Source organism: Elephas maximus, chromosome 12 (genome assembly GCF_024166365.1).
Source record: "Elephas maximus indicus isolate mEleMax1 chromosome 12, mEleMax1 primary haplotype, whole genome shotgun sequence".
Lineage (NCBI taxonomy): Eukaryota > Metazoa > Chordata > Mammalia > Proboscidea > Elephantidae > Elephas > Elephas maximus.
Window position 1 is genome coordinate 43,980,592 of NC_064830.1, and position 144,179 is coordinate 44,124,770.

At 43.4% G+C, this 144,179-nt stretch overlaps 2 protein-coding genes and 2 pseudogenes across 3 annotated transcripts in view; 2 read left to right on the forward strand and 2 right to left on the reverse strand.

The window, feature by feature from the left end:
* Window positions 1–12,781: 12,781 nt before the first annotated feature.
* On the reverse strand, window positions 12,782–56,134 carry KIF3C (kinesin family member 3C). Of its 2 annotated transcripts, none has more exons than XM_049903667.1 (8): window positions 53,933–56,134; window positions 33,572–33,673; window positions 32,788–32,910; window positions 31,496–31,614; window positions 30,914–31,030; window positions 15,822–15,927; window positions 15,472–15,644; window positions 12,782–15,251 (listed from the first exon to the last, which is right to left on the reverse strand). In XM_049903667.1, exons 1-8 carry the CDS (start codon window positions 55,469–55,471, stop codon window positions 15,158–15,160), a joined length of 2,373 nt encoding a protein of 790 aa, XP_049759624.1. In that variant the 5' UTR covers window positions 55,472–56,134; the 3' UTR covers window positions 12,782–15,157. The 2 variants fall into 2 exon arrangements, with proteins under 2 accessions (XP_049759624.1, XP_049759623.1); XM_049903666.1 differs by having other exon boundaries at window positions 15,822–15,930; window positions 53,933–56,130.
* Window positions 56,135–57,891: 1,757 nt separating this feature from the next.
* Window positions 57,892–58,230, reverse strand: LOC126087036 (60S ribosomal protein L28-like; annotated as a pseudogene).
* A 9,785-nt stretch (window positions 58,231–68,015) lies between these two features.
* Window positions 68,016–69,327, forward strand: LOC126087038 (centromere protein S-like; annotated as a pseudogene).
* A 49,685-nt stretch (window positions 69,328–119,012) lies between these two features.
* RAB10 (RAB10, member RAS oncogene family) overlaps window positions 119,013–144,179 on the forward strand; it is a 108,688-nt gene continuing 83,521 nt past the window's right edge. Inside the window, exon 1 of the mRNA XM_049902702.1 lies at window positions 119,013–119,661. Coding sequence (XP_049758659.1) covers window positions 119,535–119,661 — 127 coding nt within the window. The 5' untranslated portion in view covers window positions 119,013–119,534. The remainder of the gene's footprint in view (window positions 119,662–144,179) is intronic.

Below are 144,179 nucleotides of genomic sequence, written 5' to 3' on the forward strand. Positions count from 1 at the left end.
ACCTTATTTTACATTTTAAATTGTATATTCTTTGCCATAAAATATCTCTTTGGTTATTGTACGAAGAATGTTCCACTGTGGTCTGGGAGTAACAGTAGAAACTGAGAGAGCAGTTAGGAAGCTCCTGCAGTAAGATGAATAGCAATGGAAATGGTGAAAACGGGTAAAGTATAGGAGCCCTGGAGCCCTGGTGGCTCAGTGGCTAGAGTTAGACTGCTTGTAAACCTTTTCCTAAAGCACAATAAAAAAGAAAATCCTATGGAGCAAAAAAAAAAAGCACAAGGTTGGCAGTTCGAATCTACCAGCTGCTCCTTGGAAACCCTATGGGGCAGTTCTACTCTGCACTATAGGCTCACTATGAGTTGGAATTGACTCAGCTACAGTGGGTTTGGGTTTTGGAGCCCTGGTGGCACAGTGGTTAAAAGTTAGGCTTCTAAAGCGACCATCTAAGATGCATCAATTTTGTCTCAACCCACCTGGAGCAAAGGAGAATGAAGAACACCAAAGGTATAAGGTAAAGATGAACCCAAGAGACAGAAAGGGCCACATAAATCAGAGACCACATCAGCCTGAGACCAGAAGAACTAGATGGTGCCCGGCTACCACAGATGACTGCCTTGACAGGGAACACAACAGAGAATCCTTGATGGAGCAGGAGAACAGTGTGATGCAGACCTCAAATTCTCATAAAAAGATCAGACTTAATGGTCTGACTGAGACTAGAGGGACCATGGAGGTCATGGTCCCTGGACCCTTTGTTAGCCCAAGACTGGAACCATTCCCAAACCCAACTCTTCAGACAGGGATTGGATTGGACTATATGACAGAAAATGACACTGGTGAGGAGTCAGCTTCTTGGCTAAGGTAGACACATGAGACTATGTGGGTAGCTCCTGTCCAGAGGCGAGACAAGAAGGCAGAGGGGGACAGGAGCTGGTTGAATGGACAGGAGGAATACAGGGTGGAGAGGAAGAGTATACATCTCATTAGGCGGAGAGCAGCTAGGAGTACATAGCAAGGTGTGTATAAGTTTTCATATGAGAGACTGACTTGGTTTGCAAAGTTTCACTTTAAGTGGAAAAAAGAAAAGAAAGGTTCTACACTATCCTATAGGGTCGCTATGAGTTGCAACCAACTTGATGGCAATGAGTTTGGTTTGGTTTTGGTTTATAGGAGCCCTGGTGGCGCAGTGGTTAAGTGCCCAGCTGCTAATCAAAAGGTCAGTGGTTCAAACCCACCAGCTGCTCTGTGGGAGAAAGTTGTGGCAGTCTTCTTCCGTAAATAATTATAGCCTTGGAAACTCTGTGGGACAGTTCTACTCCATCCTATAGAGTCGCTATGGGTCAAAATCAACTCAATGGTGAGGTTCCTGGGTGGTACAGTTTATACTCCACTTCTAACCTAAAGTTTGGCAGTTTGAGCCCCAATGGTGTCTTGGAAGCAAGGCCTGGCAATCTGCTTTCCTATGAAGCAGTTCTACTCTGCAACACATGGGGTCGCCGTGAGACAGAATCAACTCCATGGCAATGGGTTATACATAAGTGGAGTGGACTTGCTGATGGAAGAAACATGGCAAATGTCACTTAGCATAATACCTCATTCATTGTAGGTATTCGCAAATGAATGAATGAGCAGATGAATTCATGAATAAATGAATGAAGCTTTTTTCCTTCCTGAAATATCATGATTATGACCTTTCATTTCACTGATAAAGTGAAGGAAATTGTAAATTATTCTTCCCAAAACTGGATTCCATTTTTTTAGTTGGTAACAGGTTTTGTAAGGGTGTGTGTGGATGCGTGTGCACTCGTGTTAGTTGGATTTTTTGTATATCATGTCCCCTTTCCACGCTCACCTTTCAAACATTTGACTCCTACCCCCCTTTTTTTCAGCTAGAAATGTAGGTTTCTAACAGCTCGCTAATAAGTATTCTCCCTTTGTAAAGCAAATTGAGTGGGGGCGGGCTTGGAGCGTGGCAGTTCTCTTGGGAGGTGGAAAGAGCTGGTTGGTCTCCAGGGGCTCTTGTTGCTGGCAGAGGTGAATGTTGAGCGCTGGGAGTGGTAAGCCACTCTTCCCTGGTGCACTGAGGGCATTAATCAATGCGTTTCTGTAAGTTCTTTCACCAAATTGTTTTTATTATCATTTCCATTGCATCTCGTTCCTACTAGAACAAAATGCAATCAAAATATAGATTCAGCCTGGCAGGGGTAAGGACCATCGTAAGTCGCCAGTTCTGTGCAATATGACGGCCCTCATCTCTGCAAGAACAAAGATGAGTCAAGAAGCCTGCTCTCTGCACGTCAAAGGGAACTGTCATACTGCTCAACTGAGGATGCCTATTAGGTGTGGAAGAAAATACCTGAAACCAAGTCATTCCTTAGAATGCCTGCAAAACTTCTGAATTCCCTGGGGAAACCAAACCCTTGTTTTAGTGGCAGTCTGTTCCAAAAGTTAAATAATAATGAAAGCAGAAGAGCTGCTTTTTCTTTGCAGAGATGACATTTAAATTGTTGCACCAGTCAAAAGGATTCAAAGGTCACTTTTAACTTACTTCAGCTCCCAGGGCCCAGGAGGAGAGTAGGTACTTGACACAAAGCGTGTCCTGCGGAGCTCCCCATGTCTTCTCACTCTCCCGCCACCACGTTTCTCTCCGTGTATTGCCCATTCTGAATGCTGTTTTTCCAGACGAGGTCCCTGGATAGCTTCCTCACTGACATCTTTGTTTATGTCTTTCCTGCAAACCCATTCTCTCTCTCTCTCATATACATATCCCATCCATATGTATGCATATATCTCAACTAACTAAATGCAAAACTAGCCAAATTGCAGAACTGAAATAAGTTCTTTTTTTATATGCTTCACTATTAAATAGTTTTATGTTCTCCATTAGAAATGTGGGTAAGTCAAATATACTATTCTTTTTTGAAAATAAAGATATTCTGTTTAATTTTTAACTCACTGATTTCCTATGAGCCAGTGGTCCTCAATGAAAAGAGAAAAAAAGAAAAGAATGAGAGACAGAAAACGTGGAAGAAGAAAGAAAACTGTCCCTCCCCACTCTAACTATGCCTTCATTCCCTGCTGTGAGGGCAGCCTACTTGTGTCATTGGGCTTTGTGCCTGCTGGAATATAACCATATTCTCTAACCAGCTGCATTCTAAGTTTGACACTCTAGAAAGGGAGTTCACATGGACTGGGCACCAGAAATGAAATCTGTGTGAATATGTGGGGACGTAGAAACTGCTCGTGCCCTCTTCTGGAAAGAGACCAAGCGCAGATGTACTGTGACGTGACTGAAGCTAAATCCCCACAACTGCTCACTTGTGTGGGTCCCTTTCAGGTTACCGTAAGTAACCATGACAATTTATTCACACACTCATACATATTTTTTAAAAGATCTGAAAGTAAGATATCGTCACTGTAGTCACCTAAAGACGTCTAGTTCTAGTTCCCTCATACCCTCACAGCACTGGAGGGGCTGCGGGCATTTTGGCGATCTAGCTAAGGGGAAGTTGAGTTATGAAGACACTAAGTTCTGTTTAGTGGGATATGCTTACGTGGTTCACAGTCACTCTCATATATGGATTAGTTGCCGCTAACTGAACCTAGTGTGGGAATGGCTCTCAGAAATACTCCTCTCACCCACTCTGCCAGCTCGCCTGGTGGCAAAATATGAAGATGCAGGGCCAGAGATCATATCCTATAGTACCCGGCACTGGACATGGGCGGGTAGTGAAGGAGAGACAAACTGGAAATTCTTCCAGTTATGAGACATGTAAAACTGCAAAGTGTTCGGTTCTCATCAATGCCTGGTCAAAATGTCAGTTGTCTCCTGTCAGGAATGCACATGATAAAAAAAATAAAACCTAGTTATTATGTTTCTCTTTTGGATGGGAATTGTGCAAAAAAGAATTTATCAGAATTCTTGTGTTTACCCAGAACAACCTTGTGTCAGTCTTATCTGTGTGCATGTTGTATGTTTTATGAATGCATCCCCACAGATACCGACATAGGAAGTTGCTGTTAGTTGTCATGGAGTCAATTCTGACTCATGGCAAGCCCATGTGTTCACAGTACAAGTGTGCTCCCTAGGGTTTTCAAAGCTGTGATCTTTCAGAAGCAGATCACCAGGACTGTCTCCTGAGGTGCCTCTGGCTGGGTTCAAGTCACCAACTTTTCAGCTAATAGTCAAGCACTTAACTTTAGACTTTGGTATAAACAGTATTCAATATATGATGAAAGTGACTTCAGTGGGGAAATAAAGTTTTGTCCAATGTTGTTCTTGTTAGGAGCAGTCCAGTTGGTACCGACTCATAGTATCTCTGTATATAATAGAACAAAACCCTGCCCAGTCCTGTGCCATCCTCACAATCATTGCTTTGTTTGAACACATCGTTGCAGCCACTGTGTCAATCTATCCCATTAAGTGTCTTCCTCTTTTTCACTGATGCTCTACTTTACCAAGCATGATGTCCTTCTCCAGGGACTGGTCCCTCCTGATAACGTGTCCAAAGTACATGAGACAAAGCCTTGTCATCCCCGCTTCTAAGGGGCATTCTGGCTATACTTCCTCCAAGACAGATTTGTCCGCTCTCTGGAAGTCCATGGTATATTCTATATTCTTCACCAACATCATATTTCAAAGATACCAATTCTTCTTTATGTCTTCCTTACTCATTGTCCCTCTTTCACATGCATATGAGGTGGTGGAAAATACCACGGCTTGAATCAGGTGTACCTTAGTCCTCAAAGTGTTATCTTTGCTTTTTAACACTTTCAAGAGGTCTTTTGCAGCAGTTTTGCCCAATTCAGTATGTCGTTTGATTTCTTGACCGCTGCTTGTATGGGCGTTGATTGTGGATCTAAGTAAAATGAAATCCTTGACAATTTCAATATTGTCTCCATTTATCATGATGTTGCTTAATGGTCCGGTTGTGAGGATTTTTGATTTATGTTGAGATGTAATCCATACTGAAGGCTGTAGTATTTGATCTTCATCAGTAAATGCTTCAAGTCCTCTTTACTTTCAGCTAGGAGGGTTGTGTCATTGGCATACTGCAGGTTGCTAACGAGTCCTCCTCCAACCCTGATGTCTTGTTCTTCATCATGCAGCCCAGCTTCTCAGATTATTTGCTTGGCATAAAGAATGAGTAAGTACGGTGAAAGGATACAACACCGATGCATACTTTTCCTCATTTAAACCACGCAGTATTGTCTTGTTCTGTTCAATCGACTTCCTCCTGTTGTATGTACAGATTCTGCATGAGTACAATTAAGTGTTCTGGAATTCCCATTCTTAGCAGTGTTATCCATAATTTGTCACGATCCACACAGTTGAATGCCTTTGCATAGTCAATAAAACACAGGTAAACATCTTTCTGGCATTCTCTGTTTTCAGTCAGGGTTCATCTGATATTACCAATGATATCCCTTGTTCCACATCCAATGAATCAGACTCATACAATTTGTCTACAACCTTTTAGAAAAAAATAGAGCATGTTTTTCCTCTACTCTTGGTTTGTCAGGAAGGGTCATCCAGGGCCGAGGTGCCTGCGCCTTCTGCCGCCTTCTGCCTTGCCTCATTGCATGTGTGGAGGTATATTTCTCCTTGATGATCAGGCCAGGATCTAAATGGGCAATACCTACTGGGATCTCCATTGCCTGGAATATGGCAACCATCTTGATGGCCAGGGCCAAGTGTCAGGCCCATCTTTATTACTTGTAAAGTTCCGCAATGTCTCTTACCATGAGTAGCTGCTGGTAAAGGTGGGATGGGGAATAGGTCAGTGGGTGGCCCAAACAGTTTGCACTCAACTACTGACTGAAAGGTTGTTGGTTCAAATCCACCTAGTAGTGCCATGGAAGAAAGTCCTGCTAATCTACTTCTGTAAGATTACTGCCATTGAAAACCCTATGAAGCGCAGTTCTATTACAAATTACGTGGAGTCGCTCTGAGTCAGAACTGACTGCACTGAAACTGGTTTTTTAAATTTTATCTATGAGGAACTACAGGCCCCAGGAGTTAAATGGCTTGCCTAGGAATGTACAATGGAGAGCATCTGATGCAGCGAGCTCGCTGGGGAGGACAAGTGCTAGGCAGAAGCCAAATGTGTCCCTGGTGAACAGCGAGTAGGTGATGAGTACTCTGGGTTTTTTGCTCTTATTAGCATTTAGGGAAAATTTCTCCCTGACTATTTAATTTGTAAACTCCTAGAACAGGAATAGAAGTTCACAGCCTTTCCTCCCTCATCTTCTTGTGCTTTTCTAAATTTGCTGCAGCACACAGAGAGGGATAGAAAATAGGCAGAATTCCTGCTTCAGATACAGTGTCTCTCTCTCCCTTTCTCCCTCTTGTTCTCCCTACTTTAAGAATTTAGTCAAAAAGCCATTAGAAGGGCCCAAGCAAGAAGGGGGGCTGTGCAGAGCAGTGGCCTGGCAAGGGCCAGCGCCCATGTGAGGGGGACAGCTGAGCAGGCAGCAGCCCTGTGGGGGTTAAGAGACTGGCCATTCCCAGGGCATTAAGCAAATAAGCAAACATATCGAGGTTAAAAAAAAAAAAAAGCCAGGTTTCTCAGTGTAACAGAGTTACAAATATGAAAAACAGGAACGCTAGAATAAATTCTGTGAAAGTGGCTTGAAATTGGAGGGAACAATGTGAATTCATGGTGAGGTAGACAGATGTAAAAATAAATATAATTGTAAAGTGTATGCATATGTGTGTTAAGGGTTGAATTGTGTCCCTAAAAAAGTTACATTGAAGTCCTAACCTGTTTGGAAATAAGGGTTTTCTTTTGTTACTTTAATGAAGTCACGTCTGTCCCAATCCTGATCCTTTCTGAGTGGTGTTTTACTTAAAAAAAAAAAAAGGCAGACTAGACACAAACACACAGGGAGAAGAGACCATGTGAGGAACTGTCTTGAAGCCGCGGAACGCCAAGAACACCGGAGGTTCTGTTGAGGACGAGCCCTTCTCTAAAGTCCAGGCCCAGATTTGGGTTTACAGTCTCCAGAAAAATGAGACAATACATTTCCATTCTTTAAAGTCACTCCCTTTGTGGTGCTTTGTTATGGCAGCCCCAGGAGACTAGGAGAGTGTGTTTGCGTGTGTGTGTAAGTATGTTTACACACATATATTTCAGAGCTGTGTCACTGAGAGAGCCTGGGAACAGAGACAGCCCATTAGCAAGCATATCATTCTCCATTAAAAGGAAACGACTCCTCGGAGAAAGGGCTGATTCCAGGATTGGAGCAGGGAAGTATAAAATGAGTCGGGCACATCTTTTGGTGCAAGAAAGTCAGGAAATGCTCAAAGGATAGCGGTGAGGTTTCAATAAGTTGCAGAAGCCAGATTCAAGGGACTGCATTTGACCAAATCTGGGATAATTTGAGCATCAAAACAAGTGGTGATAATAATGGACTGTAACTCATTGAATAAAATAGGAACCCATGAGTTCACATTGATATAAATAAATAAATGAATAAATAAACAGGAAGAAGAGAAAGCTGTTTCTGCAAAGTTAATGCCAACTAATAAATGTAGAAGAAATAATGGAATCAGAAAGCCACTATTTGGCAACCATCATAGCAATAATTAATTCAGGCTAGAAACATCAATGGATGCTAAAGCTAGTGGCTGAAATCTAGATGTGGCTTGGGATGTTTGCATAGTCTTGGGCTATCTCCTCACAAAAAGCTTATTAATTACAAAGGGATTAAATGGTAACTTTACAATGGAGAAGTCTGACAGATGCCACTTTACTCAAGTGATCGAAGTTAACACCATCAGTAATGAGACAGTGAAGATATGCGTTACCATGTAAGGAGACCACAGCATCACTTCTGTGCAACACCTGAATCCAGCCATCAGACAAACGTGAATCAGTAGACAGTCTACAGATTAACTGGGCTGTAATATTAAAAAACGTTAAGGACATAAAGGTCAAGAATAGACTGAGAAACTTTTGTAGATAGAAGGAAACTAAAGAGACATAAGAATTAAAGGCAACGCATGATCCTGGATTGGATCCTTTTGTTCTAAAAGTCATTCTTGGGACAGTTGCCAATACATGCATGAGGTCTCTGGGTGAAGAATATCTGGGGAACTATTCTTTCTGTATGTTTAAAATTATTAAAAATAAACAACAAAAAGCATAAACTGTGTCTGACTCCAACCAGTTGTCACGGAGTTGATTTCAACTCATGGCAAACTCCATGTGTTTCAGAGTAGAACTGTGTAACACAGTGTTGGCAATGGCTGGATCTTTCAGAGGCCTTTCTTCTAAGGTGCCTCTGGGTGAACTCGAACCATCAACCTTTCAGTTAGTAGCTGAGGCCTTAACCATTTGCGACATCCAGAGACTCAAATGTCTGACTAATAGGTACTTATTGCGTTCCACGCCCATCTTGCCTGCTAACCATTTGTGTGACTTTTGGAAAATGACTTCCCTTTTCTGAGCTTACTTTTCCTTATCACGAAATGAGATGTCTAGATATAATAAATAATCACTTCTGCTGTTCTAGCTCAAACATGGTAGCACCCCACACACCCCTCTAATACCTTCCCCCCAGTTTGAAGAAGGGACATGTGGCTGAGCATAGGGCTCCTAAGATGCCCTAGAGTGGCTTTGTGGCCCTCTGCCTCCACCATCCTTGAGTGCAATCCTGGTATTTACACAGGCAGACCACCCAACGCTGCTGCTATTTGAAGGTCTGGGCTCACTGTGAGGGTGTCTCTGAATCACAATTGGCTAGAAATGAGATTCTCATAGTTCAGTGAGTGTTCATTGGAATCATCTGAGTGGTGCTTTTTTAAAATGTAGATCCTCGGTATTATGGATTCAATTGTATCCCCCCAAAATATATGTCAACCTTGCTAAGCCACGATTCCCAGTATTGTGTGATTGTCCACCATTTTGTCATCTGATGTGATTTTCCTATGTGTTGGAAATCCTATCTCCATGATATTAATGAGGGAGGATTAGAGGCAGTTATGCTAAGGAGGTAGGACTCAATCTATAAGATTAGGTTGTGTTTTAAATCAATCTCTTTTGAGATATAAAAGAGAGAAGCAAGCAGAGAGACGAGGGACCTCGTATCACCAAGAAACTGGTGCCAGGAGAAGAGTGTATCCCTTGGACCTGGGGGTCCCTGCTCTGAGAAGCTCCTAGTTCAGGGGAAGATTGAAGGCAGGGACCTTCCTCCAGAGCTGACAGAGACAGCAAACCTTCCCCCGGAGCTGCCGCCCTGAATTCGGACTTCTAGCCTACTGGACTGTGAGAGAAAAAAACTTGTTTGTTAAAGCCATCCACTTGTGGTATTTCTGTTATAGCAGCACTAGATAATTAAGATGCCTGGCAAACCTGCCTAACCCTGGTTTAAACTCTGGTTTAAACTTGCAGGGGTTTATTTGTCCCACACTGTTAAAAGTTCAGAAGTGGACAGACTTGGCTGGTACGGCAGCTCAAACCCCGTCAGAGTCTTGACTCCCCTTTCTGTCCACACCATCAACCTTGACCTGCTGTGTTTGTGCCTTGGCTTGCAATGTGGCTGCTGCTGCTTGAACAAGCCTGGCACACTCCCTCCCTGGAGCTTTGCTTTTTCCTCTGCCTGAAGTCTTCTTCCTTCAGATATCTGGACAGTCCACTTTCTTACCACCTTCAGGAATTTGCTCAAATGTCACCCTCTCAGTGAGGGCTTTAAAGCTGCAACCCTCCACCCCCACCCCAAGTACCTGGAATGCTCCATCTCCCTTCTCTGCTTTATTTTTCTCAACAGCACGTATCACCATCTGACATGCAATATGTTTTTCTTGTTTAATGTCTTTCCCCCCGCCCTAGAATGTAAGCACCGTGAGGACAAGGGCTTCTGTCTGTTTGGTTCATGGCTATACACCCAGTACATTGGGGTAACAGGTGCTCAATAAATATTTGTTTGAATGAATGAATAAGTGCACTTCCAGGAAGTGCATTTGAGTTCCAGGCAGGAAGAAGAAAAGAGAAGAGGAGAAGTGGGTGATGTCTATGTGAGGAAAGCAAAAACATTCCCAGAAACCCTAGCAGACTTCCACTTACACCTCCTTAGCCAAACTGTACCACGTGGTCACCAATTGCTGCAAGGGAGTCTGGGAATATGAATGTTTTTAGCTGGGTACACTGTTCTCCTTGAACAAAATTATTTCATAGGGAAAAGGGAAGAATGGATATTGAAAAGGCAACCTGTAGTGTCTACCACATGGGTCTATCTTGGACCTAATGAAACCAAATCTCTAAGGGTGGTAATTTTGATGCAGGTGATCCTTGGACTACATTGTAAGAAAAACAGCTAGAGCCATAGAATGAGCCCAGACCCACATTTTCATAAGCCATCCTGGAGTGATGGATGCACTGGTCGTGGGTATCTCTTCTGTTGGCTGCACAGGGCATACTCTACCTACACCCACTCCTACCTCCATTATTTTTCTGAGAAATACGTGTATTTCCACTCCCCCCCATAAACATGTTTACAGCAGTGGGACCCTTAAAGGTCTTGTTCACATATCATGTTCCCACCCACCTGAACCAAACTGCTAAATCAGAGCCCCATTCCCACGACTTTGGCTTTGGGACCGAAATCTTAAGTCTCTCCCAATGGCTGGATCACATAGATAGAGCACTATTGGCAGGCAACCACATCAATCCTGCCTCGTGAACCAGAGCAGCTGAGGGAAGAACACAAACCCCACAAACAAAGTGTGGTGAAATAGTCTTTGTGGTTGAGTCTCTGGTACTAGGCCATTCCTGAGGCCTGTTCTGTCCTTGCCCTTGTTGGAATCCATGGCATGCCTCTGTGTACTTATTTGTTCAGGACAACTTAAGCAAATCTTTAGTTGTGGCCAAGAGTCCTAACTCACACCCTGGCCCTATGCATCTGAGAACAGAAAGAAGTAACTCTGTGGAGTTCAGGTGCCCGCTCTTGGAGGAGGAAGTAAAACATGGCCATTTTCTTATCAACAAACTGGTCTGAAGAAAGACTCAAGGGAGAGTTCCTACCCTCTGGCTGTTGTCATGGGGCTCTAGAAAGCCGCCTTTCTTACACACACCAGTGACCTCACTGGTAATGGGAGAATGAGTGTTTTGTATACTAGAACCTCTAAGCTAAGGGTTGGAAAGTTGGTTTTATTCCCAACCATGCACATTGAGGTAAATGCTCTGCCCCTCCATCTCTAGCTTTCACGACTTGTAAAAAAAACATGGAGGAGGAATATCAGTTTCCCTGAGGTACGGAAGGCTGGAGAGGTAGTATGGCCCAGAGGAAAAACACGTGGGCCTTGGAGTCTGGAAGTCCAGCTTCATCACTAACTGTGTGTCTTTAGCCAAGTTAGTTCATTTCTCTAAATCTCATCTGTAAACCAGTGGCAATAATTTCCACCTGGGGAGGATTACCTGCAATAGTGTGTATAAAGCACCTAACACAACACCTGACAAATTCCTCTAAAACCACCCAACCACATCAATCCTGGTCATGCTAGATCTCAGCTGTCAGTGCCAAAACAACTGGCTTGCTGTAGTATTTTTTGCACCAGGCTAACCTCAGCGCTCTCCTGGGAGTCAGAGTTCACAGGTTTGTTTATTTGTTTTTTTAGCAATATTTTTCATTTTCTGTAAGATTTCCACTTTACAGGGAGCCAATAGCTAGAACCCAGAGGGAGCGAAGAGAGACTCTTTGGAGAGAGAACAAGAGGAAGCTAGTCTTCTATACTAATTCAGCATCCACAATGTGCTAGGCACGTCTATGCGCTTTAAACCAGTTGCTGTCAAGGCAATTTCAACTCCTGGCAACCCATGTGTGTCGGAGTAGAGCTGTGCTCCATAGGGTTTTCAATGGCTGATTTTTTTTCCCCCCGGAAGTAGATCACCAGGCCTTTCTTTTGAGGCTCCTCTAACTAACCCGTTGGCATCAAGTCGATTCCGACTCATAGAGATCCTATAGGACAGAGAGTTTCCAAGGAGTGGCTGGTGAATTTGAACTGCTGACTTTTTGGCTAGCGCCAAGCTCTTAGCCACTGCACCGCCTAGGCGGACTGAAACCTCCAAACTTTTGGTTACCAGCCAAGTGCTTTCACTGTTTGCACCACCCAGGGACTCCCTACATGCTTCCTATGCATTATTTCCTGCTTTCGTTACTTCTTGGCTGATGAATGGGGGGACAGAGAGGGGTGTGGTCTTGACAGCTAATCTGGATACGAACTAGGCAGTTCTGAAATCTGCTAACCAAAGCACTAAACCAGTTGTCCTCAAGTTGTTTCCAACTCATGGTGACCCCATGTGTGTCAGGTAGGACTGAGCTCCGCAGGGTTTTCAGTGGCTGGTTTTTCAGAAGGAGATCACCAGGCCTTTCTTCAAGGCACCCCTGGATGGACTCAAGCCACCAACCTTTTGGTTAGTAGTCAAGTGCTTAACTATTTGGGCCACCCAAGGACTCCTGAAATCTATACTGAGAGCTCAGAATTAACTGGTTGGGGGCCGCAAGCCTAGAACATTCGCAGCTGCTACCAGAGCCCTAGCACAGGCTTCAGACTAGGGCCTGGGACCTGCCCCTCAGCCCTATTGGGCACACAGATCCCCTTTTATTAAGCAGCTAGTTCTTTTCCAAGGTGCTGATAACTGCACCTGGGGCTCCAAAAACTCTTCAATCACTATGGGAAAAATGAGGAATGGAAAGAAGGTAGGACATGAAAAACGTAGGAAAAAAAAAAAAGGAAGAAACTAAGCAAAGAGAAGAGAATAAAGGCAACCAATTCCATAACGATACTCATTCCTTTATTGTTGACTGTGTTAATTTGAACATGGCTGGGGCCTGCAGGCTGCCGACAGCACCGAGTTGCAGGTGCATTTCAGCTCAACAGAGAGGTCTCCATCCTAAGCCAGGGGGACAGAGGGTAATGTTTTGTTTTATATATATTTATATATTACATATGTCCGGTATAGTTGTATGTATAGAATGACAAGAAGGGGCCACTGCCTTGTTAACTGTTGTCCTAAATAAAGACCATAGCAACAGACACGGAAATTTGGTCCTAATCAAGGCCCTTATTTTGTCAATCAAATGTCTGGTACATCAAAAGGAAAAGGAGGGGGAGAGACTGAGATTCAGCCACCCCCGGTGGCCCTGTTCCCAGCATATCTTTCGATGAGTGTGGAGTATCCCCTGTGGAGGTAAACACACACACAAACACACACACACATACACACGTACACAAAACCGCAGGCAGGAGTTCCTCCTCAAACCACACCTCGGGCCCAGACCTCTGACAGGGAAACTGGAAATATTGTGCTATAAGACTGTGAGCAACGAGCGACCAGACAATGTACAGTCAGTGTGTCCAAGTGATGAATGAGGGTGACGTGTGCTGCTTCATCCACAAAGGAGAGAGAGGTCATCAGGAGAGGCTGCTCGACGCAGCCATGGAGGTCCCTCTGCGCATAGGCCAACTGGGGCATTTTACACACAACTCCTGTCCCAGCCACAGCCAAACCTCTCTGACTCCTGAGTCTCAAATAATCCTTTGGGCTCTGATGAAAAATGTCATTTCCTTGGAGGACAGGAGCAAATGGCAATGGAGTTGCCCAACCACACAGTCCAGTAATGACAGCAGAAATGACAGCATTGTTGAGCTAAACCAAACCAAACCCTAATCCTCTGAGCAGAACTTGAACTGTGCAAGAAGGGCTCATTTCCTGATGTAAAGAGAATCACCAGGAAATCAGCCCCCACCTCCACTTCCCACACCATCAAATTTCAGGTAGATGTGTCAGTCTCATGCCCTTACCCCAAAGATGGAATTCCTCATATTCTAGGATCTAAAGACTCCCACTCTTTTGGCATTTTGAAATTCTAAATCACTTGTTTGCTTTCATGATTATCCCTTCAACCAAGATATGCGCTTAAAGGTCAATGAAAATTAACCTCTTTTTAAAACAGAAATTTACTTATCACTTGAGATACCTGGAGACATCTTGGGATGTCACAAAGAGAGGTGAGGAGTACTGCCCTAAAGATCCAACTGCACAACTGCTGAAAAAAGGGTCATTTTTCAACAAGTGTCCCCAAAAGTGTGATTCAGAAACAGGGGTAACAGGCAAAGCTGGCAAAGATCGTGCCTGGGTCTCTTTCTCCTGTGCAAAATGAGGAGGAAAAGCAGCAACAGATTTAGATACCTTTGTTGAGCCAGGGGTAGAAAGACACTGATACTTCCCACTATGAATTGGAATCCAGGCAGCTGCAGGAAAGAAAGATCAAAGCAGGAAGGAACATCCTCTCAAAAATGGGGAGTCAGCTTGATCTCCTGTTGACCAAAATGACTCCTTGAAGGGGCAGAAACAAAGGGACCCATAAGAAGGACTCTTCCTTGATGACCATCCAACTTGTCCCAATTACTATTCCAATTCCTGCAGGTCCCGAGGAGGCAGCAACTAGTTAGTCTGAAATTCCCATCCAAGGGTTGGGATGGTGGGAAGGAAGCAGAGCTTGGGAAGCCGTGAGTGAGTTCTTGCCAAACCTGAAGGGCCTGGGCTGTGCCGGTGAGGCCACTTAAGTCCTTGAAAAAGAGCTGAGAGGCCGCAAGAGGCTGTCTGGGCCCCGGGAAGTGGAGAGCAGGATCTTCTCCACTGCAAGCATAGGCCCGACACTGTTGGGATGTCTCTTGTCCTCAGTGGACACCCAGCATTTTTCTAGTCCTGGAACGTGCTTAGGGCCTGCTCACTATCAGCGTAGAAGGAGATGGAAACTGTGGAGTAGGACAGGTAGGAAAAGTACTCTCTTCTCAGGCACTGGCCACCTTCCCTTTTGGGGCAGCTGACACGGGGAGGAGCTTGAGGTCTGACTGGGGGTCCAAAGTCAGAAGAAAATGAGGCTACGCAGTCACCACTGTAGGCCCAGACCACTCAGTTGAGGGCATCTCCCCCATACTAACTGAGCTCCGTGAATAAATAACATGAATTAAATAAAGGAGGCTAAGAAGAGCAGACAGAGGCACTGTCTGCCTGATCCTTACCCCTTCACACATACACACACGCACATGCACACACACGCACGCACGTCAAGCGGCAGATGAGATGATCCAGGGTTGACTGCCCTGTTTCTAGAGTCTGTTGGACGGGCAGCCTGACCATGAAGGTTGTCACTCGTGGTCTAGCACTGTTGTGGGGCGCAGAGAAGCGGGGGCCAGTGAGGCATGTGCGGTGGAGGACGGAGGCCGCTGAGGACTCTGACACCTGCAGGGGATGGGGACGAGGCATGGTGAAGGGGAGGTTAGGCAAGTGCAGGAAACAGAAAAGTGAAGTCTTTCCTTCCCCTCATCCTCTTCCTGTAGGAACTTCTCCCCCACAGCCCCAGTTATCACCCTATGTCCAACACCGTTTTCAGCCTCAACTAGTCCATGGGGTTCCCCTGCCTCCTGAGCCCAGTGTGCACCCTGATCATGGTGATACTAACCAGGATCTGGACTTTCGGACTTTAGAGGTGGAAGGTCTTTCGAGAAAGCTGTCCAAGCGCATGAGCCTCTCCATATGTAATGCGCGGGGGTCTTGTTCTTGGTCATGAGAGAATTCCATCTCAAAGACAGCTGGAGGGGACACGTCCAACTCCAAAAACATTATGTTTTCAGCCTGTGGTAGAAATACCACATCACACAAGAGCAGAGTACCTGATGACTGTACCTTCTAGGCACTCGGTAAATATTGGGTATAGGGAGTGAATGAGGTAGTTAGAGGAGGCAGAAGCTGGGATCATCACCTCCCTTGAGCTCACCCTTCCCTCCCCCCTTCCACTTCCCAGCTTCTTACCCTGTATCTGGGGTGGGACCCCATTGCCATGGCAACCCGAGCATACTGGCTGATAGGCCTCTTGTAGCCCACTGCAGAAGTTGGCCGCTTCTTCATTTGGCTGTTACTGCTACAGGAAAGAAGCTGTATTAGAATGGATTTCCTTGGAAAACAAAGAAAAAATGATATCACAAGGAATTAAGTATCATTCAGGTAGCCAGGAGGCTCTGCAGATCGCAGGTTCTGAAATTTTCTTCTCCTTGCTCTTATACAACCTGACAACTAAATCTGGCATGACAAAGGAGGCACATATTTCTTCACTCCCACTGCTGTAATTTTTTTCCACAGTAAAGAAGGCTTACTGAAGGCTGAGATGGAGAAAGGAAATCCAATCTCCTTTTAGCTTTCAGATTCATATACTGACTTCATACACTACACAAAACTGTTGCTGATTGGTGACTCTGCTTTTCATTTTCCTTCATGAGAGGCTGCATAAGAAAATGGTTAAAAACTCAGGCTTCAAATGCAAGGGTCCAAGAATAGCTAAAACGATCTTGAAAAAGAAGAACAAGATTGGACTTCCTGATTTCAAAATTTACAACAGATCTACAGTAATCAAGACACCGTGGTACAGGCACAAGATAGACATACAGATCAATGGAATAGAATTGAGAGTCCATAAAGAAACCATTACATTTATGGTCAGCCAATTTTAGATAAGGATGCCAAGACAATTCAAATGGGAAAGAATAGCTTTTATCATCATACGGTGCTGGAAAAAACTGGATAGTCACATGCAAAAGAACAAAGTATGCCATACATAAAAAGTAACTCAAAATGGATCATAGACCTAAATGTAAAAGCTAAACACATAAAACTCTTAGAAGAAATCATTGGAGTAAATCTTCATGACCCTGAAATAGGTAATGGTTTTTTAGATATGACCTCAAAAGCACAAGCAAAAAAAAAAAAAATAGATAAACTAAACTCTTATCAAAATTAAAGACTTTGTGCTTCAAAGAGTACCATCAATAAAGTGAAAATATAACCCACGGAATGGGGGAAAATATTTGCAAGTCATATATCTAATAAATGACTTGTATCCAGGATACATAAAGAACCCTTACAAATTAATAATAAAAAGATAACCCAATTTAAAAATGGGCAAAGGCCTTCAATAGACATCTCTCCAAAGAAGATATAAAAATTGCCAATAAGAACATAAAAGATGCTCAACATAAAAAAAAACTTGTTGCTGTCGAGTCAATTCCGACTCATAGTGAACCTATAAGACAGAGTAGAACTGCCCCATAGGGTTTCCAAGGAGGAGCTGGTAGATTCAAACTGCTGCCTTTCGGTTAGCAGCCAAATGCTTATCTACTGCGCCACCAAGGCCCCAAAACCAAACCTGTTGCCACTGAGTCGATTCCAACTCAAGGTAACCCTTAGGGAAATCAAATCAAAACCACAGTGAAATCCCATTTACAATAGCATCTAGAGGAATAAAATACCTGGGAATAAATTTAACCAGGGAGGTAAAAGGCTTGTACATTGGAAACTGCAAAACACTGCTGAAAGAAATTAAAGAAGATCTAAATAAATGGAAGGACATTCCATGTTCATGGATTAGAAGACTTAATATTGTTTATATGTCAATACTACCCAAAGTGATCTACGAGATTCAACATAATTCCTAACAAAATTACAATAACCTTCTTGCAGAAATGAAAGAGCCAGTCCTCAAATCTATATGGAATTTTAAGGGGCCTGAATAGCCAACGCAATCTTAAAAAAAAAAAAAAAAAGAAAAAAAAAAGAACGAAGTAGGAGGATTCACACTTCCAATTACAAAACACACTGTAAAACCACAGTAATCCAAACAGTCTGGTACTGGTATAATAATAGATATACTGACCAATGGAACAGAATGAGAGCTAGAAATAAACCTATACATCTACAACCAACTGGTTTTCGGCAACTGGGCTGTCTTAATTGTCTAGTGCTGCTATAACAGAAATAACACAAGTGGATGACTTTAACAAAGAGAAATTTATTCTCTCATAGTATAGGAGGATTGAAGTCTAAATTCAGGAAGGTCCCTGTCATCAATCTTCCCCTGGTCTAGAAGCTTCTCAGTGCAGAGACCCCAGGTCCAACGGACACGCTCTGCTCCTTGTACTTCTTTCCTACTGGTTTGAGGCCCCTCTCCCCTCTGCTTGGTTTTTTCTTTTACATCTCAAAAGAAATTGACTCAAGATACAACCTAATCCTGTAGATTATCTCTTGCCTCATTAACATGACTGCTTCTAATCCTGTCTCATTAACATCACTGAGGATTTATAACACATAGGATAAATACAATAGATAACAAAATGGAGGACAGCCACACAATCCTGGGAATCATGGTCTAGCCAAGAAGACACACACTTTTGGGGGGGCACAATTCAATCCATAACATTACACCATTTGGCCCCCCAAAATTCATGTCCTTGCCACATGGAAAACACATTTACCCCATATCATCCCAAAAGTCTTAAATCAACTCCAAGTCCAAATTCTATCCTAGGGCAAAATTCCCCTTCATCTGTGAAATCTAGAATATAAATTAACTGTTTCCAAAGTACAATGGTGGAACAGGCACAAGCTAGACATTTCTATTACAAATGGGAGAAACTGGAGAGAAAGATGGGATAGCAGGCACCAAGCAAGTGAGCAGAACATATTACATTAGCTCTCAAGGCTTGAAAATAATCCTCTGTTCTTTGATACTGTCTAGGCAATTGCCCTGTCCTCCAAACTCTGGGTGTTGACCACACTCTCTGAATTCTGGATGGAGGCCCTTTGGCCCTGGGCTTCAACTCTACCTTCCAGGCCCACTGGAATGACAACTCTGCTCTTTTGGTTTTGGGCAGCCACATTCTCCTAGTCTATCTGAGTGTCAACCCCATCCCCTTGACCCCAGCAGGCCCTGTTCTACTGCCCCTTGGGCATGGCAGCCCAACCCCCTCAGCTTTGGGCAGTGGATCTGGCCCCATCCCACTGGCACTTGTGAAAGGCAGCCCCACACTCCAGAACCGAGTTGGTGAAGATCTGACTCTTTGAAACCTAGGAGGCTGTGTCCCCACCCTTGAAACCCAGCAGGTGGTGGTTCCACCCTTTGAGATCCCAGAGGTCGTGGCCCTACACTTTGAAACTGAGGCAGCTCTGCTTCCCATGAGCCTTGTCTCTTCAGCTTCTGCTTCCTGGTTCCTTGGCCTCCGAGCCCCTTGGCCTTTGGGCCAGCCCAGTGTCTGCCCTGCTTGCGCAAGTGTCCCAAAACTCTTTAGCTCTACCAAGATATCTGGTGGCACCCCACTCTGCCAGTAAACCTCGGCTGGAAGGCACTCAGCTCTCTTGCTCCATGGGTCAGCACGCCTAGCTTCACTGTTACGTGCCCAGACGCACCCTATTTGCCAGGAAGGCTCCTGTACAAAGGCACTCAGCTCCCTCACTTCATGGGTCAGCTCCCATGCCATCTCACACTGGTCTCCTGGTTCTGCTGTTGCCATTTCTCTGCTGCTGCTTCTAGTCACCTGTGCCTTCTGTGTTACAGCTCGCCTTATTTCTGAGTCCTCAGCAGAATTGTTTTTGATGCCCATAAGTCCACCACCAGTCTCTTCAAGGCAATCTAGGCTTTTACTATTAGGCATTTTAAAACTCTTCCAGCCTCTATCCATTACTCAATTCCAAAACTGCTTCCATGTTTTAGGTATCTGTTAGAGCAGCACCCCACTCTTCTGGTACCAAATTCTGTCTGAGTTACCTAACGCTACTATAACAGAAATACCACAAGAGGACAGCTTTAACAAACAAATTTATTCTTTCACAGTCTAGGAGGCTTGAAGTCCAAATTCAGGGCACTAGCTCCTGAGAAAGTCTTTCTCTATCGGTTCTGGGGGAAGGTCCTTGTCATCAGTCTTACCCTGGTCTAGAAGCCTCTCAGTGCAGAAACCCCAGGGCCAAAGGACATGTTCTGCTCCTGGCACTTCTTTCTTACTGGTTTGAGGCCCCTCTCCTCTCTGCTTGCTTTTTTCTTTTATATATCAAAAGAGACTGACTCAAGATACAGCCTAATCCTGTATACTCTGTCCTACTTCATTAACTACCTCTAATTAAAAATCACAAAATATTTCTTATTAGAAATTTAGTCCTCATTAAAATCATAGAGGATTTACAACACACAGGACAAATACATCAGATCAGAAAATGAAGGACAACCACAAAATACTGGGAATCATGGCCTAACCAAAAAGACACACATTTTGGGGGGACACAATTCAATCCATAACAGGGGCTAAGTCCATTCAGTGGGGAAAGATTAGTCTCTTCTATAAATGATGATAGAACAATTGGATCTCCACATGTAAAAGAATGAAGCTGAACCCATACCTCATACCATACATAAAAATTAAATCCAAATGGATCAACAATCTAAATGTAAGAATTAAAACCTTAAAACTCTTAGATCGAAACAGGGGTAATGCTTCGGGACCTAGTTTTTGAAAATTGATTCTTAGATATGACACCAAAAGCAAAATCAATATAAGACAAACTAGATAAATTTGACTTCTTCAAAATTAAGAACTTTTATACATCAAAGAACTTCACCATGAAAGTGAAGAGACAACATATAGGATAAGAGAAAATATTTGGGAACCATATGCCTGATAAGGATTTAGTATCTAGAATATATAAAGGATTCCTACAACTCAACAACAAAGACAAACAACCCAATTAAAAAATGGGCAAAGGACTTGAATGGATATTTCACCAAAGATGTACAAATGGCCAATAAGCACATGAAGAAATGTTGAATGTCATTAGTCACAGTTCATCAATTCCACAATTGTATGTAATAGCAAAAAAAATCTTAATTGTGCTCATGAGGAACATTTACATAGATCAAGAGGCAGTTGTTTGGACAGAACAAGAGGATATCGATTGGTTTAAAGTCAGGAAAGGTGTGCATCAGGGTTGTATCCTTTCACCGTACCTATTCAGTCTGTATGCCGAGCAAATAATCCAAAAAGCTGGACTATATGAAGAAGAACGGGGCATCAGGATTGGGGGAAGACTCACTAACAACCTGCATTATGCAGATGACACAACCTTGCTTGCTGAAAGTGACGAGGACTTGAAGCACTTACTAATGAAGATCAAAGACCACAGCCTTCAGTATGGATTGCACCTCAACATAAAGAAAACAAAAATCCTCACAACTGGACCAATGAGCAACAGCATGATAAACGGAGATAAGATTGAATTTGTCAAGGACTTCACTTTACTTGGATCCACAATCAACAGCCATAGAAGCAGCAGCCAAGAAACCAAACGACGCATCGCATTGGGTAAATCTCCTGCAAAGGACCGCTTTAAAGTGTTGAAAAGCAAAGATGTCACCCTGAAGACTAAGGTGTGCCTGACAAAGCCATGGTATTTTCAATCGCATCATATGCATGTGAAAGCTGAGCAGTGAATAAGGAAGATCGAAGAAGAATTGACACCTTTGAACTGTGGTGTTGGCAAAGAATATTGAATATACCATGGACTGCCAAAAGAACAAACAAATCTGTCTTGGAAGAAGTAAAACCAGAATGCTCCTTAGAAGCAAGGACAGTGAAACTGTGTCTTACATATTTTGGACATGTTCTCAGGAGGGATCAGTCCCTGGAGAAGGACATCATGCTTGGCAGAGTACAGGGTCAGTGGAAAAGAGAAAGACCCTCAACAAGATGGATTGACACAGTGGCTACAACAATGAGCTCAAGCATAACAGCAATTGTAAGGATGGCGGAGGACTGGGCAGTGTTTTGTTCTGTTGTGCATAGGGTCGCTATGAGTCGGAATGGACTCGATGGCACCTAACAACAACAAAAAATTATATACAGTGCTGCTGTGAACATTTCTGTACAGGTATCTTCTTGTATGTATTCAACAGGAATGGAATTATTGAGTTGCAGGATATGTGCTTTTTCAACTTTACTAGATATTGCAAAATTGCTTTCAAAGTGGTCGTATTTATGTACATTTCCACAAAGGTATGTGAGTTTCTGTTGCTGTATATCCTACCCAACCCATAGTATGTCAGACTTTTTTCTTTCAACCAATTTGATGAGTGTGATATATTACTTTATTATCTAAAACTAATAAACAAAGAAAGGAGAGAAAACAAGAAAGCTATTCCCATTTTTAAGAACACAAGTTTTGGAGTAAGGTAGACCTCGGTTTGAATGCTGGCTGTGCCCCTTAAAGCTCTGTTACCTTGTGTTATGGATCGAATTGTGTTCCCCCAAAATGTGTGTCAACTTGGCTAGGCCATGATTCCCAGTATTATGTGGTTGTCCTCCATTTTGTGATCTGATGCAATTTTCCTATGTGTTGTAAATCCTAATCTCTGCCTGTGGTTAACGAGGCAAGATTAGGTTATATTAAACAGGATTAGGGCGGGATGCAACACCCTTACTCAGGTCACAGCCCTGATGGGATGTAAGGGGGTTTCTCTAGGGTATAGCCTGCATCACTTTTACCTTACAAGAGATAAAAGGAGAGAGAAGCAAGCATGAGAGAGAGACCTCTTACAATCAAGAAAGAAGTGCCAGGAGAGCACATCCTTTGTACCCGGAACCCTGGGCTGAGAAGCTCCTAGACCAGAGGAAGGACAATTTCCCAGAAATGACAGAAAGACAAGGCCTTCCCCTAAAGCTGGCACCCTGAATTCAGACTCTAGCCTCCTAAACTGTAAGAGAATAAATCTGTTTGTTAAAGCCATCCACTTCCGGTATTTGTTACAGCAGCACTAGATAACTAAGACACCTTGGGAAGTGGCTTAACATCTCTGTGCCTCAGCCATTTAATCCATGTCACATGAAATTGTTGAAAAAGATAACAAGATAAGCACTTAGCACCCCACACTGTAAAAGGTTCAACACATGGCAGATGACTACAGGCAGTCCCAGGGTTAGGAACATCTGACTTCCTTCTGACTTACGGACAACATAAACTTGCCCTTTAATGTTACATAAATTTTCCCTCACTTTGAAACAATCAAACCAACCCCTACCAAGCCCATTGCCATTGAGTTGATTATGACTCATAGAAACCCTTCAGGACAGAGTAGAACTGCCCCCATAGGGTTTCCAAGTTTGTAAATCTTCCTGGAAGCGGACTGCCACATCTTTCTCCTGAGGAGGGCCGGTGGTTTCAAACTGCTGACCTTTCAGTTAGCGGCAGAATGCTTAACCACTGTGCCACCAGGCCTCCTTTTTTCTTGCACTAAAGTAAGGCTGGAAACCCTGGCGGCTTAGTGGTTAAGAGCTACAGCTGCTAACCAAAAGGTCAGCAGTTTGAATCCACCAGCCACTCCTTGGAAACTCTGTGGGGCAGTTCTGCTCTGTCTTATAGGGTTGCTATGAGTCAGAACCAACTCGACGGCAATGGGTTTGGTTTCTTGGTTTTAAAGTAAGGCTAAATAAGAACCTTATGCCCCTGTTCCAACTTACCTACAAATTCGACTAAAAGACAGGAACAGATCTCATTCATAACCTGGGGACTGCCTGTATTATTTATTCTCAATCCTACTTGCTAATTTCAAGTGGGGATACAAATGAGCAAGGAGAAAAGCCAAAAGGCAGACAGTTGGAAGGCAGAAGAGAAGCAGCGGGCCGAATAACTCACGGATAGGACGTTCTGTCCTTGAACAGGGGAACAAGCTGTGCAGGAGCCAGAGAACAATGTCTGTCTTCTGCAGGGGGGCGTGACCAAACATAACATTCCACGGTCCATTTCATCAAGCATATAAAAGAGTGCTGAGCCCACTGGGGGATCTCTGCTGACCCCTCTTTATAAATGAAAACAAGGAAGGACAAGGCCATAGAAGCCCCAGCTCTCTCTGCTGGTTGGTACCTACAGGATGACAGGGCAGCTGAGCACGTGGAGGCAGCGTGGGTACAGGAAGGCAGCTCTGCTACAATGCTGGTGGAAACGCAGGGCCACCCCCTAAGAGGGGAGCTGAAAATTAGGAAATGACAGCTAATCATTTATAAAGTGCTTCTACATATCACATTTGAACTTTACAACAACCTCCTAAAGTGTAGACGGTGCAGGCAGGAAGGCTGAGGCTCAGAAAACCAGCACCTTTTGTGTCTAATTAGGAAGAGACAGGAATCTGAACCTTTCCAAATACTCTTTTCATGATGGTGTATTGTCTCTATGTCTCTTACGATGGTACTTGGGTGGTGCAAGCAGTTTGCAATCAGCTGCTAACCTAAAGGTTGGCAGTTCGAACCCACCCAGTGGCACTCCTGGTGACCTGCTTCCTTAAAGATTACAGCCAAGAAAACCCTATGGGGCAGTTACACTCTGTAACACATGGGGTCATCATGAGTTAGAATCAACTTGACAGCAACGGGTCACTGTTTCTCAGGAACACACAAGAACAGTCTTGGGCCAAAGAGCCCCTGAAGGCTGCAGGCCCTGGGAACCAGGACAGGGGGACGGGGCTGGGTGAGCGGGGCAGCAGATCTGTGTGAGTTGGCAGCCTGAGCCAGTAAAGCGGCCAGGGCTATTCTGGGTGGCATGTGGGGAAGAAAGGGGGCTGGGGGAGGGGAGTCTGTAACTGGGACACCAAACCTTCCCATCTACTCCCTCTTTTGCCCCAGGCCTACTTTCCATGATTGATCCCTTCTCTATAGTGAGCAGGTTGTGGCTGACAGCCCAGAGCTGAGGCCTGGCTGTGCATTTACCCACCCCTCCCACAGAGACCCAGGACAACAGTTATCACGTGCTTGGCAGATCCTAAGAGTTCTCCTAGGGGCCTTCCTCCAAAGTCTTGGCTGCTACCATAATATCTTTTCCCGTTAATATTAAAAAGTAATCTCTCATCTCCTTCTTAAGGGCTGACGCTGTTCTCATGACCAGCTCTGTCTGATCTCATCACACCCTCTCCCCTCCTGTTCTGAAAACAGGCTTTCAGCACCAGAAGGTCTGTTCTCTTTCCACACCCTCACTCACCACGGACTTTTCTCTGTGCTTCAACAGCTTCCTAAAGGTCAGCTGCCACCTTGCACCTGTATGTCCAAACTCTCACTCTTTCTTCTCTCCCATCTTCCCACCTCGCCACACTCTGCCTGAGAAGGCTGAAACTTCTCCGTTTCAGATTCTCTTCAAGTCTCACAGGCCTGTGAAGAAATCTAGGGACTCAGCCCAGAACTGAGAATGTTCCTGCTGAGGTCAACTTTGCCCCTGTAATGAAACCAGTTTAACTTTCTTTCCTAATTCTATTTATGCTCTCTCTTTAGACTTGGAAGCAGTCTAAAAAAAAAAAAAAACCTGAAACAAAAACAACAAACCAAACTTCTCTTCCATGGCATTTCTAAGGGATGGCACCAAACTGCTTTCTCTGGAGTCTCCATAATTACAATACTGGGTTATCGGTATGATTGCAATCATTTATTGATCATCTCCTCTGTGCCAGGCAACAGCCTGGGACTTAACACACATTATCTCATTTCAACCTCAATAGCCCTGCAGAGTCCATATTATTATCCCCACTTTACGGGTGAAGAAGCTTGGCTTCAGAGAAGTTAAAGAGCTTTCTCAAGGCCACAAGTGAGTGGAAGATCAGGGCTAGAATTCAGATTGTTCTAAATCAAAAGTTCTGTCTGTTTCTACTGCACTATGACGCCTTTGAAATAAACCTTGGGTGGCTGGGATTGAAAAAGCCAAAGGGCTAAACATAAGAATAGAATTTTGCAACCTGTAGACCATGGGCCGGGGACACTGCCAAATATATAACCCTTGGAAAACAATTTTGTATAAACACAATTAAAAATAAAGTCCATTATGAGAAACTAAAAGTAAACTACCATACCTGTAAAGTAGCTATTGCTGGGGATGGTTGTAGAAGTATTGTTTTCAAAATAACTAATATAAAATTGTCTATAATTGTAGAAGGCACTTCATTTGAAATTACATATTAGTGTCTGCATTGATAGTGGAGAGAAACAAAAAGGAGATAGACTTCCAAAAGAAGTTGATATGAGCATGTCTCTAGAGTTGCCTCACAAAAATTTCTTGTTTAAGAAAGGCGTAGTTAAAGAGTATGTGTTCAAGGACCCGGCCCTCAGCCTTCTGCTGGAAATGAGGATGCTTGCAGCTAGTGCTTGTTGTCGTTAGCTGCCGTGGAGTCGGCCCTGACTCATGGTGACCCCACACACAACGAAATGAAATGCTGCCCAGTCTGGAGACCATTGTGATCCATAAGGTTTTCACTGGTTGATTTTTTCAGAAGTAGATCGCTAGGCCTTTCTTCTGAGATCTATTCAGCATCACGGTAACACGCAAGTCTTCACTGACAGACAGGTGGGGGCTGCACTTGAGGTGCACTGGCGTCTCCCATATGGAAGGTGAGAATTCAACCCTGTAGCTAGAGCGTTGCTATTGTCAGCTGCCATCAAGTTGACGCCAACCACTGCGACCCCATGTGTGCAAGGTAGAACTGCTCCGTAGAGTTTTCAAGGGTATGACCTTTCAGGAACAGATCACCAGGCCTGTCTTCCAAGGCACCTCTCAGTGGGTTCCAACCACCAACCATTAGCTAGTAGTCGACTGCTTACCTGTTTGCGCCACGCAGGGACTCCTTGGTGCTAGAGTAGAAGGAGGGAAAACATTTTCCCAAGCAAAAGCTTCCCAAAGGGGCAGCATGACATTAGGAAATTGCTTTCAAACAGAGCCTTTTATTCTCACTTTGAGCAGCCTTCAGTGTTCTCATCCCCAGAAGACCTCAGGCCAAAGTAAAGCAAACTATTCCACATTTGAATTGAGTAAATGGAACAATATCCTGATTAGTTAAACATGCTTTAGAAAGACAGGCCTTTTCTGTGTGCTGTGAGCCCTAATTAAGTTATGTTGCAAATGGTGAGCTCTGCTGTTGAGGGAAGGCATCTTTTCTCCCAGGGAGGCAGCCTGAGCCACAGTTTCAGACCCTATGATGCCCTGAAGCCAGGAAAGCTATATCCAAGGGCCTCCCTGGTCCTCAGCTTTCTGTATGAAATGAGGGTCTTGGGCCAAATGATCTCGGAGATCTATCCAGCAACTCCCCGCTCCAGGTTGCTGCCCTAGTGGCCCTCTGCTGAGTCAGAATCACAACTGGGATTCCAAGTCTGATGGAATTGTTTTTACTTTATTCTAACCACCAACTGCTTTAAAAATAAAAAATTAAAACAACTTGTTCTATATAAAAACATCCTAGATCCATTTTTATGTTTGTTTTCTTTTTTATATTTAGATGTTTAACGGTCTGAAATAAATATTAAACACTGCAGTATTAGGCATGGAAAATTGGACCATGACATTAAAAAAAAAAAAAATGAAGAAAATATACTCATATATATGGTAAAAAAAAATATACTCATATATATGGTAGTTATTCAAAACAGCATATAGTTCGTTTCCCTAGTATTTACTAATCAGACTTTTTGAAGAAAGAACTTCTCGAAGTTCTTTCTTAGGGTAGTCTGTAATAACTGTTTATATAATTTGTGTTTAAGTGCTGTAGAGAACTCTGGTATGTCATAATTGCCTTAATCTTTTACCCTTAAACGGATATAGTTTGAATATTTTCTATTTGAAATATATAATGTGTAGGTATACTAAACAGATATTCTATATAAAAGAATATGGTTAAACCGTGTTGTTATTAGTTTTCATGGAGTCGATCACAGCAAACCTGCTCTGTAGGATTTTCAAGGCTGTGACCTTTGGGAAGCACATCACCAGGCCTGTCTTCTGAGATGCCTCTGGGTGGGTTCGAACCACCAACCTTTCGGCTACTAGTAGAGCGCTTACTCACTTGTGCCACCCAGGGACTCCTATGCTGTGAATATACTTAACTCTAATTTTAGAAAAATTTGTAAATATATTTATATCTTTAAATCTTTAAAATAAAATTTTTAGGGATTGGGATGGAGCTCAACGGAGCTGCTACGGTAAACCTGTAAAGGCAGGCTGAGGAGGGAGCTATACGCAGATTTCATAGGAGTGAGTCCTCCCAAAGAAAAGAAACTACGGTAGTAAGCTGAAGCAAGGAGCTTTTAAGGAACCCTCAGAAAATGCTGAATCGGAGGGAATCAGAAGGGGGCGGGGGAAGCATTGCAACAATCAAGCTCTAACATGCCCATCCCCACAGCTGTTGCCAGAGGGCCTTCTCATACAGACAAATGCTCTTGAAAAGAGCACAAATTTGTCTTTAATGCAGAAGGCAAGGATAAAAGAGACAATGGGCTAGAAATGGCAACAGTCAAGCAGTGAAGAACCCATTGCCTTCCAGCTGATTCCAACTTAGGGTTTCCAAGGAATAGGGCTGGTGGATTCGAACTGCCGAGCTTTTGGTTAGCAGCTGAGCTTTTAACGACTGCACCACCAGGGCTCCAAGTGGTAAAGAAAGACCTCCATATTTTGGGTGACTCCTGTCTTTTTAAAAGCTATTACTGGCATCTACTCTAAAAATTATTTAAAGGGTACTATTTTAAGATAGTGCTGCTTTAATCTAAAAAAAAAAAATCTGTGAATGGTTTTGCAGTGTATGATGCCATTTTCGGAAAAAAAGAGACTGTATGCATAGAAAAAAAGGAAAGGTTTTAACTAAGAGCTATATAAAAGAAAGAAAATAAACTTTAAAAAAGTATAAATAAGAAATGGGACTTCAGAGGATCAAGCAGAAGGCTCGTGTTAGCTTCAGGCACAGCACACACCATGTTTTGAGTCTGGGTTATATGCTTCAGGTAGTCGGCTCCCTGCAAAATTATAGGGACAATGTTTTGAGAAATGAATAAACTTCTCTGACTCACGAAACTGCGAAGCTCAAATCAAGGTTCCATCTCAGTTCCAGATTAAAGGAGACTGAAGAAGCTTGACAATGAAATGTGCATGATCACGGGTAGGGAGGGGAGGGAATTGCCATAAAGGACATTATTCGGATAACTGACAAAAATCAAATAGGGCCTATATGGTAACAGTATTGTGTCAATATAAAATTTCCTGAATTTGATCATTGTACTGTGGTTATGTAAGATAATGTCCTTCTTAGGAAATATAGGTTAAGGGTCAGGATGTCTGCAACTTAATCTCAAATGTTTGAGGGAAGGAGAAGGGAGGGAAGAAAGAGGAAGAGACAGAGAGAAATTAATAAAGCAAGATGTGGCAAAATGTTAACAATTGGTAAACTTCGGTGAAGGGTATAGATGAATTCTTTGTACTATTCTTGCAAATTCTTACGTTTCAAAATAAAAGTTAGCAAACACATGCCTTCTGAGAGCATCCCTCACTCTGGGTCTCAGTCTCTAGCTGAACATGTTGATGATACTACTGCATCCAATGTAAAGAAACTGTTCCACCGGCAAATTTTCAACTTGGGAACTAAGCCCAAAATAACCCAGTGGAGTAGAAGACTCCCAGCATCTGCCTCCAGCAGATGGCACTGGAGCAGTGGTTCTTAAGCCTGGCTTTATTGCAGAAACACCTGCAAGCTTTGGGAAAAAAACAACAAATTAAGGCGTGTCAACCACCGAACCAAAAAACCCACGGCAGCTGAGTTGATTCTGACTCACAGCAACCCTATAGGACAGAACAGAACTGCCCCACAGGGTTTCCAAAGCTGTAAATCTTTAAGGAAGCACATTGCCACATCTTTCTCCCACAGAGAGGCTGGTGGGTTCAAATAGCTAATCTTTTGGTTAGCAGCTAAGCGCTTTAACCACTGTGCCACCAGGGCTCCTTAGAGTCAACCAAGACCCTTTAAATCAGAAATCAGACTCTCAGGAGCCCAATTCACGAGAAATTCTAACAGCAGCCAGCGTGGAAAACCTCTGTATAAGATGTTGCAGGTCTTTAAGTAGATGGAAAAGGTGGATTGTAAATCCAAGAAGACACCATTGAAAATCTCCTCTGCTCACGAATCTGTTACTTACAAAAATGGTGATCACCTTGGACCTAGGATCAGTCTTTCAGAAACTAGCCAGATTAAGTAAGTGTCTGATACTTCAGTGAGAAGCAGGAGACCTTCTGCTTGCTTCCCACCCAGCTTTGGAAACTCCTGCCATACCTTGGTATTAACATCCTAGGTCAGAGAGAGCAAAGAATCTCCAGGGAAGAGCGCCTGGCCTCCTGGGCACTTCTGTATACAGATTGCAATTAAGGGACAGTGGTTGGTCTGGGTAAGGCAGACACTCTGTTGGGCTTGAATAAGCCAGTCAGGGTCTTAAGCCACCAGCAGAGGGCGCTGTACACCCAGCCAATGGCCACAGGCAGAACCTAAAGGCTAGGATATGGAAACAAGTGGAAATGCTGAAACACCAAGTCAGCCAAGTGAGGCTATAAAGACTGGATCACACCTCTATCATCTGATTACTTCTCTGTAGTTTCCACTGGACTGTAAGGTCTGACCAGGTCTTTTTCACCTTCTGTCTGCAGAGTCTAGCACAGTGCCCAGATACACAGTAAACACTTGGCAAATATTGACTATTGCTGTTGCTGTTTTTGGCACTCAACAAACGAGTAGTTACTAGAATTGGCCAACTGCTAGCATTAGCTGGATGGTCAAGAGGCTGAGTGAGATCTCTTCCTTCCTTCCTTAGGCCCCTCAGGGTATTCAGCATCTCAGGCCAATGAGATACTTTGTTTTGTTTTGTTTTTTCCCAGAATGCCCTCTACAAAATGAAACCAAAACCAGTTGTCACAGAGTCAATTCCAACTCCTGGTGACCCCATGTGTATCAGACTAGAACTGTTCTCCATATGGTTTTCACTGGCTGATTTTTTTGGAAGTAGATTGCTAGGTCTTTCTTCCAAGGCACCTCTGGAAGGACTTGAACAGTTAGCAGCTGAATGCATTCATTAATGCTTTGCACTACTCAGGGGCTCCGAATTAGGTCCTGAGAAATTCATCTTCCATCTGCCCCTATCCTGACGGCCCCCTCCCTAATCCATAATACACCTGTGTCTTCCCTCAAGCAGGGCCTCAGGCCCCTTGCCACCCCCAACCTGGAGTCCCAAGGGCCAGACAACTGGGTAAAGACTCACGCTCCAGCTGGCACAAGTGGCTGGAACTTCCACTGCTCTTCCTCACAGTCCAGGAAAAGCCGGTTCATGATTTTGTTCTTCTCTTCAGGGGGGATGAAGTTCTCAATGATTAGGTACCTGGGAGAAGGCAGGAGGCAGGGATGGGAAGTTGGGAGTGAGAAATGACGTGGTGTGTGAAGGTGAGGGATTAGAAGCGACAAGCAGAGGCAGAGGGAATGGAGGAGGTGGCAACGCCAAAAAGGGAGAGCATCTCTACAGAAATAATGGAGCTTGAAAATCACTGCTTCTAGTGCAAAGATTAACGCAGGGCCTTAGGGGTTAATTTTGGCCAGCACCCAGCATGCACTGGGGTTGGGGGGTGTTCATCAAATACAGGCAGAGGAAAGAGAAGGAAGTAGAGGGGGTAGAAGAAACTCCAGAACTGGGGCGTATCCCTCACCCCTCAGAGGTGTTTTATTCCTAAGATATACAGACTCATGGGCAAGGATGAGGCCTTCAGATAGAAGAAAATCTGTCAGAGAGAGAGCCTGAGGAACGAGGGGTGGCTGTGATGGCCCTCAACAGGGAGATCAGGGGGCATACTTGAGTTTGAGTTCCCGGGTCTGCTCATTCTGCGCCTCCTCCAGGTCCTGCCGCACACGGATGTACTCGTCATGCTGGTCCTGGATCTCCGCCTTCACCGCCTGCAGCTTGGCGTAGAGCTGGGTGGAGACAGGTGAGGCTCAGAGGCTGGCCACCCAGCCTGGGCCCCAGGGCTGCAGGCTCAGTGGCCACCAGCGCAGCCCAGGAAGAGGCCTGGGGCTGAGCCTGAACTCCCTCCTGCTGCCCCACCTTGAATCAGGCAGGCCTGTTCCAAGGGCCGCCCCCCGTCCCTCTGACAGGAAGGCCTGTTACTGCCACCTACTCTCTCCCAGCTGCTGTCAGATGATGAAATCCTATAATGTTGGGTCTGGGAGGAACCTGAGGGACTTTTTGGTCCAACATGCTCTTTTTATAGATGAGGAGATTTGCTCCAAGTCATACAACTCATACAACTAGTTAACAGCAGAGCCAGAACCAGGACCCAACTATCAGGACTGCTGGTCCAGGGCTCATTCAGACACTCAGGGCTCAGGGAGACCCAGCAGGGGGCCGGAGCAAGTCTGGAAGATGACCCATCCCACTCCTCTCAAAAGTGGGGAGTGGAGGGCAGCACTGAGCCTCCTATTCCACTCGGCTCCTACTGAGAGGCATGTCCATGGTAACTGTCATCACAGCTGGGCCTCTGCCTGGCCTGCTCCAGGCCAACCACGTGGGCAACCCCAAGACTCTCTAGATTCTGCTCAGAGCCCAAAATGGAACATGGCACTTTCTGCCCTAGACCTTCATCTCATTGACATGTCTTTCCCTCCATGGATTTTCCAGGGTCCGGGTGACCAGATGTCCCCATCTACTGACATGTCCTTAAGGGTCTTTGTGCTCCCTTTCTGAGCATCCCCAAGCTTGAGTCTCCTTCTCAGGCCTCCTTGGCCCACTATTCCTCTGGCCCTGCTCCAGCTTGGCCATCCAAGCTGTGACTCCTGGTGACACGGTAAAGGGGAAGCTTCTCAGGACCATGAGGATGACACTGTGGAGACTGGAAGTGACCGGCATTCCTAGCCTATCAGGCCCAGTCTTGCCCAGCAGAAAAGGTTCTGTCCCTTGCAATACCAAAGCCCGACCCCTACCCCCACTCCTCATTCCAGTAGCCCAGGCTGCTCAGGGTTCAGCAGTTCAGGCGAAGTGGAGAGGGGTACCTCAAGGGGTCCCTGAAGGGGTCCCAGGAGGCTGACTACTTGGGCAGAGGCTGCCAGGCTATCAGCACACCTTGACCCTATCCTGCTGAGGCATCTCACCTTCTTGAGTTTCTTGGTCTTGACCTCCACCTCCTGCTGCAGGGACGTGTAAGTGCCCCGGAGCTCCATGGTCTCCTCATCTCGGAGCATCATCTCCTGCTGCATTTCCCGCTCACGGCGTTTCTAGGCCAAGGCAGGGCACAGGGCCTCAGCAGAGCAGCATGTACCAGGGAAGGGCCCAGGGAGCTTGGGGGCTGGCTTTACCATGGCCACAGGTGCCAGGAGGGAGAAGGGGGCTTCTAATGGTCCATGTCCGCTGCTCCCATATAGTCCTAAGTGGAACCTCTGTGAGTCGTCCCTCCTCTCAGCTCACATGGCCCTGCTTTTGCCAGGCACTGCTCCATGTGGATGGAGGCCCAACCCTCACAGATGTCAGCCAGAGGTGTCAGCCACACATACGGATAACCACACGCCTCCAGGCTGCTTCACCCTCTCCGCATCTGGTGTTGTGGTTGACTGCTAAGACCAATAAATTATGGCTCTTGATGATTTAGGAAATAGTCATGGTTGGCAAGAACTCTTGCCCTTGTGGAAAGCCCAGGAATTAGTCTCAGATACCTTGTGGAAGCCAACGTCATGGAGAGCTACTACTTCCTCTCCCTACCAGCCTGTAGTGCCCCGCCAGGACCCTGGGTGGGGTAGACCCATGGGACCAAAGGGGCATGTCTTAGGTTCAGCTCTGTAGTTCCAGGGATCCTGACTTCACGAGGGCTTCCTGCCTCCACCCCCCAGACATGACCTTAGGCCACATGTCCCCAGAGGGCCTGAAGGTCAGTAGCCCCACCTGCTCGGCAATCTCCTGCCTCTTCAGTTCCAGCATCTTCTGCTGCTCATTGGTGTGGTCCATGATGTTCCTGCCCCCAATGAGCAGCTTGCTCTCCATGGCCTGGAGACACAGAGGGGGAAAGAGATGGGCTTTTCAAAGGGCCACCCCAGCTTGAGGGGTTTTGCTTCCCTGCTCTGTGGTCCTTCCAGGAGTGGATAACAAAGTATGTCCCAGATGCTGTGCTCATGGCCCTCAATGAGAAGAAAATTTTCTCCTTCTACATCAGGGGCCCCACACAAGGTTCCCACTGTCACCAGGACCATTAAGTGTGGCTGAGAGAGGAAACCCCTCAGGAAGTATAGGGCATCTGATCTGCTTGCTTGGAATACAGAGAGAAGGTTGGGTGACTACGCTGGGGAGTGGGGCACGGGTGCAATCTAATCCTGGCAACCAGGACCAGCTGGTGTGCAGGAGGGGAAGAGATAGCAGATAGAGTCACTGGGCAGCCCAGCCCTTTGGCTAACTGGCTCCTGACTCGGGAACAGAGCTCTCAGCAAAAAAGGGTCTCAACTTTATGTGGCATGGAAAGCAGATAAGTCAAGGAGAGAAGGCTCTGCAGAAGCAGGGGCAATATGCGGCCAGAAGCAGCATGAGCTTTGGAGATGGCCAGAATGACCTGGGTTCTGCTGGGCCTTCAAACTGGTTCATTTTGGTTCAAATCCCTGCTGAGAATTTGCATTTCCATGCCCAGATATGCTGAATCAGAATCTACATTTTAACAAGATCCCCAGATGATTTTTATGTATAATAAATTTTGAGAACCACTGCTCTACTTAGTGGTTCTCAGAATCGGTTCCTAACCAGCAGCATTAGCATCGCCTGGGAACTTGTTAGAAATGCAAATTCTCAGCAGGAGTTCAATCGGGAATGAACTGGTTTGAAGCCCTAGTTCTGCTCATTAACTGTGAGGCCTTGGGCTAGGTGCTCCCTTCAGTTCTCATACCTGTGACATTGCAGCCTACGTTCCAGGGTGGCCAGCACACATTTGCTGAGCTAAGCTCTTAAAAAAAACAGACACTATTTCCATCCTCACCCAAAGAGAGAGGTACTATTACTCTCCCCACTGAACAAATGAAGAAACTGAGAGTAACTAGCCTACGGTGGTACAGCTTCGTAAGTGACAAAGAGGTGAGGCTTGAACCTACCCTCCCCCAGACTCACTCCCAGAGCCAGTCCTTGGAGCCCTTTGGTTGTGTGAAAGCCCCCTAGCCCAGTGCTTAACACAGATATTTGGTAGGTGCTTACTGAATCTGAAGCTTAAATGGCATTGGCATTGTATAAACTGTGGCTACATAAAATGCATTTTCACTAGTGCTAGTAAGAGGCCGTGGTGGATCAGGGGTAAAGTTCCCACCTTCCATGCAGGAGACCAGGGTTCAATTCCCGGCCAAGGCATTTCATGCACAGCCACTGCTCGTCTGTTAGTGGGGGTTTGGTGTGTCGCTGTGATGCTGAACGGGTGTTTAAACAGTTTCCACACTAAGCTGGAGTAAGAAGAAAGACCTGGTGATCCGCTTCCAAAATCAGCCAGTGAAAACCCTTTGGATCACAATGGTCCAATCCACAACTAATAAAGGGGACGGCGCAAGACCGGACAGCATTTCATTCCTTTGTGCACGCAATTGCCGTGAGTCTGGAGCTGACTCCACCACCCCAAAAAACCAAACCCCTTGCCATCGAGTTGATTCCGACTCACAGGGACCCTGCAGGACAGAGTAGTATTGCCCCATAGGGTTTCCAAGGAGCAGCTGGTGGATTTGAACTGCCGACCTGTTGGTTAGCAGCCAAGCATTTAACCACTTTGCCATCAGGGTTCCGACTCCACCACAGTTAACAAAAACAAGTAAGAGGCTGCTGTCCTGCCCCAGCTGTCCCCCGATTTCAACACAGGCTTCCCTGAAGGTTGAACTCACCTTGAAACACCAGAAGAAACTGGCCTCCTCTCCAGTGAAATTTTTCCCAGTGGACCTGCCTGAGGGCTCTCAAGGCAGGGGGTGCCATCACACGGGGGAGCAGGGGACCCCTGCACCACCTGTGAGAGCCCTATTATTGAGGACAAATAGGACAGGAGTGAAGGTTCATTTTTGGAGGTTGGACTATGTGAGGGTATCAAATGACCCCGAGTAAAGCTGGGCCAGTCGGAGACACGTAAGCCTCATGCCAGCCCCAGGCAGCCTCAGAGGCAAAAAGGAGGCCACTCTGCAGACCATGATCTCTCCCTGCCTCAGTCTCCCCCTTTCATCCTTCCTCCCCATCACACCCAGGGGGATCCACCGAAAACACAAGTCTGAACCTGCGGCTGCTCCGTTGCGGACCATTTAAGTAGCCTCCATTCCTTGTAAGGTAAAGCCCCAAGTCTGCAGCAGGGCACCAAGCCCCTGGGCTGGCCAAGCCTCCCTGCCTCCTCTCTTCCCACTCAGGCCCCAACAGTGCTCTGCACTCCAGCATTTTCAAAAGAATTCCAGCTCCCTGAATGTGCCGTGTTATTTCACAGCTCTGGGCTTCTCTTCCCACTGCCCCATCCTTAACCTGCAAGGCAGCACCAACCTCTTGGGAAGTTTCCCTGATCCCCTTGAAGCTGCACATGACCTCTTTTGGGCCTCTCTATAAGCAGGATATATTCCTACTATTCTCACATAATATGGCCATTATTTGCCTTGCCCTGTGAGCTCCTCCAGGGCAAGAGTCATGTCTCATTAATATCTCAGTGTCCCATAGTGCTTGGCACATAATGAGTGTTGGATGAACTGAATAGAATCCTTGGTGGGGGAAGGCAGTCCTAAAGGGTGACTTCCAGGTTCTTTTCTGGGCTCCCTCAACCCAGAACAGGCACAGGGCTCTTTATCCTGGCTTCCCCTCCTTCAACTGACCAATTCACATTCACTGTCCAGGGCAAAAAGGGCAGTGCAGTGGGGTCTGGGCAGCAGAGGAAACCTGGTGGGAGGGGATGAGGTGGGCACAAAGAGGGAAGAACCAGAGAAAAGAGAGAAGGCAGGACTCTTTCCTGTGTGCAGAGGAAGCCCCCCTTCTGTTGCAGGCCATGGATAATTGACCCCTTTAGCCACTGTGTGATGGAGTCTTAGTGGGACTTGGGATCTGACCTGATCCCCCATTCTGGGACATACTTGTCCACTTCAGCCCTGAGTCCTTGCACTTCCCTCAGTGTTTTATGTGGCTCTAGTCTTCTTCACTCTTTGTTGTCTGTTATGGATTGAATTGTGCCCCCCACCTTCCCCCCAAAAAAGACATGTTGAAGTCCTAACCCCTGGTACCTGTGAACATGGCCTTGTTTAGAAATAGGGTCTCTGAAGATGTTATCAGCTAAGTTAACACATGATATTCATACTACAGTACAGTGGCTTCAATATGACTGGTGTCCTTATAAAAAAGACACAGAGAGACACAAAGAGGGAAGACAGCCATGTGAAGATGGTGGCAGGGATGTGGAGTGATGCTGCCCACAAGTCAAGGAAGGCTAAGGAATGCCAGCTGTCACCAGAAGCTAGGAGAGAAGCTGGAACACATTCTCCCACAGAAGGAATCAACACGGCTGACCCCTGATTTCAGACACCTAGCCGCCAGAAGTGAGACAATAAATTTCTGTTCTTATACACCCACGCAATTTGTGGTACTTTGTTAGGGCAGCCCTAGGCGACTAAGATGCCACTTAATTAAAAGACACTAGTTCTCAAACCTTGCTGCATATTAGAACCATTTTGGTCCCTTCCCTTCATGACTCGTTATAAGAACTCCTGCCATATGCTCCAGAGAAGACTCTACTAAGGAAGGCATGGGTAACAGAATGGCTACCCTGATATCCCTGCTTGATTTAAATAAGACTGGGGAACTGAGGGAAATGCTGGTGGTGTAGTGGTTAAGTGCTATGGCTGCTAACCAAAAGGTCGGCAGTTCGAATCCGCCAGGCACTCCTTAGAAACTCCATGGGGCAGTTCTACTCTGTCCTGTAGGGTCGCTTTGTTTTTTGGGGGGAACTGAGGTGGAGAGAGAAGCACAGGACAAAGAACCAAGAGGAGGAAAACGATTGTTTTCTTTGGGTCTGCTCTGTGCCAGATGCTTTATATTTAATCCTCATAATAACCCTTTTAGCAGTGGATCACAAACCTCAGTGCGTATTAGAATCACCTGGGAGATTTTACAAGGCCCAGTGCCCAGGCAACCCTCGGTGCCAATTAAACTGGAACCTGAAAAAGGGCACGGGGAGGGAGGGGAGGGGAGGGGAGGGGAGGGGGGGAGGGGAGGGGAGGGGAGGGGAGGGGAGGGGGAAGGGGGAAGGGAGGGGAGGGGAGGGGGGAAGGGGGGAGGGAGGGGAGGGAGGGGAGGGGAGGGGGGAAGGGGGGAGGGAGGGGAGGGAGGGGAGGGGAGGGGGGAAGGGGGGAGGGAGGGGAGGGACGGGAGGGAGAGGCGGTGAGGCCTGGCTATCGGTATCTTCACCGTTCCCTGGATGATATCGGTGTGCGGTCAGATTTGAGAATCACTGCTTTCGGGGGCCACCAGAATCAGCATCACCGGGAAGTGTGTTAGAAATGCAGAAGCCCAGTCCCCACCCAAACCCAGTGAATCAGAACCTGCATTGGAACGAGCTCCTCAGGTGATTCACGTGTGCATTAAAGCCTGAGGAGGACTGCTTTAAGGGACGCACTGTTAACACTTCAATACCATCATTTTTCAGATGAAGGCTCAGAGGGGCTAAGTAACCTATCCAAGGTCACATCACGGCCATTACATATAATGGAGGATCCAGACCCCGGTCTGCCTGGCTCCAAAGCCCGTGCTCTTTCTCCTACAGACATCGTGTTGCGCGCTTTAGGAAGCATAACCTACTACAGGAAACACAATATGCTTCCAGTGAGAAGAAATCACGTCTGACTATCTCCCAGAAATTCTTTCAGGGACAAAATAGGTTATTGTAGCACATGAGGAGGCCAGTGGCTACAGCTGGAGACATTATAAAGCTCCTGGCAAGGCTCCACAGTTGAGTTAACCTAAGGTATTCATGCTACAGTAGGGTGAGCTCTAATCCAATATGACTGGTGTCCTACACACAATACAGGGGAAATCAGCACAAGTGGACTAAACTAAAAGCTAAGAAGTTTCCTAAACACTTTGAAGGACCGGGTAGCAGGGGTGGGGGTCCGGGGACCATTGTTTCGGGGGACATCTAGGTTAACTGACATAACAAAGTTTATAAAGGAAATGTTCTGCATCCCATGTTGATGACTGGTGTCTGGGGTCTTAAAAGCTTGAGAGCAGCCATCTAAGATACATCAATTGGTCCCAACCCACTTGGAGTAAGGGAGAATGAAGAACACCAAAGACAGAAGGAAAATGTTAGCCCAAGAGACAAAAGGGCCACATAAACCAGAGACTCCATCAGCCTGAGACCAGAACTAGACGGTGCCTGGCTACCACCAACGACTCTCCTGACAGGCAACACAGCAGAGAGTCCCCAGTGGAGTGGGAGAAAAGTGTGGATCAGAACTCAAATTCACGTAAAAAGACCAGGTTTAATGGTCTGACTGAGACTAGAGGGACCCTTGAAACTCTGGCCCCTGGACACTCTGTTAACCCAGAAGCAAAACCATCTGGAAGCCCCCTCTTCAGACAAAGATGAGACTGGACTATAAAACATAAAATAATACTTGTGAAGAGTGTGCTTCTTAGTTCAAGCAGATACAGGAGACCAAAGGGGCAGCTCCTGTCTGGAGGCAGGATGAGAAGGCAGGAAGGGACAGGAGCTGGTTGAATGGACACAGGAAACCTGGGGTGGAAAGGGGGAGTATGCTGTCACATTATAGGGATTGCAACTAATGTCACATAATATGTGTATAAATTTTTGCATGAGAAATTAACTTGAGCTGTAAACTTTCACCTAAAGCACAATTTAAAAAAAAAAAAACTTCAATAACACTGGTGTCCTTATAAAAGAGGCAAAGAGACACAGAGAGACACAAAGAAGGAAGATAGCCACGTGAAGACGGAGGCAGAGATTTGGAGTGATGCTGCCGCAAGTCAACAAAGGCCAAGGATTGCCAGCTGTCACCAAAAGCTAAGAAAGGAGACTGAGAAAGGGAAAAGCTTTCTCATGACAAGGAAAGGAAACAGAAATAAAGAAGCATTTCTCTAAATGGAAAAATGTTCAAGGGCTAAACAACAGGGCGGTCCCTGTTAGAAATTGTGGAAGAGTGCACTGGTGAGATACCCAGCTTCACGGGTGCCCCCAGATCCTGCCAGGCAGCAAAGTGCAAGAAAATTAGCAGGTCATGAGAGCTGACCCAAAAAAAGCAGATGAGGTTCAATTACACTTTTACATTTTGGGGAAAAGTAATCCTCAAGTCTCTACTCATTAAATGATAGCTGTGAGCAATCAGTTATGAGCCAAAATAAAACGGGATGGGGGGAGGGGATCAGGGAGTACTTATCTGTGGTTCCAAGAAGACACTGGCTTAATATGCTGCCACAGCTAAAATCATCAATAGCATCTGGCCGGGCACCATCATGAAGGCTTTTAGGAAAGAAAACATTATACCCTTGTATAAAGCCGTGATGCAGCTCAATCTGGAGTACACAGTATAGTTTCCATCACTGCGTCTCCAGAGACATAAAGGAGAGAGAAGATTCAGAGGAGGACAGCTAAAACCATCCAAGGGCTATTCTAAGAGACTTAAAAAAAAAAAAAAAATAGGACTCTGTAGCCTGCAAAGACAAAGAAAGGTTAAGAGGATAGGCCTGGAAACTGCACAACCACAAAAGGCATGAAAAGGAAAAATCCAGAGTTTTCCACTCAATCCTGGTACACAGAGTAAGGGCTTACACCTTGAGTTTTGAAAGCAGCAGTTTTTTGGACAAATAAAAGGAAGTCCTACTATTTATAGAAGGTAAACAAAAAGCTAAATTCATGTAATTTGTTATCTCAGAAGTTGGTACTGGATTAAATACTAAGCACTTTACTAAAGGACTCTGGGGATACATTTTTAACCTTGTATTGTCTTTCCTTCCATTTAGGGGGAAAAAAAAATCAAAATAACCATAGAAATAAAACTGAGAAAAAAAACCTCACACACTTTCCCCTACAATTAGTCAGCTTCTTTAGTTTTCCCGCTTTTTTTTTTCCAGATTTTTCCATATGCACATATCATTTTTTCACATCTACAGACATGGTATAAATATAAGCTTATATCCTATTCCTATTTATCTAATAATGCGAGCATTTTCTATTACTTCCATAATATTTATTATTATAATTTTAAGGAATATACAATATTTACAGTAATATTTAGAGTAGGCAAGTTGTAACTTATTTAATTAACCCCATTATAAGATATTTAGATTATTTACAATGTTTGCAATGAACACCCTTGTGCATATAATTTTCTCTTTCTTTTAGATGATTTTCTTAGAAGGAAATTTCAGGAGTGGATAAAGGCTTGTAAACATTTTGTGTATCTTGGAACATGCTGTCATATTCCTAACGGGTTATACCACTTAGACTACTGCCAACAATAAACAATGGAATCACTTTTATTATACCTCATAGGCAGAAAGTATTACCATTTTTTTTTCGTATTTGCTATTACAACAGATACACTATTGAGCCTCCCCATTTATTTTATATTTGCTGTTGCTTTGAGGTGGTCTTGCGGAGGTCTAGTCTCCCCTTTCCCAACATACTCTTTTGCGCCACTGAGTGATTTTTAAGTGAGGATTCTAAAGATATTTCTTTGTTTATTCAGTCTCTACCTTCCCCAGCTACCACACCTAGGCCCACACTCTCCTCACTCAAAGGCCCTACCTTACCCAAATCTTGAACCCATCTGACCACTGTCAGGCAGAACTGGAGCTGCCAATCAGGCCTGGGATCTATGCATTAGCCAAGATTACTGGGCTCCCATGTGGTCCCCCAAGCCCAGCCCCCTTCCACCCCCGTCCCTATTATATGATTCCCAGGACTGGTTTCTGCGTTGGTTCTGGCTAATCTGCCTTCATGTTAGACCTCCTCCTTGGACTAGAGCTCTGCTTCAGAATCTCTCCTCCTGGCGGGCCCTGGACTCCATGAATAGAATTCCCGGATGATGGCTGACCGCCCATTTTTATCCCATTCCATTTTTATCCCATTCCATTTGTCCAGTGCCCCGATGCTGAGCTCTGCCAGCCCTGCTGGGACCCAGCATAGACGTGGTCAGAATCACAACTCAGCCTGCCTTACCGTTTGCCCGCCAAGTCTTGCCCACTTGCCCAAGGCCACACTGTCAGCCAAGTCTGCCTTACAGCCTGTCTTGTGCTAGAAGGAGGCGCTGGCCTCAGCATGCAGTCTGTGGGTAGGCCTCAATCCAGGTGCCTGGTGTCAGCGCCTCCTTCTTCCCAATCTCGACTCTAGCTGTTGTTTCACCCCCCACGCTCTGAAATACATCACACATGAGCTTCGATTCTTTGCTGAGAAAGTTTCTTTTTTTTTCTTTTCCCTTTATTTTCCCCATTTTATAAGGGTACCAGGGGCCATTTCCAGCTTTTCCTTAGAGGTCTCTATCCTTAGCCACAGGGAGGGACAGGGAGGCCTAAAATCCCTAGGCCTGAGTCAGGCTGGGGTGTACAACGCAGAGGGGCTGGGAAGATGGAGTTCTTGGTCCTCACAAAAAGTTCCCTGAAGCTCTCAGCTGCCAACTCAATGCTTCCTTTGTAATCTCTGAGGGCAAAAGGGTACAGGTGGGTGGAGCATATGGACAAGACTGGGTTTGATCTTGTAGTTCTAAATAAGTCCAGTGTAATTAAAAGGTCAGCAGAGACTGCGGGGGCAGGAGACACAGGGCTGTGAGCTCCAGGGCATCGTGTCTGACTCTTGAGAGAGTGATACCAATTACAGGGAGCCAGCTGAAGGGACCTCAAGGACCATTGACTCTAACCCCTTTAGCTTTGTTGTTGTTGTGTGCTGCTGAGCTGATTTCAACTCATAGCTACCCTATAGGGCAGAGTAGAACTGCCCCACAGGGTTTCCTAGCAGCAGATCTCCAGGTCTTTTCTCAGCAAAGCTGCTGGTGGGTTCAAACTCCCGACCTTTCGGTTAGCAGCTAAGCACTTAACTGTCACACCACCAGGGCTCCTTCCCTTTGCTTTACAGATGAGGAAACTGAGGCCCAGAGAAGGAGTACCATAAGCCTGGAGTCTCACAATTAAGGAATCTTTATGTTTATCTCTGCTCCTACATTGACTATGCGCTTTTCAAAAAATTTCCCGATTCAATTAAGGCCCTGATTCCAGAGGCAGGTGAGCTGCTGTCACAGGGTAATTGAGCATAAGGGCCATGTCAGCTTGTGGACACAGCTTGGGATACTAGGAGGCTCACATTTTTCTACTCCAGGAGCAACTGGGGTGTAAAGCCAGAGGGAGGAGAATGGAGGCCCCAGTACTCATTAAGTGCTGATCTGGAAAGCTAGAACAGAGACAGTGGGGCCTGGCCAGCCACTCTTCTGGAAAGATACCATCAAAGATGACTTCATATGGCCAGAGAAACCAAACAGGCTCAGCCATGCCACTGCCAGCTAATCTATGACATTTTGGAGGAGACAGGAGTCTCAGATGCAAGCTGCCCTGTGCCTGTGGCTGGGCTAGGTGTCTTTCACATTAATCACCCCATTTAATCATCACAAGAACTTTACGAGACAATGATTATGACCCATTTGACATACAAGTAAGGCTCAGAGAGGTGAAGTGGCTTTGATTAAGGCATACATGGCAGAAATAACATTTGAATGTTGGTCTCCTAACTCTAAATCCAAACCAAACCAAACCAATTATCACTGAGTCAATTCTGACTCACGGCGATCCCATGTGAACACAGTAGAACTGTGCTCCATAGGGTTTTCAAGGCTGTCACCTTTCAGAAGCAGATTACCAGGTCTTTCTTCCGAGGTGTCTCTGGGTGGGTTCAAATTACCAACATTTATGTTAGCAGTCAGGCACTTAGCCATTGTGCCACCCAGGGTCTCCAATTCTAAGTCTAGTGGTGTCCTTTTCCCTGTTCCACAGCTTTCTCCCCAGTTTAGGCAGGAAGGAGCCTTGGAGAGAAGCAGCATTTGGTATCTGCACTTTTGCCAACTCAGGAACCATCAGGAATGCTGAGAACATCATCTCTTTCTCTTCTGGCTGAAACAGACAGGCTCTGCTGAAGATGCTTCTGCCTTCGTGAGCCTCTTATTGGAACTTCGGAGCTCTCAACTGCATGCTATGGTAGTGGGCTGTCAGTACCACTAGAGTCCAGAAAGTGGCTAAAACCTGGAGGGCTCATTGCAGGGCTACCTCTCAGTCCCAGTGTGGAATGACAAAGAGAACTGGGCACATGAGACAGAGGGCCTGAGTCCTGGCACATATCAGCCCTCTGAGCTTCAGTTTTCTCATCTGTTAAATGGACAGAATACCCCCTACTTTGTAGGCTTTGGGTAAGGATGGCAAGATGAATACATATGTGAAAGTACTTGGTAACTGATAATGTAAACCAAAGGTCAGTAGTTATTTGCTGTCTCAGTACCTTGTCAGCATTTACCCACCACCCACCTCAATGGGCAAAACAAACCACCAGCTCAATATTCAGTCCGGGCTTCCATTCAAAGACCTAGTTCTCCTTTTGTGGCTCCCCAGTTTTAGACCCTGAGGAGCTAGAGTTGAGGGCAGAAGAAATGAAATAAACATTTGGGGGGGGGGATTAATAGGGCTATTTTCAGTGATTCTCTACCCTGGGGAACCTAAGCCAGGAGATGGTGTCTCCTCTAGGATGGTTCAAAATGAAAGCACATTGTTGTTTGAAATGGAGGAATTCTCTCATCAAGAAGACAGAATGGTGTATAAATTTTTCAGTGAGAAATTAACATGACCTGTAAACTTTCACCTAAAGCACAATAAAACTAAAAAAAAAAAAAAAAGAATGATTAAGGATGAGGAAAAACACTGACCAGGGAAGGAGGTGAGCTGGACTCTCGTCCCTGCCTTGTCCCGGACAAGGTGTGCATGCACAGAAGTACCTCTGTCCACCTCGGAGAAAAGCTGATAAACTTTTCCAACTCGTAGCAACCCTATAGGTCAGAGTAAAACTTCCCCATAGGGTTTCCATGGCTGTAATCTTTACGGAAACAGATTGCCTCAGAGCGTCTGGTAGGTTCGAACTGCTGAACTTTCGGTTAGCAGTCGAGTACTTAACCACTGCACCACCAGCAGGAAGAAAAAAAATGAGATCTTCCACTTTGGTGAGAAAACCACGAGCACCTCAGGTCTGGTTGTGACCTTCATCTTTCTCCCCCCACTTCCCTCCCTTATTTGTGGCTTTCTAAAAGATCTCTCTTCAGCACCAGGGCTGCAAATGACATCCAGCCAGACCACAGAATGCAACAATGTCAGAACTGAATGAGACCTAAGGATGTATAGTGCAGCCTGGGTATTTTACAGAGTCCCTGGGTGGAGCAAACAGTTAAGTGCTCAGCTACTAACTGTAAAGTTGGCAGTTCGAACCTACCCAGAGGCACCTCCAAAGAAAGGCCTGGCAATCTTTTTCTGAAAGGTGACAGCCTTAAAAACCCTATGGAACAGTTCTACTCTGCAACACATGGGGTTGCCACGAGTTGGAAACAACTCAACAGCAACTGTTTTTTGGGCATTTTATAAATGAGATTCAGGACCAGAGGGGTTAGATGGGCCTCCAGGGTCATACGGCCTCCAAGCTCCCAGGCAAGGCTTGGTCATTCCTCTCCATCCTTCCACTGCCTTTGGTGAAGCTGGTCCCTAACCCTGGGCTCCTGGCCTGCTGCTTCCAAGGTGAACCAGCAAGCTGTGCAGAGGTGGGATCATCTAATGACCGTCCCTTACAACCCTTTGGTGGGGAAGTGACTTGTCCAAGGTCACAGGATTACTAATAACTGGGTCTAACTGAAGATCATTATCAATCCAGGATTATCTACCAACTATTCATTATTTTTAATCAAATCTTCCAAATAGGTGTTAACACATTTCTTTTGCATTTTTTCCCTCCTTTTTAAAAACAGCTTCAATCATAGACTTCTGACAAAGGGATATTTTTTAAAATTGTGCTTAAGTATACATAACAAAGCAGTTGCCATTTCAAGCGTTTTAACATGTGCGATTCAGTGACATTTACGACATTCACGGTGTCGCGCAGCCATCACCACTACCCATTTCCAAATTTTTTTATCATCCCTTTGTAGAAACTCAGTAACAAAGGTTTTTTCTCCTTTAAAATTTTTAGAGTAGTTTTTGTTTAATTACGAAAGTAGTATATACTTGTTATAAATATATATATATACACACCAAAAAGGTATAAAAATAAAATTCACCCTCATACTTCAATTCCCAGAGATAACTACGAAAGTGAGCTCTTGTGATTCTTTCCAGAAACTGAAAGAATTTAAAGTCTAAGTTAACTATAACTAGTGATTTATATTCTTGGCCATGGGTACTCAAAAAGCTTTGTTGATTATAGGAATGAATGAATGGTGCTGGGCTAAGGTCAGAGGCTCGGGGTTTGCATCACACGGAAGAACAGGGATGAGTTAATCATCTCGGGAGACTAGCATTCCCAAAGGGGCCCATTAGGCAGGGATCCGGCAAAAAGCCTTCCTTTCCCAGCCAGTATTACAGTGTGGAGGTCTGTAGCCAGACAGATACACCATCATATTCTGGCCCCACTGTGTCCCATGTGTGTGACCTTGGGTTGTTCATTCCTCACGGTGCTTCCATTTTGTCACATGGAGATGAAAACTGTACTACTTCATGGTACTATGATGAGGACTGCATAAAATAACACACATAAAGAAAACACCAGAGCGCCCGGCGTTAAGCAATCACTGAAGAAATGTTAGCTACCATCATTATTACTATTGTTGTTGGTGTTACTATTATTCTGCTGGCCCACCTGAAGAAAAGGAGAAAGCCTACAGGTCCACTATCTAGTGCTATGGAAACATCTCAACCCAGGGCTTGGTACTCCTCTGTGGAGTACATCTTGGAGGAAAGAGAGACAAATAGACTGTAACTCTAGTCTGACCAGGTGTTAATGTCCAGGAAGTTCTCAGAATATTAAAAATTGTAGATACACCAAACCTGAAGTCCGGGTGTCCTATATTAAAAATTCTAGATATACCAAATCTTAAGTGCAAGTGTCCTATAAGATCTGAGCTCAGGGGTCTGCCTTGCAAAGGCCCCAAATCCAAAAGACCGGATCTGTGGGAACAGGGCCCATTTTCTTACCCACTCAAACACCTGGCTCAGCAGCTCTCCAGCCCTGGAGGCACCAAAAGAGGTAGTAGCCAGGCACAGCAGGCTGGCAGGGCAGAGGCGGAAGAAGGGCGCCCCGCTCTAGCTGAATTCCAGGCCCTTCCTCCTAGTCCTCAGAGCACAAAGAGAACATTATCACAGTCACTTCATCCATTCCTTCGCCATCAAGGGCTGGAAATGACTCAGGGCAACTGGATAATATGCTTCTCCAGCCAACATACATCATGAGGAATCTAATACTGCACCAAAAGGTCTGCTCAGCCCCAAATAACTTGAAGCCCAAAACCTCTAAAGGAAACAAATGTATTAGCTGTGTATACTTCTTGTTGATCAAATCTTGATATTACAAACTGCCCCTGGTTCAACACAATTATAACCAATCACACCCGCCAGTGGCAGGAAGGAATAAAAGTACTGCTCCCACCAAAACTAAGAGGCCACAGACTTGACCTAGATGCTAGACCCAGCCTGTAGTATAGGTCACTTTTTTTTTTTATTGTGAAAATATACACAACAAAACATAGGCCAATTCAATAGTTTTACATATATAATTCAGTGGCATTGATTACATTCTTCAAGTTGTGCAACTATTCTCGCTACCCTTTTTCAAATTATTCTACCACCTTTTATTAATATAAACTGACTGCTCCTTAAGCAAAAACTCACCCTGCAGATCACTTATCACAAGGCTTCTCTCAAGGGTCTGATCCTGGAGGACTGAGCTGGGGTGTGGTGGGGTGGAAGAAGGTGCTCACAGTTCCCTGATCACCCAGTTCCAGGAATCCCAGACTGTCCTGCATGGGGCTGGTGTCCTTGGAGACATGCGGATGGAACCAGAGCAGCTTGGGAAAGTGGATGCTTCCCAGGCTATTGAGGACTCTCTGGAGACTGGGTAAAGCCCTATTTGGAGACTAATATCATGACCAGCAGAACGACACTGTGCATTTAATTCTTCTCTACAACACTTGGAAACCCTGATGGTGTAGTGGGTACAGAGCTATGGCTGCTAACCAAAAGGTTGGCAGTTCGAATCCACCAGGCACTCCTTGGAAACTCTATGGGGTAGTTCTACTCTGTCCTCTAGGGTCACTACAAGTCTTTTTTCTTTTTTGGTTTCTACAGCACTTCCTCTCCCAATTTGGGTTTCTTCTCCCCAGAAACCCTGCTGCCCATCCTTCTACCCAGCTCTCTCTCCTTCTTTCTCCCTGCCTCCATGGCTTTATTTCACTTTCCTCTGTCCATTGTCGCCCCTCTATTTCTCTCCTGTCCTTCCCTCATTTTCTGTCCCTTCCTCCCCTTTCTTCTCATTTTCTTTGACTCTTCTCTAAAAGCCCACGATAGCAAGTTGAAATACCTTTTATTATTGGTTAAATTCATATTACATTAAATTTTAAACTCTGGTCTTAATTTTCAGAGAAGATGAACTGAACATTTTATATTTTGTTCTTAAAAAATTGCTATTTTTAAAAATTAAGGACTTTAAGGGGTAGAGAACTTTAAAGATCATCTAATTCAATGGCTTTCCTGAAATATGAATCCCTCAGAACATCTCTGATATTCAGTCTACCCTTGAACACTTCCAAGGATGGAAGCCCATTACTTCTTAAGGCAGCTCAATTCTGTAAAAAAAAAGTTCTTTTTTATATTAAGCTTAATCTGCTACCATAATCCCCACTCCCTGGTTACAGGGACAATTCAGGATATGAAAACAGGACACCAGCAGAAGGACAGATAAGTACATGATGGGCTTGAGGGACACACCAGCTGGCTATGGGGTTCTCCTATTGGAATAGCTTGCTTAGGCAGGCAAGATTGAAGATATACTAAAGTCAGATGCCTGTAAGTCTTGAATGTCAGGCTAAAATATGATGTATCAGGAAGGCAGTCAAGTGCAAACATCTACTTGCCTATATCCATAGGCAGCTGGACAATAACGGTAAGAACACTTATTATTTACTGAACACTCATTCTGTGCCAGCAACTGTGCAAAGTGGTTTACATTGATTATCTTGTTTAGTCCTCTCAAAAGCACTGTGACATAGGTACTATTACCCCATCATATAGATGAGAAAACTGGGGGTCAGAGGTCCCAGAACTAGTAAGGGAAGGAACCCAGCCTGTTCGACGCCAAGGCCTGTGCTCTGAGCACAGCACTCTACAGAATGAGGTCAGCCTGGAGACCAGGACAGGAGGCCTGGATGTGGGAGTCATGACATAGAGAGAGATGTGTCAAGAGCAGAGGGCCCTGGTTCTAACCTGAAGTCTCTTCTAAAGATGAGCTCCAATCTCCATTTCTAGTCCTGTGCTTGCTTTTAAATTCCACCGACATATCGCCGGCTGCCCACTGGCCTCTGTCATCTCAAACTCAACGCATCAACACATCACCACCTTCCCAGCAACCAGTCCCTAACCTGGTTTTCCTAATTCTTTAAGCATAAAAGGCCACCAAATATCATGTCAAACCGACCTCGGTTCAGACAGATCTGCCATATACAAACCATGTGAACTTGGACAAGTTAACCTCCATGGGCCTCAGTTTTCTCATCTATACAGTGGGGGCAATAATAACAGCTTTCTGGGAGGGACTAAATGAGATAATTTGTATATAGTATACAGCATTTTTTAGTGCCTGGCACACAGCAAGTGTTCACTGAATGTCATTATTATTGCTATTACTGTTATTTCTCAAGCTTGAAACTCTCCCTTGCATCCTCATTTATGGTTAATTCCCACACTGAGAAGTAGGAGAAAGAAGAGGGACCCACAAAAGGGAGAGTAAAAATTCAATGCAGTTTGTACTTCCTGGGGTGACCTCATCTCTCTGGCTTGGGGATGCTTCCGCAGGATTTCTTTTCTACACCTACCACGGAGAGAGTCCAGCTCTAACCAAGACCCCCCTGCTCTTCTCCCTCCAGACCTACTTCCTTGGGGATCACAGCCAGCACCATTGTTCTACCTCTTTTCAGTTCAAGCCTACATTTGTATCATTGCAGTCTCTGCCTTCCCCAAACTGTCCTTCCCTTCCAAGTAACCAGAATCAATGTTTTACAAATCATCTAGCTCGACTCCCAAAAAAGTTTAATTTCAAAATTAAAGCAGTCATAAAGATAGCATTCTTGCACAATTACTTGAGTAAAGTGAGCCTTTCCCAACCAACCTATGTGCATTTAGCAGTCCTCATTGCAGTGCGTAGACTGTGCACAAACACTTCAGCTTTAACTGTGCTGTATAATAACCTCAGTTGTGGGTCTATGACTTATTCTCTCTAACATCCTCGTACCTAAGCCTAGTATGCTCTCAAGTCTCCCGGAGGTACTCCTTAAGTGTGGATTGCTAATGATTAACGACAAACACAAAGGCCAATAACAATCACAGGCCCTCGCACATCTGCATGCCCTAACATCCCCCCAGGCACACGGTAAACAGGAGAGATAAAGGCAGATTTCAAGAAGACCTGCTCAGGGTTTGTAAAAGTGAGGGGAGAACAAAGGGCAGGGGCGCCTCAGAGGTGGCAGGCAGGGAAAGCAGGCGAGACAGACCATAAGATGAGTCAGAGCGAATGAGGGCACTGGGTCGCATCAACTACCGCTTAGCTGCCCCCAGAGGCTGACTGAACTGGAAGAAGGAAACCGGGGGGAGGGGGAAAGGGGGAGTTGATGCCATAACTCGGAAAGTGGGGAAGAGCGGATTGCAGATGGGAAGCAAAAGCTCTGCTAATTTCTGGAAGGGACCGGAGCTCTTGCCATCTGAGATCTCCTAGACCTTTCCTGCCTGGCTCTTCTCCAGCTGCTGCAGGTACAGGCGGCTGGGACGGCAGGGTGAGGAAGGAGTTAAGGCTTGCACTAACAACAAAGATGTCAATTCTGGTGATCAGTGGACTCCTGCTTGGCCAGACAGAAGCCACCCTGTGGCTGCTAATGCCTTCAATTTATTTGGTACTCTTTCAACTTATTTCAAATGCCCTCACACTAACGATGTCATTTAATCTTCAGGCAACCCTGTGAAACAGGCAGGACTAGGATTATTATCTCTAAGATGCTTCTCCCTCTTTACCCTGTGGATCACTCTATAGCCCTCAAATTGTTCCCACCATCCTGGAAACATCCAACGCTGAAGAAGGAGGTGCCTTAGGGGCTCCGGAAGGTTCGGGTCCTTGTCTAGACAGATTGTCCTGGGCTGGGTGTGATGAGAAGTCACAAGATACAGACTCATTCCCTTCCTGGAATTTCCCATGCACCCTCCCCTTTTGCTTAGATCTGAAAGCCTGGCCCACAAGGACCATTGCACCCACTCCCCAGGGAGCTATGTCAGGCTTCTTTCTCCTTGTTAGGCAAATGGGAACCTGAGGCTGAGAGGGGCGAAGGCCTTTGCCCTGAGTCACCCAGTGAACAAACCTGGAGGGATCTGCAATGAAGCAGAAAAAGCATAGGTTTGGGGTGTCAAAAGGCCTGGGTTCCAGCCTTGGCTCTGCCATTTATTAGCCGGGATTTCACGAAGACAGACATTCAGCTTACCTAGTTTTGGTTTTCATAATTGTCAAATGGAAATAATAATACTCATCTCTTGGGGTTATTGGGGGGATTAAATGAGATTAAGATGCCAAAGTACTCTTTAAATTTAAAGTGTTGTATCAAAATGAATTACTACGATTACTAAGCTGCATGGGTAATGGGGTCTGCCATAATGGAAAGAGGCTGGAGCAAGTATACAGTCCTGGCTCAGTGGAAAAATTTGGGCGTGGATAAGGGTGATGGTTGAACAACAAGATGAACATAAGTTGACGTCACTGAGTGAACAAGGGAAGGTCAAAATAGCAAATGTTTTATTACATATATATTGACCACGATTAAAAAATAAAGTCCCAACTCTCTTCACATCACTTGTATAACACCAGGCAAGTCAGAGCCTGCTTTTCAAGGCCCCTGTCTGTTATGAGATTGTGGCGTACTGTGGCCACACTTCTTCTGGTGCAAGAATTCTCGCTTGGTCACCCCAATCTCTTGACTGCCCTACTCTCTCTGCCCCATAATTGCCTTAGATCCAAGGGCCTTACTGAGCACACCCAACCAGTTTCCAACCAGGGCAACTGTCGCTCCATCCCATCTACCCATTTCCTCAGGAGAATGAAGTGAGCTTCTGCACTCTCCTCTCTTCTCAGACTTCATTGCAGCCCCAGCTTTAAGACCCAGCAGACTGTGTGTGTGGGTGGGGGAGGGGTCTTGGTCATAAAACCAATGACGGATTGTCCAATGCAAGACTCCTCAGCTGAAAGCAGCAGACTGCCTGGCTTCCCTCTGTCCCAGGGAAAGGTGGGCCCTAACTGCCCTGTCTTTGAATTCTACTTCTTCCATGATAGCCCCGAGCCTCTCCTTGAGGAAGCAGCTCAGCATAACCCTTGCTGAGCTCATGAAGGTGAATTAAATATTAAACACATAGGCTGGAGCCCCTGGTGCAGCAGCACATTCCCATGACACAGACAATGGCAAATAGCTCATCGACTGCTCCTCAGAGGCAGCAGCTCTCCCTCTCTAGCCAGGGCTTCCCCCTCTCCAGCCCACACTCCCACGAGGGAATGAGAAATGGAAATGCTTTGCTTTCCCGGCTGGTGAGCAACTCATGGCTCCCTGCATCCTTCCTCCAACCCCCCATGTTGAGGGCCCCAAAACCGAACAAAACCCGTTGCCACTGAGTCAGTTCCAACTCATAGCAACCTTATAGGACAGAGCAGAACTGCCCTGTAGGGTTTCCAATGAGCGGCTGGTGGATTCGAACTGCTGACCTTTTGGTTAGCAGCCAAGCTCTTAACCACTGTGCCACCAGGGCTCTGCTGAGGGCTCCAGAGACCTGTAAATGTCTGGAACTTTGAGTTGTGGCATCTGCATCATTGAAATGTAATAGGTCTGTGGTTGACCATGAGGCGGTCTCCATAGCTGACCCCCTCCTAGAGCCTGGAGGCCCACCAGGAAGGGAAAAGCTGAAGGATTCTGAGGCCCTTGCATCTCTCAGGGCAATAGGGAATTGGATTGTACTGGGATGAGGCCTGGGTGTGGAGCCAGTTGGTTTGCTTCTGAGATGAAAACAGGTGATAGAATTGTTGGGTTGGAAGAGCCTGAGAGATGACCCAGGCCAACCCTCTAGTATACACAAAGGGAAACTGAGGCCCAAAGAGACTGGGGGAAGTAACTTGCACAAGGTCACTCAATGAGCTGTAGAATGGCTAGGACTAGACTCCAGGTCTCCATTATACATGCTGGTGCTCTTTCTACCCTACCTCCTGTGTGATCCCTTTGAATCTCCTTCCCATGACACAAAGCAATGGGCCCCACACATGGGCCCAGTGGACAATTTTCACAGGGAACAGGATCCACTCATGGTTCCATTCTGCCACCCAAGAGCTGAACAAACATGAGGCCTACAGGTTCCAGCTCAGCCCTGCCACCTTGTAAAATGGACCCTTCGTCCTGTCACTCTCTGAGTCTTAATCCTTCATCTGTAAAATGGAGGTGTAAGAACGGCCAACCTGGATGGCTGTTCTAAGGATCAGATGAGATCATGTACGTGGGGACATTTTGTAAACTGTGAGGTGCTATCCAAATGTCAGATATCATTAAAATGATGTCAGGTCTGAAGATGCAGTAGAGGAAGGAAGGTACAGGGGAGAAGGCTAGTCAGGAGAACCCCCACTCATGAGAGGATGAGCCTGGCCATCCCATTGACCTCATACTGGGGCTACCACTAGAGACTGACAGGCAGCAGGTCACCACCCAAGCTCTTTGGCTTGAGACCACCTGTCTGCTCTGCTCTGCTTAGTGTGTGTGTGTGTGTCCCCTCCAAGCCCTCCCTGGAGGCTCTGCCTGTCAGTCTGGTATCACAGGAATCTGCCTGGCTGCTCCAGGAGTACATTTGGCAGGAAAGCAGTGTGTGATGTTGAGGGAGGATACCCCACTGCATGCCGGGCCACAGATCCTCAAAGACCCACAGACCCCTGGGGACTTCTCGAGTCCACCACTCCCTCTGGGGCCTTACCTTGTACTTGGCAGCAAGCAGCTCTGTGGCCTGCTGCTCCCGCCACAAGTCCTCCAGCATCTTCTCCTTCTCCTCCAGCAGCTTCTGCTTCTCCTCACTCACCAGACTGCGGTCGTCCTGGATGGCTGCCTTCTCCTCCTCCAGCCTCTCCTTCTGCTCCTGTAGGTAATTCTCCATGTTCTTCTCCAAGGCTGACTCCAGGATGGGCTGGGGCGGGCGGTGGTTGTTGTTGTTGTCATCCTCCTCTTCAGCCACCCAGGCCTCGATCACTGGCCCCTCAGGGTACCCTGCTGGGGCAGACACAGCCTTCTTCCTGCGGCTGCTCTTCCTCCGGGGCCGCTTCCCCAGCATCCCCCTTTTCTCCAGCTGGGCCTTGAGGCGGGCAATCTCTTCCTGGAACTCCCGCAGCAGCGTGTCCTTGGGATCCTCATTCACTCGAGGCTTGTTCTTGATGTTCTTCGCTCGGTTGGCAAAGCGCAGGGTGGAAAGGCTCTCATCATAGCTGTGAGAAGCTGGCCCTAGTGTGGCCACCATGATGGTCTTGGCATTTCCCCCCAGAGAGTCCTGGAGCAGTCGGGTGAGCTTGGAGTCCCGGTAGGGGATGTGTGTGCTCCTATTGCCTGCCAAGGCAGCAATCACGTTGCCCAGGGCAGACAGTGACAGGTTGATCTTGGAGGCTTCCTTAGGCCTCTCTCCACCACCACCACTGCCTCCATTGCTACCGCTGCCCCCCGAGGACTGGGCGGCTGTCCCTCCAGCTGTGTTGGGGCCTGCCTTGTTCTGCCTCTCACTGCCAGCCAGGTCCACCAGGTTGAGCTTGCCCACACGGATGTGGTCCTGGCCATCAGAGCCACGCTCACTGCACTCCACCGTGATGAGGAAGATAGCATGGGAGCGGGAGCTGACCTCGTTCATGTGTGTGCTGCCCACTGCTCGGGTCTGGTTCCCCAGGTTCATCACATGTTCAATCTCCTTGACATTCTTGGTGACAAAGGAGGAGAGGTCCTTGATGTAGACACCCGTCTCAGGGTTTTCCTTCAGCTCTAGCCTCTTGCCTGGCTCCTTGGAGAGCAGATCTCGAATCTCCTCCTGGTAGATCTCCAGGTAGGAGGCCCGGACCAGGTACTGCTGGTTCTGGGAGCGGGAGATGTGGGTGAAGATGTGCTCAAAGGCATTGGGGATGACCCCACGGAGCTCGGGCTCCACCCAGGTGCCCTGCATGGTGTAGGTCTTGCCAGTGCCTGTCTGCCCATAGGCAAACACGGTACCATTGAAACCCTGAAGCACCGAGTCTACCAGGGGCCTCACAGTTTCATCATAGAGGTCTGCCTGCTTGGAGCTGGGGTCATACACGGCGTCAAATGTGAAGGTCTTGGGCAGCTCCCCCGGGGCAGCGCGGGGGTTGCGCAGGGTCACCTGGCCCAGCTTCACATCCATGGTTAGGATCTGCTCGTGACCAGCAGCCTCCTCCTTCCGGCTGAGGGGGCGGCACCGGGCCACCACCTTGAGGGCCTCGCTGGCCTTGGTTTTACTGGCCATTTTGCTGCTCTGCCCTTCCTGCCCCTCCCCGCTCCCCTCTGCAGCCTGGACGGTCTTTCTGTCCTCCTCCCTAGGTCCGGATCCGCGGGGCCAGCCCAGCCCCCAGGCGTCGATCTTCAATCCGCCTGCAGCCTCCTAGGGTGGGGATGCGGGGAGATGGCACCACCGCTGCTGCAGTCCGGGCCTCCACTGCTCTCCGGTCGTTGCTGCACCGGCCAGGGGGGTAGAATTAGGCAGAATCCCCGGGCAGCCGAGGGAACAGCAGGAGCACTACCGGCCGAATGGCAGTGCCCGGAGCCCGCCCCATGCTGGGGCAGAGGCAGCGCTGCGGTAAACAGCGACCGCAACAATGAGATAAAGGACGAGGAAAATGGGATGGGGGTGGGCAGCAGAGCTGTCTTCTCCTCCTCCTCCTTGCTCTAGGGATCCATAGCGGAGGCAGCGGATCCTGGGCGGCGGGGGGTCCCGGCCCTCCCGAGGGCAGAGGCTCACCTGGAGTCCTCCCCCTCGGCTGGGGGATCATTCATTGCAGCCAAGGCGGCTGCTGCTGCCTCTGCCTCCGCCTTCAGCGCCGCCGCCACCCGAGAATGAGAGAAAAACAGAAGGGGATGGGGCGGAGCAGCGGCGCGAGAGTGATGTTGCCGCCGCGCTGCGGCCCCGGCGAAGCCTCTCGGCTGGGGTGGGGCCAGGGGCGGGGCCGCGGGGCCGGAGACGCGAGCTGGGCGCGGCCGCTGTGCGGCGGGGAGCCGGGCATCGCCGGCCCCGCACCCCCGCGAAGCCTCGGTGATGACAGGCTCCGGTGCCGACCCAGGTCCTGCGCCCGCCAGTCCGGTGCAGCGCAGCCACCGCCCGCCGTCACCCCACCGGGCCGAGCATGCTGGGAGTTGTAGTCCCGCCTTTGTTAACCGGGCGCTGGCAGGTTGCTAATGCCTTTTCCAGTCCGGGTGGCCCCTCCCTCTCCGGCCTGCAACCCCCGGAGTGACTGCTGAGATTGCAGGCTCCCTGTGGGGGTGTCCACCACCCACACTTGTTCCCTGAACAGCCACCGTTCTTGGTCTCTCCATTGCTCTTGCCTTTCTGCCTGGAGACGGGTATATGTCACCCCTTTCCTTCAGGGTGTTGCCAGGCCTCGTGGAGCCTGACCTCTAAATGTCTCTTGACTCTGTCCTTTCTCTTCCCTACCCTGGCTTACTTCACGCTTTCCTCTTAGCTCTCCTGGAGCCACCTTCCAGCTGGTTCTCCATTTCGTCACAACAGGTGCACCTGGTCCTCTCTCCTCCTCCTTCTCCCACCTTCCATGTTGTATACAAGGCTCTGCATCTTCTAACTCCTGCCCAACTTCCTAGCCTGGCCACCAGCTACTCTCCTATACAGAATCTATGTTTCAGATGCTCGTTTTTTTCAACCAATAGTTATTGAGCACCTGCTAAGCCTCAGGCTCCATTCTAGAAGCTGGACTCCTGTCCTTAGGGTGTCCTTAGGGTGCTCAGTTCTAGGAACTATGATTTGTTTCCTTAACTGGTGGTGCTGTGTTGCATCTCTGTGCCTTTGTCCAGAGGACCCTGTCACCCTTTTGTACTTGGTTCCCTGCCACTTGGGCAGTTCAAGCACCACCTCCTCCATGAAGCCTTCCCTGACCAATTGCTCTCCCACAGCAAGAAAGAGACACAGAATTTGCATAATGCAAATCCTGAATTCACGTTCCAATTCGGACCTCCATCCAAGGTATGACTTTGAGCACTTTCTTTGCCCCAGCCTTAATTTCCTCATCCATTAAAAAAAATCGGAGAGGTGGGTGGGGGATAATACCTACTTAAGAGAGTGGCTGTGTGCCTCAAAGGAAACAAGGAACAATGAATCACAAAGCAGTATAACCATGAAAAGACTTATAAAGCAAGCACTTAATACTTGCACCTGGCCTGCCTTGGATTACCTTATAGCTCCTGCTTCCTTGAATATCCAGGTCTGCATGTTGTGCTCTTCTATGGAATCTTCGGAAACCCTGGTGGCATAGTGGTTAAGTGCTACGGCTGCTAACCAAAGGGTTGGCAGTTCGAATCCGCCAGGCGCTCCTTGGAAACTCTGTGGGGCAGTGCTACTCTGTCTTTTAGGGTCGCTATGAGTCGGAAACAACTCGACGGCACTGGGCTTATGGAATCTTCATATTTTCCCCCTCTAGGGTGCAAATTAAGCGTAACTCCTCAAGTACAGCCAGTCCTATCCATGTACCACTCTGCAGAGGTGAGTTGAATCTACGGACGGACACCAAACTGTCTTTACTCCCCACCGGAGATCAAGATCAAAGAGGAGCTTATCTTTTTTTTTTTTTTTTTCAGAGAAAAGTTATTTTTATTGCTCTGGGGCGGGGTATGGGGGGCGCTCAGGAACCCCTGGTGGGACAGTTCGCTTCCTCTGCACCATCACCATGCACAGGCAGCCATGCACAGATCCAGGAGGTACTTGTTCCTGCAGATCACGTGCCAGATGGTGCTGAGTGTGGTTCAGGCGTTTTTGTTGATGGTGGTCGTACGTAGGAGGTGGCTGCCTTCTGCTGGCCCATCTGCGCTTCAGTACCTCCACTACCCCTTTGCCCTCGGCTGCCGGCTGCACGCCCACAGTCTTGAGGTGTGTCAGCTGGTTGTAGCGGAAAGAGTTGCAGGCCTTCTGGGTACTGGGCTCGGTGCTGTAGTCTGCTTGTTTCCCTTGATCAGGAAACTGGAGCAGTTACACACCGCCATCCACCGCAAACAGGCAGACATGGCGGCAGCTCCTCTCCCTGCGGCGCCTAGAGACGGAAAAGAGCAAGGAAGTGCTATGATCTGAAATCTCAAGGCTGTTCTTCACAGAGGCTTTATAATAGCCTTTCTACAAAACATTTTCAATCTTGTTATTCTCTAGAGGGCCTGTTTAGTCCTTCAACTCTACTAAGCCTATCACTTCACCTCTCGCCTGTCTCCCAGTCCCCAGGAACTGAATGTCAGCTAGGCTGGAGGTTTGAGGATTAGCTGCTTGCTTGCCCACTTCTGAAGTTTCCTGGCCTTCCTCAGCCTTTGATCAAGCTCTACCTCTTATGATTAACTGAATGAGGTTTTGACTTTGTAGACTTAAGCTCTCTTGGCTCTGGCAACCTAAGACCCATTTGGCTCTTGAACTATTGTTGCACTTGGCTTTGGTTTTTGGACTATGCTTTCTCTGCTTTGGTTAATCTGCTTGACACTAAAACCAAACCAAACCAAATCCACTGCTGTTGAGTTGATTCTGACTCATAGTGACCCTGTACTATAAACCAAAAATCAAGCCAGTTGTCATCAGTCGATTCCAACTCATAGCTACCCTACAGGACAGAAAAGAACTGCCCCATAGGGTTTCCAAGGAGTGTCTGGTGGATTTGAACTGCTGACCTATTGGTTAGCAGCTGAGCTCTTAACCACTGTGCCACCAGGGCTCCCCTGACACTATAAAACAAAACACCGTTGCCGTGGAGTTGATTTTGACTCCCAGCGACCCTATAGGACAGAGTAGAACTGCCCCATAGGGTTTCCAAGGAGCGAAAGGTAGATTCGAACTGCCAATCTTTTGATTAGCAGCCGAGCTCTTAACCACTACCCACCAGGGTAAAAGTGATCCCCACCCTGCTCTCCCCATCTAATGTATCACTTGGCAGGGCGATTGCCCAGCTCTGCCTATATCAGAGGGACATTGGGATACCATTGTTTATAGGATGTATGACCCTGAGTAAGAAACCCTGGTTGTGCAGTGGTTAAGTGCTAACCAAAATGTCAGCAGGTCCAGCCCACCAGCAGCTCCTCAGGAGAAGGATGTGGCAATCTGCTTCCATAAAGATTACAGGCTTGGAAACCTTATGGGGTAGCTCTACTCTGTCCCACAGGGTTGCTCTGAGTTGGAATTAACTCAGTGGTAATGGGTTTGATTTTGGTTTTGACCATGAATAAATTGTTTAACTTCCCTGAATAGCTATTTTCTCATTGGGAAAAATGCTGAGGATAAGAATGCTTACCTTATCCACAGGGCCTAAGGACCATTAAGTGAGATAATGTAAGTGAGAACTCCAAGGACATAGAAGGTACTCAAGGAATAGTTTTCCATCTTTTTGTCCTTGCATTCAAAGCTGTTCACATCCTGTCTCCCTTCTCAGCATTGTGTTTAGCTGTTCCTCCTCCCCTCACCCTCAAAGCTCGAGCCACTCTGATTTGCTTGAGGTCCCTGGAACATCCTAGTTTGTTTTTTGGGGGGGGGGTCTCCTTGCCTTTGCTCATGCCGCTCCTCTACCTGCAATGTTCTCCTAATTTTGTCTATTTCTCTCTGCACCACCTTACCTTCTATTTATTCTGCAGCTCAATACCATATGACTTGTACCCCCACCACTCAGTAGACTTACCAAGGACAGCACTGAATTCCATGGTGCCAATTCTGGTAGACCTTTTTCAGTAGAGGCATTTGACACAATTGACTTTCCCCTCCTTCAAGGAACTCTTGCTTCTCATGACTTGTATGACTTTACACTTTTCTGGTTTTCTTCCTACAGTTCCTATGAGTTCTAGTTGCTCAATTTCAATCTCCTTAAAGGAATGTTGCCCTCAACCTCAATATTAAATGTTGGAGTTTGTTAAGGCTTGGTCCTAAGCCTTCTTTTCTTCCAACTCAAGATCACTCAAGCTTATGGCTTCAATTATTGTCGAAATGACTCCTAAATTTGTATATCCAGCCCAGACTTCTCTTCTGAGCTCCAAACCTATATATCCAATTCTCTGATAGACTTAACAACTTGCATGGCTCCCAGACACCTGAAACCCCATTTTTCACACTGAACTCATCATCTTCCCCTCCAAATCTCCTCCAAGAATGGTACCTAACTCTGTAAAAAGCACTTTCCCTACCCCAATATATCCAGTCAAACGCCAACTCTTGTTAACTCGATTTCCTAAATATTTCTGGGTTCTGTCAACTTCTCCATTTCCGTGACCACTGCCATGGCCCAAGCTGTCGTCTTCTCTGGCCTGGCCTTCTACAATAGCCTCCAATATGGTCTCCCTAGGTCTGCACTTGCCCCAGTAATCCATTCTCTGCAAAGCAATCTTTTAAAAACACATCTAATCACGTTACCCCATGCTTAAAACTTTTTAATGCTTCTCACTATTCTTAAGGTAAAGTTCAAATGGTTCATGTAGCCCCCAACACGCTGCACAATCTGGAAACTGCCCATGTCTCCTGTCACAACCTATGCCACTCTCCACCATGCTCCCTGTGCTGGAGTTATAACGGCCTTCAACTGCCTACCACAGGGCCTTTGCACATTCTGTTTTCACTACATAGAACATTTATGCTCCCCATCTTTGCTTAGATAACTCCCCCTCATCCTTCAAATCTCAGATCAAATGTCATTTCCTTTAGGGTGCCTTTCTTGATTTCCCCAACTAGGTTAAACCCTTCTGTAATATGTTCTCATCATTCCTTGAACTTTCCTTCGTATGGTTTAGCATAATTATAATTAAATAATTATTTGTTCATCTCTCATATTGCATTACACCCACTGCTCACTTATTGACATGATTAGGTTCCAAAGACCAGGTCGTTATGTGAAAATTGGCATTATGCAAAAATGGAGGCTGACCACATGAGATCACAAAATTGAGGATGACCATATATCATTGGATAACTGCCAAATGACATCATTACATAACTGCCAAACCACTGAGAATCCTGGCCCAGCCAAGTTGACACATAACCATCACAGCCAGCGTTACTCTCACCTCAGCATTTGTTACTGCCAGACATAGGTCATTAATGAGCAAAATAGCCAGATAGTAGATTTTTTGCTATTGTCGTAAATGTGAAGTATTGGACGAGATAGTGAATAAGTGAGGAATAGGCGTATAAGGACACGGACCATGTCTGCCTCATTTACCTTTGTATCTGCAATGGCTAACCCAGATCCTGGCACACAGTATGCATTCAATATTTTAAAGTATGAAGTAAACGGAAGCCCTAGTGCGAACATAACCTCTCCTGGGAAGCCTTTTTTGACTTCCCTGATTCTACCAGGATTAACCCTTCCTTTCCTCCTGATCCTACCATTTATTGTTTAACTACTTTTACAGTATATACCATAGTCTGACTTCTACTACGGTTAACTAACTCTATCTCCCACACCATGATGTGAGACCCTCGAGGACAGGAGCTGTGATTTTTATCATTATGTCCCCTCTCCCTACAGCTAGCAGAGTGCTATACACACTTTAAGTAATCAATACCGATTGTTAAGCAAGTGAATGAATGTCCCAAGATCTTCTGGACAAGAAAATGAAGAGGTGAGACAAAGAAGCAACAAGTAATAAGCTCTTATATTTGTAGAGCAAGTTACAGTTAATAAAGAATTACCACATATATTACTCACTTGGTGCTCCTATCAACCCCAGAAAAAGGGTCAAATATTAGGAACAGCCAAGCTTCAGGCTGATTGACTAAGGAAGGAGTCAGGCTTCAGACTGCAAACCCGCAAACCTGGTAGTCTTGCCCCTAAGCCACGGGGCTGAGCTTATGGTGGAGGTGGCAGGTCAACCGATTCCTATCCCTGGCATAAATCGCAGTTTCACTGGAGTCTAGGCCCACCGCTGGCTTGGTAGGGGGAAGAAGTTTCTTTGCCGCATTTCCTTTGACAATGAAAGTTCTTCTTTCCCAGGGCATTCCCATAGCAGCCTCTTCTTCCAGCATGGTCCGGGTCAGAATCAGGATAAGATTATGCCAAGAAGACAGGAGTGGCTGTGTAGTAATCCTGGGGTGTGCGAATTTCATATACAATTAACTCAGGATTTAGATTTACCCTGCAAAACCAAGTTCTACCAGCAGAGGACGACATAAATCTGTGACAAAATCATTGAATGACGGTTTTTTTTTTTTTTTTTTTTTTTTTGACCTCCCAGTTTCTGGGCTTTGAATCCCCGTGACATTATCTAACTCGAGTCCCCAAAATGTGTCCAAGCATAGATTTCGAATAGGTTCTTTTATTCCAACAGCTCATTTTTTCCTGTCTCCGCTGTAATTTCTGGTGAATGGGATTTGAATCAACCAGAAAAAAAAAAAAATTTTTGCAAAGTGGATGTTAAAGATGTCCATAATAACCATTGCCATTGAATCAATTCCAACTCACAGTGACCCTATAGCACAGAGTAGAACTGCCCCCATAGGGTTTCCAAGGAGCAGCTGGTGGATTTGACCTTTCGGTTAGCAGCCTGAGCTCTTATCCACTGTACCACGAAGGCTCCATGTTTGTAATAACCAAAAAAAAAACCAAACCCATTGCCATAGAGTTGATTCCGACTCGTAAGGGCCCTATAAGGCAGAGTAGAACTTCCCCATAGATTTTCCCAGGAGTGCCTGGTGGATTCACACTGCCGACCTTTTGCTTTTTTTGGCGGGGGGCGGTGGGTAGCAGAGGTAGCTCTTAACCGCTAGCCACCAGGGGTTTCCATATGTCCATAACAGCTACTCTTTATTGAGCACCTAACAGGTAGGCTACAGATGTTTTATCTAATCTTTACAGTAAGCCAACTGGGAAGTGGCTTGGGATTTCAGCCTAGAATCCAAAGCCAGCGCTCTTTCCACCGCTCCGCACCGGGCCCCCACTCTTAGCTCCCAGTTCGCTCCCTACCTCGACAAACTCCACCTCTTCCTTAATACCCATTTCAAGTTCTGCCTCAGTAAAGGCTTTACTGCCTCCTTCAGGCCTCAGGAATCTCTTCCTTTCCACACCTCCTGTGGCAATTTGTACTGTATGCAATTAGCATCTTTTTTTTTTTTTTTTAATGTTGTTATCCACTCAGCTATGAATATATTCTGCCTCCCCAACTGGATTTCTTCTACTTTTCCGTGCTGAATTTTCTCATTACTGAAGTAATTTATGAACACTTTTTTGAAGAGTTTTGACCACACTGTATATAGAATAGATTGACACAGTGGCTGCAGCAATGGGCTCAAGCGTAACGATGACTGTGAGCATGGTGCAGGACCAGGCAGTGTTCCATTCTGTAGTATATAGGGTCGCTATGAGCGGGAACTGACTCCATGGCACCTAACAGCAACAACAACACATATAGGAGTGCTGGTGGTGCAATGCTTAAGCTCTTAGCTGCTAACCTACCCAGCGGCTCCATGGGAGAAAGACCTGGCAATCTGCTTCCATAAAGATTCCAACCAAAAAAAGCCCAAGCCCGTTGCTATCAAGTTGATTTGATTCTTACTTGTAACAACGCTATAGGACAGAGTAGACCTGCCCTATAGGGTTTCCAAGGAGGGCCTGGTAGGTTGGAACCGCTGACCTTTTGATTAGCAGCTGAGCTCTTAACCACCGTGTCACCAGGGCTCTCCATAAACTTTACAGGCAAGAAAACCCTATGGGGCAGCTCTGCTCTGTCACATGGGGTCGCTATAAGTTGGAATCGGCTCACCAGCACCCAATAACAACGTATTTAGAGTTGTGTATCCTAAAAATTTTAAAGACATCATCAATTCTTCTTTTTCTTACACTAAATGCAATCCATCAACAAATCCTACCTGGGTTCTACCTACAAAATCTAACTATCCTGAGTCCAAAGCACTTTGTACCACTTCTCCCACCCCAGTCTAAGCCACCTTCACAGCTCACCACATATACTGCAGCAGCTTTTAAGCAAAAATCCCTGCTTCCACCCTTACTCCCTACTCTGTTTCCTTCACAGAACAGCCAGAGTCCTCCTTCTAAACTAACCCCCCCACCAAAAAAAACTATATATCCATTTATACCCTTTCCACCTCTGAATTCTCCAGTGCCGTCTCATCACATTCAGAATAAAATCCAAAGTCCTCACCACTCCCAATAGGCCTTACATGATTGCGGCCCTGGGTGCTTCTCCAGTTTCATGTCTTAATACCCTTCCTTTCACTCACTCTGATCCAATAACACTGGCATCCTTGCTCCTCTGATCTGCCAAGCACATTCCATTCGTAGAGCCTGTGCACTTGCTGCTTCCTCTGCCAGCAGGGTTTCTCCCAAAGCAGCACGTGGTTTCTTCCCCTTGCTTCATTCAGTTTTGTTGACCACACTTCCTAAAACATCTCTTCATCCTTTTGTGTAATATCCTTAAAACCAAACCAAATCCATTGCCGTCGAGTCAATTCTGACTCACAACCACCCTATAGGACAGAGTAGAACTGTCCCATAGGGCTTCCAAGGCTGCAAGATTACGGAAGCAGACTGCCACAACTTTTTCCCGCGAAGTGGCTGGTGTATTCAAACCGCCAACCTTGTGGTTAGCAACCAAGCACTTTAACCACTGCGCCCACAGGGCTCCTTATAATATCCTTTCACCACTTCAGTTTTCTTCATAGCATTTGCCGCAATATGACTTTCTATATGTTTCTTTAGTTGTCTACGGATGATCTTCCTCACAGAACACAAACTCCAGAAGAGAATTTTATTCTGTATTGCTGTGCCTAGAAATGCACCTGGCTTATAAGTCCCAAGGAAATATTTGGTTAATGAATAAATGAGTATTTCAGTAAGTTATTAAAAGCCTTTACAACTATCATTTAGAATGACTGCTTAACTTAATGCAAAGTATTTTTTCTTGTGAAATATTAGGTTGAACCATATGACATTGCCATTTAGCAAGTTAAAAAGGACTGAACATTTGCAACTTCATATAGTTCAGTTGGATAAAAGACACACTCAGAAACTTGCATGGCATGTAAATATACCACTTTAAGAATTATTCTAAAACAAACAGCTGTGTATCCACTGCCCAGGTCAAAAATAGGACATCTCCAACATCCCATAAGGCCCCTGCAGGACTCTGTGTAGTCCCAGTTCTCTCCTCTTCCTCTCTAGGATAACTACTCTCCTGACCTTTATAATAATCATTTGCTTTTATTTATTTATTTATTTATTTTTTTTACCACCTAAAAAAAAAAAAAAATTTTTTTTTTTTTTTTATAGATTATGGTAAGGGACCCTGTTGTCACAGTGGTTAAGTGTTCGGCTGCTAACCAAAAGGTCAGTGGTTTGAACCTGCCAGCCTATCCGTGGGAGAAAGATGTGGCAGTCCACTTTCCTGAAGATTACAGCTTTGGAAGAACCCTATGGGGTAGTTTTACTGCATGTGTTTTTTTTTTTTTTACAGGATCACTGTGAGTAGGAATTAACTCCACAGCAATGGATAAAGATTATGGTTTTCTTTTGCCTCTTTTGGAACTTAATATAAACTCATACCGTGTGTATAGGTTTTTTTTTCACCTGGCTTCTTTTGTTTATGAGATTCATCCAACATTATATAATAATGGATAATACAGTCCATTCACTATCCTTATTACATAATATTCCATTGTATGTATACAACATCTATAGTCTATTTTTGATGAACATTTGGGTCGTTTCCAGTTTGGGGTTATTACAAGCCACTATGAGCATTCTTGTTCCTGTCTCCCATGCACACTGAACACATTTCTTTTGGGCATATACCTAGGAGTGGAATTGCTGGGTCATAGGGAACAAATATGTTTGACTTTTGTTGATAATGTCAAACTGTTTTCCAAAATGAGGGTAATGATTTGCACTTCCGGCAGTGAGTGAGAATACCAGATGCTTCACCACCACACCACACTTAGTGTTGTCAGTGTTAGTGTCAGCTATTTTGTGGATATGTGGTGGTATGTTATTATGGTCTTAATTTGGATTTCCCTGCTAACAAATAAAGATGAACGTCTTTTCATACGCTTATTGACATTTGGACGTCGTCTTTTGTGAATTGCCTGTTCAAGTCTCTTGCTCATTTTTCTACTGAGTTGCCTGTCTTTTTCTTTTTGCTTTTTGGGAGCTCTTTTTGTATTCTGGATTTGAACTTTTTGTTGCTTTTATGCATTGCAAACATTCTTTCCCACTCTGTGGCTTGACTTTTCATTCTTTTCATGGCGGCTTTTTATAACCAAGACTTCTTAATTTTTACATAGACTCAGTTATCCACCTTTTCCTTAAATCGATACTTTTTGTGTCTTGTTTAAAAACCCTTTCTCTATCAGCTCAGGGTCCCATAGTTTGTATACAGTAGGGCTGGGGCTTGAACTCAGGTCACAAAGATATTCTTCTACATTATTTTCTAAGGCCTTTGTTCTTTTTCATGGCTCTTAACTCTATGTACCATAGTTTATTTTGATCATTCTCCCTATTGTTGCACATTTAGGCTGTCTCTGATTCTTTTTTTTCCCAACTATTATAAATAATATTGCGGTGAAAAACTTTGTAGGTATAACTTTTTCTGTTTTTACAATAATTTCCTCAGGCCAGATCTCCAAAAATGAAAGCAAAGAAGTAAAAACTCTTTATTCATATTTTCAGAGTCCCTGGGTGATGCAAATGGTTAAGCATTGGACTACTAATAAAAAGTTGGTGGTTCAAAGCCACCCAGAGGCATATTGGAAGTAAGGCCTGGCAATCTGCTTCTGAAAGGTCATAGTCTTGAAAACTCTATGGAGGAGTTCTACTTTGCACACACGGGGATACCATGACTCAAAATTGACACCATGGAAATTAACAGGAAAAATTCACACTTTCAAAATGATTTCCATTAAGGCTCAACTAAATTTTAAGTTTCCTTGAGGGCAGAACTGTTTCCTAAGTTGCTCACAAGTGTTCTATAGACTGTGCAGCATTTACACAGGTGTTAGGTCGGGGGGATGCACAGTTATGTGGAAAATGAAGTATGAGAAATGGAGTCAGAAGACCTGAGTTCAAGCCCCAGCCCTACAATGTTCCAACTACGGGGCCCTGAGCCAGTTGCTTACCCTCTCTGAATCTTTTTTCACTGTAAAATGGGAAGTATCTCAAAGACAGAACTACAGGACTCTATGAGTATTAGCTATTGTTATATTTTGTATCCTCAGTGCCTTATCCTGTTCAATACTCAGTGAACATTAACAATGATGCAGGTTCTTGTCTGTCTCTCCTATCACTCTTCTGTGTCTCATTCAACCCCTTTATGACTCAGTAAAAGAAGTGGAGGGTCAGACAAGTGGGTAGTGTCGACCTGGCCACTAGCATTCTAGCTTTGCTCTCTTTGTTTTTCTTGTGAGTGTGTGTGTATTTTAAGATTTTGGTTTTTTCTCTCAATTTCTAAAATTTTATTATGGTGAGAATATATATAACAAAACATATGCCATCTCAACAATTTCTTCATGTATAATTTGGTGATATTGATTACATTCTTCAAGTCGTGCAACCATTCTTGCTGTCCTTTTCCGAATCACTCTACCACCATTAACATAAGCCCACCCACCACTGTTGAATAGATTCCGACTCTTTTTTTCATAGAGTGGCTGGTGGGTCCAAACTGCTGACCTGTCTGTTAGCAGCTGAGTGCTTAACCACTGTGCCACTAGGGCTTCTCTTAATTAACATAAACCGCCCCCCCCCCCTTTTTTTGCTCTCTTTCTTGTGTCTCCCAATGCCTACCCAGCATTCCTTGTTGAATGCTTCACCATCGTCACCAACTTGATCATGATTGAGGAGGAGGCGGCTGTAGCAGAAAATCAGGAGACCCGGACTGAGACCACCCTGGCATTTGACCCTGACAGGAAGAGCCCCTGGCTCTCTCTGCCCCACCTGGCTCATTTGTAGAGCAAGGCGCAGAGTCCTGCAACTCCTGGCTGCCCTTCAGTGCCCTCTGCCCTGACTCACCATCAATCAGCAGTCAGACCAAGGTGCTGGCTCTGGCATCAGGAATGTTGCAGGGGCAGTTTCCTGGTGTGATTCACAAACAGCAAGAATGTTTCAGTCTGACAGGGAGACTGACTTGGGGGGTGGAGGGGGACTATCCTCAGTCAGGAAGCTTCCACAGAGCCTCCAGGTCCCCAGAGAACGGGCAGCCTTTCTGAGTTTATAATATCCTGAGGTACCACCTCTTATCCTGGAGGGTCCTCATGTCCCTCCTTGAGAGGGCGCTCGCACCATTGTCTGTGCTGTTATTTTCATGTGTAATGCTCTTTTTTTTAGTCCCTGACTGGTACAAACGGTTAACCCGTTTGGCTACTAACGGAAAGGTTGGAACTTCAAGTCTACTTAGAAGTGTCTCAGAAGAAAAACCTGGCGATCTACTTCCAAAAAACGAGCCATTGAAAACCCTATGGATCACAGTTGTACTCTGACTGTGACTGAGCAACTCCAGATCAGGGAACCTGCTTGTGTATCTGTGCTCAGCCCTAATCCCATGTGCTGGATACAGGTAACACTCACTAGACGTACAACTGATCCATCAAGTGGTGTTTGTGGAGTACTCACTGTTCTAAGCATGTTTTGTGGTTAGAATCATACTTCGGAGCTCTTTCTGCCCCAGCCAGCCCACTGTGATTGACCAAGGAGAGGAGGCTGAGGAGCAGCAGCGATTCTCTTACCAATAGAGGCTAAAGGCAACAGTTTACCACACTGTTGGTTATCTTTGCAAGGAAGTTGCATTAGAAGAAGAGACACAGTTCAGCAAACAAACCACTGCAGCGATTTCGGAGGTGGCTTTTCGACAGTGCAAACATTTTGCAAACGACCTTGAAATGTTTGCCAGTCGTGCAAAAAGAAGCACAATTAACACCAACGATGTGAAGCTCTTAGCCTGGAGGAGAAATTCACTGCTAAAATACATCACAGAGAAAAATGAAGAGATTGCTTGGTGTAACCTCGCACAAAAGGCAAAGAAGAAAAAGAAGGTCCAGAATGGAAACCAAGATTCAAGGAGCCAGCAGAGGCTGGAGCAGCGACAAGTGCGAAGCAGACTTATGGCCGTTTGGAGAAGCAGTCGTCAGCAGGCAGAGCCACCTAGTAATGCGTATTGCCACCACGGGAATTTTGAAGTTCTGAGTGGAGATTAGAAAGAAAAGGCCAACAGGCTTTTTGTCTTACATTCCCTAAGCCACTGATTTCAAAAGCTAAGTGAAAAGAGAATTGCAAACTGTTGAGCAAGATAGCTCCCATGTCTTACTCAAGCACAAAAAAAGGCATTGTCTTTGAATGGTATATGCTGGGAATGATATCTATGGGAATTAATGAAATTGTGTTAGCAATTAAACACGGTCAGCTTTTTAGGGGGGAAAAAAGTATCACGCTTACAGGAAGGTTTCCAAAATGAGCGCCTTTGGCCTCATTTGGGCGACCACTGTCACTTACAAAGGAGCTAGGGAAACTCCTACAAGCCCAGGGCGAGAAGATTTTCTAAGGCTATGCCTTCCAGCTAATAGCAGAAAACCCAAGTCCGTCTCACTGGCAAAGGCTTAAGTGTCCTCTGAAGTAGCTCCACCCAAAGGCTGTGTGAACTGCTCTGGGGAAATTAATCCCCCTCAGACCCTGTCTGTGCTCTCTGGGGGTTTAGAATCAAAAGAGGACAACAGCTGGTACATGCTGGGAACAGAGTAGCCTCCAGAGCCAGGAGCAGGCCCGAAAGGAGTCAGGAAACCTGAGCTCTGGCCTGGCTCGGCCACAATGCACCCCATGATGCTGGGCCTGGCTGTGAGTTCACCCCTCTGAGCCTGTGCCCTTATATGCCCCAAAAGGGGCAGTCCTACCCAGCCACCTGCACAGGGACCTTGTCAGGAGCAAATGATAGAATATGTATAAAAGTATTTTGAAAAGCTGAAAGTGCTATCATGACATGAAGGGCTATTAGAAAGAAAAGCACTGAGAGATGAAATATAATTTAGTCAGCAGAAGGGACAATCCCTTATTTGTTCAGTACTTGATAATTTACAAAGGGTTTCTAGGTTCATTATCTCACTTGAGCCTCACAATAAACCAGTGAGGTAGGCAGGGTGGAGGGTTATCCTCCTTGGCCACTGAGCAGGTGAGGAAACAGAGGCTCAGAGAGGTGACAGGATTCTCCCACGGCCCCATGGTCACAGAGCTGGGGTTGAGACCCCCTTTTGCTTTGCACCCCACGCTCCCTATCATGAGCCCATTAAGGTGCTCATTCTGTTTTCCTTGCTGCAACCCCATGAGGCAATCCCCCACAACGTCTATGTGAACGCAATTTAGGAGGCCACAGAACCCCAATATGGCTGGAAGAGGGGGGAGGAAGGAGAACAATAGGGAGGGAGGGTTTAAGCAGAGGAATGGTATGATCAAGGGGAGTCCTAGTGGTGCAGTTGTTAAGTGCTTAGCTGCTACCAAGAAAAGTTGGCATTTTGAACCCACCAGATGCTCCATGGGAGAAAGATGTGGCGGTCTGCTTACGGAAAGATCACAACCTTGGAAACCCTACGGGGTAGTTCTATTCTGCCCCATAGGGTCTCTGTGAGTCAGAATTGACTCAACAGCAATGAGTTTGGTTTTACATATATATATATTTTAATGCTCTCCTCCACCTCTTCCTTGCTTTTCTCCTCCCCGCTCCTTCTACCCTACCCTCTTTCTCCTCCTTTATTCTCCATTTACTTTATAAAATTCCTTAGGAAAGAGAAAGAAAGCATTCCGCTACCTGGAGCCCTGACTGGCTGGCTCCTTTATTATAGAAGCCCAGGCTTCTGCCCAGGATCCCTTCTCCAGGGGCAGTTCCCGGAACTTCCTGCCCCCAGAGCTAGGGCAGGACCCAGTGAGAAGTGCAATGCTGCAGGCATGTGTCTGGGGGTGTCTAGTTTAGAAAAGCTGAAACCAGGCTCCCGCAGACCCCTCATACCCTGGAAAGGCCTTGCCTTTAGAACTGCGGTGGCCCAGAACCTGACATTCTGGTCGCGTGCCCTTCTCTGCTAGTGCCTGCCATTCAGAGTCACATACTCTCTGGACCACTAGCACACGATAAGGCAGCTGAGGCAAGTCCTGGAGTACCCTAGTCTCTCAGCCTGATTTTCCTTCCCAGTTTGTCCTGGTGTCCCACATGTCCCAGTAGATTGCATGCCTGGTAGCTGGGTCCCAAGTCAGAGGCTCTGGAGAGCATGTAAATGGAAAGAGAGCACATGCCTGCCCGTGTGTGCACGTGCATGCATGTGCATGTGTGTGTGTGTGCATGTGTGTGTAGCAGTCTGGAAGGAAGAAGTACACACTGCTTTTATGGATAATTTCTGCCAAACTGATGTTGCTCAAATATCGTATCCCCAACACCAGGTGAGTAGTTGACACCTAATAAATCTTTGTTGAGTAAATGAATGAATGAACAGTGAATGAATGGAACAATGTTAGAAACAAAGAGTATCATTGCCTAGATACAGAAACAAGAAAATCCTTGGAGTCCTAGGGGAGAGTTTCTAAGGACTGCGGGAAGGGCAGGTTGGGTGCTGTGGGTGGGGGAGTGTGTAGGAAGGAGATGAGGAAATGGAGAGAAGGAAGTGTGGGCACTTTTTAAGGAGTTTGGGGTGAAGGAGAGGCGGCAGTAGAGGAGGGTGTCTTAGTTACCTAGTGCTGCTGTAACAGAAATACCACAAGTGGGTGGCTTTAAAGGACAGAAATTTATTTTCTCACAGTTCTGGAGGCTAGAAGTCCAAATCAGGGTCTCGGCCCTGTTGATTCCTTTGGTGTTGGTAGCCCTCTGCTTTCCTGGGCGTCCTCACATGGCATCTGTCTTCCCATATATGTGCAGGTCTGTGTCTAGACTGCTCTTTTTATAACTCAGACATGATTAGGTTTGGTATGACCTCAACTGATTGATTGATCACATTACATTAGATTATGTTATAGAAAATAATCTGATTTGCCCAAGGCCAACTGATTTAATCAGATGGTTAAATCATAACAGCATATGGCCAGGATTTTAATACATATTTTGGGGGGACACATTCAATCTGTAACAGAGGGCGAGGGGCAGAGGTAGAGGTGGGGACAAGAAAGCCTGTTCAGGAGCTCACAGGAAGAGTCCTGTAGAGAATGTCACCTGCCAACAAGGCCTCCTTACGTCCTCATCCACACCAGCATTGCTTTGTCTCAGACCTTGATCTTGTGGCTTCCTCTTTCCAAACAAAACTGTCTCTCTTTTTTCTTGCTTTCCTTGAACAGAGACCTACACCCTGCCCACACCAGGACCTCAAGCTCTGCTTTACTCAGTTCATCACTTCTAGACATTTTTGACACCCTTTCCAGCTGAAGCATCCTGCCTAGTGGCTTTAATGGTGACCCTCCCTCCCCTTGGACTCTCAGGGTCCTTCAGCTTCTGTCATGTCTGTCCTTTCGATGAGGAAGACGCAGAGAAAAGCAGAGGAAGGACCAAATGGGCCCAGAGACACAGAGGGAGGAGCCCCCACTTCTGGCTTTCCTGTTCCTTGAACTCAAGTAGGCTTTGGTTCTTTCCAACCGAGTCATGCTACAGATCCACAGCCTGGACATTCCCACTTGAACAAATTCAAAATGTAGCCACACACACACACAAACGTACACACACCCCTTAATACTGGCAATAAAGTCTCTTACTCTCAACTACCCTGTTTCTGTCATCATCACTGTTATCTGGAGTTATACTTTCTCCAGCTCTCACACACCTGTGAAGTGCCTCTTATCTTTCCATACTCCTTCAGCCCTATTCCCACTGCTCTGCTCGATAACCTTCTTTACTATGATGGGTAACTTCGTATGTCAACTTGACTAGGCTATAGTGCCCAGTTGTTTAGTTAAACGCTAGTCTACATGTTGCTGTGAAGGTATTTTATTGATGTGATTAATAGCTACAATCAGTTGACTCTAAGTAAAGGTGATTACCCTTGATAATGTGGATGGGCCTCATCCAATCAGTTGAAGACCTTAAAGAGCAAAAACTGAGGTTTCCTGGAGAAAAAGGAATTCTGCCTCAAGGTTGTAATATAGAAATCCTGCCTGAGATTCCAGCCTGCCATACATATTTCCGACTTACTAGCCCCCATGATCACATGAACCAATTCTTAAAAAAAATAAATAAATAAATGAATATATGCATTTATGCCATGAGTCGGAATCAACTCAATGACAATGGGTTAGGTTTGAGTATTTATGTGTTTATAAATACATAATTATTTCTGCAGGAAAAAGATGTGGCAGTCTGCTTCTGTAAAGATTACAGTCTTGGAAACCCTATGGGGGCAGTTCTACTCTGTCCTATAGGATCGCTATGACTTGGAATCCACTCAATGGCAATGGGTTTTTTCAAATTCTCAAGAACATTCTGAGGTTCTATATTTCCTAGCCTAATTTTCCCAGCCTGTCTTTTACTCAGGTCCCATCAGTCTGGCCCTACAGCCTGGAGCTACCATGCTTAATAATCCTTTCCCACACTGCTTTAACTGTGGTTATTACACTTAGGCTAAAAGTACTGGATCAGAAGTCATAAAAACCTGTATTGTAGTCCCTTCTCTGTCATTCGTTGGCTGTCTAAATCTAAATATCTTGCCTTACCTTTCTGAATTAGTCCGAACTCTTTTGGTAGCAAGGAACAGAAACAAAATTCAAACTGGCTTAAGTGAAGAAGGAAATGTAATGGCTCACCTCACTGAAAACTCCTAGGATGAGTCTGACTTCGGGCACAGCTGGATCTAAGGGCCCAAACAAAGTCACCAGGAAATGGTCTCTTGGCTCTGCTTTTTTCCGAGTTGGCTTTGTTCTCTTTCCCAAGTGTTCCAGCAGAGGTTCTGGATGTGAGTTTGATTGGCCTACTTGGGTCACGTGCTCCACCTTGGGGTAGAGTCAGACCCCCCCATCTTGGTCTAAGAGTGGAAAGAGATGCTTTCCCAAGGAAAACCAGAGTTCTAGCTGCAGAAGATGGGAGGAAGAGATGCTGAGTAAGCAAAAATACTCTCCAGCTCTCTCTTTCCTTGTGAGTGGGAATCTCTGTTCTGCCAAATGCTCAAGGCTGTTAGGAAGGTCAAAAAAGATCAAGCTAATAAATGTTCTTTGAAAACTTAAAAGTTCAACAGAAATGGAAGAGACTTTAATGGTAATGAATTGTCTTTTTCCACACACTGTTCACTTGTTCACAATGCCCTTCGTTTGTTTGTCTAAAGCCTACCCTTCCTTCAGCCCCTAGTCCAGCAAGAACTGGACTATTTCCAACACCTAGAGCCTTTTGGGTGCCTGTGGACCATCCCCAGGCCCAGTATTTAGTCAGAGCACATAATTTAGCATTTAATTAGATACTGTCTTTGGTTGTTCTTGTTTACTTGTTTCTTAAGAATAGTGCAGTTTATTTGACAGCTCATGCATGGATCATCAACATTTATGGATGAACTGGAAACAATTTTGAGCGCTAGGATAGCTCCTCCTCCCCTCCTGGGATGCTTAACACTCTCACTGTTGCCCAGCTGGTGTCTGCAGGGGGAGTCACGCTAATATTAATTTTGGTCTAAAATAGACACAAAAATCATCTGCAGTTGAACTGTTTCTCAGGAGCTTTGCACACATTGTTGAGTAGCTCTTTAAGGGAAGAACCCATGTCTTTTGTTCTCTACTCCTCAGACGGCCTAAGCCACTTTTGAACCCATTTTAAATATGCAATATATCCCCGTTGGTTGATTTAAAAAGTTGACCTTGTAAGAAGCAGAAAAATAAACAAAAAGGCTAGATTGGAGAGGTTCCTACTCATACCATCATTAAGGTAGTCTCAGGGCTCACAAGCCTTTTGTTGACATCTGGTCTCATTAAGTAAATACGTTCTCTAGCCCCAGAGTCCTGGTGCAACTATGGGCACCTTTCCTGGGTCTTGTCCTGGCTTTTCTCACCTCCTACTCCCTTTGTAGCCAGAGCCAAGAGGGATTCTTGCCCTGCCACTCCCTGGAGCCCTTTTATCAGTCTCAGTTTCCACTTTCAGAAATGCTCCTTTTGTCCAGGTAGCTGGAAGGAAGGCAGAGCTTGAATACAAACCTTACCTCTCCAACAGACAGTAAGTAGTCTCTTGTAGCCCAAAAGGGAGGTTCTATGTCAACCATTCCATGCCTTAAACAAGCATGCAAGACACACACACATACAAAAGGTAGTAGGGGCTTAGAGGCAAAAAGTGTCAACCCAAACTGTTTCTTTCTTTAGGAGGGATACCCTTTACTGTGGCAGAACATGGGGGAAGATATTTGAGGACCCTGGACTTTTCCTTTCAATTTCTCGTGCCCTCAGAATTCACCCCAAGTGACTCAGTGACCCCAACCCAGGGGTTAGGCAAGTGGGCACAGCTTCCCATTCAGGCTTACCCAGTTTTCCCAGGCAGAGGAGTGTGCTGAGGCTGCAGGCAAGAGAGGAAGCCCACGATAGAGGAAGGGCAGGGTGTTGGTTCCTCAACTTGTTGAGACCAGAGTTGTGTAGCAAGACAAGCCAGAGTGTGCTTAGCATTTCTCCTTCCTGGCATGGGTTTCACCTTGGCCCCAGTTTAGTGGAAGCCCTATTGGCTCAGAAGGGTGAGGGATCTAGGAGGAGGAAGCTTGTACAATTCCTCCTCTGGTATGGGTGTGGGTGGGGTGGGGCTTTAAAGTAAGCCTCTGACAAAGGCTGAGTCAGTTACATTGCTCTAACTTTGGATCTGGCTTCTCTTGCTGCTGTACCCTACCCATCTTGGTCCCTAGTCACACCAAATTTCTCACCATCCCTTAACATGACATGCATGGATATTGCGTACAGCTTCACAGATTGTGCACTGCACAATTCCAGAGGGCGCCATTCCCATAGACAAAGGAATAATTAGCAACTCCAAGAATCATGCACCATTGGAAGTGGCAGCATTGAGCGAGGCCCTTTACAACTTCTTTCCTCTGCCAAGAATTTCCTTGCTTGCCTTGCCTCCCAGTACCTTCATCTCATGAACCATCTGACTCTGAACTTTTTAAAATTTTGTTCAAATAATGTTGGCAAACACAAAGGTAACAACTGAATGCTATTGGGAATGTTCAAAGCCATTGAGAAGAAATACAGGAATTTCAAACTGGCACACTATTACCTCTTTCAGTCTGGTAGTTTTATCATGCCTGTAGGATGTTCTAAAGGCAATGTATATAAAAGTCATCAGAATGGCTTAAATGAAAAGAAACATAATACCGAGTGTTGGTAAGAATGTGAAGCAACTAGAACGTTCATACATTGCTAGTGATAGTGTAAATTGGAATAACTACTTTGGAAAACTATTTGGTGATATCTAATAGAGTAGAAGAGGGTTCAGTGGTTCAGTGAAAGAATTTTTGCCTTCCATGTGAGAAACCTGGGTTTGTTCCTGGCCAATGCTCCTTAAACACAACCACCACTTGTGTGTCAGTAGAGGCGTGCATATTGTTATGATGCTGAACAGGTTTTCAGGGGAGCTTTCAGACTAAGATAGACTAGAAAAAAAAAAAGCCTGGCAGCCTACTTCCATAAATCAGCCTGATCACAATGGTCCAGATCCCTTGTGAATAGGGTCACCATGAATCAAGGGTGGACTAGATGGCAGCTAACAACAAGAGCAACAATAAAGTAGAAGAGATGCATAGCCTATAATCCAGCAATTCAGCTCCTATAAATACACACATATGTGCAGAAATGATCCTGGCAACACTATTTTTTTTATAATTTATTTTATTTGTTGTTGTCGAGAATGTACACAGCAAAACATACACCAATTCAACAGTTTCTGCATGTACAATTTAGTAACATTGATTGCATTCTTGAAGTTGTACAACCATTCTCACCCTCCTTTTCTGAGCTGTTCTTCCCCTACTAGCATAAACTTCGCTGCCCCCTAAGGTTTCTAATCTTTTGGGAGTTGCTGTTGTCAATCCCATCTAGACAGATATTGAAAGAGCACAATGCTCAAGGTAGACATTCTTCACTAGTTAAGTTAAACTATTGTTTGGTTTTAAGAAAGCTCCAGGGGATATTTTTGGCTTAAGGTTCAAGGGTTATCTCAGGGCAAATAGTTTAGGGGGTTCACCCAGCCTCCATGGATCCCAAAAATCTGGATTCTATGAGAATTTTTAATTCTGTTCTACATTTTCCCCCTTTTGATCAGAATTCTTCTATAGAACCTTTGATCAAAATGTTCAGCAGCGGTAGCCAGGCACCATCCAGTTCCTCTGGTCTCATGGCAAAGGAGGCAGTTGTTCATGGATACAATTAGCCACACATACCATAGCCTCCTCCTATTCCTGACTCGCCTTCTTCTACTGTTACGCCAGGGTAAGTAGAGACCAATTGTTGTGCCACGGATGGCTGTTTGCAAACTTTTAAGACCCCATGTGCTAGCAACAAACTAGGAGGTAGAACAGAAGCACTAAACATGTTATCAGGCCAATTAACTCAATTAACTGGGATGTCCCGTGAAACCATGACACTAAACCTCCAAACCAGGGAACGAAATCCCATGAGGCGTTTGGTTGTGTATAAACAGCCTCAGCAACTATTCTTTTTTTTTTTTGGTCGTTGAAAATATATCTATCACACAACTTTTGCCAGTTCAACTTTTTATACATGTACAAATTATTGACAGCAATTACAAAAATTGGCTCTACAACCCTGTCTTTAACCAACGTAATACCTTCGCTTCTCCTCCTCCCCCGCCCTTGGTAACCACTAATAAACTTTGGTCTCCATATATTTGCCTTTTCTTTTTATCTAAGTGAAGTCATATGATATTTATCCTTTTGTGACTGATTATTTCACTCAGCATGTCTTCAAGCTCCATCCATATGGCAGCATGTATCAAGACTTTATTTCTTCTAGTGGCTGAGTAGTAATCCATTGCATGTGTCTTAGCCATCTAGTGCTACCATAACAGAATACCACAAATTCAGGGCATCAGCTCCAGGGGAAGGCTTTCTCTCTCTGGAGGAAGATCCTTGATGTAGTTAGGTAGTTATGTGATGATGTAGTTATTCTGCTTGACGTGATATGATGTGATCAGCAATCAGTTGTAAGGAGAGTTTCCACAGGGATGTGACCTGCATCCAATATATATACAGATGTTCAGGCAAAACTCCCTTGCTTTCTCTGGATCTTGCATCTGGCTCATCATCATCTGACCTCCAGTTCTTTGGACTTGAGCCAGAGCCTGCCGTATGGCCTGCTGATTTTGGATTTGTCTGCCTCTGCAGCCCGTGAGTCAGCCATCTGCTGTCTGATCTGCCAATCTTGGGTTTGTCAATCCTTGCAGCTACATGAGTCAGAAGCGGTCTCTGGCCTGACACCTGACCCACAGACTTGGGACTCGCCAGCCTTTACAACTGCATGAGCCATTTTCTTGAGGTAAATCTCTCTGTCTCTTTCGATTTATATGTATGTGTGCGTGTGTGTGTGTGTGTGTATGTATGTATGTATATATACATGGTTCACTGTTTTTGCTTCTCTAGAGGACCCAGTCTAAGACAGCAACAGAATGGAACAATGCCTGGTCCTGTGCCATCCTCACAATCATTGCTATGTTTGTGCCCATTGTTGCAGGCACTGTGTCAATCTCTCTCCTTGAGGGTCTTCCTTTTTTTCACTGACCCTCTACTTTACCAAGCTTGATGTCTTTCTCCAGGGACTGGTCCCTCCTGATAACATATCCAAAGTCGGTGAGACAAAGTCTAGCCATCCTTGCTTCTAAGGAGCATTCTGGCTATACTTCTTCCAAGACAGACTTGTTTGTTCTTCTGAAAGTTCATGGTATATTCAATAATCTTCACCAACACCATAATTCAAACGCATCAATTCTTCTTTGGTTTTCCTTATTCATTGTCCAGCTTTGGCATGCGTGTGAGGCAATTGAAAATACCATGGTTTGAGTCAGGTGCACCTCAGTCCTCAAAATGACATCTTGGTTTTTTAACACTTTAAAGAGGTCTTTTGTAGCAGATTTTCCCAATGCAATACGTCATTTGGTTTCTTGACTGCTGCTTCCATGGCTGTTGATTGCGGATCCAAGTAAAATGAAATCCTTGACAATTTCAATGTTTTCTCTGTTTATCACAATGTTGCTTATTTTTCCAGTAGTGAGAACTATTTTTATGTTAAGATGTAACTCATACTGAAGTCTTTGATCTTCATAAGTGCTTCAAGTCCTTGTCCCTTTCAGCATGCAAGGTTGTGTCATCTGCATTTCGCAGGTTGTTAATGAGTGTTCTTCCAAACCTGATATTGCATTCTTTTTCATATAGTCCACCTTCTAGGAGTATTTGCTCAGTATACAGGTTGAATAAGTACGGTGAAAGGATACAACCCTGATACACACCTTTCCTGGTTTTAAACCATGTAGTATCCCTCTGTCCTGTTTGAGTGACTGCCTCTTAGTCTGTGTACAGGTTCCTCATGGGCACAATTAAGTGTTCTGGAATTCCCATTCTTTGCAATGTTATTCATAATTTGTTGTGATTCACGCAGTTGAATGCCTTTGCATAGTCAATAAAACAAAGGTAAATATCTTTCTAGTATTCTCTCTTTTCAGTCAAGATCCATCTGACATCAGCAATGATATCCTTCATTCCATGTTGTCTTCTGAATCCAGCTTGAATTTCCAGCAGTTCCCTGTAAATGTACTGCTGCAACCATTTATTATATTCAGCAAAACTTTACTTGTTTGTGATATTAATGATATTCTTCCATAGTTTCCACATTCTGTTGGAATGGGCACAAATATGGATCTCTTCTAGTTGCTTGGCCAGGTAGTTGTCTTCTAAATTTCTTGGCATACAGCTTCAAACATTGTATTCATTTGTTGAAACATCTCATTTGGTTTTTTGGCCAATGCCTTCAGTTCAGCTTGGACTTCTTCCATCAATACCATCAACTCCTGGTTATATGCTACCTCCTGAAATGGCTGAACATCAACCAATTCTTTTTGGTACACTCTGTTTATTCCTTCCATCTTCTTTTGATGCTTCCTTTGTTGTTCAATATTTTGCCCATAGAATCCTTCAATACTGCAATTCTAGGCTTGAATTTTTTCTTTGGTTCTTTCAGCTTGAGAAATGTCAAGCACATTTCTCTCTTTTGGTTTTCTAACTCCAGGTCTTTACACATGTCATTATAATACTTTACTTTGTCTTCTTGAGCCTCCCATTGAAACCTTCAGTTCAGCTCTTTTATGTGATCATTTCTTCCTTTTGCTTTAGCTGCTCGACATTCAAAAGCAAGTTTCAGAGTCTCTTCTGAAATTCATTTTAGTCTTTTTTTCTTTCCTGTCTTTTAAATGATCTTTTTGCATTCTTCATGTATGATATCCTTGTTGTCATTCCACATCCCACCTGGTCTTCAGTCATTAGTGTTCAATGTGTCATCCCACCGCTGGTCTCTCAGTTTGTCATACTGTAGTGGCTTGCTTGTTATCGTGATGCTGGAAGCTATGCCACCAGTATTCAAATACCAGCAGGGTCACCCATAATGGACAGGTTTCAGTGAAGCTTCCAGACTAAGACAGACTAGGAAGAAGGAACTGGTAGTCTACTTCTTAAAAAATTGACCAATGAAAAGCTTATGTATGAATAGCAGTGGAACACTGTCTGATATAGCTCCAGAAGATGAGCTCCACAGGTTGGACCCAGCCCAAACCCAGTGCCGTCGAGTCGGTTCCGACTCATAGCAACCCTATGGGACAGAGTAGAACTGCCCCATAGAATTTCCAAGGAGTGCCTGGTGGATTCAAACTGCCGACCCTTTGGTTAGCGGCCGTAGCACTTAACCACTATGCCACCAGGGTTTCCCCTCAGGTTGGAAAGCCCTCAAAATACAACTGTGGAAGAGCTGCCTCCTCAAAGTAAAGTCAACCTTAATGATGTGGATGGAGGAAAGCTTTTGGGACCTCCATTTCCTGACATGGCATGACTCAAAATGAAAAGAAACAGCTGCAAATGTCCGCTAATAACTGGAATGTGGAATTATGAAGTACGAATCTAGAAAAGTTGGAAGTCATCGAAAATGAAATGGAACGCATAAACATCAACATCCTAGGCATTAGTGAGCTGAAATGGACTGGTATTGGTCATTTGGAATCAGACAATATAGTATACTATGCTGTGAATGACAAATTGAAGAGGAACAGTGTCATGTCCATTGTCAAAAGGAACATTTCAAGATCTATCCTGAAGTACGACGGTGTCTGTGATAGGATAATATTCATATGCCTACAAGGAAGTCCAGTTAACATGAGTATTATTCAAATTTATGCACCAGCCATCTAATGCCAAGAAGGAGGAAATTGAAGATTTTTACCAACTTCAGCAGTATGAAATTGATCAAAGATGCAATCAAGGTGCATTGATAATTACTGGTGGCTGGAACACAAAAGTTGGAAACAAAGAAGAATCGGTAGCTTGATATCGCCCTGGTGATAGAAACGACACCAGCAATTGCATGACAGAATTTTGCAAGACCTGTTGTTGTTAGGTGCCGTCGAGTTCTTCCGACTCATAGCTACCCTTTGCACAACAGAACGAAACACTGTCCAGCGCTGCACCATCCTCACAGTTGGTGTTATGCTTGAGCCCATTGTTGCAGCCACTGTGTCAACCCATTTCCTTGAGGGTCTTCTTCTTTTTCACTGACCCTCTACTTTACCAAGCATGTTGTCCTTCTCTAGGGATTGATCCCTCCTGATAACATGTCCAAAGCATGTGAGGTGTAGTCTCACCATCCCTGCTTCTAAGGAGCATTCTAGTTGTACTTCTTCCAAGACACACTTGTTTGTTTTTTTGACAGTCTACGGTGTATTCGATTTTCTTCTCCAACACCGCGATTCAAAGGTGTCAATTCTTTGTTCTTCCGTATTCATCATCCAGCTTTTGCATGCATATGAGACGATTAAAAACACCATGGCTTGGGTCAGGTTCACCTTAGTCCTCAAGGTGACATCTTTGCTTTTTAACACCGTAAAGGTCTTTTGCAGCAAATTTGCCCAATGCAATGAGTCCTTTGGTATTTTGACTGCTACTTCTATCAGCGTTGACTGTGGATCCAAGCAAAAAGAAATCCTCTACAACCTCAATCTTTTCTCCATTTATTATGATGTGGCTTATTGGTCCAGTAGTGACAATTTGTTTTTCTTTATATTGAGGTGTAATCCATACTGAAAGCTGTCGTCTTTGAACTTCATCAGTAAGTGCTTCAAGTCCTCTTCACTTTCAGCAAGCAAGGTTGTGTCATCTACATAATGCAGGTTATTAATGAATCTTCCCCCAAACCTGATGCCCCATTCTTCTTCATACAGTCCAGCTTCTCGGATTATTTGCTCAGCATACAGATTGAATAGGTATGGTGAAAGGATAGAACCTTAACACACACCTTTCCTGACTTTAAACCATGCAGTATCCCCTTGTTCTGTTCGAACAACTGCCTCTTGATCCATGTACAGATTCCTCATGAGCACAATTAAGTGTTCTGGAATTCCCATTCTCTGCAATCTTATCCATAATTTGTTATGATCCACACAGTCAAATGCTTTAGCATAGTCAATAAAACACAGGTAAACATCTTTCTGGTATTTTCTGTTTTCAGCCAGGATCCATCTGACATCAGCAATGATATCCCTGGTTCCGCGTCCTCTTCTGAATCTGGCCTGAATTTCTGGCAGTTCCCTGTCAATAAACTGCTGCAGCTGTTTTCGGATGATCTTCAGCAAAATTTTGCTTGCATGTGATAATAATGATATTGTTCAATGATTTCCACATTCGGTTGGATCACCTTTCTTGGGTTATAGGCATAAATATGTACCTCCTCCAGCCTGTTGGCCAGATAGCTGTCTTCCGTATTTCTTGGCATGGACAAGTGAGCACTTCCAGCGCTGCATCCATTTGTTGAAACATCTCAATGGTATTCTGTCTTGTTTTTCGCCAGTGCCCTCAGTGTAGCTTGGACTTCTTTCAGTACCATCAGTTCCTGATCATATGTTACCTCCTGAAATGGTTGAGCTTTGACCAATTCTTTTTGGGATAGTGACTCTGTGTATTCCTTCCATCTTTTTTTGATGCTTCCTGGGTCGTTTAATATTTTCACTGTAGAATCCTTCAGTATTGCAACTTGAGGCTTGAATTTTTTTCTTCAGTTCTTTCAGCTTGAGAAATGGTAAGCGTGTTCTTCCCTTTTGGTTTTCTATCTCCAGGTCTTTGCACATGTCATCATAATACTTTATCTTCTTGAGCCACCCTTTGACATCTTCTGTTCAGCTCTCTTACTTCACCACTTTTTCATTTTGCTTTAGCTACTCGACTTTCAAGAGCAGGTTTCAGAGTCTCTTCTGATATCCAGTTAAGTCTTATCTTTCTTTCCTGTCTTTTTAATGACCTCTCGCATTCTTCATGTATGATGTCCTTGGTGTCATCCCACAACTTGTCTGGTCTTCAGTCGTTAGTGTTCAACACATGAAATCTATTCTTGTGATGGTCTCTAAATTCAGTTGGGACATAGTCAAGGTCATACATTGGCTCTCGTGGACTTGTTCTAATTTTCTTCAGTTTCAACTTGAACTTTCATGTGAGTAATTGATGGTCTGATCCACAGTTGGCCCCTGGCCTTATTCTAACTGATGATGTTGAGCTTTTCCATAGTCTTTTTCCACAGACATAGCCAATTTGATTCCTGTGTGTTCCATCTGGTGAGGTCCATGTGTATAGTCGCCATTTATGTTGGTGAAAAAAGGTATTTGCAATGACGAAGTTGTTGGTCTTGCAAAATTCAATCATGCGATCTCAGGCATCATTTCTAGTACCAAGGCCATATTTTCCAACTATGAGTCCTTCTTTATTTCAACTTTAGCATTCCAATCACCAGGAATTATCAGTGCATCCCGATTGCATGTTCAATCAATTTCAGACTGCGGAAGTTGGTAAAAATCTTCAATTTCTTCATCTTTGACCTTAGTGGTTGGTGAGTAAATTTGGATAATAATCATATTAACTGGTCTTCCTTGTAGGTACATGGATATTGTCCTGTCATTGACAGCTCTGTATCTCAGGGTAGATCTTGAAATGTTCTTTTTGACAATGAAGGCAACACCATTTCTCTTCGAGTTGTCATTCCTGGCAAAGTAGGCTATATGATTGTCAGACTCAGAATGACCAATACCAGTCCATTTCAGCCCACTAATGCCTAGGATATCTATCTCTATGCATTCCATTTCATTTCTGATGATTTCCAATTTTCCTGGATTCATACTTCGTACATTCCAGGTTCTGGTTATTAATGGATGTTTGCAGATGTTTTTTCTCATTTTGAGTCATGCCACATCAGCAAACGAAGGTCCTGAAAGCTTGGCTCCATCCACGTTATTAAGGCCGACTGCACTTTGAGGAGGCAGCTCTTCCCCAGTTGTATTTTGAGTGCCTTCCAACCTGAGGGGCTCATCTTCTGGCACTATATCGGACAATGTTCCACTGTTATTCATAAGTTTTTCGCTGGCTAATTTTTTGCAGAAATAGACCACCAGGTCCTTCTTCCTAGTCTCCTATTCTGGAAGCTCAGCTGAAACCCGTCACCAAGGGTGACCCTACTGGTATTTAAATACTGGTGGCATAGCTTCCAGCATCACTGCAACATACAAGCCCTCACAGTACGACAAACTGACAGATGTGTGGGGGGCTGGCCACTGCTTCTCTGTCACTGCTTCCCACCGTCTTCAGGGTTACAGCTCACTCTCTGTTTCCTGGGTCCAGGAGCTTCTCAGCTCAGGGGTCCTGGGCCCAAATGACCTGCTCTCTTCTCCTGGCTGTTCTTCCTTGGTGGTGGTGAGATCCTCTCCTACTCTGGAATTGGCTCTCTTTTAAAGCAAAACTGACCAATCCCCTTGATGGTCCACAATTACGTCATTTGCACAGCCCTATCCAATCACTTGGGTAGGAGTTACAAGACCATGGCGAGAAAGGCCACACAAAAATGATCTATGGCACCGCAATGTAAACTACACTTCAGTGAAGTTGACCAAGGAATAAATAAATATGAGGTTCATTTTACACATGTAGATTAACTGTTTGCCCCCTCTCTGCCTCCAGTGTTCATATGAGTTTGCAATCCCTAAGTAGTATTTTATTTTTTCAAAGATTTTCCATATTCTTTATTTTATGTGTTTATACTAGCTGAGATTTGGAAACATGAGACTCAGTCTTTCAAAATCTACCTTCTTGATCCAAGAGGGAGCAGAAGTTATACAACTGGTTATGATGTAAAAAGATGGGAGGGGAAATGTGGGGCAAGGCAGGGCTGCTTCTAGCTTCTGCAAGTTAGGAAAAGTATTTTTTCTCAAGTTAAAAACATTTCAAATTAGTTATTTTTTTTTTTGGACAAACTGAACAGTGGCATAAGGCATCTCAACTCCTTGACTTGGCCCAGAGAGCTTTCTAGAGTCCTAACAGGTGGTAGGTTTGGCTCAGGCACACTCGTGCCCTTGCCCTTTCACACACAACCCAGAGGCCACTCTGAGCCCACCACAACTTAACCCTCCACCAGCCTTCTAGGTGAAGTGACTGTCAAGGTTTAGAGTGGAGGGTGGGGTAGATGTTAGAAGCTGAGCCTCTGAGAGAAGCAGGTGGTGAGAGAAGAGACCTTAGAAACGCCCACAGTGCACTGTGTGTGTGTGTGCCAATTAACATGTGCAAGCATTCACTCACAAGTCTGTGCATGATCGTGTGTGCAGATGGGGGTTTACGTAGGTGCAGGCTGTGCCAGCCAGGAGGCCTAGAATGTCCACACCTACTCTGATTCAGGTTGGTATATGTCTGGCTGTGAATATTATTATCTTCAATGCAGAGCCCTTGTACAGTGTTCAATGTGAACCACTGTACCTGGTGGTCCTGGGTAAGGCTTCTAAAAACCTCTCCTTCTCTTTCCTTGGGAGAAACCTCTCCCAGTCACCTGAGAAGCAAGAAAGGGACACATCTCTTTTCTTCCCACACCCTCCCAAATGCCAGTTACGTAATGAGTGGCTCTGGGTCTCCAAGCCAACTTCTCCACGCAGTACCAAGAGGAGCTGCAGGGGGCAGATGAGTATGCCTCCTAGGCTGCCTCCATGCCTGGGCCCAGGCTGCCTCATACAGTAGGAGGAGCCTCCTCCAGCCTTCTTATCCGACCACTCAGAAGCTTCTCCTTTCCCTCAGACACCCTATTTTCCAGAGTTGCATGCACATCAGTCTATAGTTCACACCGGTGCTGACAAGAGGCCTTGGTCTAGCATGGTCCTTCCTCTTTAAACTTGCAGATGCCAGGCCTTGAAGAAGCATTGTATTTTTATACATTAATATTCAAAGGCTCACGTTTCCACCCTATAGGAGAGATACATACATACATACATACATATATATATATATATATATATCAACATGTATTTGTTGGAGCCCTGGTGGTGTAGCAGTTAAGAGCTCTCTTGGCTGCTAACCAAAAGGTCCACAGTTAGAATCCACCAGCCGCTCCTTGGAAACCCCATGGGGCAGTAGTTCTATTCTGTCCTATAGGGTCACTATGAGTTGGAATCGACTCGATGGCAATAGGTTTTTTTTGGATGTTGGACAACTACTATGTGCCATGTACTGGCTAGGTGCCATTGATGTACCAGTGAGTGAAATAGATCCCATACCCATTGCCATCAAGTCGATTCCACCTCATAGCTACCCTACTGGACAGAGTAGAACTGCCCCATAGGGTTTCCAAGGAGCAGCTGGTGGATTTGAACTGACTACCTTTTGGCTAGCCCCTGTAGCGCTTAACCACTACTCCACCAGGGTTCATCTGTTACATCTGCATTTTAGAGAGCCCAACCTAAAGACAGTTGTCTTTACCAAATATTTTCTCTTTCCTAACCTTCGCTGTCAAGCTAATTCCTAAAAATTGAGCTCCAACAGTGTAGAGACTGCAAAGTACCAATGCTGGGCTTAGGGGTGCTTTAAATGCCCTTTTGTTTCTAAAGTGTCACTACTCAAGTATTATTTTTATAAAGAAAAAAAATAGAAGTTACTTTAAAAACAAACGAACAAACAATTAGTGGTTGCCAGAGTTGAGAGGAAGGGGCAACAAGGGAGTTATTGCTTAAGGAGCACTGAATTTCTGTTGAGGATGATGAAAACTTGGAAACGGATATGGTTGCACACCATAATGAATGTAATTAATGTTACTGAATTATACACGTAAAAAATCTGGAAATGGCAAATGTTTTGTTATACATACATTTTATCACAGTTAAAAAAAGTACACAAGGAAACAAGATAAAGACAAAGATTCTTTGGAATTAAAAAACACACACACACACACAAACCTCTCAGGTTAAGTATCACCTTCTTAGGAAACGCTTCCCTGATAATCCCTCTCTCCAGTGTGACTTAGGAATCCCTCTTCTATATTCCCAAATGCGCTGCATTTACCTCTCTCCTAGCCCACAGGACAAGCACAGGGATTATCTATGTGTGTCTCTTCTCCTGGACTGTGAAATGAAGGGCAGAGACCATGTCTTGGTCATTTCTGAATCCACAGCCCCAAACACAATGCTTGGCACTCAGTAGGAGTTCAGAAAGAATACAACCCTGGCACATGCTTTCCTTGATTTTAAACCAAATTTATTCAACCCGTATGCTGAGCAAATAACTCAAGACGCTGGACTATATGAAGAACGGACCATCAAGACTGGAGGAGATGCAACAACAACCTGCAAAATGCGGATGACACAACCTTACTCACTGAAAGTGAAGAGGACTTGAAGGACTTACTGATGAAGATCAAAGATTTCAGCCTTCAGTACGGCTTACACCTCAACATAAAGAAAACAAAAATCCTTACAACTGGACCAATAAGCAACACCATGATAAATGGAGAAAAGATTGAAGTTGTCAAGGGTTTCGTTTTACTTGGATCCACAATCAATGTCCATGGAGGTGGAAGTCAAGAAATCAAATGACGTATTGCATTAGGCAAATCTGCCGCAAAAGACCTCTTTAAAGTGTTAAAAAGCAAAGGTGTCATCTTGAGGACTAAGGTGAACCTGACCCAAGCCATGGTGTTTTCAATCACCTCAAATGCATGCAAAAGCTGGACAATGAATGAGGAAGACTGAAGAAGAATCGATGCCTTTGAATTATAGTGTTGCTGAGGAATATCAAATATACTATTTGCTTTTTTTTTTTTTTTTTAGTATGGACTGCCAAAAGAATATACAAACCTGGCTTGGTAGAAGCATAGTTAGAACAATCCTTAGAAACTAGATGTCGAGTCTTGTCTCACGGACTTTGGACGTGTTACCAGGAGGAACCAATCTTTGGAAAAGGACATCATGCTTGGTAAAGCAGAGAGTCAGCAAAAAAGAGGAGGACCCTCAATGTGATGAATTGACACAGTTACTGCAACAATGAGCTCAAACACAGCAATGATTGTGGGGATGGCGCAGGACCAGGCAGTGTTTCGTTCTGTTGTGCACAGGGTCTCTGAGTCAAAACCAGCTCGACAGCGCCTAACAACAACAAAAACGGGAGTTCGGAATGTGCCTGTTGAATGAATGAGTGAATAAATGATGATATCAAGTGAGAAACTTTTAATTCAAGAATTTAAATTTCTGGATCCATGGAATTGGGGTGACCCACCTAGGCCATTTGCCCTTAGGCACCTTTTTGAACCTTGTGCCTTTAAGAAACTGTTTTCCTAAAGTCACCTTCAAGTCATACAACAGCTAGTAAGCAGTTTAGAGGATACTACTTTGCCTTAGGCATTGGGCTGTTCTGGAGAATTACAGTGACCTTCAGGAGACTGCCTTGTTCGGATCCCTCGTATATAACCTGCTTTCATCATCCCCTCTTCAGAGTGCCTTCACTATACCTTTGAATTGATGCTCTCTGACTCGAGTCGTATCTACTCACCGTAAATACATTCTGTTACACTAATTTTTGGTGTTTCTCTGCGCATTTGGTTTTTTCAATACAAGTCGTGGACTCAGGCCAAGGAAACAGGGCTGAAGTCTAGGGGCCAGACCAACAGTGGTGAGGGAAACACTGGGTCTTAAGTCCAGTTACTGGAACACAGTCTATCAAGGTTCTAGAAGAAAAATTTGATGCTAAATCCTCTGAAAATGGTTAAAGTTTCTTAAGTCTTCCTAATGAGGACGAGGGGGGTACAGCTGAGCCTGTAGGAAGGAATTCAGTAACCTTGTTGTTGTCGTGTGCCGTCAAATTGACTTGGACTCATAGCGACCCTATAGGACGAGGTAGAACTGCCCCACAGTGTTGCCTAGGCTGTAATCTTTACGAGAGCAGATTGCCAGATATTTTCTCCCTGGTAGTGGCAAACTGCTGACTTAGCAACCGAGTACTTAACCATTGGGCCACCAGAGCTCCTTTCAGTAACACTAGGCATGGAGAATCACCATTTAAAATTATCTATTTCTTTGTTTGCTTCTTTCCTATGTATCACCACTCTTTAGCTTGTGGTCTCCATGAGGGTAAAGATTTCATCTGACTTGTATCACAAGGGTTCAGACCAATACCTGCTGCTACATGGCATTTAATAAATACTTGTTGAAGTAATGTTGAATGAAATAAACTCACTCTAAACCAAACCCACAAGGGAGATGCAGCAGTATTCATTCGTCTTGTAAAGTATAATTGACAATAGGCCTAAAGAAATCCCAGTCAGCACATTCTTTACCCTGTGGGAAGTCCTACTTCAGAAGCCAAGGGTAGATCCAAGAGTTGCTGGTAAATACAGTGTCAGGCTATGGGAAGATCTTAAGAGACTGTGTCACCGAGCTGTGGCACTCTAATGAGTCACATTTTCCCACATGGGGACAGACATCCCTTGCTGAAAAGAATCCTTCCCTGCTCAGTGCTGGCGTCCTCTTTCCTGTCCCTATTGGAGAAGTGCTGATAGCCTGGCCTCTCCCACTCCCTCTTCTCAGAGCTCCTTATCAGTCATAATCCTCCAGTCCTTTTGGTGTGACCTTATGTTACGGTGGCCAGATTACACAGTGTTCCTTATTGGATACATTTTCCTTTGTGGCTTCCTGATGAGATTTCAGTAACAATTTCACATATTCCGCTAAAGATAAGCAATTCTAGACCCCAGATCAAGACCTTTTACTATCTGAGTTGCAAAGTCACTCACTGTCATTGTACCTCCATTTCTCTGTCTTTAGAAAATGAAATAATGTTTTCCATCTATACAACAGGGCTGTTAAGCAGAAGAAGCTGATGAGATGAATATGAGTGGCTTGAAAGTTGGTCTTAAGAAGCCTTCAAGAAATATCAGCAGCTAATTTTTTTTTATTGCTATGGTTCTGTTATTATGGAATGAGCTGGGACACCCCTCTCTCTTTCCCAAGGAGCATTATTGAAGAAAAATAAGTGGTTGCTTTTTAGGTAAACTATTGTGCTTTTGTTTTGTTGATTGTGATGTATCAACTTGGGACCATAGATGAATGGCTTGGGGACAAAGGGAATTTCAAAGGTCGTGTAGGGGAAGGATGAAGAGAGGAAATTTGACAATATAGCCACAAAGGAGATAACTTTTGGAGGGAGAACAGGTATAGCTAGTTATATGGAAGAATCTAATTAAGTTATCTTTGTAGCGTGTGATGTAATTCTCCTCTCCATCTTCCCATGAAGCTTCAGCAAAATCTCATTAGTCACAAATACTTTTGAATTGGAATATGTTGGATGGATACAAAGAAAATGTTCAGTCTGGCCTTCAGGTGGATAGAGAGTGAGAGCAAAGGCCAATCATCTTCTGGTTATATGATCAATTTAAAAATAAGCAGGTGATGTTTATGGGCACTTCCAGCTGTAATGGTCTGTGCTTCTATGCATGGAGGAGACAGACTGTTCCTAGGAGATTCTGATGCAGTAGGTTGGGATGAGACTTGGGAATCTCCATGTTATGGATTGAATTATGTCCCCCAAAAATGTGTGTCAATTTGGCTAGGCCGTGATTCCCAGTGTTGGGTGATTGTCCACCATTTTGTCATCTGTTGTGATGTTCCAATGTGTTATAAATCCTACCTCTGTATTAATGAGGCAGGATTAGAGGCAGTTATGCTATTGAGGCAGGACTCAATATATAAAATTAGGTTGTATCTTAAGTAAATTTCTTTTGAGATGTAAAAGAGAGAAGCGAGCAGAAAGACATGGGAACCTCATACCACCAAGAAACCAGAGCCAAGAGAATAGCGCATCCTTTGGGGCCCCAGTCCCTGCGCTGAGAAGCTCCTGCACCACGGAAGACTGATGACAAGAATCTCCCACAGAGCTGACAAAGACAGAAAGCCTCCGCCTGGAGCTGGTGCCATAAATTTGGCCTTTTAGCCTCCTAAACTGTGAGAGAATAAATTTCTCTTTGTTAAAGCTATCCACTTGTATTTCTGTTATACCAGCACTAGATAACCAAGACACTCCATATTTTAAAAATTCTCCTGGATGATTGTGATGCTCACCAACCTTTGGGCATTGTTGTACACACACTCATCATTTTCCATCAGATGCTTACTTACCACAGAAAAATCACACACAACCCAAATCCTCAGCAGGCAATGTTGCCAACAACAGCAATTGGGGTGTGCTCAGAGAATGTAAACTCACATTAATATTAACCTAAATAAAATACATTTACAAGTAATGTTGCATCAATGGCGAAAAGAATAGTCTTTTTGAAAATGGTTCTGAGACAACTGGATATTCACATACAAAAGAATGAAGTTGGGCCTACATGCAAAATGGATCCATTTCACCATATACAAAGATTAACTGAAAATGGGTCATGGACTTAACTGTAGGAGCTAAAACTATAAAACTATTAGAATAAAACAGAGGAGTAAATCTTCATTTTGTGTTAGGCAATGGTTTCTTAGATATGACACTCAAAGCACAAGCAAAAAAAAGAAAAAAGGATAAATGGGCTCTACTAAAATTAAAAATGTTTGTGCTTCAACGGGCGCCATCAAGAAAGTGAAGACAGATTGGGAGAAAATACTTGCAAAACACATATTTCATAAAGGACTGGTATCCAGAATATATTAATAACTCTTACAAATCAACAATAAGAACACAAATAACCCAATTAGAAAATGTAAAGAATTTGAGTAGACATTCTCCAAGGATGATATATGATTGGCCACTAAGGAAAGCATAGTGGGAATTCAAGAACACTTAATTGTGCTCATGAGGAATCTGTACTCAGAACAAGAGGCAGTTGCTCAAAAATAACAAGGGGATATTGCATTGCTTAAAGTCAAGAAAGGTGTGTATTAGGGTTGTATCCTTTCACTACACTTATTCAATCTATATGCTGAGCAAATAATCCAAGAAGCTGGGCTATATGAAGAAGAATGTGGCATCAGGATTAGAGGAAGACTCATTAAAAACCTTGCTCACTGAAAGTGAAGAAGACTTGAAGTATTTATTGATGAAGATCAAAGATTATACAGCTTTCAGTGTGGATTACACCTCAACATAAAGAAAGCAAAAATCCTCACAACTGGACTAACTAGCAATATCATGATAAACAGAGAAAATATTGATGTTGTCAGGGATTTCATTTTGCTTGGATTCGCAATCATTGCCCATGGAAGCAGCAGTGAAGAATCAAAAGACATGTTGCATTGGGTAAATCTGCTGCAAAAGGCCTCTTTAAAGTGTTAAAAACAAAGATGTCACTTTGAAGACTAAGGTGCACCTGACTCAAGCCATGGTGTTTTCAATGACCTCACATGCATGTGAAAGCTGGACAATGAATAAAGAAGACCGAAGAAGAATCGATGCCTTTGAATTGTGGTGTTAGTGAAGAATACTGACTATACCATGGACTGCCAGAAGAATGAACAAACCTGTCTTGGAAGAAGCACAGCCAGAATGCTCCTTAGAAACCAGGATGGTGAGACTTTATCTCACATCCTTTGGACGTGTTATCAGTAGGGACCAGTCCCTGGAGAAGGACATCATGCTTGGCAAAGTAGAGGGTCAGCGAAAAAGAGGAAGACCTTCAATGAGATGGATTGACACAGTGGCTGCAACAATGGGCTCAAGCATAACAATGATTGTGAGGATGGTGCAGAAATGGGCAGTGTTTCTTTCTATTGTTCATAGGGTTGCTATGAGTTGGAACTGACTCAATGGCACCTAACAGCAACAACAACAACAATAAACACATGAAAAGATGCTCAACATCACTAATTATTGGGGAAGTGCAAATCAAAACCACAATGAGATACCACTACACCCCCACTGGAATGGCTAAAATGAAAAAGACAGACAATAACAAGTGTTGCTGAGGATGAAGGGAAACAGGAACACTGATACCTCGCCAGTAGAAATTTAATGGTGCACTTTGGAAAGCAGTTTGACAGTTCCTCAAAAAATTAAACATGAAGTTACCATATGACCCAGCAACTCTTCTACTGGGTATATACCCAAGAGAATTAAAAACATATGCCTACACAAAACTTGTTCACAAATGTTTGTAGCAGCATTATTCATAATAGCCAAACTGTAAGCAACCCAAATATCTATCAACTGAATAGATAAACTATAGTACATCAATACAATGGGGTGTTATTCAGTCATAAAAAGGAATGAAGTACTGATTCATGCTACAACATGCATGAACCTTGAAAACATGCTAAGTGAAAGAAGCCAGTCATAAAAGGTCACTTATTGTATGATTCCGTTTATATGAAATCTTCAGATTAGACGAATCAATGGAGACAGAAAGTAGACTAATGATTGTCATGAGTTGGGGGAAGAGGTGGAAGGGGGACTGACTGCTAATGGGTATGGGGTTTTGGGGAGAATTGACGAAAATGTTCTCAAACAAGATAGTGGTAACAGTTGCACAACTTTGTGAATATACTTAAAAAATGCTGAATTGTACACGTAAAAGATATTCTGTTAATTCCTGGAACCTTATTTTTTGCCAACATCTTCAGTGCAGCTTGGACTTCTTCCTGCAGTATGATTGGTTCTCGATCATGTGCTACGTCCTGAAATGGTTGAATGACGATCAGTTCTTTTTGGTACAGTGGCTCTGTGTATTCCTTTCAGCTTCTTTTGCTGCTTCCTCCGCCATTCAATTTTTTGCACACAGAATCCTTCAACATTGCAACTTGAGGCTTGAATTTTTTCTTCAGTTCTTTCAGTTTGAGAAATGCCAAACGTGTTCTTGTCTGTTGATTTTCTAACTCAAGGTCTTTGCACATTTCATTATAATACTTTACTTTGTCTTCCCTAGCTGCCCTTTGAAATCTTCAGTTCGGCTCTCTTATATGATCATTTCTGCCTTTTGCTTTAGCTACTCTATGTTTAAGAGCAAGTTTCAGATCAAGTTCAAGAGCAAGTTTCAAGATGCAACACTGAAAGAGCTCACTTGTCTATGCCAAGAAATTTAGAAGACGGCTATCCCCACTGTCTTAGTTATCTAGTGCTTCTATAACATAAATACAACAAGTGGATGGCTTTAACAAACAGAAACTTACTATCTCATAGTCTAGGAGACGGAAGTCCAGATTCAGAGTGCCAGCTCCAGGAGAAGGCTTTCTCTCTCTGTAGGTTCTGAGGGAAGTTCTTTGTCAGCAGTCTTTCCCTGGTCTAGGAGCATGTCAGTGCAGGTACCCTGGGTCCAAAGGATGTGCTCCATTCCCAGATCTGCTTTCTTAGTGGTAGGAGGACCCTTTCCTCTCTGCTCGCTTCTCTCTTTTATATTTCAAAAGAGATTGACTCAAGATACAACCTAATCTTGTAGATTAAGTCCTGCCTCAATGACATAACTGCCTCTAATCCTGCTTCATTAACATCATAGAGGTTGGATTTACAACACACAGGAAAATCACATCAGATGACAAAATGGTGGACAATCACACAATACTGGGAATCATGGCCTAGCCAAATTGACACACAATTTTGGGGGACACAATTTAATCTATAATACTAGCCAACTAACTGGAAGAGATCCATATACATGTCTATTTTAAAGAAACATGATTTGATGGAATGCGGAAATTGTCAAACAGTATCATTAATATCACATGCAAGTAAAATTATGCTGATGAAAATTCAAAAACAGTCGCAGCAGTACATTGACAGCAAACAGCCAGAAATTCAAGCTGGATTCAGAAGAGGACATGGAACAAGTGATATCCTTGCTGATATCAGATGGATTTTGGCTGAAAGAAGAGAATACCAGAAGGATGTTGATCTGTATTTTATTGTCTATACAAAGGCATTTGACTGTGGATCATAAATTATGAACAACATTGCAAAAAATGGCAATCGAAGACCACTTAATTGTGCTCCTATGGACCAAGAGGCAGTTGTTCAAACAGAACAAGAGGATGGATACTGCATATTTTAAAATCAGAAACGTTGTGCATTAGGGTTGTATCCTTTCACCATACTTATTCGATCTATATGCTGAGCAAATAATCTGAGAAGCTGGATTATATGAAGAAGAACACAGCATTAGGATTGGAGGAAGACTCATTAGCAACTTACAAGATACAGGTGACACAACCTTGCTTGCTGAAACTGAAGAGGACTTGAAGACCTTACTGATGACGATCAAAGATTACAGCCTTCAGCATGGTTTATACCTCAGCATAAAGAAAACAAAAATCATCACAACTAGACCAGTAAGCAACATCATGATAAACAGAGAAATTATTGAACTTGTCAGGGATTTCATTTTACTTGGATCCACAATCAACGCCCATGGAAGCAGCAGTGAAGAAATCAAAGGACGCGTTGCATTGGGCAAATCTGCTGCAAAAGACCTTTTTAAATTGTTAAAAAGCAAAGATGTCACCTTGAGGACTAAGGTGCATCTGACCCAAGCCATGGTATTTTCAATGACCTCATATGCATGGGAAAGCTGGACAATGAATAAGGAAGACTGAGGAAGAATTGATGCATTTGAATTATGGCGTCGTTGGTGAAAATATTGAATATACCATGTGTGCCAGAAGAGCGAACAAGTCTGTCTTGAAAGAAGTATACCCAGGATGCTCCTTAGAAGTGAGGATGATGAGACTTTGTCTTGTGTACTTCGGACATGTTATCAGGAGAGACTAGTTTCTGGAGAAGGACATCATGCTTGGTAAAGTGGAGGGTTAACAGGAAAGAGGAAGACCCTCAATGAAATAGATTGACGCAGTGGCTGCAACAATGGGCTCAAGCATAGCAACAATGGGCTCAAGCATAGCAACAATTGTGAGGATGACACTGTTTTGTTCTGTTGTACATAGGGTCACTATGAGTTATAACTGACTCAAAGGCACCTTACAATAACAACACACTTAAAAAGATGAACTTTATGCACCACAAGAGGGAATCAACTCACGGCAACTGGCAAAGCTGTTATTAAAAATAATAATAATAATGTTGCATATGTAATATGATCATACCAAACATTCTTACACAAAATAGGACATTTTAGGTTGATGGAATGTATCCAGTGTTCTACCAGCAACACACACAGCATGTTGGTGGAACTTCTTTTGTAAGCAATAGAAATTCTGCTTAAACAGGTTTAAGCAGAAAATAAAATACATTGGGTCACATAGCTGAAAATTACAGGGGTTGTTAGGCTACATTACTGTTGTCGTAGGTGCCATCGATTCCACTCCAGCTCATAACGACCCTGTAAGACAAAGTAGAACCGCCCCATAGGGTTTCCAAGGAGCGGCTGATGGATTCAAACTGCTGAACCTTTAGTTAGCAGCCTGAGCTCTTAACCACGGCACTACTTGGGCTCCAGTTTAAGCATAGCTAAATCTATAGGCTCAAATGATTTAATCCAAAAATCCCTTTCTTTTCACCCCTCAGCTCTACTTCCCTCAGTGATGCCTTCATTTTCATGCAGACTTTCTCCACTTGGTGGCAAGATGGCCACCAGTGTCTACTGGTTTACAATTTTCCAATTTCAAAGTGAGAGAAAATGTCTTTCCCAACAAAAACCTAGGATTAGACTTAATTGGCCTGGCTTGGATCATGTGTACAGCCAGGGGGATGTGATATTCTCTTTGCCCAGGCATTATGGCAGGAGATAAGCTACAGTGAGTTAGTGTTGATGCTATAATTTTAAAAATTGAGTTACTCAAACCAGTGACTTTCAAGTATTTTGTTAAAAAAAAAAAAAAAAAAAAGATGGACCACATTTGGAAAAAAAAACATTAATTCACTTAGAACAAATGGATGAAAACTTTTAATTAAAAAAAAAAAAATAGACTGCAAAATTGCCAGATCAAGGAAATGCTTGGAAATATGCATTTTTATTTTAGCAAGACACTTGACAAGTCTTTAGTGATAGGCTTGTAAACAAAGACTGGCTAATTGAGTAAGGTATAGTCATGGTTCACTGACCAGCCATTTCCAAAGAGGACTCACTAATGGATCAGTCTATTAGTGGATCTTGCTGGATCACAGACAGCAGTCTTAGTTTAGACGTGGTCAACCTGTTTATTAACTATTTAGGCGTAGATAGAGAAATCATGCTTTAATAGATGCAAGGGGGGGTACAAGACTGAGAACAGTTAATACGTTGAATGCCAGAGGCAAGATTCAAAATTTTCTTTCTAATTTTTATTTTGGAGAGTTTCTAACATTCACAAAGGTAGGCACAATAGTGTCATAAGCCCCCATGTACCAATCATCTAGCTTAGCAGTTTTCAACCCATAGGCAATCTCGTTTCTCCTATATCTGCATCAACTTCTCCTTCCTTATTTTATTTTGAAGCAGTTCCCAGACACCACATTGTTTTTTAAAAACGAAACTCTAACACTATCATCACACTTAAAGAAGCCCCGCCATCATGAAATATCCGCTGCTCAGGTTTCCAGTTGTCTCATGGATACATAAAAACAATTTTATTTATTTATTTTTTATAATTTATGTGTTTAAACCAGGATGCAGACAAGGTCCACACATTGCAACTGGTTGGTATGTCATTTAAGTCTCTTTTTGTCTACAATTGCCCCTCCACTCCTTTCTACTTTACCATTTATTTGTTGAAGGAACAAATAATCTTGATAACAAAATGATATATAGTAGCTATAAATAAATATAACACTAAAGTTCTATACCTATTGCCATCGAGGCGATTCTGACTCATAATGACTCTGTGGGACAGAGTAGAACTGCCCATAGTGTTCCCAAGGGTGTAAATCTTTATGGTCGCAGACTGCCACATTTTTCTCTCCTAGAGTGGCTGGTGCGGAGGAACTGGTGACCTTGCCGTTAGCAGCCAAGTGCTTTAACTGCTGTACCACCAGGGGTCATAATAAAGTTAGATCTTATAAAATCAGCTATAATAGCGCAAAATGGGGGAGACTTATCTGCAGTTTGTGAAAGAAAGGCCTAGGATTTTTAGTTGACCACAAATCCAAAAGAGTCAACACTCCCACACAGCTATCCAAGTTCTAATATATACTTAGGTTACATTGACCTCAGTGCATGGTCACATCAGGAGCCATATTTGTCTTTTCTACCATATTTGGTCAGACCATGCCCTGAGTATTGTGCCAGATTATGGCTTTACATTTTAAAAGGGACTCTGAAAAACTGGTGTGCTTAGACAAAGTCCTGACCCTGGGAAGACAGCTATAACACCCCTCAGCCAGGGAGCAGAAAGGGGAAAAGGGGAAGGGGGAGCCAGCTTAGACAATGGGTATGCATGGAAGAGGGTGCTGGGAGAAGGGGCCCTGGAGCAGTCACATTTAGGAGTGTTGAAGTTAGAGACAGGAAAGAGGTGATGTTCGGTCAGTTAGTAAGAGAGTACCCAGAAATAAGTCTGACTATGTGGTAGTAGCCAAGCGAGCAGGCTCACACCAAGAGTGTGCAGAATCATGGAGTCAGGGCAATGGTTTGCGTGATCTAGGGTGGCAGATGATCAGAAAATAACTGGTCCATATGGGACTCAATGGAAAGGTAGGCTTGAATGCCAAGGATCAAGACCTGAGAGCTGGGGCAGCACTTGGTCTCAGGCCCAAAAGCTTTGATATCAGTCCTATTTGAGCAGGAGCCAATCCCAAGGCAAGGTAAAGAAAACCAATCTTTATTGGAGCCCTCTTGGCGCAAAGGAAATCCTGGTAGCATAGTGGTTAAGTGCTATGGCTGCTAACCAAAAGGCTGGCAGTTCGAATCCACCAGGCACTCCTTGGAAACTCTGTGTGGCAGTTCTATTCTATCCTATGGGGTCACTATGAGTCAAAATCCGCTCTGTGGCAATGGCAACAGGTTGGCACAAATGGTTAAGAATGTGGCAACTATCCAAAAGATTCACAGTTGGAACCCACCTAGACATTCTTTGGGGGAAAAGGCCTGGCAATCTGCTTCTGTAAAGATTGCAGCCTAGAAAAGCCTATGGACAGTTCTAGTCTGTCTAATGGAGTCACTGTGAGTCCAAATCAACTCCGCAGCACCTAACAACAAAGAAACTAGGAGCTTTACATACATTATCTTGTTCATATTTATATTCACATACATTATATTACATTACAAACATCACAACAACCCTGCAAGGTAGGTATTTTACTCCTACTTATAGATGACGAACACTGAGGCTCAGAAAGGTTATCTAGCCCAAGGTTATACACATCTAAGTGGCAGAGCCAGGACTCAGGCCAGGCTGGCCTGGAGGCCCTAGGGAGGAGGCTGGTGTGAGGCAGCAGGCTAACCTTGGTGACTTAGCAAAAAGACGTCTGTATCCTCCATGGTGATGTCAGGTTCAGTTTGCACCAGGACCTGGGGAATATGCTGTGTTGGTACTTCTGTAGCTTTATGTCTAGACCGTGAAAAGGGTGTGTTCAGAGAACCCATGAGAGTTTCTCTGTGGAAACACAGACCTAGCATTTGGTTCCCACATTGCCCAGGCCCTGGCTTCCTCTGGGCTTGAGCCTATAGGTGGAATCCTCCTTTATGGGAGGGGAGGGTGTTTTTATATTTTCTTCTACTTTTCTCTGAAGGCAAATACCAGAGTCACCCAGAGAAGTGAGCTCTTTCCTTGGCAGATGGTAGGAGATGCTGGTGCTCAGCTCATTCTTCCTATCCAGGAACAGATTCTACAGATTCTAGTTTAGCTCCTTTCAGAGCTAAAGTTTCAGGCATGAGATTGCTGCCCTGGGTGACAAGGGCAGTGCAAGGGTGGGAACCCCACTGGCCCAACCGGTTTAGCCCAGCCAGGGCGAGTCAGATCTGGCTCAGCAGAGGTGGTTGGGTAGAGGAGTGGTGCTGACTCAGGGCCTGGTGAGTCAGGTGACAATGAAGGACAGCTGTTGCCTGGGTGTTTTTAGAAGCCTTTGGCTGCCAAAGACTCTTCTGCACCTACTCAGAAGCAGGCAGAGAAAAAGAGGGCATCTTCTTTACAAAGAGCCCTGGGTGAGAGGCATTAATATCTGGTTATATTCTTGTTGGTTCTAGTCATGATGTACCTGGAAAACAGGAGCAGATTAGTCAAGAGGCCTCTGATTTCCCTTCGAGCTCACTGAAAATCAGTATCATTTTCTTCTTAGATAAGGATAGGCACTCATAGGTTTTTTTAGGCACCTTGCCAGGAATTCAGTATAGAGGTTAAGAGATCAGGTTTTGAAGTAAGGAGGGCTGGAGATCAAAACCTAACTTTATCACTTATTATTTCTGATTTTGATCAGGTTTAACTTAAAAAAACCTTTTGATTATGGAAATTGTCAAATACATACAAATTCAACATAATAGTATAATGAACCTCCACATACCCATTATCCAGCATGAACAATTATCAGCCCATGGCCAGTCTCGCTTCATCCGTATCCCATGTACCCGTCCCCTCCCACACAATTATTTTGAAAGAGATCCCAGGTATCATCTCGTTCCGTCACTCTTAACTTCTTTAAGTCCTGATTTCCTCATCTGAAAATGGGGATTATAATAGTCCCTTTTCCAAAGTATCATTGTGAGGGCATGCATAGTAAGGGCCAGCACAATGTAGGAGCTCAGTAAACAAAAGCTCTTATTATTAGATGAAATGTACAAATAGGAAAAGTCAGTCTGTTACCCTCCCATCTCTCTGCCTGTGCATCTCTTTCCTCCTGGTGACCTTTCCTTCTGGTATCTGAGGAGCCTCTCCCCTGCCAGTGCTGACATTGAGTCTGGGTTAGGATGACCACCCAGCTGCCCAGGCTTCACGATGTACTGGGAGTACAGGGGGCCTGAGTCTAGGAAAAGGGTCTAGAAAGAGACAGTAGGAACCCAGGAAAGACAGGTCAAAACTGCAGCACTCTCAGGAGAGGCTGGCAGACAGGGGCCAAGACTGAGCAGAGGGGCAGAGAGTCCAAGTGAAAAGGCCAGCAGAAGATGGAAACAAGAAAGTGAACATGGGGGAATGTCAGGTAAATTTGGAGCCACCTAGTAGTTCTATCGGAAACAGTATGTCAGTCATGAGTCTTGGTTGCAACAGAAACTGACTTTGGCAGATAGAAGCGGAAAATGAAATGACTGAAAGGCTATTGAGAAGCTCCCAGAAGTACTGGGGAGTCTGGAGAACCAGGCTCAGGCATAGGGTCAGAAACAGGCCACACATACAGTCTGCTGAAGCCAAAAGGTGAGGCTATCATGGCCCCGCTGCACGCCAAGGAGATTCCGCTGCTTGCATTACTTCTGGACCCTGGATACCGTGTGGTTCTGGTGCCCAAAGATGATCCAGAAACCAACTCTTGCAGCTGCGCCACTTCTGCCCTCTTAAAACCTCCTCCCAGTGCCTGGTTCCTTGTATCATTAGCTCCTGAGTCAAGATTTTGGGCTGGTGCTTCTGATGGGTAGAGTCCACCCAGCTCCTGTCCTCACAGTCTAGACTCCTGTTTGGCAGTAGGGTGAGGTTGGGGCGCAGTGCTAGGGAAAGGAATACAGTGTGGGGAGGGCTCTGTGCGTGAAAAACTCAGGGTGGAGAGTTTCCTAGTCAAAGGAAGAGGATTCAATACTGGGCATCCAAAGAGCTGACAAATGGCCGTTACACAAAGGAGTGTGAATATGGGCAAGCGATGGGGGGATGGCACTGGTAGGAACAAGGCAAAAAAACAAAAAAGCAGGAACCCCATTTGGCTGTCAGGATAGGTTTACCAGTGCCCTGAGGCAGGAAAAAAGTAGTAGGACTGGGGTGCACAAGCTACACGGGCAGGGGCCTGGCTTCCTATTGGGGGTACTTAGGTCAGTAGGGATGGTCGCTCTCAGATATTATCTGGACAGCTTCTAATGCAATTGGTATGCAGGATGAGGGCTTTTGATACACCACGCTTCTATCCTCTCTCTGGCTCCAGGAAAGAGATGGGATAGCCTGCAAACAATTGGATGTGTATTCCAAAGAACGGAACCAGGCAGGGCAGGGTGAGAGCTGACAGCTGAGAGTTGAACACCAAGCTTCATGAGCAGACAACTACATGAAATCTGTGTTTCCGTGATCAAATAAATCTGTCACACATTTTAAGATTTGCATGACGGTTGTTATGCTCTGCAGTAATCAGGTGTAAATAGCAAGCAGTCAGAATCTGTATTTCTTTTATCAAACCAAACCAAATATTTCTTTTTCTCACTTTACTAGCTTTCTGATATCTGTAAGGAGTATCACTATCAATTTTCCCCACCTCGATATACAATTTAATCCCTTCGTAACTTTTGTTTTGTTTAAAACTTTAGGTATGGGGTGCAGGGCATTGAGAACCCTTACTTCCTAGTACGCTGACCACTGACTCTTTAGTCTGTGCAAGGTTCCTCTCATTTTATTCCATTTTATATTTTTCCCCTCTTCCCCTCTCATTGCCCTCCCTGTCCATAGCTTCCTTCTCTAGTGTGTTTGATGTATGTTAGTAAATATGTGGAAAACCTTGTGAAATACAAAGTATAGTTTTGTGTGTTTTTAACTTTCATGACTGGCATTGTATTAAAAATCATTTCTGTTTCCTTTGTTTCTCACCGTGTTTTCCAGAGTTCCCTGTGTTGCTGAATGTGTAGGTAGTTAGTAGCTTCTTATTGGCACACAGTATTCTATGGCATGTGGGATAGGCCATGGACAGGCCTACTATACAGGCCCAATGGTGCAACAAAAAAATTTCTTATATGGTAGAAAGTAGATCCTCAAATGCTGACTTGGCCTCTTCCCAAGCCTAATTCTATAAAAATTTAGTCCTGACTCTGAACTCAGTAGATGGCGTTCTTCCTTGGGATGAGCTGCGCTGGCCACCAGAATGCGAGAGTGTCTCTGTGAGGAATTACAGGAGCGTTGCTCTTTGCTTTGCTTGTTTGCTAGTTTATTAGTGAACTGAAGTGATCGCCACCTTGATCTGGCTAATGTTCAAACTCAGGCCCACCGTTGTGCTCTGGACAAACTCAGTATACATCCGGCGCATTTTATTTACTCATACCCCTGGTAATGGACGCTTAGGTTGCTTCCAACATTCTGTTACCACAAAGTCATGATGAACTCATGTGAGAATTTCTGTGGGACACACACAGGAGTGGTATTGTTTGTCACAGGCATGCACATCATTTTAGTAAATATTGCCTGATTGCTTTTCAGAATAGTTGGACCAGAGTAAAATCCCACCAGCTATGCATAAAAGTTCTTCTCTCTCCACATCCTCACCAACACTAATTTTTGCCATTCCCATGGGTGGAAAGCATGAACTTATTGTTGCTATAAGGAGCTCTGGTGGCGTGAACAATTAAGCCCTTGGCTACTTATGGAGATCTACTTCCATAAGGATCACAGCCAAGAAAACCCTATGGGGTAGTTCAATCACGTAGGGTCACTATAAGTAGGAATGGACTCCTCAGCACCCAATAGCAATTGTTTGAACTTTCACTTCTCTGATTGCAGGTGAGCTTGAACCTTTCACTTTTACATACCTCTTCATATGCTTCTGTGAATTACCTATTTTTTTGTTGGTTTGTTTTAAATTTGTATATGTAAGATGTAATTTTTATCCTAATGTATTGAATGTGTGTGAAAAATGAATAGCTTAAGTAAATTGAGAATAGTTACAGGCAAGAGAGGACATTGAGGAATACAAGAAAAAAGGGCAACTATTCAGTGGGTTTTTGGTATGGTAACTACTAAGTAAAACCAAAATGCTCCTTGGAAGCAAGGATGGCGAGACTACATCTTACATACTTTGGACATGTTGTCAGGTGGGGTCAGTCCCTGAAAAAGGGCATCATGCTTGGCAGACAGCATAACAATGATTGTGAGCATGGTGCAGGACCAGGCATTGTTCTGTTGTGTAGTATATAGGGTCGCTATGAGTCAGAACCGACTGCACGGCAGCTAACAACAACAACGATGGTAACTACATAGCTTAGACAACGTTGCAACAATAGTGTTAACAAACTATAATTTACAAATGAATATAAATTTTTATAAATAGGTAGACAGATACACTAAAAGGTGTGGGATGGTGTAAGGAAACACACCCACTGGCAGTTACAGGTCTGGTGGTGGATATTTCTGCATATGTGATTGTAGGCACAGCTCATACAGAACTCACAAGGTAAAGCCTCTTGGACATAACCAAACACTTCAAAGAATGAAGTTTCTAGGACAGAAGACAAAGGACGATAGACTCCAGGGAAACTGCATCAATTGGCACAAAATAGTTTATAAAGACAATGTTCTGCATCTTACTTTGGTGAGTAGCGTCTGGGGTCTGAAAAGCTTGCAAGTGGCCATCTAAGATACAAGTACTGGTCTCTTTCTGACCAGAGCAAAGAAGAGTGAAGAAAATAAAAAACTCAAGGGAGCAATTAGTCCAAAGGACTAATGGACCACATGAACCACAGCCTACACAACCCCAAGACCGGAAGAACTAGATGGTGTCTGGCTACCACTACCAACTATTCTGACTGGGATTGCAACAGAGGGTCCTGTAAAGAGCAGAAGAAAAATGTAGAACAAAAAACCAAATCCACAAAAAGATTAGACTTACTGGTCTGACAGAGACCAGTAAGTCACCCTTCTGACCTAGAACTAAAGCCACTCCCAGAGACCACCTCCCAGCCAAACAATAGACAAGCATATAAGATAAACAGTAACACCCGAGAGGAATGTACTCCTTAGAACAATAATTATATGAGGTCAAAAGGGCAATATCTATTCAAAAGCAAAGATGAGAAGGAGAGAAGAGGTAGAAAATCAGGACGAAAGGAAATGGGGAGCCTAGGACAGAAATGAGGGGAATGAAACCAAGGTCATGAAACGCTTTATGTACAAACTATCCAATGAGAAACTAATTAGCTCTCTTTCACCTAATGCACACCCACAAAAAAAGTTACAAGGCAAAGTTGATCTGGAAGGTGGAAGGTCCTAGGGAATACTTCAATTAACCCTTATTTCTGTAACCCACTAGTAGTACCCTGATCTAGTCATTTCCTCAGGGTTATGTCCCCAACTCAAGCACAGTGTTTAATCATGGGGGCCACAGTCCAAAATGAACATAAGCAAAACGGGTTGGTAGTGGTGATATGTATCTGCAAATGGTCTTACATGAAGATAGTTATCCAGGAGTGGGTTAGACGGAAACACCAACGATATCTTCAAATAGTTGAAGAACTGTCATGTGAAAGTGGAGAAAGGCTTGTTCTGTGTTGGTCCAGAGGAGATAATTAAAACAAATGGATGATAATTACAGGGAAGTAGATTTAGACTCAGTATATGGACCAGTTTTCTGTCAGAGATACTGTTATAGATTGAATTGTGTTGCCCAAAAATGTGTGTCAACTTGGCTAGTCCATAATCCTCAGTATTGTGTGATCGTCCATCATTTTGTGATCTGATATGATTTTCCAATGTGCCGTAAATCCTACCTCTATGATGTTAACAAGGTGGGAATAGTGGCAGTTATGTTAATGAGGCAGGACTCAATCTACAAAATTAGGTTGTGTCCTAAGCCAATCTCTTTTGAGATATCAAAAACAGAATCAAGCAGAGAGACATGGAGATCTCATACCATCAAGAACCAAGAGCAAGGAGAACAGTGCATCCTTTGGACCAGGGATTCCTCTGCTGAGAATCTCCTAATCTAGGGGAAGATTGATAACAAGGACCTTCCTCCAGAGCTGACAGAGAGAGAAAGCCTTACCCTGGAGCTGGCAGCCTGAATTTGAACTTATAGCCTCCTAAACTGTGAGGGAACAAATTTTTCCTTGTTAAAGCCATCCATTTGCAGTATTTCTGTTATAGCAGCGCTAGATAACTAAGACAAATACCTACCCGGCCCTGCAATCAGCCCATGTGGCATCAGGAAGTTCATTGGTGGTGTTCAGACACAGGTTGGGCAGACCGTTGGTTGGTTAGGACATTTCTTCATAGAACAGAAAATTAAGTGATTTCCAAGACTCCTTCTAACGCAGATGTAATTCAATTTAATAATATTTACTGAGCCCTTACTATATGCAAGACACTGGTCTAAGTATTGTAAGAGATACAACAGTGGTCCCTGCTCTTAGTTTACAATCCTATAGGGGAAAGAGAATCAATACTTGATAAATTGCTAGCCCTGGTGCCAGTTCTTTGCATGGATTACTTAATTTTCACAACAGCCTGATTCGGTAGCAACTGATAACCCCACTTTCCAAGATGAAGAAGCTGAAGTTCAGAATAATTAAGTAATTGTCTAAGGTCACCTAGCAAAAATGAGGTGGGACAGGGATTCAAGATTAGATCACCACCCTCACCCATTTCTAGTGGGAATGTAAAATGGTGGAGCCACTATAGAAAACAGTTTTGTGGTAGTTCCTCAAAAAGTTGAACATAGAACTACCATATGACCTGGCAATCCTAATCTTAGGTGTATGCCCAGAAGAAGTAAAGGCAGAAATGCAACCAGGAACCTGTGCACAAATGTTCATTGCAGCACTTTTGCCAATAGCCAAAAGGTGGAAACAACCTAAATGTCCATCAACAGGTGAATGGATAAATAAAATGTGGTACACACAATAGAATACTACTCAGCCATAAAGAGAAATGAAGTCCTAATGCATGCCACAGTGGATGAACCTTGAAAACATCGTGCTGAGTGTAGTAAGTCAATCAGTCACAAAAGAACAAAGCAAATATATAGAAACCAAAAATTATTAGTGGTTATCAGGGATGGGAAGTAAGGGGAGTTTTTGCTTAGGGGGCATTGAGTTTGTGTTAATGGTGGTAGAATGATTTGAAAAGGGTTAGCAAGAATGGTTGAACAACTTGAAGAATGTAATCAATGTAATTGTATATGCAGAAATTGAGATGGTGTATGTTTTGTTATGTATATTTTCACAACAAAATTTTTTTAATTAAAAAAAAGAAAAAGGATCAGATCACTGTGACTCCACTATATCATGCCATGAGTCTGTGAATTTGCAAGTCACAAGTGTAGCTGCACATTTCTTGACTTGGAACACGGTTAAAGCATTCCTCTCTTGTCATTGTCTTTTGAAGTCTGATGGATCTTCCTCAAGGTCTTGACATTTAAGGAGACAGATTTCTAGAGATATATCTAAGCCTGAATTAGTTTCTCTTCCATTTGGACCTCGAGTTCTTCCCTGAGCAGACCAGTTCCCTTACTTTCCAGTGCTCTCTGGGTTCTGACTACAAGAAATGTCTTTTCTCTCCATCTCTAACTCTTCTGACCTGGCTTTTAGTTGCTTCTCCTATTTTTTCAGCCATCTTATAGGCCGAGTTGCTGTACCCTCTGCTTTCTGTTGCTGTATCTGTCAGTTAGCTAAAGCCCTCTTTGCTCTTCAGAGCTCTGACTCTGCTGCCATAAATACCTCAGGTTCCTCTGACTCAGGGAGTATGTCTTGTAGCCCTGTTTTTGCATTGATCTATGACGTGCACAGGATTTCCTCTGCATATCTTCACTTTTTTAACCAGTGTTTATTTCTTGGTGCTCTTTATTTTCTATGTAGCATGAACTGGGCATTTATTACTTTATAAACAGTTGACTAGCCAATAATTAGAAAATTGATAATCATCCTTTTGCCTTGAAGCCCTGGTGGTGCAGTGGTTAAGAGCTTGGCTGCTAACTGAAAGGTGGACAATTCAAATCCACTAGCTGCTCCTTGGAAACCCTATGAGGGAGTTCTACTTTGTCCTGTAGGGTTGCTATGAGTTTGAACAGGCTCAACAGCAACAGGTAGGGGTTTTTTGGGCCTTGGATGATTTTGTTGTTCCCTTAGACATTAAAAAGAGGATAACCTATGTATTTACCTTTTAATATGTAAATATGCAGGAATCGACTCGATGGCACTGGGTTACTGGGTAGGCTGGTTTGGGTTCCTACCTGATCCATAATAACTTTTGTTGTTGTTGTTTTTGTTGTTAGCTGCCCAGAGTCAAACCAACTCGTAGTGACCCCATGCACAACAGAATGAAATACTGTGCCACCTCCATGAACTGTGGCAGATTGGACTTTTGTGATCCTCCCATAAGAATGGTGAAAATTCTACCACAGAACTACCACTGTCCCCATAATCACTTTTAGGGGAAGCATAAGATTGTGGAGATGGATTTAGGAGAAGTCCTTTCCCTTCTAGGCTATCACCATGGAGATGTGGACATGCCTTTCATGTCTCAAAATGAGCGATTTTTTGCTTATGTGGTCCCTCTAGATTTACTTTTCTCAATAAGCCAATGATTCTCAAGAGGAAAAAGTTTCCGCAGCTCTAGCCGTGATAGTAATATTTCTGGGCATTAACTAAGGACCAAACACTGTGTCACTCCATCCTTACACAACCCTACAGTAGCTTCTGATTTGTTCCCACTTGACAGAAAACAGGCACAGAGAGGTTAGGTAACTTCCCAAGGTTTCTTTTCAACGAAGTGGTAGATCTAGCATTCTAGGTCTAGCAGACTCCATACCCATGTTTTCTTTCTTTCTTTTTTTTAACAGGCTTTTATTTTTTAGAGCAGTTTCAGGTATAGAGAAAAATTGTGCAGAAAGTAGAGAGTTTCTATGTTCCCTTCTCTCCTCTGCACACTGGTTCTCCTATTACTAACATCTTACAATTGTTAACATTGATGAACCAACGCTGATACATTATTATTATTATTTTTTTAAAGTTCGTAGCTTACATTAGGGTTCACTCTTTGTGTTATACAGTCTTACAAAAGCCTATCTTTTTAAGTATAATTTTATTTATTTCGCTGTTGTTAAGAACATACATGCACAGCAAAACATACACCAATTCAACAGTTCCTACATGTATCATTTAGTGACACTGATTATACTCTTCGAGTTGTGCAATCATCCTTACCCTCCTTTTTTTAATTGTTCCTCCCTTATTAACATAAATTTACTGCCTCCTAAGGTTCATATCTAATCTGAAGCCCATATTTTAACCGCTGTGCTGGACTAATTGTTCCAATATAGATACGAAGAGGTGGGAATCATGTACTGGAGTCAATGGTGTGAAGTGTTTTATTTTATTTGGGGGAAGGGGTGCTCTGTTACCTTCAGCCACTGATTTTTTTTCTTTTGGTCTCATTACTCCTTTTGATGATATCATTAAATCTTTGCAGCTCAAGTCAGTTCTGATCCTTGCTTCTTCTTGTTCTAATCTGTCATTTCTCCTTCTTCAGACCTATTTCTGTTCTTGGTTCAACTTCCCTTGGCGCCATTTTCCTTCCAGAATGGCTTGCAGTTTTGATGATTTAGTATACGTATTCTAATTGTGCTTGCAACTTTTCTGCTTTCTATTCCCTTATGGTGCAATTCATCACTCTTACCTCTTGATAATAACTTATATTTGCATAGTGTTTTACATTATATAAAGTACATTTGCATACATTATATCATTTAATTCTCAGAACAATCCAGTGAGGTACTATACCCTTTTAACAAATGAGGAAAACAGATTCAGTGAGGTTAAATGAACCATCTGTTGTCACAGGGCTAGTGAATAGCAGAGCAGGCTCTTGAATCTATATAGCCTGACCCTGAGTTCGGTGCTCCTTCAACTATATCACAGCTGCCCTTTGGCCTTAATAGTATTTCTTGTTCATAGAAATAAACTCTACACGGGACTTAGGTGAGTTCTTCAGGTATTTACTAAAATTTGTAAAATATTACTCCAAAGGTATTACCTTTCCATTCACTTCTTTTGAATTATAAGTTTTTTGCAACATTTTGAAAATTTCTCCAAAATAGTATTGCTTCCCAGGAGGGAAAAAAATAAAAAAAAGAATTCTCTGAGTTTTATTTGCTTTTTTCTTCAATAAACATGCTTTGATTTTCTGATATGTTCAAGACACTTTGTTAAGTGATGCATACAACAGTCACGACCCTCAAGAGGATTTTAATTTGAGACAAGTCATGTACACAAGCATCCTTTATAAAATGTAGAAAATATGTCTTAAAAAATGTCTAAACAAAGAGCTATGGGAAGAAAAATATCCACGTCTGTTCACTAAAATGCTAATAGTGGTTATCTCTGGGGGTAGAATATTTTTTTATATAATTACAATTTTTTGTTTTGCTTATCTGCATTTTCTAAGTATCTAAAATAGATATGTATTAACTGTGAAACAAAAATGGGAATATAAAACTGGTTTTATAAAGTGTATGGTAGTTTAAGGAGCCATGGTGGCACAGTGGTTAAGAGCTATGATTGCTAACCAAAAGGTCAGCAGTTTGAATTCACCAGCCGCTCCTTGGAAACCCTATGGGGCAGTTCTACTCTGTCCTATAGGGTCACTACGAGTTGGAATTGACTCGACAGCAACGGGTTTGATTTGGTTTGGTTTATGGGAGTTTAAAGAAAAAACAAGTTACTTCTGGTGAGGATATTGGGGAAGATAGGCCATGTTAGAGGCATTTAAGCTGAAGTCTGAAGGGATAGTAGGTAGATAGGGTGAAAAGAGGGTGCATTTTGAATGGTGAAAACTACATTAATTAAGCATGAAATCAAGAAGACACAGATTAACCTAGGGAAAGAAGTCTAATTTGTCTGAAGATCAGTGTGTGGAAGCTGGAATAGGAATAAAGCTAGTAGCTAAGGCCTAACCAGTTGCCATTGAGTAGATTCTGACTCATGGCAGCCTCATGTGTGTCAGAGTAGAACTATCACTCCACAGAGTTTTCAATGGCTGACTTTTCAGAAGTAGATCACCAGGTCGTTCTTCTGAATGAGCCCTGGTGGCACAATGGTTAAGTGCTTGGCTGCTAACTGAAAGATGAGTGGTTGGAATCCACCAGCCTGTTTCCATGAAGATTTACAGCCTTGGAAACCCAATGGTTCTACTCTGTCCTATAGGGACACTATGAGTTGGAATTGACTCCACAGCAATGGACTTTTTCCCAAGCATCTCTGAATGGACTCAAATTTCCAACCTTTCAGTTAGCAGCTAAGCCATCAGGGAAGCCCACAGGATGTAGGACTAACTTGAGACATGCAGGCTGCAGAACATGACATGATATGGAGACAAGCACAGTGGTAGCCTGTAGACAATCAGCACTTAGCATATTAGGAGGACCCAAAGGCCTTAGTCAAGGAAGTCCCGGCAGGAAGACGGTGTGTGTGAACAGAGGAAATGGTAGCTAATAGGCAAAGTCCCAGAGACAGGCGGAGTAGGTTTTCAAGCAAGGCAAGGACTTAAGAGTAGGGCTGTGATTCAGGGGAAGACTCCATTCTTAAGAAGAATGGAGAGAAAGAGACAAGGGAATAAGAGAACAAGAGCTCAGGCACACAGACTGGCAAAATACGCACAAGAAGAAACTGTGGCAAAGATGAACCCAAGTGATTTTTTTTTTTCTTTTTGAGACAAGGATTTTTTTTGTGGGGCAGGTGCTAAAAGCTTAAGCTGAAGACTGATGCCATGAGCTGGTCAGCTGTGGTTTTTCTAGGAAAATATAGAAACAATACCTTAGTAATGTTCTGTTGTTGTTGCTGTGTGTTGTTGAGTTGATTCTGATTCATAGAGACCCTACAGGGCAGAGTAGAGTTTCCTAGGCTGAAATCTTGCAGATCGCTAGGTCTTGTCTCCTGTATAATGGCTAGTAGATTCAAGCTGCCCACCTTCTGCTTAACCATCGCACCACTGGGTCTCCTTTAATCAATAATTAATAATAATACAGACATGTAAATATATCTATTTGTTTTCTTTGCTTTACAAATATCTGGACTAACCTATGATTATTAGACTAGATTCTTTATAATCTTGAAAAAGGCATAAGCCCTAAGTGAGTACTAGATAGGCATTTTCTTTCACTAACTTTTAGCTATTATCAAATATTACCTAACAACTCTAGGTTTACCTTTTAGGCCTACATAAAAATCAACCAAACCCATTGCTGTCAAGTGATTTTGACTCAGAGAGACCCTATAGCCTACATAGATCCCCATTTTATTCTTTTTTCTAGATTCAGATCTTCCATGCCTTGATCACTTCAGCTGGCTTCAGCAGTAGACATGTGGCTTGATGCTTAGGTCTCACACTATTGAAGCCTTTAATTAGCTTTTAATTAACAGCCAAACATTCAGTACTGGCTGAGTCTCTCAGTATTCACCTTCATGTAACATGACGTCCTGTGCAGGTTTTCTTCCCTTTTCCCTTGCCCATATAGTCCTGGCTCTGCCACTAACATTGTGACCTCTGACAAGTCCTTAGCCTCTCTGATCCTCAGACTCCTCACCTCTAAATTACTTGGAGGGGTTGAATTACGATTTAAAAGATTATGGCAGCTCGAACATTCTATGATCCTGACCTATAATAATAAAATTTATTAAGAAATGCACTTAATTCCTAAAGTTTCAGAATATGGGACTCAGGGGAGAAGGGGCTCTTTGGATTTTAGAGGCAACACATTCCTCATCTGGGTGTGCTACTCTGGCCAAGTCATCATCTGCCCTGAGCTGCCCATCATGAACTGGGTGTTGTTTGACCCAGACAGCCCCAAAGTTGGACGTGCACAGCAGCATCCCGTCATTAAATGGAAGTGGTGTATACAAGATAGGGCCCCAGGAGGACCTGAAGCGAAAAATAAGTTGCATGAGGAAGTGGTCCAAATGCCCATGGTCTCCACTCCTGTCACATTGCCTTCCATCTCCCAGTCTACACCTATGGCCTCATGGGGAGTTCCTTATGATCAGTTGACTGAGAAGGAGAAAATTTGTGCCTGGTTTACAAACGGCTCTGTGCTATCTGCAGGCACAGCTTGAAAGTGGACAGTGGAAGCACTACAGCCTCTTTCTGGGACCCCCCTGAAGGACAGTGGTGAAGAGAAATCCTCCCAATGGTCAGAACTTTGAGCAGTGCACCTGGTTGTTCACTTTGCTTGGAAGGAGAAATGGCCAGATGTGTGACTGTACACTGATTTGGGCTGTGATCAATAGCTTGGCTGGATGGTCAGGGACTTGGAAGGAACATGATTGGAAAATTGGAGACAAGGAGGTATGGGGAAGAGGTGTGTGGCTAGACCTCTCTAAACAGGCCAAAGAAGTGAAGATATTTGTGTCTCATGTGAATGCTTACCAAAGGTCCACCTCAGTAGAGGAAGATTTTAACAATCAAGTAGATAGGATGATGCATTCTGTGGAAACTGGTCATCCTCTTTCCCCAGCCGCTCCTGTCAATAGGCTTATGAACAAAGTGGCCATGGTGGAAGGGATGGAGCTTATGCATGGGCTCAGCAACATGGACTTCCACCCATCAAGGCCTACTTGGATACAGCCATTGCTGAGTGCCCAATCTGCCAGCAGCAGAAAACACTGGGGCCCCGATCTGGCACCATTTCTTGAGGTGATCAGCCAGCAACCAGGTGGCAGGTTGATTACATTGGACCCCTTCCATTATGAAAAGGGCAGTGTTTTGTTCTCACTGGAATAGACTCTCTGGATATGGATTTGCCTTCCCTGTATGCAATGCTTCTGCCAAAACTACCATCCATGGACTTACAGAATGTCTTACCCACTGCCATGGTATCTCACACAGCATCGCCTTGGATCAAGGGATTCACTTCACAGCAAATGAAGTACAGCAATGGGCCAAGGCTTATTGAATTCACTGGTCTTACCATGTTCCCCACCATCCTGAAGCAGCTGGCTTGATAGAGCGACGGAATGGCCCTCTAAAGACACAATTATGGTGCCAGCTAGGCAGCAATACCTTGTAGGATTGAGACAATGCTCTCCAGGAGGCTGTATATGCTCTAAATCAGCATCCAATATATGATGCCATTTCTCCCTTAGCCAGGACTCATAGATCCAGGCATCAAGGAGTGGAAATGGGAGTGGCATCACTCACCATTACACTTAGTGATCCACTTGCAAGATTTTTGCTTCCTGTCCCCGTGCCCCTATGCTGTGAGGGTCTAGTGGTCTTAGTTCCAAAGAGAGGAATGCTTCCACCTGAAGATGCATCACTGATTCCATTGAACTGGAAGTTAAGAATGTCATCTGGTCACTTTGGGCTCCTTACGCTGCTGGATCAACAGCAAAGAAGGGAGTTGCCATATTGGCTAGTATGATTGATCTTGATTACCAAGAGGAAATTGGATCGATATTACATAATGAAGGTAAAGAAGAGTATGTCTGGAATGCAGGAGATCCCTTAGGCCATCTCTTAGTACTGCTATGCTCTGGGATTAAAGTCAGTGGAAAACTACAGCAACCCAATCTAACATGACTACTAATGGCTGAGACCTTTCAGGAATGAAGGTTTGGGTCACTCCACCTGGCAAAGAACCATGACCAGCTGTGCTTGCTGAGGTAAAGGAAATAGAGAATGAGTGGTAGAAGAAGATAGTTCTAAATACCAGCTACAATCACGTGACCAGTTGCAGAAACAAGGACTGTAATTGTTATGAGTATTTCTTCCATGTACATGTGCATAAAATATTTTTGTTTTCTTCACTTATAAAATATAAGATGTAAACAGGGCTAGTGCATTTTTGGTTGTACACATGTTAGTTATATCATGTTAGGTGTAAGTATGACTTTATAATTGTCTTCATTTAAAGATTATGTATGGTTTAGGAGATGTGTACAGGTGCCAAGTTGACAAAGGAAAGACTGTGATGGTTAAGTTTGAATGTTAACTTGGCTGCACTATGATTCTCAGTGGTTTGGCAGATATGTAATGATGTAATCACCTCCATGATGAGATCTGCTATGAGCAGCCAATCAGTTGAAAGAGAGTTTCTTTGGGGGTGTGGCCTGCATCCAATATATAAGGTCTTTCTGGCAAAGCTCACTGCCTTTTTCTCTGCTCTGGATCCTGCATTTGGCTCATCAACATCTAACCTCCAGTTCTTGGGACTTGAGCCAGCTGCCTCAGACACCTACTATCAGTTCATCAATCAAGTTAAGATTACCCAATCGTCGATATTCTATTCTTCTCCCTCCTCTTCTCTTTTATAAGCTTCATTGTAACTAGCCTATTTCCAGCCATTTGTTTGTTTTTGTAATCAGAATGGTCTCCCTATATGCATATAGAGTAACTGCTCAGAATAAGCCTTATGTTTCAATTTCCTGATTATTTTTAACAATTCCCAAAGTTTATGTAGTGGTAGTACTCTCCAAATTAAAAAAGAAATTCTAAAATGCTTTACAATATGGGGGCCTGAGTTAATTGAATGTGTTCATCATTATGACTCTAAATTGATCACAAACCTGTGAAGCATTGACCATAACTTATTATGTGATTTGTATAGCTAGTCACCACCCCTCTGTCAGTTTGTTGTACTGTGGTGGCTTGCATGTTGTTACGATGCTGGAAGCTATGACAACTGTATTTCAAATACCAGCAGGGTCACCAATGGTGGATAGGTTTCAGCAGAGCTTACATACTCAGACAGGCTAGGAAGAAAGGCCTGGCAACCTATTTCCAAAAAATTAGACAGTGAAAACATTATGGATCATAAAAGAACATTGTCTGACTTTCTTGCTCTGGATATGTTATCAGGAGGGACATATCATTAGAGGAGGGTATCATGTTTGGTGAAGGGGAGGGCCAATGAGAGGATGGGAGGCCCTTGGTGAGATGGACTGGCACAATAGCTGTAACGATGAACTTGAACATGTTGGTGATTATAAGAATGATGCAGGACAGAGTAAAGCTTCATTCGATTGTATATAAGGTGGCCATGAGTTGACTGGATGGCAGCTAAAAACACAGCTAGTCTACTTTAGAATTGTTGGTATTATAATAAAGCATTCTCAACTGAAGGAAGAATGACTTATAGAGGTTAAGTGAGTTTAAGTGACAGGATTAAGAAGGGTAAGCAGAGGAATGAGCTGAAGAGTGAGATGTATGAGAGAAGACAAGCATCTTCAGTAACAAAGTTTTGGGTATGGACAGGAAAGAGGAATGTAAGATAAAGCCTTTAACCAGTAGAATGAAATATGATTACTGTAACTAATGTTAGATGGATTTTGGTTGAAAGCAGAGAATACCAGAAAGATGTTTACCTGTGTTTTAATGCAACAATGCAAAGGCATTTGATTGTGTGGATTAAATTATGGCTAACACTGTGAAGTATGGGAATTCCGGAACACTTGATTGTGCTCATGAGGAACCTGTATATAGACCAAGAGGCTATTGCTTGAACATAACAAGGAGATACTACATGGTTTAAAATCAGGAAATGTGTGCATCAGGGTTGTATCTTTTCACCATACTTATCCAATCTGTATGCTGAGCAAATGGTCTGAGAAGCTTGGCAATATGAAGAAGAATGCAGCATCAGGATTGGAGGAAGACTCATTATGACCTGTGAAATGCAAATGACACAACCCTGGCTGCTGAAAGGGAAGAGGACTTGAAGCACCTACTGATGAAGATTAAAGACTACAGCCTTCAGTGTGGATTACATCTCAACATAAAGAAAACAAAAATCCTCACAACTGGTCCAATAAGCAACATCATGATAGAGAAAATATCGAAGTTGTCAAGGATTTCATTTTACTTTGATCCACAATCAACATCCACGGAAGCAGCAGTCAAGAAGTCAAATGACATACTACATTGGGCAAATCTGCTGCAAAAGATCTCTTTAAAGTGTTAAAAAGCAAAGATGTCCTTTGAGAACTAAGGTGCACCAGACCCAAGCCATGTATTTTCAATCACCTCATATGCATGTGAAAGCTGAGCAATGAATAAGGAAGAATGAACAAGAATTGATGCATTTGAATTATGGTGTTGGCAAAGACTATTGAATATACCATAGAATGCCAGAAGAACCAACAAGTCCATCTTGTAAGTACAGCCAGAGTGCTCCCTGGAAGTTAGGATGGCGAAACTTCAGCTCACATATTATGGACATGTTATCAGGAGGCACTGACCAGTCCCTGAAGGAGAACATCATGCTTGGTAAAGCAGAGGGTAAGTGAAAAAGAGGGAGACCCTCAAGGAGATGCATTGACGTAGAAGCTGCAACGATGGGCTCAAACATAGCAATGATTGTGGGGATGGCGCTAGGACCCGGCAGCATTTTGTTCTGTTGTACACAGGGTCGCTATAAGTCGGAACCAACGGATGGCACCTGACAACAATAACTGCCTGAAATATGAGTTTTAAATACATACTAAATACACAAACATGTTGGGGGGAGGTAAAAGTATATTTTTACTTCTCTCTCCCTCAATCCCTATTTCTTGCTTTCCGGATGTGCTAGGGTTTCTACTGTATCAGGTGGAACCAGCCCACCAGGTTCCACTCTGCCGTCACATCCTAGACATGCTTTGCATTGAAGCACGCTTATAAGTGAGAAGGGTAGGGAAGAAGTATGAATATCAGAAAAGAAAGGAAGAAAAAAAGAGAGGTATAAACATGACTGGTAGGGAGAGAGGGAAGGGACAACGGGTGAAGGCATATGAAAAGAACGTGCAAGTAACAGGGCTGCGTGGGGCTGGGGTAGGCTTCACCACCCTTGAATTTTTGACACCAGTGGTTCAATTCTGGCGGCAGGGAGGGACCCCGCCTCCTGTGTAGAGCTCTTGGGCTCTCCCGGATACCAACAGAACCGCAAAGACTAGAGAGGGTGTTCGGCGGAAAGCACAGCACCGAAGCTTCCTCTCCGCGGGGAGGTTCTCCCTGTGCCCAAGTGTTCTCAGCCTTCTTCTCGCCCAGGAACGCCGATTACATCATTTTAACCTGAGCAGCATGGCCAGTTTTTCCATTTCAAACTCCTGCTCTTATGAACGCCGATTCTTTTCCTTAAGTAAACCAGGACGGAGATCTAATGCCTCCTTTGTCACTACTATCCCCTGAGGGAGGGCAATCGGATGCGTCTCAATTTAGCAGTGAGTGTATTAAATAACCCAGGGTGCAACCTCTTCCCGCGTTTACGAGCTACACCTACGCAGGAACACATGGCCGCAAGCCCCTCGCTGAGCTTCGACATCCACGACAGGCGGTCCCACCTAGAACAGTCGGGAGAGCGACCTCGGGGAGAGCAGGAGGGGTCAAGGGACTACTTCACCGTGCTGCGCCTGCGCACTCACTAGGCCGCCTCTAGCCGCAGGGCGTGCTCGTAACGCAGCGCACCCTATCAGGCGGCCGCAGGGAGCGCGCCCGCGGCCTCGCCCTCTCTCGCCTCTCCCTCCTCTCGTCTCGGCTCGGCTTTAAACAGAGCCTTGCAGCGCCTCCACTCTCCGCCCCGGTGCGCCCCCACACCCTCTTGCGCGCGTGCGCAGAGGCGGACCGCAGAGGGAGGGCGAGAGGGAAGGGCGGTCGTACGTCCTTGCGTGCGTCTCAGGCAGCGCGCACGCCAGCGTGAGAGGGCACGGGGAAAAGGTGGCTCTGGCCGGGCGGCTCGGCTTCCTGTGGCTATGTAGCTCTGCTTGTCGGCTCAGGGTCCTCCTTCGCTGCCGTCGCCGCGTTGTAGCGCGGAGTTGCTGCTCGGGAGAGAGACTGTCCCCAGCGCCGCCGCGCTCCCTCGACGGCAGAGCTTGCTCGCTCGCCCGTGGGAGCGTCCCGGCCGAGCAGCCCTGAAGGGGGAGGGGAGGCCATTTTGTCCCGACCGACTCCCCGGAACCGGGCGGAGCGGCTGGGAAAGGCTGCGGAGCTGCAGTCCCCGCCCTTGGAGGCACCGGACACCGCCACCGTCGGGGCTGCCTCGACGAGGCCGTTCGTAGGTCGCCCGCGCCCTCTCGAGCCCTCCTTTTTCCCACGCTTGCCCGGTCTTCCGGCCTGAGAACGCCGGAGCGAGGAGTTGGCCGTGGTGAGAGGGACCGATCCCTTGGGGCCGCCGGCGGCGAGAGCCTGAGCCGCTCCTCCCAATGGCGAAGAAGACGTACGACCTGCTTTTCAAGCTGCTCCTGATCGGGGACTCGGGAGTGGGGAAGACTTGCGTCCTTTTTCGTTTTTCGGATGATGCCTTCAATACCACCTTTATTTCCACCATAGGTAAGACCTGTGCGAGGATGGCGTACGGGCTCTGTAGCTGCAGACCGTTCCTTTTATTCCAGACATCTTGCTTCCCGTAATGTACGCCTTTGTTTCACTGATTCGGATTCCAAGCGACAGAACCAAGTTACTGTTTGAATCGGCATTGAGCTTACTGGGGCGGGGTCTGCCCATGCTTTCCATCCGGTCTCTTGCTTTCAAGTGTCTTACTCTGTTTAGTGCCTGCTGTTAAAAGGTAGTCAGCATTTAACAACGTTCCAGAATCCTATTTCTTTAAGCGCCAGACTGCCTTTTTTCGTATTTGTGCGGAGTTACTAGGTGTATGATGTTGGTAAGAGGTATATTTTAGTGGTTGGCATTGCAGCAGTTCTTAGTCATTTGCTAAAGGCCTGAATTTATATTTGGGGCAAAGAGAAGATTCCGTATGGTCATAACTTGGAGTAAACTTGAGGGTTTGTGTGAAGGATAATTAAAGCAAATTAGAGGGGAAAAGTGAGTTGCCCCGCGTCGACTAATCCATTGATGTGTCAAACAATTGGAGGCTCTTGGCGCTTGGGGTGGGACGCTGTGGCCTGTTTGCTTCACAGTGCTATTCGAGACACGAACAGAACCAGTAATCTAAGGGAATGATCAGATTTTGCCTTCAAACCCGGCAGAATGGAGTCAACTTCTCCGTTTCCTTTTACTTTGCGCTAGATTTTACGGGAAAGTATGTTTGCCCTAAGGACTGACAATGTACTTTCACCTCGTGTTTCAGAATTACTTAGTGTGGTAGTAAGAGCTAATAATGATTGAGCTTTTTAATTGGGTTCCCGTTTAGGAACAGAAACGGGAAGGTTCTAGGAAAGTCCCTTTTGACACTAGTTGGAAGATTTTGTGGCATCAACGCTAATTTTGTTGAACGAATTGCATGTGAAACCTGTTTTCACACACAATAAATTTCTTAAAGGACACACGGCTACCTCTGTCACTCAGAGCCCAGCACTCAGCACTGGGGCAGTGCAATGAAATCCATTTTAAGTGTAACTGATATTGTGTTGATATGATTTTAAAAAGTAACTGCAGACTTCTTTGAATGGTGGGAATTGTCAAAATTGAACTGATTTCAGATAATTTATAGCATTACTGAAATCATTGATTTTGAATTCTTACAACACATACTCATTAGCTACTTAATTCATTTTCATATGAAACAAATATTGAAATTAAATTGGGCGAGTGATTATTTAAATTTTTTATTTTTACCTTTTTTTCAGGAAATACTCCTTCAGTCTGTCAAAAATTTCGTGAAACTTAAAACTTGTTGTCTGCCTTGTGGGTTAACACTTGCTAGCACTAAGTATGTTTTTAATATTCCACTTTTAGCTGTAGCTGGGTAGTCAGGTAGTTAGATTGTTAAGCAAATATTTATTGAGCTCCTAGTTCTAGGCACTGTGTCAGGCACTAGGAGTGAGATTGCCTTGAGGAGCAATCTTGTGAGGGTAATCACAATAGAATATAGGAAATGCTGCAGTAGGGGTAAGCAAAGAGAGGAGGGGGGACTAGCCTGAGTCTGAGGAGGCTTGCATGGAGAGGATAATGTTTAAGATGAAGCCTGAAGGAGAAATAGGAATTGGGCCAGAGGGGTGGGAAAGGGCCTTTCTGGAAAAGGGAGTATTGAACAAAACCTATAGTAAGATAAGGAGTTTAATTTACGTGGTCAACTTTAGTCTGCCATTGAGAAAGTTGGGTTTGGAAAGTAGGAAGCAAAGTGCTAGTTCCTTCTACTCTAGATTTTTTGTAAAACCCAGTCCTGTACAATAATGGCATAATCTTTGTGGATAGTTCTTTTACTTGGGAAAATGTGTGGTGGTTTTGTATCAGGCCTGCTGGGTTGGAATTCTCGTTCCATGGATAGTAGCCGTGGGACTTTGGGCAAGTTACTTAACCTCTCTCTGCCTCAGTTTCTTTTTAAAATAGTGTTAATGGTAGTACCTACCAAGTGGGGTGATTGTGAAGATTTTATGGGTCAACACAGAGTAAAGCATGGTGTTAGGCACATTGTAGGTGCATAGTGCATATTTGCCACTGTCTTAGTTGTCTAGTGCTGCTGTAACAGAGAAGCCCTGGTAGCACAGTGGTTAAGAGCTTGGTTGCTAACCAAAAGGTCGGCAGTTCGAATCTACCAGCTGCTTCTTGGAAACCCTATGGGGCAGTTCTACTCGGTCCTGTAGAGTCACTATGAGTCAGAATTGACTCCATGTCAACAGGTTTGGGTTTTCTTTTTTGGTTATAACAGAAATACCACAAATAGATGGCTTTAACAAACAGAAATTTATTTTCTTACAGTTTAGGAGGCTGAAGTCTGAATTTAGAGTGCCAGCTCTAGGCAAAGTCTTTATCAGCCCTGGAGGAAGATCTTTGTCTCTTCGGCTTCTGTTTCCTGATTTCTTGGAGATCTCCATGTGTTTTGGTGTCTTTTTACCCCATTTCTCCTCTCTCCTCTTATTTAATCTCAAAAGAGATTGACTCAAGATACACCCTATACTAATCCTTCCTCGTTCACATAGCAAAGACAACCCGTTCCCAAATGGGATTATAACCACAGGCATAACCCAAACCAAACCCATTTCCATCAAGTGGAATCCTACTTATTGCGACCCTGTAAGACTGAGCAGAAATGCCCCATAGGATTTCCAAGCTGTCAGCCTTTACGGAAGCAAACTGCCAAATCTTTCTCCTAGGGAGTGGGTAGAGTGGCTGGTGGGTTTGAACCACAGACCTCTTGGTTAGCTGAGTGGTTTAACCATTGCACCACCAGGGGTTAGGATTTATAACACATATTTTTGGAAGACTAATTCAGTTGTAAAATTCCAGCCTTTGACCCCCCCAAAATTCACATCCTTGCCACATACAAAACACATTCACCCCATCACATCATCACAAAAGTCTTAAATCAACTCCAAGTCCAAAATCTCATTTTCTGAATCATCTAAATCAAGTATGGGTGAGACTCTAGGTATATTCCATCCTGGGGCAAAATTCCTCTACATTTGTGAACCTGTGAAATCTAGACTACAAGTTATCTGTTTCCAAAGTACAGTTATGTGTTGCTTAACGTCCACATTTTCTGTGAAATAGGATGTTGCATGATTTGAATCCCTGCTGAATTGGACTGTAGGCATCCACTGGAGGGTGCATGTCTGACCCCATACAGACATGCGATGTTGCCCAAATGGACATTATGTGGTCCATAACTGTACAATAGTAGAACGGGAGACATTTCCATTACAAACGGGAGAAATTGGAGGCACAGAAGGGATAACCAGCACCCAGTAAGTCCAAAACCCGGCAGAACAATTTGCACTAACTCTTAAGGCTTTGAAAACAAAACCTCTGTTCTTCGGGACCATCTGGGCAGTGGCCATACCCTTCAGACTCTGGGTGTTAGCCATGACCTCTGGATTCTGGTTGGAGGCCCCCTGGCCCTGGGCTTGAGCTCCACCTTCCAGTCCCTCTGAGATGGCAGCTCTGCACCCTTGGCTTTAGGTGGCCCCATTCTCCTAGTCCATCTGGATGGTGACCCCACCTTCTTGGCCTCTGCAGTTCCCATTCTTCTGCCCTTTGGGCATGGCAGCCCCCGCCCCCAGCTTTGGGTGGCGGCCCCACACTCAAGTGAAGATCCAACTCTTTGAAGCCTAGGAGGCTGCGGCCCCACCCTTTGAGATCCAGGAGACCCATGGCCTCTCCCTTTCAAACTGAGAAAGCCTTGCTGATCTCCTGTTTCCTGCCTGTAGAATTCCAAGAAGCAGACAGTGTTCTTAATTTAGTTCTTTGTCCTTCAGTCTAAGCTGTTGGTTTTTCTGCTGTGGTAGTTGGTTAGATCCATCAGTCACAGGCTAATCTCTTTAACAAAAGATTGTGTAGCCACATCCTTGGTGAACATTGTAGGACACGTGTCCCTAGTTTGTACAACAGAATTTTCCAAGTCTTCAAGTTCTGTTTTCATTTTGCACAGTTCATTTTTAAGTCCATCTCTTTAAGTTCTGTCCCCAAAACACAAATGTTTAGTAGGCTCTTTCCTACTGAGCATGTTAACTTTTTGGTATGTTAATCCTCCCTCCACCCCAGATATATTACTTTTTCCATAGGGAGTATCTTCCATTGTGGATTGGAGTCTCTGGGCTTCATGCAGAAAATTAAATTGGTGAAGGCTCTTGCCCTTGGAAGAGGTATAATACATCTTTTTTGTTGTGTTTCTGAGTGTTTGTTTTTGCTAAGCTTTGGAAGATTAGGTTGGTTCCAGTGACCTGCATTTAAGAACCAGTTGATTAAATTAAGCTTCGTCCATTATATATGGAGAGGCTACTTTTCACAGAAATGAGGAAAACCTTTGTCAAATTAAATGTGTCTGACCTCTGTTGTGATACTAAGGCTAGCAGCTCATGCTGCAGGAATGCCAGCACTCTTAAGGAATTTGTCTCCTTTGAGCATGTACTTTTAGCATGGATAAAAACTGAACACTTGACCCAGCTCTCTCAGTGTATTTTTCACAGATAGCCCATGATAGCTACTGTTAACCGGTGGTGGTCATTGAGTCAAGGGGATCCTCTGTGGTGCTTTCCCATGCTTTAAGTTCACTGGTCTTATACTTAAGGAGTACTGGTGGCACAGTGATTAAAGTGCTTGGCTGCCAGTCAGAAGGTCAGCAGTTAGAACCCCCTAGCTGCTCCATGGGAGAAAATTGTGGCAGTCTGCTTCCGTAGAGCAGACTTGGAAACCCTGTGGAACAGTTCTCCTTTGTCCTATAGGGTTGCTGTGAGCTGGAATTGACAGCAATGGGTTTGGGTTTTTTTGTTGTTGTTGTTCTGTACTTAAACATTTAGATACTGAAGACAGAGTTGTCTCTTTGTTGTATGTATCTATCTATACCTCCTTGAAATGTTACAATCACAGAATGTTAGCGTAAGAAAGAACCCTACAGAGAATAGGGAAAGAAGCCAACAAAGTGAGGAACTGAGACTGGTGAGGTGAAGCAAATAACTTTCAAAAGATCATATAGCTAATTACTGAGGAAGTTTTGACTAGAATCCTGTTCATGGTCATGATTCTCATTCTGAGAATTTCTTTCGTTCTTGTTTGAAGAAATTTAATAATAGGATAGTTGGAAAAGTAGATAGTAATAATGGAAAAAGAATTAGTGCTATTATTTTTTTTGGTCATGGGGAACATGTCTCAGCATCAAGTATTAAGGGTTTTGTTCAGTTTACTTGTCCTTTGCAAAGCATAACAGAGCAGAGCCAATAATGTTAGGAGTAATTCTTTTCTTTTCAAAGATTGTGATGTATAATGGTGTGCAAAGTGCGGCAAAGGAAATATTCTTACTTGTTTTGTAAAAGGGAAAGAATGATTGGAGAAATGCTAGCAACCTGTTTGAACTTTTAGCTGTACAGAGTTGCCCAGTCAGTGCTGTGTTAGCAGCTGTGATGAACAGAGAAGTGGGGGCTTGTTGAGTGTGAATTTCCAAATGAGAGACCGTTGTTTCGCACAAAATATAAATTGTATGACTAAGAAATCTGCATGTGAATACTGCTTATGGAGATGATTAAGCCGTGAAGAAAGAGTTTAAAGGAGCTGCAAGGATGTTAGGTCACCAGAACAATGTCTGAACCCATAAGTCTGGTAAAGTCATGGATTCGGTTTCTTTTAAATAGATAAACAATTTGGCTGATGGACTAAATTCTTTAAATTTGGATTATAGGAAAAATTTGAACAGATGATTAGAATGAAATTCTGATGAAGAAAACTCATTCTGAGGGTATATCTGAAATGAGAAAAAAATTTTGTTTAAAGACAGTGCCATGTATTTTGGGTTGCATACAAAAGTGAGTGCTTGATATTCGTCTTTCCAGAGATGAAAGATAGTATGTTTTTAAGGAAAATAACAACTGGTGATGGAACACTGTGTTTCCAGTATGACCCAGAAACAGAGCATCCAAGGTTGTAAAACATTAGAAAACGGGAAAACCATTGTTCTGTAGACCTAAAAAGTACAACGTATCAAAATCCGAACAGAGGACAATGTTGATTTGTTTCTTTCATATCAATAGCTGTGCTTATGCAGACTTTTTTAAATTGAAATTTTTATTGAGATAATTGTACATTCATATGCAGTTTTAAGAAATAATACAGAGACATCCCTTGTACACTTTACCCAGTTTCTCCCAATGGTAACATTTTAAAGAACTATAGTATCACAACCAGGGTATTGACATTGGTAATTCAACAGTCTCATTTAGATTTCTCAGTTTGACTTGTGCTCATTTTGTAAAAATATTTATTTATTTTGTTATTGTGGTTGAGGATATACACAGCAAAACATACACCAGTTCGTTTTCTACATGTACAGTTTAGTGACATTGATTACGTTCTTTGAGCTGTGCAACGATTCTCACCCTCCTTTTCTGAGTAGTTCCTTCCCAGTTAACATGAACTCACTGCCCTGTAAGTGTTTCTATCCAGTCTTTCCAGTTGCTGTTGTTGATTTGATCCTGTATAGATAGATTTTGAAAGAGTACAATGCTCAAGTCAGACATTCTTTACTTGTTAAGCTAAACTATTGCTCGTACTCATTTTTGTGGGTATAGTCTATTTAATTTTATCACCCATGTAGGTTATGTAAGTAGGACAGTTGCACAGCTATTGCCTGGGAATTCCCTTAGCCTCTCTCTTATGTGTGATACCCTGTTTCTGTCACGCCTTTTTGTTGGTTTACTACCTGTTTTGGTGGAATGTATTGTCCTCTAGTAGCTTCTCGAGAAAAGGGTGCATGGCAGAGTAAATTTTTTGAGATTTCGAATATTTGACATGTCCTATATTTACTTACAAATTGAAAGTTTGATGAGCATAGAATTCTAGATTGAAAATAATTTTCCCTTAGGATTTTTTTTAACCTCTTTTTAATTGTGGCAAACGATATATAACATAGAATTCTGCCATTTTAAGTGTACCATTCAGTGGCATTAATTACATTCACAGTGTTAAGCAGTCATCACCACTATTTCCAGGACTTTTTTTTATCACTCCAAACAGAAATGCAGTACCCATTAGTCAATAACTCCTCTTTCATCCTCATCTCCAGTCCTTAATAACCACTACTCTCCCTGGTCTGTATGCATTTGCCTATTCTTGACATTTTGTGTAAGTGGAGTCATACAATATTTATACTTTTGTGTTTGACTTAATTCATTCCACATAATGTTTTCGTGGTTCGTCTATGTCATAGTATGTATCAGAACTTCTTTTCTCTTTTTGGCTGAATATTATTCTGTTCTATGTATATACCACATTTTGTTCATCTGTTCATCTGTCGATGGACACTTGGGTTGTTTCCACCTTTTGTCTCTTGTGAATAGAGTGCTGCAGTGGACATTGGTGTACAAGTATCTGTTTGAGTCCATGCTTTCAATTCTTTTGGGTATATACCCAGAAGTGGAATTGCTGGGCTGTGTGTCAGTTCTATGATTAACTTTTTGAGGAACCATCAGATTGCTTTTCAAAATGGCAGCATCATTTTACATTTGTACCAGCAATGGACAGGGGTTCCAACTTCTCAATATTCTTCCTAACACTTATTATTTTTATAGGCATCCTAGTGAGTGATAGTGTTATTGTGGTTTCGATTTGCATCTCTCTAATGACTAATGATGTTGAGCATCTTGTCGTGTGCTTATCGGTCATTTGTATATCTTTGGAGAAATGTATATTCACATCTTTTGCCCATTTTTTAATTGGGTTGTCTTTTTGTTTTTGCGTTGCAAGGATTCTTTGTTGTTGTTGGGAATATACACAGCAGAATATACACTGATTCAACAATTTCTACATGTGCAATTCAGTGGTATTGATTATATTCTTCAAATTGTGCAACCATTCTCACTCTCCTTTTCTGAGTTATTCCTCCCCCGTTAATATAAACTCTCTACCTCCTAAGCTTCCTATGTATCCTTTCTAGTTGCTGTTGTCAGTTTGATTCCATACAGTGAAAAAAAAAAAAAAACTAGTTCTTAAAAGAACACATTGCTCAAGGCAGACATTCTTTACTAATTAAGCTAAATTGGTGAGAAGAAGACTTCAGGGGATATTTTTGGTTTAAGAGTCAAGGTTTAAAGATTATCTCAGGGCAATAGTTTCAGGGATTCATCAGCCTCAGTGGCTCCAGAAAGTCTGGATTCCATCAGGATTTGAAATTCTGTTCTGCATTTTTCCCCTTTTTATCAGGATTCTTCTATAGAATCTTTCATCAAAATGTTAGTGGTGGTAGCTGGGCATCATGCAGTTCCTCTGGTCTCATGGCAGAGGAGGCTGTTGTTCATGGAGGAAGTTAGCCACACATTCCATTTCTTCCTCATCTTACTCCTGACTCTCCTCGTCCTTCTGTTGCTCCAGGTGAATAGAGACCAATTTTTGTACCTCATGTGGCTACTGAGTTATAAAAGTTTTATATTTATTTTGGATATTAAACCCTTATCAGATATGATTACCAAAGTATTGCCTCCTATTTTGTAGGTTGTTTTTTTCACTTTCTTGATAATGTCCTTTGAGGCAAGAAGGTTTTTATTTTGGTGAAGTACAGTGCATTTATTTTTTCTTTTTTGCTTGTGCTTTTGGTTCCCTAGCTAAGAGTCCATTGCCAAATATGGAGTCCTGAGGGCTTATCCCTTTGTTTTCTTATGAAAGTTTTATGGTGTTAGCTCCTGTATTTAGGTTGTTGATCCAGTTTGAGTTAATTTTTGTATGTAGTGTGAGATAGGGACCAACTTCATTCTTCTACATGTGGAAATCCAGGTGTCCCAGCACCATTTATTGAAGAAGCCATTCTTTACCCATTGGATGGCCTGAACACTCTTGTTGAAAATCTATTGCCATAGATGCACGGGTTCTCTTCGAATTTTGAAGGCATTGCTCCGTTGTCTTCTAGCTTTTGATGTTGCTGGCAAGTCTGGTGCCATCATTCTGATTCTTTATCCTAGTTTGCCGGGAAGTTTTTAGGGTATCCTCCCCCCGCCATAAATCCTAGTAACACATTTCACAATGATGTGCTTTAGTGGGTGGGTCGTTTTATAAAACCATTGTGTTGGGTACTTGGTGGACCTTTTCACGTCCTTCCGTTCTTAAAGAGTTTTCTTGCATTTTTTCCTATAATTTCCTTCTCTTTATTTCCCCTTTAATTGTGTATTATACTTCCTGCATTCGTTGTCTAATTCCTATTTTCCGATTTTAATTTATTCTGCCTTCTGGGAGATTTCCTTGACTTTATTTTCTAACTTTTCTATTGAGGATTTTATTTTGGCTGCCGTATTTTTAATTTTAATGGCTTTTTCTTGTCTTCTGTTCTTTTTTTTTAGGCATCCTGTTCTTGTTTCAAGCATCATACTTCTCGGAGGATAGCTTGTTTGACGTTTCCTTGCTTTCTTTTTTCTTCATCTTTTTCCTCCCTGTTTGTTTTGATCTGTATTTTTAGAGTCTTTCCTCAAGTGATTGGTGATTTCAGACTCTACATTCGTAATTAAGAATGGGTCATTGAAAAAATGTTTGCAAGCTCTGTTAAGCTTAGGTAGGGCTTTTAATTGGTGGACTCTGCTACAGATGGAACAGAGCCTGTTTTTTTAATTGGCGAAGCACGCAAAGCACTAGTATCTGTAGGCCTTTAGTATCTGGAACCATTCAGTTTCTCTAGAGAAAGACCCTCAGATCTCCTGCCTTTGGAGGCAGGGGTAATCAGTCTGAGCACCTGTGTTGTTAAGTTGGAACATCTAAATGGATTTGGATGGCTGGGTGGGATGTTAGCTGTAGTTTCATTATGCATATGTGTACTTAGTCCTTATTTTTTAGTCTCCCTGTTTTTGGTCTAAGAGTCCCTGGGTAGTACAGATGGTTAAGCGCTTGAGTACTAACTGAAAGATTGGCGGTTTGAACCCACCCAGAGGTTTCTTGGAAGAAAGCCCTGACAATCTGCTTCTGAAAGGTCACAGTTTTGAAAATCCTATGGAGTGCAGTTTTATTCTGCATACATGGAGTCGCCATGACTCAGAATCGAATCAACATTTGGTTTTTGTTTTTGCTTTTCAGTCTGAGTTCTTATCCCCACACTCCGCTGAATTCAAAGTATCTATTTCAGGTTTTCCAGAGAATAAACCTTTAGAGTCCTGCTTGGGTTTGAGGAGTGGTAATATCTAGCTTGACAGTGGCTGCAAAAATTGTGAGGATGGTGCAGGACTGGGCCGCATTTCATTCTGTTGAATGAATTGGAACCGACTTGATGGCACCTAACAACAACAGTTTATGGCTATGTGAGATGGAGGCTGGGTCTTGGTGGTGTCCTTTAACCAGGCCTTCAATTTCTGCCTGGTACCTGATACCTCCTATTGCAGAGCCTTTCCCAGGTTTCGGAAGCGTGAGTTGGCCTGCTCCTCGTTGTATTTTTTCTTCAGCATGCCCTAAGGTTATTATAAGCTTTTTTGTCTTCATATATTGTGGTTAAAAAAACCCATTGCCGTCCAGTCAATTCCAACTCATAGCGACCCTATAGGACGGGGTAAAACTGCTGCATAGGGTTTCCAAGGAGCAGCTGGTGGATTTGAACTGCCGGCCTTTTGGTTAGCAGCCAGATGCTTAACCACTGTGCCATCAGGGCCCTAGGGTTACAAATATCCTTTTATTGAAATGGAGGTGAAATTTATTTTTATTTCTTGTTTTCCTTATCATTTTGGTGTGATTTTGGAGAGAAGGGGGAGGGGGTGGAAAGGTCTATCTTCACTATCTTAACTGGAATTTGAAATAATTTTTAACTCCAAATGGTTTTTGATCCCAGTTTTTAATTCATAATATCTAGTAGAGTTAGAGATGAATGATATCTTGCTGCTTTTTTTGTAAATAGTCCATTTTCAAAATACTAAGTTTTTTTTTTTTTACTTAGGATGGTCAAATAAATGTAGTAGGGAGTCAAACTACTACAATTCAGAAGAGAGCATTTAAAGAAAACAGCTTTAACCAATTCTTGGCTGATTTCCTTGGGAAACAAAGGAGTATTTCCACTTTTTGAACAAAGTATGACTGTAGTCTTAATTTCAGTCTTATACTCCTGCTGTATTCTATTTTACAGTATACCAAAAAAAAAAAATGATTCAGCAAATTCATAATCTCTCAGGACTGCAGTGGGACCCATGTGTTATAGGGCTTGGGATTGAATGATAAGGTATCTAACTCTTCATTTTGCTGGTTTGAAATCTCTCGAGTTATTCTACGTCTTCACTGTGTATATATATATGTATTTTTAAGGAGCCCTGGTGGCACAGTGGTTAAGCGTTTGGCTGCCAACCAAAGGGTTGGCAGTTTGAACCCTCGAGTTTCTCTGCAGGAGAAAGATGAGGCAATCTGCTCCTGTAAAGATTACAGCCTTGGGAACCCTATGGAGCAGTTCTCTGTCCTGTAGGGTTGCTATACATTGGAATTGATTCCGCTGCAACGGGTTTTTAGTATATTCTTAGTCTTACAAAAAATACCTTTGCTTTCCTTAAATTAGACTGTTAATAGAGTAGTGGCTTTTTGCCTAGATTAGTGTGCAGGAATATACTTAGCACAGTTAGTGGGTAAGAGTGCTGTTGTTCTGGGTCATTGAGTCAATTCTGACTCATAGCGACCCTACAGGACAGAGTAGAACTGCCCCATGAGGTTTTCTAGGCTGTATGCTTTACTGGAGCACATGCCGGGTCCTGTATCCTGTAGAATGGCTGCCAACCTGCAGGTTAGCACCCAAGTGCTTAACCATTTGTACCACCAAACCAGGAAAAAAAAACCCAAACCCAGTGCCGTCGAGTCGATTCCGACTCATAGCGACCCTATAGGACAGAGTATAACTGCCCCATAGAGTTTCCAAGGAGTGCCTGGTGGATTCGAATTGCCGACCGTTTCGTTAGCAGCTGTAACACTTAACCACTATGCCACCAGGGCACCTTAAAGAGCTCTGTAGAATGTAAATATCAAAATAATTGTTCAAACCTTAACTCTTTGCCTAAGTGATTAAGAGTTTTTTAAAAAACTTTCCCCAACTTTTTTATTTTGAAATATTTCAGACCTACAGGAAAGTTTAAGTAAATTGTTACAATGAAACCTCTTATAGCCTTTCTCTAGATTCACCAATTGTCAACATTTTACCACATTTGTTCTAAGGTCTCTCAAAAGAGTTTGAGTATGATGTGTCTGATTCAAAAACAAATTAAAGATTTGTGTTTTGTAGTAAATGTAGTAAAAAATTAAAAAAAAACTAGGAAATTAAACTGTAAGCCCATGCATTTGCCATTTATTTAAGGGGAAATAATTATTTTTTTTGCTGTGCGTCAGGCAGCACTTGCTAAGTACTAGGGGTGCAATAGTGAGTAGTACGAACTTGATGCCTGCCCTTGTAGTTTCAAGTCTAGTGGAAAATTCTGAAAAAGTGTATCATTACTTTAAATGTCATAACTTTCTTAGCACCTGAAGTTAGAATCTGATTTTCAATTCCTTTTCTGCTCTTTTTAATACACTTATAGAAAGTGCAAGCTTTATGCTTATTAAGATACCGTATTTTTCTGTCTCATTTTCTTGTCTTACATGGTTGTGGTTGCTGTACCTCAAGAAGGACGTAAAATTTTAAACAACCAGGTTAGTAACATCATACTTATCTAGAGATAGTCTTCCATCAATCTCCAAATATGATCCAGATTCAAAATCACATGAATTAAAGTCGCATAGAACAGGTGGTCTTTTCTTAGTGCCTTACTGACTTCGGTTTTTAACTCCATTTCATCAAGCCCACAGCAGTTGAGAAGCAGCAAAACTTTGGCGTTATGTAGGTAACATGTCTAGCCAGTGGAAATGACAGGAGCTAGTTTTTTTTTTTTTAGTCAGACATCCAGGGAGGAGACCAGAAAACTAAAATGTAGGTTAAAGATTGTATTATTATTCCATACAGTTATGGATTTGAGAATTGGTTATTATGATTAATGAGAAGAAATTTTTTTATCTTCAGTAGTCTCGGTAAAGGTAAGAAAGTTTGATACATTTAGAGACATAATAAAAATGACTTAGTTTTGGTACTTTAATCAGTTTAACTTACGTGGAATAATTTTTTCCATAAGATGCTGGAGAAATGATTTATTAAGAAATAATAAAAATGAGGTATTATATTCAAAGGGATAAATAAAAACTTTGGGGTGTATCTATGGGAAGATGAAGCCTGTGAGAGTAAGTATAATTAAAAAAAAAAAAGTTACGAGTCTGGATAAGGTAAACTTCTTAAGACTTATTCGCCAGTTCTCAAGTATTAGGATTGTTGTAGGGTTATACTTTGAAATGTAAGTGAGCCAGTTTTTGGGCTAAATAAAAGGCTTTTTCCATACTGGACGATACATTTAAAGAAGTAATTCTCTCTGTTAAATGGTTCAAAAAGGGTCTGCAGAGATTTGTGAATGTCAAAGCCATAAATAGCATCCTGGTGAAACTGGCTTATGCCTAACCTTTAAGATGGATTTCAGGGAGGTCAGCCATGCTCTTAATATGCTTCCCCCAGAAGAGTATTGGACCTTTTAGATCAGAATTCAGACAGGATTTGGCAGTTTGTGTTTCTTTATACAATAAAATATTTTTTTAAAAATCAAATAATAATATGTAATACAGGTAAGTATAAATTAAGCAACATGTGGACTGTTTACTTTGTGAGACTTTTTGTAACTAATGGTTAATATGTGCTTAAGGGAATAAAAATAATTTCAGTGTTAACCTGATAAAATTCAGCGTAACTAATTTTTAGACAGTAATATCATTATTTTTCCCTTTGTAATTTTTCTTTAGTTTCTCTTCTGAAAAGTTTCCTTAATTATGTGTAGGTATCACAGATTGAGACTTTTTTTTAAAAAAAAATACAAGGATTTTAAACTTTCTTCTCTAGTCCCCAATACCTAGACTTTTTTCTGGGTTATGCTTTTTAGCGGGCACTTGTCACTATGTTTCTACTCTGTCCTATAGGGTCGCTATGAGTCGGAGTCGACTCGACGGCACTGGGTTTTTGTCACTATGAGTTGGAATTGACTTGATGGGTTTGGTTTTTGCGGGGTTTGTTTTAGATCATTGGTAATGAGGCAATATATGTATATGAATGGTCTTACCTTTTGCCCTAGGATGTGGTCTTCCTATTTAATGATAATATCCAATTATTTAGTGAAACACAGTTTGCCCTTCAGCGTTGTCTTCAGAGTTCGGCAACAATTGCATCCTTGAAATATTTCTCTTTAACCTCATAAAATGTCTTCTGTTTTCCTGATCTTCTGTATTTAGAGAGTTTAAAATTGCCCAGTTGAGTGAGAATTTTTTAGAAAACTATATTCTGAAATATAGTTTGTTTTATTATCTACTGTTAGGTGGATTTGTTTGTTGATTGATGAGAATGAGTGGCTGGAAAGAAAGAATTGGTAAAACTTTTTTGTTAGAGGCTTTGGAAATTTTAAACATTAATCTTAAGGGAAAGCGTTATAGCTAATTTAATTTCAGGAGTACATAGCTTATGTTTTTGTTGTTCTTGACTCTTCTGTAAAACATCTTTCTGAATGGAATGGTGTGTCGTGCCTGCTTGATCCTGCATGATCATCTGTTGTTTTGTAGATTCTGAAATGCACCATGGAATGGTGTTACAGCTTGGCCCACCCCCTTGCAATTTGTCAGTTTAGCTTTATTGTGTAATTGCCATGATCTGCTTCCATGGATGATTTGCTTTTAGGCAGCATTTGGCCTCCTCAGCCATGGTTTAATTGGGTTTTGGTCGGTCAGTTTCCTTTAAAGATGGCAAGGAATGATACATTTTTTGAAATGAGTTTTAATGAGGCTGAAAATATTGGTTCAAAAGTGTGGATTCTTTACCAGCAGCGTCAGCATCACCTGGAAATGTGCTAGAAATGCAAATTCTTGTGTTCTGCCTCTGACCTATTGAATCAGAAACTACTTGGGTAGGACCCAGGCATTCGTGGGTTTTTTTTTCCCCTTATTTATTTATTTTTTGTTGAGAATATACACAGCAGAACATACACCAGTTCAACAATTTCTACATGTACAATTCAGGGACATTGATTACATTTTTAAAGTTATGCAACCATTCTCACCCTCCTTTTCCAAGTTGTTCCTCCCTCATTAACATAAACTCACTGCCCCCTAAGTTTCCTGTCTAATCTTCCTAGTTGCTGTTACCAAATCGATCCTGCATAGATAAAAAGAAAGAGCACAGTGCTCAAGGCAAACATTCTTTACTAAATAAGCTAAAATATTATTTGGTTTTAAGAAGACTTGAGAGGGTATTTTTTGGTTTAACCCATTTCATGCCTATTGGGACAGAAGATTCCCACAAATATTTTCGGGCTCTCAGGTTTCTTGGGAGGCTACTTTTCCCACCAAAAGTACTTTGCCCTCCAGTGGGGGCTTGTGTGATAGTGAAAAATGAAAGAGACATTGTTTGGCAAAAGTTCACTAAGGTAGAAAGAAGGCTTATGTGTGTGGCAGTGCATCCAAGAAGTGTGATTGGGTCAAACTTTTGTCTCTCTTGGCTTTTGTACAGCTAGATAAAGGCTTTTTTTTTTTTTTTGGTGTGCCATGTTTAGAAAACCAGAGGTGCCCAGTGTAATCAAATGGTGCTTCCAATTGTTGTTGAGACATTGTCGCCCCACAAATAAAGGCATCATATTTTGGTGCATTTTTTGGGACATACATTCCTGACAAAATAGGGTGCCATATTTTGGTGCATTCTTTGGGACATGTGCTCCCCACAAGATATGTGTCAGAGTCTATATTTCATAACATAAATTCAGAAAGACTCCGTGATTCAGCATGCCTTCCATTACTGAGAACACACAGTATCAAAAAAATTTAGAAAGAGATAGTAATAGGGTCTTGAAAGGGTTAAGGCTAAAGATTATCTCAGGGCAGTAGTTTTGGGGGTTCATTCAGTTTCCATGGCTCCAGAAAGTCTGTATTCCATGAGAATTTGAAATCGGTTCTGCGTTTTTCTCCTTTTGATCAGGATTCTTCTATAGAATTTTTGATCAGAACGTTCAGTAATGGTAGCCGGGCACCATCCAGTTCTTCTGGTCTCATGCCATCTGTGTTTTAACAGAGCCCTCCCAGTGATTTTGATGCGCGCTAACGTTTGAGAGCCAAGATTGCACTATTAAATAAATGCATCACATAAATAGGCTCCAGTCATGTTGAGACATGACATCATCCGTAAGCAGCTCTTTGTTTTGAAGGCAGTCAAATCTAGTGAAAGATTGAAAGAATAGTTCGGTGAACACACATATATCCTTCACGTAAATTCTCTGGTTATTAAGATATTGCTGCATTTGTGTGCTCAAGCTGTGTGTATTTTTTTTTTTTTTTTGCTAGACCATTCGAAAATTTTAAAGTGAGCTGCAGATACCATGGCATTTCATCCCTAAATACTCCATTTGTATCTCCCAAATCTAAGGGCAGTCTCTTACATAGCCACAATATCATTATCACACTGAGGAAGTTTAATATTAGTCAATATTATATGCTTTATAGTCCTTATTTAGACGTGTCCCCAGTTGTCCCAGCATCTTGACCCTTTTTTGGGGGCGGGAGGTTCAAGGTCCAGTTCAGGATCCTGCGTTTTATTTAGTCGCCCTGACTCTTGACTTTCCTTAATCTAGAACAGATCATGACATTGATAGGTTTGTATGCATCTAAATATTTTTTAAAATAGTGTCCCACAATTTGGATTTGTCTGTTCCCTCATGATTAGGTTCAAATTATACGTTTTGTAAAAAATAATACATAGATGGTATGTCTTTCTCAATACATCATTTCAGGAGGTGCATAATATCACCTTGTCCCATTATTGGTGATAATGAGTTTGAGCCTTTGGGTACCATGTACTCTGCCAACTTCTCCACTAAAGGTACTTTTCCCCTTTGTATTAATAAGTAATATATCCGTAGGGTGATACTTTGAGACTGGATATCCTATTCTCTGATGACATTTGATCTGTGACTGAATCACTTACTACATTATAGTTCACAAAAATGTTTGTTTTTCTCTTATTGCTTTTTGTCTTCTTTTAATAGCGCAGAAACTTTGACCAGGAGCTCATTGGCTGGCTTATTCTTTTATTTTAATACCCAGTATTGTGTTAACATGGACATGATTAAACAAGCATTTTTCTTTTTTTTTTTAAATCAATACGTAGCCATCGTTATGTATGAGCTAGCCTCTCCAGTCTTTTCTTTCTTTAAACAAATTTCAGAAAAGTTTAATCAAAACAAGCATACATGGTTTTAAGAAGTTAAGCGGTATTATAAGGCTTACAATGAAAAACAGCAGTTTGTTTTTATCACTCTTCTACCCTGAATCCAGCTTTCTTACAGCTAATTTCTCCTGGTTATTTACTGTCATATTTCTAAATAATATGATTTTTTTTTTTCAATCAATTTTAGGCATTATTTGTTGACTGCCCATTGTGGAAGATGAGATTTTTGAGCCAAGACATCCAGCTCGAGTCCATGCTGTTGGTCTATGTTATAAAAGATGCATGTTCTATTCTGGTATATGTAGCTAGATCTTTTGTTTTATTTACTATACATATCTCTTTAATTCTGATATTCTTTGCCGTGATCTCTAATTAGTCTTTATATTTTTATTTTTGTAACTTTGACTTCTTAATTTTATAGAGGATAGTTAAAAATCAGCTTAGAGGAAGACACTTGTGTGCACACGTACATGCGTACACACAGACCCCCTTGCCTGAATGATGGAACAGCTTACTTTTCCTGCCGGCGTATTTCAGAGTTACTTATCTGCATAAACAATTTTACATATTTTCATCAATGTATATGTTTACTTAAGTTTTAACTTATTCTTTTATGTACACCTTTCTGTAGCTGTATAGTATTGATGTTATTTTTCATGACAAAAATATGGGGCCTATATATGTTTCTTTACCTTTTATGGCATTTTTCATTTTTGGCATTTGTTGGTGTTCAATTTTTGAAAGAATATTAAGGTTCTAGAGTAAATTAGTCCAGTGTCATAACTGAAAAAGACGTTCTTTTTCCCTTTTTCTTTTCTTTTTTAAAGAAAGAATTAGCATGGAATCTTAAGGTTCTAAGAATGTTGATCCAGATATTGTAATACTTAAATTCAGAGAATGTGACTGTTGCTGGGCAGGTGATAAATAGTTTCACCTTTGCCAAACAAACTGAGAAATAATTTTTTAGTTTTATTTCAAATGAACTGTATTTACTTAGAATGTATTTGGGCAGTGCTAAATTTTAGCTCACAGCTTGTGTCATATTCAGATTTATTAAAAATGGTTTTAAATGAAAATATAACAGACCTTTAAGTTAAACAGTATTTTAGTAACAGTTGGTGATTTGGGAAACTTTTTAAATAGCTTATTCCATCCCTTCTCCAGTATTGTACTGCAGAAAGGAAATTGTTGACAGTAGAAAGGAAAATAGTGAATGGTAGGTGAGAGACAGGATAGAAATGGAGATTTCCCCCTTCCGTTTGTGAATTTATGTGTTGTTTCTACTCATCTATATAGATTCTATTGGAAAGGTCGAAGGAATGAGGTGTTCATTCAGTCAGGAAGCATGTATAGAATACCCACGGTGGACACTGTGCTAGGTTCTGGGGAGATAATAAAACTGATTATTATGCCTTGTGGCTGGTTGTTGTTGTTGTTAGGTTCCCTGGAATCGGTTCTGACTCATAGCAACCCTGTGCACAACAGAACGAAATACTGCCCAGTCCTGTGCCATCCTTACAATCATTGTTATGCTTGAGCCCATTATTGCAGCCTCTGTGTCAGTCCTTCTCGTTGAGGGTCTTCCTCTTTTCCGCTGACCCTGTACTTTACCAAACATGATGTCCTTTTCCAGGGACTGATCCTTCCTGACAACATGTCCAGAGTATGTAAGATCTAGTTTCGCCATCCTTGCTTCTCTGGAGCATTCTGGTTGTACTTCTTCTAAGACAGATTTGTTCATTCTTTTGGCAGTCCGTGGTATATTCAGTATTCTTTGCCAGCACTACAATTCTTCTTCTGTCTTCCTTACTCATTGTCCAGCTTTCACATGCATATGATGCAATTGAAAATACCATGGCTTGGGTCAGGTGCGCCTTAGTCTTCAAGGTGACATCTTTGCTTTTCAACACTTTAAAGAGGTCCTTTGTAGCAGATTTGCCCAATGCAGTGCATCTTTTGATTTCTTGACTGCTGCTTCCATGGCTGTTGATTGTGGATCTGAGTAAAATGAAATCCTTGACAACTTCAGTCTTTTCTCCGTTTATCATGATTTGCTTATTGGTCCAGTTGTGAGGATTTTTGTTTTCTTTATGTTGAGGTGCAGTCCATACTGAAGGCTGTGGTCTTTGACCTTCATTAGTAAGTACTTCAAGTCCTCTTCCCTTTCAGCAAGCAAGGGTGTGTCATCTGCATAACGCAGGTTGCTAATGAGTGTTCCTCCAATCCTGATGCCCCATTCCTCTTCATATAGTCCAGCTTCTCGGATTATTTGCTTAGCATACAGATTGGATAGGTATGGTGAAAGGATAGAACCCTGACACGCACCTTTCCTGACTTTAAACCAGTTGGAACAACTGCCTCTTGATCTGTCTACAGGTTCCTCATGAGCACAATTAGGTGTTCTGGAATTCCCATTTTTGGCAATGTTATCCGTAATTTGTTATGATCCACACAGTCGAATGCCTTAGTATAGTCAATAAAACACGGGTAAACGTCTTTCTGATATTCTCTGCTTTCAGTCAGGATCCATCTGACATGAACAATGATATCCCTGGTTCCACGTCATCTTCTAAATCCAGTTTGAATGCCTGACAGTTCCCTTTTGATATGCTGCTGCAGCCAGGTTTGCTTGTGTGTGATATTAATGATATTGTTCAGTAATTTCAGCATTTCGTTGAATCATCTTTCTTGGGAATAGGCATAAATATGGATCTCTTCCAGCTGGTTGGCTAGGAAGCTGTCTTCCGTATTTCTTGGCATAGATGAGTGAGCACTTCAGCACTGCGTCCATTTATTGAAACATCTCAACTGATATTCTGTCAATTCCTGGAGCCTTGTTTTTCGCCAATGCCTTCAGTGCAGTTTGGACTTATTCCTTCAGTACCATTGGTTCCTGATCATATGCTACCTCTTTAAATGGTTGAATATCAACTAATTCTTTTTGGTATAATGACTCTGTGTATTCCTTCCATCTTCTTTTGATGCTTCCTGTGTCATTTAATATTTTCCCCATAGAATCCTTCACTGTTGCAACTCGAGGCTTGAGTTTTTCTTCAGTTCTACCAGCTCGAGAAACGCCGAGCGTGTTCTTCCCTTTTGGTTTTCTATCTCCAGCTCTTTGCACATGTCATTATAATACTTTGTCTTTTCAAGTTGCTCTTTGAAATCTTCTGTTCAGTTCTTTTACTTCATCATTTCTTCCTTTTGCTTTAGCTACTCGACATTTGAGAGCAAGTTTCAGAGTCTCCTCTGACATCCATCTTGGTCTTTTCTTTCTTTCCTGTCTTTTCAATGACCTCTTGCTTTTTTCATGTCATTCCACAACTTGTTTGAGCTTCGGTCATTAGTGTTCAATGCATCAAATCTATTCCTGAGGTGGTCTCTAAATTCAGGTGGAGTATATTCAAGCTTGTATTTTGGCCTGAAACTGAAGAAAATCAGAGCAGGTCCACAAGAGCCAAAGTACAGCCTTGAGTATATCCCACCTGAATTTAACAGAACAAGGCCAAGGGCTGACTGTGGAACAGACCATCAGTTCCTCACATGCAAGAAGTTCAAGCTTGTGGCTGGAGTGACTTTGTAATTTATCATCTAAATTGGAATACTCTTAAGAGTGAAAAAAGGTACTAAAAATAATTCAAATTGTGTAATGTATTGAAATACTTGACAGATTGGTTTTTATCTATTCAAAAACTATTTTCAAAAACAATTCTTAAAACTGAACATCTGTAATTAGTAAAGTAAAATAGTTTTTTAATATTGAGTATTTGATTGTTACAAAACATAACCTAGGAGGAATTATTCTTTATGTCATATTCATGTACTTTTTTTTTTAAACAACAATCATTTATTTGCTCATGTGTCTACAATTCGGGGAGGACTCAGTGGGCACAGCTGCGCACTGCTCCTTGAGCTGTCTGCTGGGGCTGGAACGTTCAAGAAGCCTTCTTCATCCCACATGTCTGAGCCTGGGCTTGAGTGGCTAGACCAGCTGGGGCCTGGATGGGCATCTTCTGTGTGGCCTCTTCACATGCCTTAGCTCAGGCTTCCTCACAGCATGGCCATTTCAGGGTAGTGAAACTTCTTACATGGCAGCTGGCTTCCCCCACAGTGCAAAAGTGGAAGCTACCCACTCTTGTTAATGTCTGGACTTGAAGTCCCAGAATGTTACTGACCCCTCATTCTATTGGCTGACACAGTCACAGGGCCAGCCCAGATTCAAGGGGAGGAGAGATAGATTCTACCTCTTCTTCTTTTTTTTTTTTTTTTAATTTTATTGTGCTTTAGGTGAACGTTTACAGTGCAAATTAGTTACTCACTAAAAAAATTTATACACAAATTGCTTTGTGACATTGGTTGCAATCCCCACAATGTGCCAGCACTCTCTCCCTTTCCACTCCAGATTCCCTGTGCATATCCGTGTACTTTTATTAGCTGTCCCATGTATTTTTCTGAAGAATGTGTTTTTTCCAATGTGATTGTAATATTGTTAATTTTTAATAGCATTTTCTTCAGTCCTCTAGTTGTATTTTATGGTTCATAAATTGGAAATTGTTGACACTTTGAGTTGGCACTTCTCTGTTTGCAGGCTTTTATGTTCAATAATTGTGATTCACCAAAGATTTCAAATCTGAAGGTTTTTTTTTTGACAGTTCATTTCATTGAATACTTTGATTAAATATATCCTACTGATTAAAAAAATGCAACCAAATCTAGAAGACCCATTTATGAAAACATTTATTGCCGTTGTAAGACATTTAGTTTGATCTGTGAAGTAGTTCTTTACAGATTCAAGCATTTCCAAAATACGATAATGACATGAAACAGAAATCACATGCTGCCATTCATCAGCAGCTTGATCACAATTTTTATAGTTAGTTACTGCGTATATTTCTAAATTTTGACAACCAAAGCGTATCTTTCAATTGGTAGAATGTTGCAGCCTTTTTATATATGAGATTATGAATAATGTGTATTCCTCAAGCGTTCCAAGTATATTTCTTGTCCCATAGGTTTTTTTTTTTTTACTTATTGAGAATGTTGTTTTACTGTATTACTATTGTTTTTACTCTACTCCATCAAAATTTGTATTCTTATCATCACTAGAGCAAAAATCTTATCTTCAGTGTTACATACGTGTACTTTTAATTGAATTCACAATATCATTCACAGTAATGTCTCATGTTTCACCTCCAACAGGATGAAGTACTAAAAGCTTTATTTTGATTCCATGACAGGGATGAAAGAAACCAAACCATTAATGGAATAAGCTTAGATAGACATTCTACTTCAAGCACTTTATGATACTGATAAACTTGTGTCAGTTATCTTTTTATGAAATTTGGCTAATAAAGTCAACATATTAACAGTTACTGATTCCTTTTTTGAATGGACAAGAAAACTTGAAAACAATGAAAGAAATTAATTTAGAAGAACAGTCATTTCATCTGAATAAAAACTCATGCTTCACAGAATGTTAAAAAAAAGCACACTTTGCAGCTGCATGTGTTTTCTTGTCATTTTCAGGCACAGTCTTACAATGTTGTTGTTGGTAGTTGCCATCGAGTCAGTTCTGACCCATAGCGACCCCATGCACAACAGAACGAAACACTGCCCAGTCCTGCGCCATCCTTACAGTCGTTAAGCTTGAGCCCACTGTTGCAGCCACCAGGTCAGTCTACCTCGTTGAGGGTCTTCCTCTTTTCCGCTGACCCTGTACTTTGCCAAGCATGCTGTCCTTCTCCAGAGACTGATCCTTCCTGAGAACATGTCCAGAGTATGTAAGATGCAGTCTCACCATCCTTGCTTCTAAGGAACATTCTGGTCGTACTTCTTCCAAGACAGGTTTGTTTGTTCTTCTGGCAGTCCGTGGTATGTTCAGTATTCTTCGCCAACACCACGGTAACTACTACCTTTTGAGTTAAATGCTGATGCTTCTTCAGATTTGTTTCTTTTTCATGTCAATGTTGTCACTATGGTACCCATACCAGCACCAGTTGCTGTTGAGTGGATTCTAATGACCCCATGTGTAAACCCTCCTTGCCTTTGAGTAGAGCTGTGCGCCACAGGGTTTTCAGTGGCTGATTTTTAGGAAGTAGATTGCCCAGCCTTTCTTCTGAGGCACCTCTGGGTGGACTCGAACCTTCAACTTTAGGTTAGCAGCTGAGTGCATTAACTTTTGCATCACCCAGGGACATGGCTCTCACAGTGGGTGGTAAAGATTAACAGACTTTTTGTACAAGGTACATATTCATCATCAGTTTTCTTGAGAAATTGTACTTGATTTTTCATTACACATTTTTTTAATTCTTGCTGTCTTAAGGGCTTATTGTAAAATACATAAATAGATAGTTATAGGTATAGGTATGTACCATATAATAAATGAAAAAAAACCACTGTAGCAAAAGCAGTTAAGCTACCTGTGTATAATCTGTGAAAGGACTGTGCATCCACATTCCACATATTATAGTTTTCCATGTTTCCTGCTAATCCCCACTGACTGGTAGCTTGCTGGCTTGTATCTCGTAGGCTGAAGTATTGACCATTGCGCAGCTGGTTGGTAGGGGCAGTATCCATCAAACATTCTCCCAGCTTCTCTCAAGACCAGAGAGAGTTACCTGCTTTGATATCAGCTAGTGTCCAGCTTACTATCCTTGAAAGGGAAATGTCAGTTACTTTGCATTTGGAAAGGGTTGGGAAAAAAGAGACAGGTTATCATTGACCATCTTTTTAGATTTAACCGTATGTTTAAAAGTGATAACTGTTCACACTGTGCATGTGTCTCACATACAACTAGGTAAAACCTCGACAAAAGTAGGAGGTACCATTCGAGGTTTACCACGGCCTCTTATTTTTATACAGCTTTGTTAAAAATGTAAATCTAAGACATGATAAATTTGGCCAGGATGCTGAGAAACATCATAATGAAGACTGTACTGGTCAGACAGACTTATGGTCACTGTGCTTGCCGTGGTTTGGTGAGAGTGATACATATTCATCAAACAAAAACACCAAGCCAGAATAAATCTCTAGTTAGATAATTGCTGTAAAGAAAACATACAGTGTAAAATCAGAATAAATTATTTCTGAGCGTGCTGAGGTGGCTTCTGGAATGATGGCCTGAAGAATTGGCATTTATGCTGTGATCTGAGAAGATAACATCGGAGGTTAGGAGGAAAGGGTGGAGAAGAGGAGG

Coding starts and splice junctions, on each gene's coding strand:
- KIF3C (XM_049903666.1), bottom strand. CDS start 55,471: ATGGCCAGTAAAACCAAGGCCAGCGAGGCCCTCAAGGTGGTGGCCCGG. Junction 33,674..53,932: donor TGCTTGCTGCCAAGTACAAG/GTAAGGCCCCAG, acceptor CTGTGTCTCCAG/GCCATGGAGAGCAAGCTGCT. Junction 15,252..15,471: donor GTCCGAAAGTCCAGATCCTG/GTTAGTATCACC, acceptor CATCCCCTGCAG/GTGTCAGAGTCCTCAGCGGC.